This window comes from Podarcis vaucheri (genome assembly GCF_965113315.1).
Source record: "Podarcis vaucheri genome assembly, chromosome: 5".
In the NCBI taxonomy this organism is placed as follows: Eukaryota; Metazoa; Chordata; class Lepidosauria; order Squamata; family Lacertidae; genus Podarcis; species Podarcis vaucheri.
Window position 1 is genome coordinate 9366419 of NC_138763.1, and position 144179 is coordinate 9510597.

Genomic DNA, 144179 nt, shown 5'->3' on the forward strand with positions numbered 1-144179 from the left:
CTCGGTCTAAGAACAGCCCTGTTAACGAATGATTCGGGCATCGCACTCCGCAAAATTGAAAGCAGGTGTTCCGGCTAGCGAAGTTTGCCCCAGAAAATGAACAGAAGCTGACCGGTGGAAGGGCACCGGTGGAAGGAAGCCCCGTTGGGGAAAGCGCGCCACAGTTTAAGTATGTTTTCGGTATAAGAACGGACTTCTGGAACAAATTAAGTTCATAAAGAGAGGTACCACTGCACTCCCCCCCCCCGATTATAGGAACTGGCCATAATAGTCATAGAAGGTAGAGCTGAATGTTTGTCCAATGACTTGCCCAGTAACTCACACCTCCTCTTTCAGTTCATCTTGATGAAGTGGCAGACATGACCCTCTCTTGCGCAAATTTTGCCAAAAGGGAACAAAAATCTTCCGTCACAACAGAAGAGATACAGGAGGCCTCTTTGAGTGCCTTTAATTCTGTGTGCTGGAGGGATAGCTCAGTTGGTAGATCACGAGACTCTTAATCTCAGGGTTGTGGGTTCAAGCCCCATCTTGGGCAAAAGATTCCTGCATTGCAGGGGGTTGAAATGAAGGAACCTTCATGTTCCCTTCCAACTCTACAATTCTATGATTCTATGAAAGGACCTGCTTTTCCCAAACTTTAAGTACAGCCTCTAGCTAGGGAAAGAATTCCCCAGTGGAGCTGAGCAGGCTTTAGTGGAGCTGGGGAGCTTTATTCACCAAAGAGCATGGTCATGATGGGCTGCTTGTAGGTTGACAGTGCTTAGATTTCCACCACTGACTCACACATCAAAGGTTTTATGTTCCTTTATGCTAATGTAACTGTTCCTTTGATGTCGTCATCGTCATCAATGCTATGATTAGCTGGTGGGGCCTTTAGAATTTGTTTACTGGAGCTTGATGGGCAGGGAATGGCAGAGCTGGGGGAAACCGAGACTAGTCCCTTTGGCCACCTACGATACGATACGATACGATACGATACGATACGATACGATACGATACGATACGATACGATACGATACAATGTTGTTATGTACTGAGTTGAATAGGATCCAAACTACAGCAGTCTGATTGGCCCTAGAACAATAGGATTCAGAATGCAGCAGTCTGATTGGTCCTAGAACAATGCAGCAGTCTGATTGGTTGGCAGGAACCACCCAATCCTGCTCCAGATAGAAGTGAATCCACAACCTGATTGGCTTACAGTAGAATTCCGGAATTAGCCAGTCATGTGCAGCCCATTGTGTAAATAATGTATATAAAGCAGATACTGTGAGGGGACATTCATTCATTCCTCCTCACCACTATGAGCTGAATAAAGAGCATGAAATCACTTTGCGACTCGGAGTATATTTCAGATACGATACGATAATCTTTATTGTCATTGTCCCACACAGAACAACGGAATTGAAAAATCTGCATAAAACATTCAACAAGCCTGCTATCCCAGCTATCCCAACCTGGTTAGCCCCCTAAAAACTCTGATACCCCATTTTTAAATACAATATACTCCCATAGAGACTCCTTATACTACGTTTAAAACCAAAATCGCATTTGGGTGGAAACTGTTTCTCAGGCGGCTAGTCCGAGTCTTTATAACCCTGGACCTTCTTCCAGAAGGCAGAAGCTGAAAGAGATCATTTCTGGGGTGCGCACTATCCTGCGCTATCTCTGCAGCTTTCTTATGGCACCTGGAAGCATAGATTTGATCCAAAGTGGGAAGAGTGCACCCAATTATTCTCTCCGCAGTCTTTACAACCCTGGACAGCATTGTTTTTCCCCTGACCCAAACCACACACGCAGACCATAAGTTAATATACTCTCAACAGTACAATGGTAAAATGCCATCAACAGGTCCTTTGAGAGATTGTTTTTCCGGAGGATTCTCAGAAAATATAACCTCTGCTGTGCTCTCTTCATCAGGCCTTTGCTGTTTTCTCCCCAGGTTAGGTCATCTCTCATCTGTCCCTCGCAGATCAGGCCACGGAAAGAGCCACAGGCAAGGAGAAGTTGCATTGCCCAGAGTACATGCAGATAATACAGCTCTTGCATGTATCACTTAAAGAATCTGGTTTTATGGGTGAAGGTACCGACCTGGTTCCTCCATATGGAGGGCAATCCAGATTGGCCTGAAGTGTCCACGGTACAATGGAGCCCCATATGCCCAGAGCCCCTCCCCCTGGGCACAATGGAGCATGCAACTGGTGGCTGTGGGGCTGGTACGCATGTCATCAGAAACAGTGGGGCTTGCCAGTGCTACCCACAACCCCACCACAAGTGTTCTCAATGCACGGAAGGGTTCGGATGACACCACCACTCCTCACGCGATCTCTAATTCCCTGGGTTTGACTCAGAAGGAAATGCCTGCTTTGAATTTTTTATTTTTTTTATTTTTTAATGAACCAAAGCTGCAGACCTGGGGAGAAAGCAGCTGTGAGCAGGCAGCCGATAAAATATGAGCTAGATAAGGAAGAAGCTTTCCACACAAAACCCAGTTCCCTCCTTGCCTTCACCAACAAAGCTTTTTATGGCCAAAAATTCAGCGCAGCCTTCTGTACAAATGATAAAACCACAATAAAAACACCACGATGACAAGATTGTCTGGCTTGGAACGAAATCCTGTCACGGGCCCAAAGATAGCACTCAGTAGTCAGATCCCAAGAACAAGAGGAATCCCCTCTCATCCCAAAGAACATTCAAAATACCAGGCGCTCTAAAAGCAACAATAAACTTCCTGCGAGGTGCAGAGCAGCTCTAACAGTTCATTTAAACGGAGTGTTTACTCGAGGTGCCGCCGAAAGTTCACCTGAAGTGGCGTTTGAAGCAAATTTTGCGTGTGTCTGTTTCTCTACCCCTCTCAACCAAAACCAAATGAAGAATTTCTTTCTTTCTTTTAAAAAAGATTTTTATTCATACAGCAAGAAAAAAGAAAAAAACCACAAATACCAAATTACACACAGGAATAACCATAGACACATAATTTTCTTAGCAAGCAATAAAACATATATTGGTCTTAACACTAAAGACCCAACCTCCCATCTATTCCATATTTCGATTCCATATTACTCATTGCCAATACACACTTTTATCATAATTAAACTTTTTCTTAATATATCTAATTTCTTATATCTTGCAACTATTACTGAAGTGCCTCGAATGCTGCAACAGAATTTAAACTACCATATTTATTTTTCAGATATTCTTTGAAAACCTCCCATTTTGAAACAAATTCCTGTTTTGATTTATTCTTTATTTTTTTCTGATAGACCATCTAATTCGGCACATTCTGCCAGCTTTTGGATCCGATCTTGTATAGAGGGGATTTCATTGCTCTTCCCAAATGAAGAATTTCAAGGTGCTGGTTCGGTTTTTTTAGATACATCCCCCACACCGCCGCCCTTCTCCCCTTTCCCCCTCCTTGCGAGGGGAAAGGCAGTTGTAAAACTCAGCTGAGGAAACGTTAGCAACTTGTCACCTCGCAGCATGGCATGCCGGGAAGCGGGTTGACTTGGCAACTCGGCTAGTTAAGCAAACTTGACACGTGAAAGATACCAGGCCCCGGGCCTTGAAATCCGGACAAAGCAGCCCGTGGAGATGGCTTTGGGGAATTCTCCCTTACAACCTGGGGAGGGACGGGGGGGGGGGGGGCTGGCTGCAAAGCCAAATGAAATACCGCAAGCCAATCCAGGGTAAACACTCGGGCCTTTCAGAGCTCCTCACAAAGAGCAGATGGGGCGGTGGGCTGGGAAAAGAGGGGGGGAGAGGAGGAATTCGGTGGAAAGGATACTTGGGGAGGAAAAATATGTAAACAGGTCTGCGCGATACAGAACGGGGCGGAGGCGGCAGAGCGGAGCGGTCTGCCTAGTCTCACGAACAACTTGGTGTCCGCTCCTGCTCTCTCAGGCTCGTGTGGCAATGTCCTTTGATACTACAGCCTTGTGCTTGAAGACATGAGCTGGCCTGGTTTCCATAACACTGTCATCTCCAGCCTTGAGAATTTGGCACAAAAGCAAACTCAGCAGCAGAAGAAGGAGGAAAGTGTCTTGTTTCCTAAGTTGGCCGAGGCGGCTCTAATTCCATCTGGCTGGGGCCAGCTCTTCCGGGTTTTGCCCCGGGGGCAACCTCAAGGTCTTGAAAGTGGCCAGACTGGGCCTGCGCACTTCCAAGCCCCGGAAGGTGTTTTCACTACTTGGGGTCCGAGAAAGGTGTGCCCCACCTGTTGGAGGTGCAAAGTGTTAGGTATGGTGATTTAATTCACTGGAATTGGTAATGCTTAAATGCATTACCGCGTGTTTGATTCTGGAATGTTCCGCAGTAACTCTCGTGTGATTGGTTAACTCTGGTCACATGGGAGGTACCTTATTAAATTCTCCATTTTGTTTTGCGTGTGAGCGACTTGACTGTACAGTGGTGCCTCACAAGACGAAAAGAATCCGTTCCGTGATTCTCTTCGTCTAGTGGTTTTTTCATCTTGCGAAGCAAGCCCATTGATGGATTAGCGCTATTAGCGCTATTAGCGGCTTTTAGCGGCTTTTAGTGGCTTTTAGCGGCTTATCGGCTTATCGGATCAGCTGATAAGCGGCTTAGCAGCTTAGAAAAAGGGGGGAGGAAAAAACCCCGCAGGAACTCGCAAGACATTTTCGTCTTGCGAAGCAAGCCCATAGGAGATTCGTTTTGCAAAGCACCTCCAAAACGGAAAACTCTTTCATCTAGCGAGTTTTCCGTCTTGCGAGGCATTCATCTTGCGGGGCACCACTGTAATGGCTGCATCTCCAACAGCACTGAAGTAGAGACAGTGTTAGATCTATTTCTTTCTTAATGCAATAGAGGAGAGGAGTGCTGATGTTTCTGTGTGAATGCTTGTGACAGAAAGAAGTGCAGAAGTGGATGTTCTCCCAAAGAAACAGTCAGGAGAAGTCTGCTGGAAGGAGAAAGTGGAAGCGTCTCAGAAGGAGCTGCCTGGCCTTGCTGGGTCATGGACAGAAGGCTGAGTGCATGGAAAGAGAGAAAGACACAGTTTGAATGTTTAAGGAAGAAGCTGTAATCTCCAGCTAAGAAAAACGTAAGGCCATGCTTGGATAAGCACGTGAATGCAAGTACTTTGCACATATTCTTCTTTTGCTATATTTTCTGCAAGTAAAAGCTTCTGAATACTTTAACAAGTGCTCGGACATTGTTTTAATTTCAAGGAAAGAATTAGTATTGCACACGATTTGGCGTCCTACCTGCAATTTAGCTACTCTGCCAACACATGTCTCTAGGATGTCTCTAGGAAGGCGACAAGCCGTTCCAACTGTTGTGAGTCCCAAACAACTGGCATTCACCGTCATAATCTCAATATAGTCCCGATTTGTAGCCACTGATAGCCTAATCCTCCACAAATGTGTCTTGTTCTCCTTTAAAACTATCTTAAGCTAGTTGCCATTGCTGAATCTTGGGGCAGCCAAGTCCATAAATTAATTCTCTCCTGTGTCAAAAAGTACTTTTTTTTTTTTTTGTCTGTCCTGAATCTGTTGCCAAATTATTTCACTGGAAGAATCTGAATTCTTGTATTAAAAACAAGGGAGAAGGACCATGGGCACTGATAACAGATTCACTCCCTGTGCAAATAGCAGCTTCAAAGGAGTGATTTTCATCAGGACCACAGCAGGAGAGGAAAAGGTGAAATATTCCCCCTTCCCACTTGCTTTGATACCAGTCATGATCAGACTCTCTCCCTCCTCCCTCCAGCGATTTGCATTTAAAAAAATGTACACACAAACTGCAAAAATACAGTTAACGTCATGTTAAATTTGGCTATTGCTTTTAAAATGAAGAAACACCCCAGACTTTTAACCTTCCCATTTCTTATCACTTATGCCATTTTGTTGCTCATCCATCCAGGGCCCCATCTGCACGCTACATTTGAGGCACTGTTATACCACTTTAAGAGTCACAGTATCCCCCAAAGAGTCCTGAGAACTGTGCTTCATTAAGAGTGCTGAGAGTTGTTTAGGAGATCCTTATTCCCTCCACAGAGCTACAATTCCCAGAGCAGTTTTAACAATCAATCCTTCTCCCCAGGGAACTCAGAAAACAGTAGCCCTGTGAAGAGAATAAGGTGTCCCCTTACAGCGGTCAAATGCCTTCTCTACATCTCAAGAAACACGCACAGCTGGTTTTCTTAGCAAAACCCATAATGTTTATTAAATATGATGTGTGGAGATCTCTAACACAGCTAATAATTTCAAGATTGCCAGGAACAGTATCTTGCAGCTGTCAAATGCCAGGAATGTTCTTAAATTCCTCCTGGAAGTTAATAATGCAGGAAACAGATGCACGTCACCGGGGCCGGGGGGAGAGGGGTGCATTCCACAAAAGGGGAGCTGCCACAAAAAAGACCCTGCCATGGCTCAGTGCCAACTGGGTGGCACCCAGTGGCTGCACCACCACCAAGGCCTCTCTGCCAATTGTAAGGCTTGAGATGGTTATCCTAGAGGCTATGCTTGAGGCAGTTTGGAAGCCACCAAAAGCTGAATTGAGCACTTGGGACACATGTTGCCCGGCCCTCCTGTAGAGTCAAGCAAGTTTACCTGGGCAGGGAATATGCAGAATGAAAGCATGACCAGCAGACAGGGGCAGCAGCACAGTAGAAGGGAGGGAGGACATGGGGGAAAAACTGTACCCTGTCAAGGCTGCCACTGCTTTGTAGCAGTCTTTGGGAATCATTAGGCAGATAGCTCAGGAAACACACTGACGTCTCTGATTAATCTGCTGATTAGTAACATCCGTAGTCTATTTCCTGGGCATGTCAGGACTGGACAGGGGAGAAATTCCGTTTGAGAAACAGGCCTTTCCACGAAAGGAAGGGCAGGCTGGACCTCAGGATAACTGCAAGAAAAGAGAAAAACTTTGCTTGCAGGGGATTTCCAGAAAGTTGCTTTGCTTTTAAGAGAACAGCTCGTTGTTCGGGGAATGCCAGAGGCAAACACGTATGAAGAAGGAGAAGGAAACAAAGAAGCAACTTTCATATAAAGATATTGATCTGCAATGAAGCGGCTTAAAGAAACATAGGGAGAGAGCTGTGATAGCAGCGCAGAAGAGGCACAGGCGCTTCTCAGATGCTCAGAGCATTGTGCGCTCTTATGCACAGGGGAAGGCCCGTAGATCACTGGAAGAACAGCTGCTTTGCCTGCAGAAGGTTCTGAGTTTGATTCCTGGCATCTCCAGGGAGGGCTGGGAGGGACCCTGAAGAACTGCTTCCAGTCAAAGTAGACAATACTGAGCTAGAGAGACCAAAATCTTGACCCCACATATGGCAGCTTCCTGTGATCCTATGTGAAGAAGAGAAGAAGAAGAGTTTGGACTTTATATCCCACCTTTCACTCCTTTAAGGAGTCTCAAAGCGGCTAACAATCTCCTTTCCCTTCCTCCCCCACAACAAACACTCTGTGAGGTGAGTGGGGCTGAGAGACTTCAGAGAAGTGTGACTAGCCCAAGGTCACCCAGCAGCTGTATGTGGAGGAGCGGAGACGCAAACCCGGTTCCCCAGATTATGAGACAACTGCTCTTAACCACTACACCACACTGGCTCTCAAGGAAATAATTCCCTTTCAAGACAATGGGGCTTACAGTACTTCTGAATAAACCTTGTGTTGCACAAGACGTATGAAGCTGATTGCTCCATTTGTAAAAGAGAGAGAAGCTACATGTCTATGAGCAGGAGTTTGGACTTTGCATACCTTACTCAACATTGGCAATGTTGTGCAAAATTCCAGGTTTTCCTCAGGGCAAATTGGTTATCTGACCCATTCATTGGGAGCTGGGCTGTGAATAAAAAGACACACACACACAAAAAAAACAAAACCCCACCCACTATGAGTAGAATAGTCATGTGCACTTTGAGGAGCTGGAACAACACACTAAACAACAATTCAGATAATCATTTGCTACAGCTCTTTCTAGCTGTACCAATGAAAGGCTGCACACTTGAATGGTCTCCCAAATAATGATGATGATAACGATGGTTCACTGAACATAGAAAACGACTAAGACCATGAAATTGTAGCCTTAGCATGCTAACTTCCTGTGTGCATGTTATATTTATGTGGGGAGCATTCAAACACGCAACCCCACCACCAACACCTCTAGCAGAGCCCAACTGCTACCATATGCCTCTGCAGATTGTGTGCAACCACCATGCAATAAAATGAAATGAAATTGCAGGTTCTGCTCATGGCAGACAAGTTAGACAACGAATTCATGTAGTCCATTTACATTTAGGCCCTCCTATAGGCAGCATGCATGGATTCATTTGCTCTTCACAACAACCTTCTGAGGTGGGTTGGGCTGAAAGATCAATGGCCACCACAAGATCAGTTGGTGAACTTCACAGTTGATCTGAGAATCTGGACCCAGGAGTCTCTGCTTTGAGGGCCCCAACCACTCTTTCCACTATACCACACTAGTCATAAGCCAAGGCAGCATGACTGCATGTAGCATTGTGCAGCCCATCCCTAATTTGGGAGGTGGGTTTCATTTCCCCACTGTTTCTTCTCATTGGTCAAGGTGAATGTTTAACTTGGGGTGTTTACAGAGCCGTCTCTACAGAGACTCAGTCTGGACAGTAAGATTGGCTGGAGACATTAACAAGCAAGGACCCTTGTTTCTGAAGTGCGGGATTGTGTGTGTATTGGCGCGAGGGAGTGAAAGCTCCTGAAGGACCCACTTCTGGGCTCGTATTGGATATTTGATTTCTTCAACAGCTAGTTTTTCTACAGCTAAATGCAATGTTTATTTCCAACAAGTGGCTGAGGGAGGGGAGGAAAAGGGAAGGGAAGGAAGGACAGTTATTTAATAATTGTGCAACCTTCAAGAAAAGCCATAAATTACCCAGCTCTATCTGTCACTATAATTTCCAGCCGAAGTCCTAATGAATCTTTCCAAACAATAGTGTAAGGACAGGTCGGGAAATGTATTGGACCTTATAAGCACTTGGGTAAGCAAAGCCGAAACATTAATAATAAGCGAAAGTCGCTGAAAACCAAAACTGTGCCAACAGAGGGGGCCGGGCCGGGCTGCCAAACACGGTTAAAAAACAAAACAGAAACCCCAATTTCACTTAGTAACTGCCAGCCGAATTCTCCCAAGGGAATGCTGGAAAATCAAAGGAAAGAATTGGGAAGGGAGCTGAGTTCTAAAGACCAGCCATGCAAGGAGGGGAGCCTGTCAGGTTCGCTGCTGAGCAAACCTGGGGAACATCATTTTGCAAAGCCTTCTGCGGAAAGTAGGAATCCGTTTCCAGAAACTTTGGAGACCATGAAAAACACAGGTGAGCTCCAGCGGCATATCTCTATTTCCTCACATCCAGAAACGCAAGAAGGGCTTTTACTCTTGCTAGAAGCTCGGCCTTGCCCTCACTGGTTCTGGAAGGCTCCTATAGACGGGTCCTGTACGCACAGAGACTTTGCGCCTGCTCATTAGGGGAAATAGGAAGCCTGGAACATATATTTTTTAGATGTCCTTTTTATGTTGAGATTCGTAGAGACACCACTGATCCTTTGCTGAAGAGGCTCGCTGATCTTTCAGACAAGTCTAAACTTAAATCTCTCCTCTTAGGCAAAGATCACAAGAATCTGGTAGCCAGATTCTGCGCCCAGATTTGTAGGCACAGGTTATCCTCTAGAATAAAATAGCTTACTAGGGAAATAGCTTACTAGGGAATTGCCTTTTGGGGTGCCTCAGGGTCAATTTTTTAATGGTAGCCCAAATCTCAGTTGTACGGGTGTATGTATGTATCTCAATTTTAACTCATGAACTATTGCTGCAATCTGCTCCAATTATATATTTTATCTTTATGAACGTTGTTTTTATTGTGTTATAGTATGTGAGCTCGTCTTTGACCGTAATAAATTATCTATCTATCTAACACAGGTGAGCATGGCAACTGCTACTTTCGAGGGGGTAAGCCATGTTGTTGTTGTTGTTGTTTGGTTGTTTAGTTGTGTCCGACTCTTCCTGACCCCATGGACCAGAGCACGCCAGGCACTTCTGTTTTCCACTGCCTCCTGCAGTTTGGTCAAACTCATGTTCGTAGCTTCGAGAACACTGTCCAACCATCTCATCCTCTGTCGTCCCCTTCTCCTTGTGCCCTCCATCTTTCCCAACATCAGGGTCTTTTCCAGGGAGTCTTCTCTTCTCATGAGGTAGCCAAAGTCTTGGAGCTTCAGCTTCAGGATCTGTCCTTCAGGGCTGATTTCTTTCAGAATGGATAGGTTTGATCTTCTTGCAGTCCATGGGACTCTCAAGAGTCTCCTCCAGCACCACACTATGGGGTAAGCCATAGTGTGACTATTAGTGTGGATGCACCCCATAAGTGGGGAGTGGGTGGGGCTCATGAAAGTATAGGTACTTAGCATGCAGAAGCTTCCACATTGAATTCTTGGCATCTTCATTTGGTGAGGGGGGGGGGAAGTCATCTAACAGGTGATGGGAAAGACCTCTGTTTTACACAAAGGAAAGCCACTGTAGCTGACCTGGCAAAGTCAGGGATTTGCTAGTATCCCAAGGACATAAGAAGATCCGCTACTCTAACTGTGCTATCACTCTCACTCTCCATAGGCGCCCAAGAAGACCAGATGCTTCCTAAACGATGCTCAGGTTTCATTTCATCCTTCCTATAGGTTAAGGGGTTCCAACGAGGTGACTCCCAGATTCCTGAAATTAGCACTTGCTGCCAATTCTAGAGGAGACCAATTTTGGCTAAAAGACTCAACAGTTCTGCCTGATACAATGCATGTTTCCTTGCTTGGCAACTTGGCTGGCCCAAAATATTTTGCTGATCAGTCATCATACAGAAGTTGATGAGACTGGCAATTCATTCTTGCATAAACAAGGGCAATGGGACTTCTGTGTCCTCAAGTGCACCCAAATGCATACCCTCCAACATTCCTCAGATGAAAATAGGTACATTCCTCACCCCCCCAACTGACCCTCCTTGACCTCCCATTTTTTGTTGCTGCCCCCCCCCCCAGCATTTACTATCAAAAGAAGGGCAAGTGCCACCAGCAATCGGGACACAGCACACGCAACCACCGTCCGGAGAAAACCCCTTCATCCTAATTTTCTTTTATTCTTTGGTAGATTTACAAAAAGAAAAAACACACAGCAATAAATAAATTTTAGAAAGGGACAAGATATGGGACAACACTTCACTGCACACCCACTCCCCATCTGCCACCAGCTGTTACCTGAGGCAGCTGTTGCACTATACCTAATGATAGAACCGGCCCTGCATGGCAAATAAAATTGCTGACAGGGTGGAATGCAGATTGTGCAGCCATTAGCCTTGTTAGCATAGCTTTTGCCAACTTTTAAAAGGGTTGTGTGTGTGACACACACTGCGTGATCCCTCTCTTGAAAAGCACTTTGCCCAGAAACGGAGAGGTGGCACTTTGTGGTTTCCAAAAAAAACCCATGTTATTTTCCACAAAGGGCGGCTTGTGGGTTCCCTTTTTCATTTTTTTTAAAAGCAGTTTTATTAAAGGTTTTCTTGTGTTATAAAACAAACAAGGAAACAAAGAAACAAGGAAAAGTACATATAGTGTCTTTATTTTTGATTCGTAGACTCTTTTCCACAGTTTGTTTATGTTTGGTATGAGACACTATTGTCATAGATATTGTGCGGTTGGAAAGAAAGAGAAGTGGAGGGAGAGAGGGAGGAATAAAGTTATTTCATTCCATTGCATTTTGTTCAGACACCGTTTTAAGCTAGACTTAAGTATGTCTTTGTAACCAAATTACCATTTTAAGCCTGCCTGAACGAAGCTGCTGTATCTGTTGCTCTTCGGCAAGCATTCTGAGTGAGTAAATGGTATTTTTACCTTTTACAGGACTGTGTAATTGTTGTTTTAAGGAGGAGAAAAGGGGGGGGGATATCAGGAGAATCCAGTCTGCCTTAAAGAATCCTGGATTACTTAAACTAAAAGGCTAAAACTAGCCTATCAAAGCTTCCCTTTTCAGTTGCATAGGGATGGCGTTCTGCTGAACACACAAATGTGAGGAAGGAAGGATAATACAGTGGTGCCCCGCAAGACGAATGCCTCGCAAGACGGAAAACTCGCTAGACGAAAGAGTTTTCCGTTTTGGAGGTGCTTCGCAAAACGAATTTCCTATGGGCTTGCTTCGCAAGACGACAATGTCTTGCGAGTTCTTGCTGGTTTTTTCCCCTCCTCCCCCCCTTTTCTAAGCCGCTAAGCCGCTTATCAGCTGATCCAATCAGCAGATAAGCCGCTAAAAGCCGCTAATAGCGCTAATCCGCTAATCCTTCAATGGCCTTGCTTCGCAAGACGAAAAAACCGCTAGACGAAGAGAATCACAGAACGGATTCTTTTCGTCTTGCGAGGCACCACTGTATCTAATAAACATATCCTCTTCTAGTTCCTATTCACTACACTATTGGCTTCCTTTCCTGCATGTCGGGTTCTCAGAGGGATCTGGCTGGGGTGGTATTATTATTATTATTATTATTATTATTATTATTATTATTGAAAGAAACAGAATCTCCTATACTAGGCAGTGCATTGAACCTGCAGGGCTCTTCTTATTTACTCCCGCAATCATGTGCTGAAATTTACTGCTTGCTCTATTGCTCTCTGACCTGGGGCTCCGTTCCATCTAATCTCCCAAATGAGTGCGAAATCAGAAATATTCTTCAGGTTTTGAGTTTTTCATTTGGCCAGCAAGACTTCTGCTATCCCTCAGAATCCACATTAGGGTGCAACGCCAGCCTTATATTTATTGAGGCTGTGACATACCATCCGGCAGAATTTCCACTCCCACGTCGACTCACAGCAATAAAAGCAATGAAAACAAAACAATAAAACATTGCAGCCACTTTGAAACCCAGCTGAAACAGCAGAGTACTTTAAACATAAGGACATAGCTGCAGGGAAATAAATCTGCTTTAAACAGTATTTAAAAGGCTCGACTAAATAGAAAGGTGTTTGTCTGGTGCACAAAAGGCATCAGAGTGGATGCCATGGGAGACCGGAGAGAGCTTCTGTAGATGAGGCACCACAACCTAAAAGGCCCTGCCTGTGCTTACTCAATGGTAAGGGGAAACCACTCTGCACATGCTCAGTTATTAGGGCTTACCTAGGGTTGCCATATTTCAATAATGTAATTTTTTGAGCTATTTTAAAAGAAATGCTCCAAAAACTACACTTCCGACATGGGTTGCCATACATCCGGATTTTCCCGGACATTTCAGCAATTTCTGCCCTGACACTGTTTTCAACGGCCAAGTCCCAGCTGTGTCTGGGAAATTCTGGACATATGGTAGCCCTAGCTTGCCCCATTTTCTAAAACTGACCTGGTACTGGTATTGAATCCTGAGTGAACCCTTATCAATGGCACTCAGTCCCTGTTCAGTCAAACTAACTCCATTGATGATGGCTGGTTAGTCCCATCCCTAAGCTCTGTGTTCTGCCAAGCCTTGTTCCAGAGATTATGTCCAAAGACCAAAAGTGGGGAACCAAGGGCCATATTCCCTTCTGGATAGCCTTCCAGGGGCCACATGTCAGTTGATAGTTTCTTCACACACACACACACCCTTCTTTGTCATCTATCCAGGCAAACAAGAAGCATTTTCAGAGACTTTCTGGTAACCTCTAGGTTGGATTACTGCAATGCGTAACACATGGGGCTGCATTTGAAGACGGTTCAGAAACTTCAGCTGGTGTATAATTCATTGGTCAGATTGCTCACCAGCATGAGACAGTCTGAGCATATAAAGTTGATCCTGGCCCAACTGGCTGGCGTTTGGTTTCCAGGCTCAACTCAAAGTGCTGGTGCTGACCTGCCATATTTTTCGCTCCACAAGACGCACTTTTTTCCTATTAAAATCTAAGGGGAAATGTCTGTGCGTCTTATGGAGTGAATGTGTGGTACCTGGGGCTGGGGGGGGGACCCGGGTCCCCCCCCAGCCCCACAAGGTCGGGGAGCAGCGTGAAGGCTGCGCGCAGCCTTTCCGCTGCTCCCTGACCTGTGCTTTGGGGCTGGCGGTGGGCGAAAGCCGAGCTTCCCCCATCGCCAGCCCCACAAGCTCGGGGAGCAGCGCGAAGGCTGCTCCTTTCACCTCTCCTTTCACTGAAGCCAGGAGAGTCCTGCTCTCCTGGCTTCAGCGAAAGGAACCCAAAGCCTTCGGAGCACAGCGGGAACTCCCTCTGTGCTCCGGAGGCTTCAGGTCGCCTTCACTGAAGCTGGGAGAGCGAGGGGGGTCTCGCTCTCCAGGCTTCCAAGGTAGCCGCCTAAAGCCTCCAGAGGGCAGCGGGAACTCCCGCTGCGCCCCGGAGGCTTCGGGTCGCCTTCATTGAAGGCGAAGGCAATGTGGGAGAGGGAGAGCTGTGCAGCACCCCTTCAGCGAAGCAGGAGGAGAAATGGAAGAAAGGGGGAGATTTTTTTTCTTGTTCTCCCCCTCTAAAACAAGGTGCATCCTATGGCCAGGTGCATCCTATAGAGCGAAAAAATACGGTATGAAGCCTTCCATGGTTCAGGACCTCAATGCCTTTAGGACCACTTTTCCCCATAGGAACCAATACGGACCTTCGCTTATCATCCAAGGCCCTTCTCTTTCCTCCCTCATACCCGAGAGGTTCGGAGAACAGGCCTTTTCTGTGGTGGCTCCCCATCTGTGGAATGCTCTCCCCAGAGAGGCCCACCTGGTGCCATCATTCCATTCCTCTTTACCCAGGCCTTTGGCCATTCAGTAATCTATGGCCTGTTACAGCTGTGTGGGGACAACTGTTGTTATGCTGATTTTATTATTATGCTGTCCATTATTATGCTTTTTAAATTATGTTCTTATTTTTATGCTCCACAAAATGTGTTCTTAATGTAGTACACCGCCCTGCGATCTTTTGATAAAGGGCAGTATATAAACTGAATTATCAACAAGAACAACTTAATAATATTAATTTCTACCCAGGCAAAAACATTCAAAATCCAAACCCATGGTGTGACAAGTAGGGATGGGTGGTCTGTCAATTTTGATTTCTCTTCATTTCTTGTTTTTCTGGTCTTAAATTTCCACCAGTTTGTGTATTTTATTTTATTTTGAAGAACATGATCTTGAAAATTCATCACTGTTATACAGTCATACCTCGGGTTACAGCCGCTTCAGGTTGTGTTTTTTCGGGTTACTTCCGGAACGGGTTACTTCCGGGTTTTTGGCCGTCACACATGTGCAGAAGCGCTGAATCGCACTTTGCGCAGACACGCAGACATGCGTTGCGAACGCTGCGGGTTGTGAACGTTCATCCTGCACAGATCACGTTCGCAACCCGAGCATCCACTGTAGTGCAAATTTCTCCCATTATACACCTATATATATATATATATATTCACCTCCTATATATTCTCATTTTTATCAAGTGCTGGGAGGGGGGTGGTGAAGGGTGCTGTGAGCCTTTTGCCTTTACTCCCAGCCAGAAAGACGAGACAACTTCTAGCTAAGAGTTAAGCTGTGTGCCCATCCAACCATTTTATGCTCTGTGTGTGTGTTTGTGTGTCAGTAACCACTAGTGCGTGATCACAAGGAGGCTATATAAATATATGTCAGAAACATTTACAAATCCCGAAAGTCTGACTTATGCCAACAAGATAAAGGATTTATATGAAAAATTCATCCATCATTCATTATTATCCTGCTTTAAATAAAATTGCCCAGGCTTCCAATCAGAAGGTAGGGACGAGACCACGGGACATCTGTGACAAATTGCAAGCTGTGACTATAATGAATAGATTAGTGGACCTTGTTGAATAAGCCATTGGATGGGATTCATTTGCATAAGGCAGCCAGAGAATAAATACATATTTTTATTAGCATTAGTGCTACCGGAGTATCATCTCTGGTAAACCAGCACCTGAGGGGCCTTCCTACAGTAGGAGCAAAGTGGCTTTTGATGGGATTGTTCCGGAGACCCATGATCTAGTGGCAAAGAGAAAGGGCCTGTAGCAGGGTGGGAAAGAGAGGGGGGAGCGAGAGAAGAGACGAGATCTACACAGAGTCCACTGAAAGCTACAGGCGGAAAGATAAGACAATTAAAGAGGAGCATGACTTACTGTGAATAAAAAGGTTGCAGGGAACACAAGGCCTTTTTATGGGTGCCAAGGGGGGAAAGGAAGGCCGCGGAGAGAGCAGGGTATTAACAAACGAGCCTGGTCTGGAGTGGATGAATAGCTTTTAAACGGCTGTTACCCAATTGCTTTTTTGTTTTGTTTTTAATAAATTGCTCTTTGGGAAGATAACTAAAGAGAAGAGGCAGCGGACAATTAGGAAGTAATGAAGACCTTGTAAATACACTTACCGATAAAAACGCACATAGGAGAATGCTTGAGAAAGCAAACATATACATATCGGCAGTTGGTCTAGGCAAGAGGCTGCGGGAATTATTAAAGGAGTTGACTGGGAGAGCCAAGGTTCTTTTATCCTCTCTCTCTCTTGCATTAAGCTGTAAGTATTGCTAGGGACGCGGGTGGCGCTGTGGGCTAAAGCCTCAACGCCTAGGGCTTGCCGATCGAAACGTCGGCGGTTCGAATCCCCGTGGCGGGGTGCGCTCCCGCTGTTCGGTACCAGCGCCTGCCCACCTAGCAGTTCGAAAGCACCCCCGGGTGCAAGTAGATAAATAGGTACCGCTTACCAGCGGGAAGGTAAACGGCGTTCCGTGTGCGGCTCTGGCTCGCCAGAGCAGCGATGTCACGCTGGCCATGTGACCCGGAAGTGTCCCCGGACAGCGCTGGCCCCCGGCCAATAAATGTGAGATGGGCGCACAAACCCCACAGTCTGTCAAGACTGGCCCGTTCGGGCAGGGGTACCTTTACCTTTACCTTTATTGCTGGCGAGAGCTTAGCATGATTTTGTGAACCTCAGTCAAGATTTAGGTTCACAAAAGACAGACACCGGTGGCTTGAGAGGACTAGACCAATAGTGGGTCCAGTGATCAAGAAGGCTTGTTTTGAATTCCTTTTGGGAATTAATAGGGACTTGTTGTTGTTTAGTCGTTTAGTCGTGTCCGACTCTTCGTGACCCCATGGACCTGAGCACGCCAGGCACTCCTGTCTTCCACGGCCTCCTGCAGTTTGGTCAAACTCATGCTGGTAGCTTCGAGAACACTGTCCAACCGTCTCGTCCTCTGTCGTCCCCTTCTCCATGTGCCCTCCATCTTTCCCAACATCAGGGTCTTTTCCAGGGACTCTTCTCTTCTCATGAGGTGGCCAAAGTATCGGAGCTTCAGCTTCAGGATCTGTCCTTCCGGTGAGCACTCAGGGCTGATTTCCTTAAGAATGGATCGGTTTGATCTTCTTGCAGTCCATGGGATTCTCAAGAGTCTCCTCCAGCACCATAATTCAAAAGCCTCAGTTCTTCGGCAATCAGCCTTCTTTATGGTCCAGCTCTCACTTAATAGGGACAGAACTACCCAAACTGTACAGAAACTTATTCATGTATGGTACTACAGTGGCAAGAATGTTACTTGCCCCATAACAGGAAGAAGTAGAAGTCCCAGCAAAGGAAGAATGGACAGAAAAACTTCTGGAATATGCAGAAATGGCAAAACTTACCAGAAGAATAAGAAAACATGATAAAAAACTTTTTATATAAGAATGGAAATGGTTTATGGAATATTTACAAACAAAATGTAAACTGATTAGAACATTGGCAGGGTAATTGTAATAACCTGCAGTTTCATAAGAGTATATATTTAAAGCAAAGGAATAAATGAACAAATTAAGTTGATTTACATAAAAATAAATTTAAGGAACTGCAGAAAGAGGGGGAAGGAAGTCAAGTTTTGAAATGTTAAAATGACTGTAAAATTATTGAAATGTATAAACCTGAAAATTATCAAAAAAAAAATTTTTTAAAGGCTTGTTTTGAAAGGTTGCTAACAAGCAATTTTGATAATGTACCATATTTTTCGCTCTATAGGACGCACTTTTCCCCCTTCAAAAATGAAGGGGAAATGTGTGTGCGTCCTATGGAGCGAAGAAGCCATAGCCCCGTGACCCTCTCCCGGCTGGAGAGGTGGCGCGCGGCTATGGCAGGAGCCTCTTTAGCTGCACACCACTTCTCCAGCTGGGAGAGGGTCGCGGGGGGCTTCTTTAGCTAAACAAGCCCCCCGCGACCCTCTCCCGGCTGGAGAGGTGACACGCGACTATGGCAGGAGCCTCTTTAGCTGTGCACCACCTCTCCAGCTGGGAGAGCGCACGCGCGGCTAAAGAGGCTCCTGCTGTAGTCGCGCGTCACCTCTCCAGCTGGGAGAGGGTCGCGGGGGGCCTGCTTTAGCCGCCCGCGCACTCTCCCAGCTAGAGACGTGGTGCGCGGCTAAAGAGGCTCCTGCGGTAGTCGCGCGTCACCTCTCCAGCTGGGAGAGCGCGTGCGCGGCTAAAGCAGCCCCCAGCGACCCTCTCCCAGCTGGGAGAGCGCGTGCGCGGCTAAAGAGGCTCCTGCGGTAGTCGCGCATCACCTCTCCGCTGCGTGCCTTTCCGCCGCTCCCCGACCTGCTCTTTGGGGCTGGTGGTGGGCTTCCCCCCCCCTGCCAGCCCCAAAGAGCAGGTTAAAAGGAACCTGAAGCCTGGAGAGTGAGAGGGGTCGGTGGGCACCGACCCCTCTCGCTCTCCAGGCCTCCAAGGTAGCTGCCTGAAGGCGACTGAACGGCACCTTGTTTTAGAGGGGGGAAACAAGAGGGGGGAAATTCTCCCTCTCTCTCCGCAGCGCCTCCTGCCGCTTCGCTGAAGGGGTGCTGGGCAGAGAGGGGGGAATTTTTTTTTCTTGTTTCCCCCCCTCTAAAACAAGGTGCGTCCTATTGTCCGGTGCGTCCTATAGACCGAAAAATACGGTATTGCATCCTCCCCCCCAACATATCTTTAAGCAACAAATTCCATATTTGCTTTTAAAACTGCTGCAGGAGTGATCCTTGCAGAGTAAATGAATTCAGTGTACATAGGGCAAGGAAGAGCCTTTAGCAATGTATGTTTGTGTGCATGGAGTGTGTCACCGCCTGTACTGGAGCTGGGGATGCAAGAAGGCATCATTGTCCATTCTGCCCTGTACTTGTGGCATGCAGCAGTGCTTCCATTCCACTGCAGTTTGCCTTCCACCAAAAACTGGGTTACTCGTCTCAATGTCCACTGTGGCGAAATTACACTAATTGCATATTGCTTATGTCGTTTACATAATCAATTACAGAAGTACCTCCGGTTGCGAACGGGATCCGTTCCGGAGGTTCGGCCGCATCCCGAGGAATTCGCAACCAGAGGACTGCTTCTGCGCATGCGCGTGGCATGGTTTAGTGCTTCTGCGCATGCATGAGCGGTGAAACCCAGAAAAATACTTCCAGGTTTGCAGCATTCACAAGGGTAACAGGACAAAAGGTTAAACCTTTCTACTACACCAGGGGTCTGCAACCCGCGGCTCCGGAGCCGCATGTGGCTCTTTTACACCTTTGCCGTGGCTCCGGGGCGGATACTAGCAAGGGGAGGAGGCACATTGTGCGCCCCGACACTCCCCACTGTGGCGGGCGCTGTACTGGCTGTGACGTCGCATGGGGGCGGTGCGTGCGTTAGTCATGCACCGTCCCGACGTCACCTTCCCACCCGCTGTCAGATCGCAGCTCTGGAGATATGTTTGTTTTAAATGTCGCAATGGTTTTGCGGCTCACAGTTTTTTTCTTTTCTTCGGAAATGGGTCCAAGTGGCTCTTTTTGTCTTAAAGGTTGCAGACCCCTGTACTACATGGTGGACAGGTGTGGGGGACTCCCTGGTCCTGAATGGTGTAGCTGTGCCCCTGAAGGACCAGGTGTGCAGCCTGGGAGTCATTTTGGACTCACAGCTATCCATGGAGGCGCAGGTTAATTCTGTGTCCAGGGTGGCTGTCTACCAGATCTATCTGGTACGCAGGCTGAGACCCTCCCTGCCTGTGGACTGTCTTGCCAGAGTGGTGCATGCTCTAGTTATCTCCCACTTGGATTACTGCAATGCGCTCTACGTGGGGCTACCTTTGAAGGTGACCCGGAAACTGCAATTAATCCAGAATGCGGCAGCTAGACTGGTGACTAGGAGTGGCCGCCGAGACCATATAACACTGGTCCTGAGAGATCTGCATTGGCTCCCATTACATTTCCGAGCACAATTCAAAGTGTTGGTGGTGACCTTTAAAGCCCCAGAAGTCCTTGGTCCTGTATACTTGAAGGAGCATCTCCACCCCCATCTTGTTCAGCCCAGACACTGAGGGCCTTCTGGCGGTTCCCTCGCTGTGAGAAGTGAGGTTACAGGGAACCAGGCAGAGGGCCTTCTCGGTAGTGGTGTCCGCCCTGTGGAACACCCTCCCTTCAGATGTGAAGGAAATAAGCAGCTATCTTACTTTTAAAAGACCACTGTTTAGGGAAGTTTTTAATGTTTGATGCTGTATTGTTTTTAATATTCGGTTGGAAGCCACCCAGAGTGGCTGGGGAAATTCAGCCAGATGGGCGGGGCATAAATAAATTATTATTATTATTATTATTATTATTATTATTATTATTATTATTAATGCAAAGCTAAGCCTGCCTCATCCACTATCCTCAAATCTGGCTACTTTGTAAACACACTACAAGCCCCCCCCCCTTTTCAGCATCATATTTATTCTGGGCTATACGGGGCACGCAAATACAATGCATATGCATTCAGCATAATTTTGGGTGATCCCCCCCCCCTTAACACATGAGCCTGTAGTTTCAGCAGGCGGATGTGTGTATGTCTGTCCATGTGGAGATATAAATATAGATTACATGCTTGAAAGTTACTTGCAGAACAGCAAGGGCTATGAAATGAAGCCAAGTGGTTGTTTAGATGCACCATTAGGTATCTGAGATGATAGCCCTGGTGATAGATGGATTTAACAGATGACATATTGTATATACTTGCAATATATTTATAGCAATATGATACAGGATATGATCTACTGTCAGGGGTACCAGAGCTTGAATCAGGAACCTAATAAGACCCCATGAGACCTAATAAGACCCCAGAGCCTTATCCAGGGAGCAGAAGAGTGTAGCATCGCCCCCTATGATTGGCCACCAACATGAAGCTTCTGGATTGGTCATGCCACCTGGTATAAATATTGGAGGAATGGCTGGGAATAATACCTTCTGTCTGTTTGCATGAACCCCCAGCTCCAGCAACTGACCTCAGGGCAACCTCCTGCGCAGGAAAAGTGTACCCTCATGGCCTAAATTCAGGTATAGCCAGGCTTCACATCACTGCCCAATAGGTCAATATTGCCTGATCTATAAGTGAAGATAAGAGTCTTTCATTTTTTTTTCAGCTGTTGGGAGAAGAGAAGATAGAAGAAGAAGAAGAGTTTGGATTTGATATCCCACATTATCACTGCCCTAAGGAGTCTCAAAGCAACTAACAATCTCCTTTCCCTTCCTCCCCCACAACAAACACTCTGTGAGGTGAGTGGGGCTGAGAGACTTTAGAGAAGCGTGACCTGCCCAAGGTCACCCAGCAGCTGCATGTGGAGGAGCGGAGACTCAAACCTGGTTCACCAGATTACGAGTCTACCACTCTTAACCACTACACCACACTGGCTCTCATGACAGGTGCCCCCTAGGAACCTGGTGCTCCCCCAAAAATTAGGACCTGAGAAGATGGCACTTGCCACCCACCATTGACATAACAGATGTGCAGAACAGGTGACAGGGCACCAGGCAATAGGTCAGGGAGGAGGCCCGTCCTGTAATTTAAGCCTTTACAACCAGAACAAAGCAGGAATTTTGCTGATTCGTTCTCAGATATGAAGGCCACGCCAATGAGACCTGCTTCAAGAAATGGAATTCTCACAGGCATTTAATTAAGAAGGTGACCCAAGACCAAAGTTCAGGGAGGTGGAGCGGCCAGTGTGACTTCTTGGAACGAGAACTAATCTGAAATTTCAATTGCTCATAATTTAGAGATACGAAAGCCTCGCCTGGTGTTCCGTGCGTGCAAACTCCGCAAGTGAAATTCTCATGGGCATTTAATTAAGAGAAATGGTCAGAGAAAACAGCGGAGTGGCCGAGCCGGGTGACTGCACGGAAACGTGTTTTGAAATAGGAATTCAGTTTGGTTTGATACTATCACGTCACATGATGTCATACCCCAATTTGTGAGGAAACGAATCAAGGCAAGAGAGACAAAACAAAAGCAAAGAGACGTTCCCTGAGGAGGGGGCAAGGAGGGGCACGAACCCCCCAGAACTGTCAAAGTGTTCCAAGAAGAAATGTGATTATTTCACTCTGTTTTGCCTCTCCCTCCGGAACTAAACAGCTCAGAGTTCAAGGGTTACGGTGGCAATGCATTTCTTCCTCGCCAACTGACCAACCTTTGGCTCAGCGAGAGAGGGACAAAGATCATAAAAGGAGAGTGATTTAGAAAATTAATAGCCTGTAAATTAGATTCAGGCTGCTTGCGGAGGGAAAACACAATGACCTGAGATTGTGAAAAGGAAATCATGTGGCCTCTACAGACTGCAGAATTGTATTTAAAAAAAAAAAAAAAGATACGTTCAGAGGAACCCACACAAATCCAACGTAATTGCTGTTTTGTGTAGTATGTATCACAATCTCTCCAGAGGAAGGAAATGGGCAGATTGAAGATTGCTTGATTTCAGAAAAAGAATTTGTATCAGCATCTTTCAAAGCCTTACTTTGGAAAGTTAATTGGCTCGGCTGTGACATCGTCACCCCAGCTGAATTGAGGATGGAGGGGAAACGGCAAAATATTCATAATGAGATAGGGGAGTGTGGGAGGTGATGCCCCTGGTGACTGAGTTGGGGACCGCTATCAGGTCCAATTTTATGCAAAGGGTGCATTAACGATTAAAGAAGGGGATAAATGGTGCCGCAGATTCATTTGCGGCAGAAACTCAGTTGAGACCTGTCGCCCGTGTGACTGAGAACGGGTCTGCATGCAAAGAAAACCACCTCTAGAATATTCAAAACCTGGGGCTATTTGAAACACCAATGCCGAGTATAGTGGGACTGTGGAAGTGTTCGTGATCAACTTATCCTTGGATAAGAATCTGAATTCTCTCCCACCTCTGATTTGTTTACATGTTCAAAGGGTGAATCATTGGGTGGCTAGGGATGTTACTTAGAATTGGGACGAGGAAAGCCCACGTGACTTTTATTTCCTGTGTAAATAACCAAAACACAAGCTCACACATCTCCATTTATCCACAACTGGGGTGCTCCACCTGTCTCCTACTTCTGTTAAACCAGGCCAGTTCTGAGTTCTTGTGGACCCCCAAACACAAGACTTCCAAAGCCTTCCCAATGCAAGAAAGATGTTCAGTGCCTGCCTTAAAAAGAAAAAAAAGAGAGAAAACTGTCTTTGCAGACCTTGGAGCTTCTCTACTAGTCTCCAAAGTACATGGAAAAGAATTGGGATCTGACTAGTTCCAAGGTCTAGACAGCTCTTCAAACACACATGAAGTCCAGGCAGCTGCCCAAGTTTGACACACACTAGTACTAGTACTAGCAGAGACATCACCTTGCCAACAAAGGTCTGTATAGTTAAAGCTATGGTTTTCCCAGTAGTGATGTATGGAAGTGAGAGCTGGACCATAAAGAAGGCTGATCGCCGAAGAATTGATGCTTTTGAATTATGGTGTTGGAGGAGACTCTTGAGAGTCCCATGGACTGCAAGAAGATCAAACCTCTCCATTCTTAAGGAAATCAGCCCTGAGTGCTCACTGGAAGGACAGATCCTGAAGCTGAGGTTCCAAGACTTTGGCCACCTCATGAGAAAAGAAAACTCCCTGGAAAAGACCCTGATGTTGGGAAAGATGGAGGGCACAAGGAGAAGGGGACGGCAGAGGACAAGATGGCTGGATAGTGTTCTTGAAGCTACCAGCATGAGTCTGACCAAACTGTGGGAGGCAGTGGAAGACAGGAGTGCCTGGCGTGCTCTGGTCCAGGGGATCACGAAGAGTCGGACACGACTAAACAACTAAACAACATCAACAGTACTAGTACTAGGTGCTGTCAGTCTTGAACCTTGAGTCCTGGATGTCTTCAACCTCTGGGATCCTCTTGCAACACCCATGCTACATTCTTCCAGCTTCTAAATACCTGATACTACAGAAGCTGTCATTTTACTGAAGGCAGGGGGAGAGGACTGGTTTTTTTGTTTTGGAAAGAGGAGGAGGTTCTTTTGGGGGTACTTGCTGAAAAAGCAATGTATGCAGGATCTGAAGTATAGCAACAGATGAGAATTTGTATTTTTTTTAAAAAAAAATAGAATTATTTTTTTAATTTAAAGGTAAAATATAAGTCTCATAGCAGCTTTATAAGGGAATAAAAAAACACCATGGAATGGTGGATGAGAAGTCAATGGATACGAGCGATTTGCTTTGATTGTATTTTAAAAGAATTTGTAACATTTGAAAATTTAATTTAAAATATTGCAAAAAGAGAGAGAAATGCCTGATGCTGCCACATCTGACCTGTGCACTGGTTAAATGGAACTAAGGGATGGGCACATCTGCAAATTTTGGCTTTTCTTGGTTGCTCATTCTTCCAGTATTAAATTCAGTTATCCACATTCCACACCAGTTTGTGATGGATATTATCTGCCCGCCCCCAAAAGGTCCTCATGAAAATTCACCAGCATTTTAGTGCTAGATTTCACATATACACATTTTTATGTTAAATTTTGCTTAATGTACACACTTCCCCCCTCATCAACTTTCTTAATATAATGCACCTTGCAGTATATTTTCCCTGATATATTCATTTCTTTGTAGCCTTTGCCCTAGCATATGCAATTTTGTATGCTTTACTTGGCTGGAGAACAGCACTGCAAAATTTGAAGACAAGTTGCCCGTGTTTCACTTTGCATGTGGTTTAGGAAAGGATGACTTAGGTAAGCTCACCTTTGAAAAGCGAACTAGATCAGATTTCTCTGCCGTCCCTAAAAGAGACAATTCTTCTGGTCACTGGAGTCCAGAGATTGCCATATATAGATTGGAAGGCCTTTGCCACTGGCTTAGGGCAGCAGGCAAGGGAGAATGGCTTTGGTTGACATTTAATGGGCAAACCTACCTAATTCAAGCTTCTAAAAACTATATGTAGAGTGGAACACAGGCATCCTTCAAAATTCACACTTTTCCAAATTTTGCAGTTCTTGAGTCATGTGTCATGTGCTTTTAGATACACATATTGGTGAAAAATAACATGCACTGCATTCGGGGAAACTGCTTTGCAAAAATGCCGATGAATTTTCATGAGGACTTAAAAAACCCCGCGAACTATGTGGAAATGTGGAGAACTTAAGACAGGGAAAAGAAGCAACTGAGAGAAGCCAAGAGTGACGGCTTTAGCCTTCCTTATTTGTTGGCTGAGCTTAAATAATACCATTATTCTGTGGGAGCAAAAAGCTGCAGAAAGTAGCTCCAATTTCTTTCTCTTTCTTTTTCTTTCTTTCTTTCTTTCTTTCTTTCTTTCTTTCTTTCTTTCTCTCTCTCTCTCTCTCTCTCTCTCTCTCTCTTTCTCTCTCTCTCTCTTTACTTTCTTTCTTGCTTTCTCTCTCATTCTAGTTCTCATTCTTTCCTTTCCTTTTTAAAAACCATTCTCTTATCTCCATCAATTGTCACCTGGAAACAGTCATTACATCAGGCTGAAGCCGAGGTGGGAAGAGAAGGGATGCAGGGCCATTCAGTGGCAGCTTTTAGTGCCTCCTCTCCTTGAACTTTCCTTGAACTCATGGTCATTAGAACAATTTTGTAACTAAGAGCTTGAACTAGAGCTTGCTTATCTCCTTCTCCTTCCCGATCCATTTTCCTTCTATGCTGTGCCTTTTAAGATTGCAAGGCTGATGGCGGGGACTATGTCTTTTTTTAAAAGTAATTTTTAAGCGACTCTGGGATATTCTTTCTTTTTCCCTCTTTTGCCTGAATGAGCAAGATTAAAAAAGAAAACTACCACTCCTTTAATTGAATGAATGAATGCTAGTTTCTAATCCTTGCCTACCTTCTTGCAGCCCTCACAGCCTAATTTTGAAATAAGAATAATGTCAGATGGCAGTGGTGGTTGCGTGCGAGTAACCAGTCAGGACTCCGACCTGTCTTTTACAGGTTTTCTTTTGGTGCAAAACTATTTACAGTGCAGAACCACACGTTCATGTCTGCCTCGATCGCTAGCAGAATCCAGGAGTGGTTGTTTCTGGGTCCTCCCCCAACATAAGAGCTTAGTCACCCCCAGCCTTTTCCTTCCTTCTTTGTGTTTTACACCTCTGCGCAAGGTGGGTGACGGAAGAGGCGTGCTTCCCTCCTGGCCGGCTTGACCAGGAGTGGTGCTGAGGCTCCCAGCAGCATCCTCTAGCCCTTCCCCCTCCTTTTCCCTGGAGGTGTGGCTTTCCCCACCCTCAGACTGATGAGGTGTGGCGCTGAGGCTCCCAACAGCATCCTCTGGTCCCTTCCCTTCTTCCCCACTGGAGGTGTGGCTTTCCCCACCGCAGGAAGAGGAACTGCTTCGCAAGATTTTCGGAGGTTCCTTGTAACCCAGCTGCCCCTCTGCCTCCTTTCCCTGTTCCGATGGCAGTCCCCTGACAAATAAGAATAAGAATTTTATTATTTATATCCCACCCTTCTAGTTGGGTTTCCCCAGCCACTCGAGGCAGCTTATAACATAAATAAAAACATAGCAAAACATCAAACATTAACAACTTCCCGATACAAGGCTGCCTTCAGATATCTTCTAAAAGGTGTGTAGTTCTTTATCTCCTTGACATCTGAAGGGAGGGCATTCCACAGGGAGGGAAAGCCTTCTGCAGGCAATCAGTTAAGTCTTTGGGGCCAATCTGTACCTCATGCAGCAGCTCACTGGGTGGGGAGGAAGGAGGGGCAATTTTGCCACCTCCACCACCGGTTTTTCTCTGTGGCTTGTGGCCCCCAGCAAAAAGAATGTGGCCCTCAGCAGAAAAAGGGGTTCCACTCCCCTGCCTTATGAAGTTGCCAAATGACCAAAGTGGTCCCTATGTGTATGTAATCTGTCCTGATCTTTGCCTCTGCCATTTAATGGCTGCAAGTTCTACAGAAATCAGCTCAGTGAAGCTTTCAACGGCATGAAGATAGAATTAACTGCAGGTCAAGCTGCTGCTTTAAAAGTCAGAGGAGCACAGTCTGATGAAAAGAAAAATGTTGGCAATTACAGATCTTAATGGTGGTGATGTACCTGAAGACAGGTGGGGAACGCCTGGAGAGCAGTCGGAAACCAGCAGAGTTGCCGAAGAAGGTTTCTGCAAGTGATGGGTGCATTCATGGTTAAAGAAGGGGTTAAATGGTGCAGCAGATTCATTTGCAGCAGAAACTCAGTTGGGACATGTCACCAGTGTGATTGACAAGTGGTCTGCATGCAAAGAAAACTACCTCAAGAACATTCAAAACCTGGAGCTGCATTTGAAACGCAAATACAGAGTATAGTGGGACTGTGGAAGAGTTCGTGATTGACTTATCCTTGGATAACAATCTGAATTCTCTCCCACCCTTGATTTGTTTGCATGTTGAAAGGGTGACTCATTGGGCTGCTTTGGATGTTACTTAGAACTGTGACAAGGAAAGCCCATGTGACTTTTATTTCATGTGTAAACCACCAAAACACAAGCTCACACATCTCCATTTAACCACATCTGGGATCCTCCACCTGTCTCCTCTTATTTCCATTCTTCAAGAATTTCTCTCTCTCAGTTTGTTCTCTAATTCCCACAGTGAGTTTAGCCATCTCAGCATATTCCATCACCTTCATAACCCAGTCTTCTTTCATTGGGACTTCTTCATCTTTCCATTTTTGTGCCAAGGCTTCCAAGAGAAACTCCGCTTGCCCTGGTACAGTGGTACAGGCCAGGTCTTTGCACAAGAATTTCTCCCACCACCTTCTGGGAAAGTACAAACAGATTTGTTTAGCGCATGAGAAAACCTTACCTCCAATCCAACAATAAACAGGGAAAGGGAAAATGAAACTTGCCCCAGCAGTGAGGGTCTTATTTGGGAGAGCTGTCAAACCTCTCACTCCCAAGGCGCCTCTGTTTCTCATCGGCCTGATGGAAGCTGACGTTGTGTGAACCTTGCTGAGCAAACCCAAATTATTTTAATTTCTAAATCCAAACAGTTCCAATTATATCATTTCCCTTGTGTGGAGTGGAAGGAGCCCATGAAACCCTCTCCCTTCGTTTCTTCTCTATCGGGATCAACATCTCCGAATGCCGAGCGGAGGAGAAAAGGAGGTCACCATGATGGCAGGTCCAGGAAAACCATCTAGGATTAACTCACAAAACGCTGTGGGATTAAAACCTTACGAAATACTTGGAGGGCACGCAAGATCTGAAGCATTCACTTGTGCAGAGGAAATCTAAAAAGCTATTTTTTAAAAAGACTGGCAAACTAGCCGTCCAGGGCATGCGGGGGGGGGGGGTTCTCTCGCTTTATTTACTTTGACAATTTGTTGGATTCTAGCAACTGATTGGGAACCCTACAGCTGTGGTTCTCAACGGGGAAGGTAAAGTCTGCTTCATGAATATGCAGTGTTGCTAAAATTCGAATACACACAAAAAACTGGGCAAGTGTACACATCTCAAGAATGCCGGCATTGTTTGCATGAATCTGCAGAATTTGTTCTGAGCCTGGAACTTGAAACCTCTTGGCACGGAGACTATATCCAACCTTCATTTTCATCACTTGGTTCATTTTCGTTACTTAAGAAAATCAACACTGATCTTTTGACCCTCTTCCATTTCCCAAATCGCTGCAGCCTTCTAAAGAAATGCCCATTAAACTTTCCAGACCGGAGATACACCTTTAACCTCAACCTGCAACATGGACCAATTTCTCCTCTTCCTTTCCTTTTGTTAAAAAAACTCATATATTATTTTTACTAGGTCTGAGCAAAACTCCTTGCCTCGTTGCCTGTTTGGTTCTCATGTGAGCTGAAAAGTGGGGACCATTTCTTATATTCATCAGGAACATATTTGTGTTTTTCTGTGGTGTTACTGGAGTTTTTTCTTTCTTCTTCTTTGCTTTCATTGCCCTTCAGAGGTCTCCCAGCTTTTTGGCCTGGTGGGTACATTTAGAATTTTGAGAAAGCTCTGTGGGTGCAAATGTCACAAAATGGTTGCCATGGGGTGTCCATCATAACATAAAATGGCTCCCATGGAGTTTGGCATAACCCAAAATGGCCACCACATGAAAATGAATAGAAAAAGTGACAGAGCCTTAAAATGGTTTGGGCATTTCCCACTTTTCCAATCAGCCACTTATCTCCAATCAATGGGGATAAAGTTACCTATGGCAGCCATGCTCACCCATAGAGATAAGCCCTTTGCACCTCTTCTCTGTGCAGAATGGAAGGGAGGGTGGGTGCGAAATTTGAAATTTAGCATGTTTAAGTGTTGGGGTTTTTCAATGTATGGGAAGCTAAGCTGGTTCAAAAGGAGCTGAGCTGGGAGAGGGAACAGTCTCCCAAACATTGTGGATTTTTAAAGGGGATATTTAACGAGACCTTCCCTGGGCAGCATAGGAGGTACTGACAAGTATACTGTCACCCTGGGTTAGCTTTCATGCCATTTAATGGAATTTGCTGCTGGAGTCACCCATGGCCATTTTGTTTATGGGCTATGGATGCCCATAAGCAAATTACAGTCAACTGGGCAAAAACACAGTTTGGCCAACTTAGAGTTGCCATATTTCAAAAAGTGCAAATCCTGGCCAGTGTTTGTAAACTGCTGTTCCCCACCAACTACCAAGGCGGGTGAGGGGAAAGCCCCCCCAAAAGCAGTCAAAAAGGGGCTCTCAACAGCATGTAAGTAACATGAATGGTCAGGGATTTGTTTCATGGGGGCTGAATTTTCAGCCATACCAAAGATGCTAATTTCAAGGCAGATATCAAAACTCAGAAAAGACTTGCTGCAGTCCTAAAGGTCTTTCTTTCTTTCTTTCTTTCTTTCTTTCTTTCTTTCTTTCTTTCTTGGTCTCTCCTTCACCATTCCCCTTTTCTCTTTTGATTCATCTCTCCATCTTCTCCCCCTCCTTCACTTTCTCCATCTCTCTCTCTCTCTAAAAGGTCATGGCAGGTTGGCGTGACCCATCTCTCACCTTAGGTCCACCAGCTGAAGAAGGTATGCTCTCAGAGCGTGTGCCGCGCTGCTATTATGTGATGATGTAATCACATGGCACCAAATGCGATTGGCTGGCTAATCGTTTCCATTTCCAGGGCTCCCTTCTTCAAAAGACCCCGGTCCAGCAAAGGCTTTTCTTCCCAGACAGAAAATGAGTGGAGCCCCCAGCAATTAAGAAGTATGCACCAGACGAAATGGAATAAGCACAGCTCTCTTTCCTTCCTCCTCTCTTTCTTTCTCCGTCGCTCTGGCACCCTCCTCTCCTAAGGGTCTCGCTTGTTAAAGCCGGCTTGTCCACTTCCCGGATCTGGTTTCTTCTGGTGTCAGGATATCCTTGGTTCTGTTTCACTTCACTTTGTCTGGCCTTTGGCTTCACTTGGCTTCCTTCCTTCTGCCAAGGCCTCTAGTCTCTTGCTCCACCTCAAACTCAAGGCTACACTCCCTTTGCTGATTCTCATTTCATCTTTGCCCCTCCTTCCTTCCTCCTTCCCATTCAAAGGTCTCTGTTAAAAGCATGACTTTTAACACTGCCGCTTCCTTCTTCCTACAAAAGGCTTTCTCTGTCCACCACATGGTGTGGTTTTGTTTGGCTGTTAAGCCTGAGAGACGGAGTTAGGTCTTCTTGGTTTTCTTCATGTGAGGCAGAAGACAACAGACACCATAAGAGTGCAAGGAGAGCTTACTGGATCAAGCTAATGGCCCAACTTGTCCAGAATCCTGTTCTCACAGGCGCCGACCAGACGATAGCAAGCAGGATCCAAGCACAACAGCTCTCTCCTCTCCTGTGGTTTCCAAGAACTGGCGTTCAGAAACATTTCTGCCTCCAAGTGTGGAAGCAGACTGTAGGTAGCCATCATGGCTAGTAGTCATCTCCTCTTTTAAAGTCTAATCCATCCTTACCATTCCCATTTCATAGATGGTAAAACTGAGACTCCAAGGATCATTGGTCAACACAGCAAGTCCACAGTAGGGGCAGAATACGAACCCGGGTCTGCCGGTTCCTAGTTGAGCTCTCTTTCTCTTTCCATCAGTCCACACCGGCTCTCATTTCATCATGACTGTTTTGTTTAAACTTCTTTCCCCTTTATCAAGTTACCAGAGGGAGCAGGGAATGTGGGCTTCACTGGGGACAGTTGCATTTCTTTAAATGTGGGGGGGGGGTGAGGGAACAAAAAAACCCAAAACCTCATTAAAGGAAATGGGGCGGGGGCGGGCATCATCCCCTAAAACTAATGAATTGCTATTGGCTTTCCTTGCAGCTGTTCTGGCTTCACAACAGGCAGGAAAAAACGTTTGTTATTTGTAAATCGAAGACCTCTCTCTCTCTCTAGCACTGGGCCAATGAAACGGCAAGGAATCCGCCACATGATTCCAGGGGGGGGACGGCGAGACCCCCTTCCCAGCAGCCCCGCTGTAGAAATGGAGGAGAAAGCGTCTGTGAGAAAGGGCCTCGGTTGTTTTTCTTGGAACGGAGGGGAAACCCTCAGATAGGGGTAAAATCCTGGTTCCACAAGAAAACGAAGTGGTGTCGATTTCACTCGGGTCTGGCGGATGGTTTATTTCTCTTGAACGAGAGACCTCACATAAATCACGAGACTCTCCGAGGACTTTTCAAACTTGTGATGCAAAACAGAACCGCCAGTGTCCGAGGCCTCGTCATTGTCTGCGGAGAGCGTGGCAGCCGGAGAAGAGGGGTCCTCCTCTCAGCCTCGTGGCCTGAACTCCAAATCCCCTCTAGTTAACTCTTTCAGCCTCTCTCTCTCTCTCTCTCTCTCTCTCCAAGGCTTCCCCACACTTTGGCTGAGTGACCTTGCCTTCTGAAGGAGAGCAGGAAGCATGGAAGCGCCTCCGAAGTTCCCCGACCGAAATAATCTTCCATAAGCCTTTCTGTTAACAGAGGAGGCTTGCAACCAAATCAACATATTGCAAAATAATCAATCAACAGAAGAGGGAGAGAAGAGGCAGCAGATAAAACACTTCAGCTAACATATCAGGGAGATTAACAACTTGGCAGGCCTAATGCCTGCCGGTTTGAGGGGGGTGGGGATGAATTTGCAAAAAGGATGAAGGTTATCGGGAAGAGAGACTGTCCCCCTCTCACAAGAGGGTGCCTACTTAGGCACAGACCCTCCAAGTGTCCCTATTTTCCAGGGACAGTCCTGGATTTACAGAAGCTGCCCCAGGTTACGATTTGATCCGGGAATGTCCCACTTTTCCTTAGGACATCCCTATTTTCATCTGAGAAATGTTGGAGAGCATGGAATAGTGCATCTCCAGAGCTTTTTTTCAGCAAGAACTCACTGGACCTCAGTTCCAGCACCTCTCAAGTAGGCACCATTGCCATAGGATCCAACTCCTAGGGCTCTTGCCCCCCCATTAAATATTTGAGAGTGCCAGGGTCCCCCCAAAGTTGATGGGCATTGCTACTCAAATGGTGTACATGCACTACATTATGTGATCGATTATGTGGGGCAGGGCTTACCTCCCCCCCAATCTTTTATTCAAGTTGGAACCCCTGGCCATTGTCATTCTAAGAGAAAAAGGGAGGCATTCATGGTGTGTTTTGGCACCTCTTTTATAGAAAAATAGCACCGGACATCCCTATTTTCATCGGAGAAATGTTGGAGGGTATTGCAGGCATCACAAAAAGGAAGACGGGGGTGCTATGCAGAAAAATTGCATACACTGCTTTATAATAAAAGATGGAATTTTGTAACAATTACTATCAAAACATAGTACAGTGGGCGCTCGGGCTGCGATCCGTGCGGGAGGTACGTTTGCAACCCACAGTGTTCACAACCTGCAGCATCATGTCTGTGCATGTGCAGGTCGCGATTCGGTGCTTCTGCACATGCGCAAAGTGCGATTCAGCGTTCCTGTGCATGTGCGAGCACCAAAACCTGGAAGTAACCCATTCTAGTACTTCTGGGTTTGGTGCAGTGCGCAACCCGAAAAGCATCGTGCAACCTGAAGCATCTGTAACCCAAGGTATGACTGTACCTAATAGGAAGACAGTGCCCAGGTGACCTGACTGCTTGCTCAGGCAGCTTCAAAGCCCCACCTGCTCTCCCTTCTTAGGATTCTTCTGGTGGTATTTATTTGATTTATTAATTAAATATTTCATACTCAGAGCAGAATAACTGAAATCACTGGATCTAACTTAGTCAAGTCCATTCATTTAAATAGGTCTGCTCTGGGAGAAGATCAGTCTACATCCCAATCCCAAAGAAGGGCAGTGCCAAAGAATGCTCCAACTACCACACAATTGCACTCATTTCACACGCTAGCAAGGTTATGCTTAAAATTCTACAAGGAAGGCTCAAGCAGTATGTGGACCGAGAACTCCCAGAAGTGCAAGCTGGATTTAGAAGAGGCAAAGGAACCAGAGACCAAATTGCAAACATGCGCTGGATTATGGAGAAAGCTAGAGAGTTCCAGAAAGACATCTACTTCTGCTTCATTGACTATGCAAAAGCCTTTGACTGTGTCGACCACAGCAAACTATGGCAAGTTCTTAAAGAAATGGGAGTGCCTGATCACCTCATCTGTCTCCTGAGAAATCTCTATGTGGGACAAGAAGCTACAGTTAGAACTGGATATGGAACAACTGATTGGTTCAAAATTGGGAAAGGAGTACGACAAGGCTGTATATTATCTCCCTGCTTATTTAACTTATATGCAGAATTCATCATGCGAAAGGCTGGGCTGGATGAATCCCAAGCCGGAATTAAGATTGCTGGAAGAAATATCAACAACCTCAGATATGCAGATGACACAAGCTTGATGGCAGAAAGTGAGGAGGAATTAAATAACCTTTTATTGAGGGTGAAAGAGGAGAGCGCAAAATATGGTCTGAAGCTCAACATCAAAAAAACGAAGTTCATGGCCACTGGTCCCATCACCTCCTGGCAAATAGAAGGGGAAGAAACGGAGGCAGTAAGAGATTTTACTTTCTTGGGCTCCATGATCACTACAGATGGTGACAGCAGTCACGAAATTAAAAGACGCCTGCTTCTTGGAAGAAAAGCAATGACAAACCTAGACAGCATCTTAAAAAGTAGAGACATCACCTTGCCAACAAAGGTCCGTATAGTAAAAGCTATGGTTTTCCCAGTACAGTGGTGCCCCGCAAGACGAATGCCTCGCAAGACGGAAAACCCGCTAGACGAAAGGGTTTTCCGTTTTTCAATGCACTTCGCAGGACGAATTTCCCTATGGGCTTGCTTCGCAAGACGAAAATGTCTTGCGAGTCTTGAGATTTTTTTTCGCTCCCCCCTTTTTCTAAGCCGCTAAGCCTTTAATAGCCTTTAATAGCCGCTAAACCACTAATAGCGCTAATCCGCTAATAGGGTTGCTTCGCAAGACGAAAAAACCGCTAGACGAAGATACTCGCAGAACGGATTAATTTCGTCTTGCGAGGCACCACTGTAGTGATGTATGGAAGTGAGAGCTGGACCATAAAAAAGGCTGATCGTCGAAGAATTGATGCTTTTGAATTATGGTGCTGGAGGAGACTCTTGAGAGTCCCATGGACTGCAAGAAGGTGTTCTTGAAGCTACCAGCATGAGTTTGATCAAACTGCGGGAGGCAGTGGCGGACAGAAGTGCCTGGCGTGCTCTGGTCCATGGGGTCACGAAGAGTCGGACACGACTAAATGACTAAACAACAACGCTCTGATCAGAACTTAATAGAACACCAACCCCGCTTTTGTCTTTAACTCGGAACAGACAGTCCTTCGATTGGAGGCTAACTTTCCAATTAAGAACTGGGACATAGGATATATGGCCACTCTTTTTGGCGGGGGTTTGAAGGTCACCTACCATGTCCAAGCAAAATGTAAAGTGGATGCTGGTGGAACATGGGGGAAACCCCATAGGGTGGGCAGGGTCCTATGGGAAAGTCGCCTGGTCCCAGAATGTTTCCAGGGGTGCAGCCTGGGCGATCCAGGGCCCTCCCCAGCAAAATGAGCAGCAGCGCTGGCTTGCCACAGTCTGAAGGAAGGGAAGTAATGCACTTTGTAACCTAAAGAGGGAGATAAAGACACACACCCCATGTAAAATTGCCTCTAAGTGCACTGCTATTTGAGCTCTAAACCTGGAGCCAGTGAATCTGTTGTAATAAATGAGTTCCAACCACAGGCTCCCTAAAACCAGCTCCAGTCGGCAGCTTGGAGGCAAGCTTTGATAGTATGATTGTCAAAGTATGATGCAAACCCTGATATCTTTTGATGAAGGGAGGTATATAAATCTAATAAACAATAAAAATAAAATTCCCAATTAAGTGCCTTATCTATCCTGGAGTGACTGGCTGGGGGGAGCAGTGGTGTACACCTGGTCTCCTGGCACCAGCGATGCCTTCACTTACTGGGATGGGGAAAGTGGCAGGAAGGTTAGTACTGCCACCCTCCTTACCTTGCAGCTGCTTTGTAGACCTTGCAGCTTAGGTAAATTAGGTTAGAATAATTACTTACAGTCTCTGGGCTTTAAAGGCTTTATTCATGCAGGCACTACTTACAGGGTGAGTAGAGATGAAAAGAGAGAAATAGCAGACATCTTGTCTTAACAAGAACAACAAACAAAATGACTCAGCTTATGGGGCGAAGTTAACTTAGAGAGCTACAAACAAGTGCTGGCTAGATTGATAGGTAACACATACATTAATTACAAACTCAGGAGAAAGTAATGTGTTTGGTTTTCTCCAACACTTACAGCGATGCCACTCCTTGGAAACCACAGCACTGTTGGGGCCATGAGGCCCACTGGCCACCCTTGTATTTCCTATGTACTAATTTGTTCATTAATTGATTTAAACTTTTTATCATATTTTTTGTCCCAAAGTACAAAAACAGTAACAATAAATAATTCTTAGCTGCCTGCTGAAAGGCCACTGCAAGAACAGGATGCTGGACAAGACGGGCCATGGTGGCTATGCCCTACCTTCACTGTCAGAGGCTGCATGCCTATTTATACCAGTTGATGGAAATCTCAAGTGTGGAGAGACCTGTTGCGCTCATTTTCTGCTTGCAAGCTTCCCCCAGGCGTCTGGTTGGCCAATGTAAGAACAGGATGCTGAAATAGACAGACCTTTGGGCTGTCTATGCAGGCTCTTCCATTTCTCTTGTGTTCTTGGGTAAGCAGTGGCGGCGGCAAACATCCTTAGGCAAGGCGTTCCATTGTCTCGGGGCCAACACCAAAAAGGTCTTCTCCTTCGTGTCCACCTCCCTCACATCTCGAGCTAATTAAGTGCATCTTGCTCTTCCTCTGAGGAACTCAGTCAGCACGGTATCTTACACGAGTGTAAAATAACTCCAGCCAAGAGACAGGACACTGTAACAAAGAATCAGGAGCTTCACACTGGCAGCAATTTGTTGCCTATTCACCTTCTTCTAGGACGACTGCTAGAAAGGCAGACTGCAATCTGCCCATTCTTGCAGTTTTGTTTGCATGCATACCAGCGCTGTCGTAGCTCATAGCTGAGAAGTAAGGTGTCATGGGTAGGTGTCACATTTGTAACACACTGCGGAAGCTGGGCACTGGGAATACAAATGTCTGCCCAGAGAGGTCTGCATATAAATAAGGAGGAGGAGATGGAAGTGTCTGGCACCATTTTACAACAAAGAGACGTATGTGTGTTCATCTCCCAGCTGCTTTGCAGATCAATCGCCCATCCCAGAGTGGATCCTGAAGCAACTGAGTGACTGCCTACCGCCTCACCCAGCCACAGTACCTGGGTCCTCCACCAGCACCCTGGGCAGCTCAGCTGGGGGTCCAGGTGCAAGACAGCCGATCTCACAGAACAGCTGTACAGTGGTACCTCTGGTTAAGAACTTAACTCATTCTGGAGGTCCGTTCTTAACCTGAAACTGTTCTTAACCTGAGGTACCACTTTAGCTAATGGGGCCTAGTGCTGCCGCCGCGCCACCACACGATTTCTGTTCTTATCCTGAAGCAAAGTTCTTAACCCAAGGTACTATTTCTGGGTTGGCGGAGTCTGTAACCTGAAGCATCTGTAACCCGAGGTACCACTGTATATAGTTCAGCCCTGCAAGGAAGAATTCTGTTCTTAAGTAAAGACCACAGTTCTCTGTGCTCACGGGCTCTTTGCAGAATATCTGAAGGGAATTTCACACATTTCTAACTCTCTATATAATGGGAGACCCAGTCCAGTCCTGGGTTTACCTGCTGCCTCCAATGGAGGTCTTACTTCTCCTAGGACAAAACCTAGCTGAACCTGCCTTCATATTCCCTCCTCCTCTCTTGCCTTGTCTCACATCACAAACCCCTACTCCATATATTGATTGCTTACCTGGCCTGTGCTTGCAAATTGATGTTCCCACCACCAAGGATGCCATTTCAAGATTGTCAATTGGAGAAAAGCTCCAAAACCAACAATAACAGCTGAGGTTAAGGAGGGCACATAGCAAAGTTCTCAGCAGCATATAAACTATGTACACGCAAGACCTCTGCAAACATTCAAAGCACATCCTGTCACTCAAAGAATTCTGGGTGCTGTAGTTTACTCCTCGCAGAGGTACAAGCAGCAGCCCTTAACAAACTACAATGCCCATAATTCTTGGAGAGGGAGAAATTGTTTGATGGTGCTTTTAAAGTATAGTGCGTACGCACTATATCTGGATATATTACAAACCAACAGGACATTCTAGGTGGTGATGTAAGAGGGCTTGTTTTGCATCAGATTGCCTCAGAAATAAAACAATGGTAAAGGTAAAGGGACCCCTGACCATTAGGTCCAGTCGTGGCCAAATCGGGGGTTGCAGCGCTCATCTCGCTTTACTGGCCGAGGCAGCCGGCGTACAGCTTCTGGGCCATGTGACCAGCATGACTAAACCGCTTCTGGCGAACCAGAGCAGCACACGGAAACACTGTTTACCTTCCCGCCAGAGTGGTACCTATTTATCTACTTGGACTTTGACGTGCTTTCAAACTGCTAGGTGGGCAGGAGCAGGGACCGAGCAACGGGAGCTCACCCCGTCGTGGGGATTTGAACCACCAACCTTCTGATCGGCAAGTCCTAGGCTCTGTGGTTTAACCCACAGCGCCACCCGCATCCCAAACAATGGTAGCAAACAATGGTACTTCCCCCAAAATTAAGGAATAAGTCCATTTACTTTCAAGTATGCATGAAGGAGAAATTTAGTTTAGCCTGCATTTTGAGGCAAGCACACCAATGGTCCAACTTGGAACAATACATTTTCCTGTGTTCCTCCTAGCACAGTTGAGAAGCCCAACCCTGAGACCCTGAGAGCAGCTGGCAGCCAAAACAGTTGGCACTCTGAGAAACCGTCACATATCTGGTGTAGTGCAAAGACATAACACACACATGTCGGGCACTCCACAATGTGGGGTGGAACCCCGTGCGCCTGCTACAGTGACATTAAAAGTCATTACAAAATAGTTTTTTAAATTTATTTTTCCCTTTTTAAAAAGCTGTTCTTATTTTTATCTTTAAGCTGCCTCCAGTTCCTATGGGGGGGGGGGAGCAGGGTGTAAAACAACAACAGCAACAATTACCGCCCTTCACCCTATAGTCCTAGGTCAGAAATCCAAAATACATTACAAACCAGTTTGTTGTTGTTGTTGTATAGTCATTTAGTCGTGTCCGACTCTTCATGACCCCATGGACCAGAGCACACCAGGCACTTCTGTCTTCCACTGCCTCCCGCAGTTTGGTCAAACTCATGCTGGTAGCTTCAAGAACACTGTCCAACCATCTCGTCCTCTGTCATCCCCTTCTCCTTGTGCCCTCCATCTTTCCCAACATCAGGGTCTTTTCCAGGGAGTCTTCTCTTCTCATGAGGTGGCCAAAGTATTGGAGCCTCAGCTTCAGGATCTGTCCTTCCAGTGAGCACTCAGGGCTGATTTCCTTCAGAATGGAGAGGTTTGATCTTCTTGCAGTCCATGGGACTCTCAAGAGTCTCCTCCAGCACCATAATTCAAAAGCATCAATTCTTCAGCGATCAGCCTTCTTTATGGTCCAGCTGTCACTTCCATACATCACTACTGGGAAAACCAGTTAAGAACTTACAATTAAAAAAAACACCTCAGGTTTGGAAACAGCAGCAATTACCAACAGTAGAAGAATGGTGACAGAAGGCAATGGAATATGCAGAAATAGCCAAACTAACAGGGAAAATTTGACAACAGGGCGAGGAAACATTTCAAAAAGAATGGGAAAAATTCATGTTGTATATAGGAAAGATAAGATGAAATAGTAAAACCAGTAGAATTGGAAACAAAAGTGATGGATAATGAAAATAAGAAGAAGCAAAATGTATAAGGAAACTAATATAACTAACAGTAGTGGTAAATGAATACAGACAGACAACAAGAATTGTATAAACATGAGGACTTATTTGTTTATGGATGCACCATGGACAAATATGGAAAATGAATAACAAAATATAAAATGGTAGAAAATAATGCAATAAAATTATATGTGATATAAAAAAAGCTTGAAGAGCAAGTATAAATGTAAAATGTAATACAATATGTATATGTGGAGTATCTAATTGAAAAACTAATAAAGATTATTTGAAAAAACCAAAACGAATCACAACCACCCCAAATAGGGTGGTACTTTGAAACAAAGCACCTCAAGTTTCAGAGGCTATGGGTAAGGAGGTTTGTCCTCCGAAGTTCCTTAAGTTTTCAAGGCATATTTCGGCTCCTCCCACACATTAATTGGGATTCTGTGTCATGATCACTGTAGTAATATTACCACCCATGCAGGTCACTCTTGGTTCATTAGCAAATGGATTTGGGTCTCTGGCATGCATGGCTGATACCTGGCACCTTGGAATTGTTCATGAAAGGATCCACTCAGGGTGTGGAGCCAGCAAGGAGGGATGTGTGTTAATGTACAGCAGGGAGTTCATCCAAATGTGGGTCAGGGGAACCCAGGGAGATGATACCTTCTCCCCTCTGGTCACACTAAACCAGTGTCCCTGGATGTAACATCACGTGGTTTACATGCTCTGAACATTGCACCAAACCTCGCAGACCGAGCTCCCCTCATCCCCACCCACTGAAAGGTGCTCCGCTTCAGTGGATCAGGAAATCTTATGACTCTGACATTGAGGCTATTGTGCACGAAAGAGGTAGCTTGCAGCTGTGGTGTATTTTCTCGGTTCTGCTTGGTGCACTTGTGAAAAATCTCCATAATGAGAACATACCAAGGACATGATGAAATGTCTATAAAACAAAGTATATGGTGAAACACTTGAATCTTTTTTTGTTGTTCTTCTTTAAAAAGGAAAGGGGGGTGGGGAAGCCCTGTAAATATCAAATCTTGCTGGTGAATTTTAAGACAATCATTCTAATTTTTAGCAAATCATGGAATCCAATACTTCTAAACTAATGCTCCCCCACTTAAAATGCCAATATCCAAGACTCTCCATCTTTAAACATATCCAGCCTCTTTGCACGACATCAGATAAGCACTGGTTTCTCAGAGTACCAACTGTTTTGGCTGACAGCTGCTTGCCAGGTCTCAGGTTTTCTCCACCCAGCTCTGCTTTTGCAGAGTTTCCCAGCTCTGCTAGGAAAACAGGAAGTTGCCTTGTGCCAAGTTGAACCATTGGTCCATCTAGTAAAGGTAAATGGGCCCCTGACCATTAGGTCCAGTCGTGGCCGACTCTGGGGTTGCGGCCCTCATCTCGCTTTATTGGCTGAGGGAGCCGGCGTACAGCTTCTGGTTCATGTGGCCAGCATGACTAAACTGCTTCTGGCAAACCAGAGCAGCGCACAGAAACGCCGTTTACCTTCCTGCTGGAGCGCTACCTATTTATCTACTTGCACTTTGACGTGCTTTCAAACTGCTAGGTTGGCAGGAGCAGGGACCGAACAATGGGAGCTCACCCCGTCGTGGGGATTCAAACCTCCGACCTTCTGACCTTCTGATCGGCAAGTCCTAGGCTCTGTGGTTAAACCCACAGCACCACCCGTGTCCCATTGGTCCATCTAGCTCAGTGCTATTTGCACTGACTGGTCCTACCTGGAGATGATGGGGACTGAACCTGGGACCTCCAGTATCAAAGCAAATGCTCTTCCTCCTTCCCCCAATCCTGCTACCTGGGATTGTTCACCTGAGATGCCCAAGAACCTTTTGCAGCTTTGCCTTTTATCCTATGCCAACTGATTTGTATAAATGGCGGCTGGCAAATTTGCTTGTCTAAGACAGGGATGAGTGGATCTGACTTTCCCCCCTGATTTTTGTCACTTTTGTCTGGGTTAAGCCTGTGACAGGAGAGAATGGCAAGTGTGGCAGGAAGATTCAGGGACAATCAATATTATATTTTGGGAATGATTCATGTTCTTATGTAGCTGCATTGTTTTATACTTTCTGAATAATTATTATGAAGTAGTCATGTTCTATGTTATAAATCAAGCACTGCTTGGAGTTATTTCTTTTGGTTCCCCAAAGTATTTCTTATCAATAAAACATTGGCTGTAGTGTGAGCAAATTTTTATTCTGCAAGTGTGGCCCAGAGAAAAAAGTTTGAGAACCACTGATAAGCCATAGGTCCACTCTGCCCTGTTTATGCATCGATCTGTTGTTGTTGCTGCTGCTGCTGTTTAGATTCCTAAACATATTTTCTCTCAAAATACACATTGAGCTTGGCCTAATGAAGGTATTGATTATATGGGTTTTGGAACATTTTAAAATAGGAGTGGAGAACCCCAGGTACAGGACTCAAATGTGGCCCCTGGGTCTGTCCTCAGCCAAACACTCCTTCCCAGACACCCCCTCTTTTCTCAGGCCTCAACCTTCACTGGCTTTCCTTAGCACCCTCCTGGAATGTTTTTGCCTAGTTTGAATGTGTTATTGACCTTCATACCCTCCAACACCTTGAAGACAAACTCTGGGTCACCAGCTCCCCGGATGCCATCTTCCCATTTTTTTATTGTGCAAACATAGTGGCCATTTTGGTTGCCACATAATTTTGCACCATGGTTCTCCTCTCCCCCCCCCCAAAAAAAAACACCTTTTCATACACAGCACTATGTCAGATTGCAACCTCAGATAAAGTGATTTGGGGGTGGGGGAAGGAATCAGGCCTTGAAATCATGCGAGGTCACAGCAACCAAAATGGCTGCCTTTCTCTTGCGATTAAAAAAATGGAAAGTCCCTGATTTTCTGGGACACTTGCTGGGTATGGAACTGTGGTTCTGGTTCTTGAAGTTGGACTGTTGCTTGGAGGATAGAGAGGAGTGAAGGTCTGTGTAGAAACAGCCTGTAGTTTAAGCCAAGGACTGATTGGAACATTTTTGTTGTTGTTTAGTCGTTTAGTTGTGTCCGACTCTTCCTGACCCCATGGACCAGAGCACGCCAGGCACTCCTGTCTTCCACTGCCTCCCGCAGTTTGGTCAAAGTCATGTTGGTAGCTTCGAGAACACTGTCCAACCATCTCATCCTTTGTTATCCTCTTCTCCTTGTGCCCTCCATCTTTCCCAACATCAGGGTCTTTTCCAGGGAGTCTTCTCTTCTCATGTGGTGGCCAAAGTATTGGAGCCTCAGCTTCAGGATCTGTCCTTCCAGTGAGCACTCAGGGCTGATTTCCTTCAGAATGGAGAGGTTTGCTCACCCTGGAATTCGCAGCCATCAGATTTCTCAGACCATCCCCAGCTCAAAACCCTGAGACATGTCCACAAAGAAGTGGGACTCTCTAGCCACTGGTTTGAGGAAGGGTGAAATCCTCCAACCTGGAAATGTTGAGCAGAAAAATCAAAGCAGGAGGCTTTGCATATCATTGTCTGTGTGTGTGTGTGTGTGTGTGTGTGTGTGTGTGTGAACAAATTCATTTCTTTCCTCCATCAACTTCATTTCAGTCCCACCTTGTGCAGTTAATCCAGCCTAATCCACCTTTGGGCCTAGAGAGAACCAAGGAGCAAATGGATTATAGAGAGTTGGGGGAAAGGATTCAGTTGTGGCTGTTAACGGGAATATTCTGAATGATCCGTACCAGCGAAAATCAGACATAACCCAGGGAAGGTGCCTGAAATTAGAAGCTGCGTGAAAATGGTGTCTAGAAATTATCCATCCTATTTTTGGATAGAGATATTTGGGGGGAGCATTTCACTGACTTTATCGGAGGATATGAAAAATTCTCCTATGCTTTCTGGAGCTCACCATTAACTGCAGCAGGACTAGAACAGCTCCTTCTTCTTCTTCTTCTTCTTCTTCTTCTTCTTCTTCTTCTTCTTCTTCTTCTTCCATAAGGGGGCGGGGGTGGCATTTTGCAAGGGGAGGGGCAGCAGCAACGGTCACTGAGCATCCACCTCTCAAACCTCTCATCTGTGCTAGGCCTGGGGTCCTGAAATGTGGTCCAGGACCGGTCTAGAATCTGGAGGTTCTTTTAGAAGTCAGTCCGACAGGGCCAAGGCAGGACACGAGGCAGGGAACCAGGCAAGGACAGGTACAGGATCTCAGGTAGGATCTAGCATACAGCAATGTTGCTCCCGCACCATGGGGCAGGGTCTGACAGCCTTTTATCTTTGTCGGGGTAGCGACCAGTCCTGATCCCCCAGCGACTCACCTCCTTGTTTCACCCGAAGGCGAGCACTCCTCCTGCGAGTACTCAGGTCTCTCCTTCTCTCAGACCTTAGTCTCTGCAGCTCGGGAAACGTTGGTGGGTTACTAGACCCAGGGGCCGCCTCAGCCTCCCCTGACCAAACCGGTAGTGGAGCAGCTGTAAGTGATGGCCCAGCTGAAGGCAACGAGGTAATCCTCACATCTCGAGCCAAGGCAGGCTTAGGATTCAGTGCAGACTGAGTTTCCTCTGGTTCCGAGTCTGAGCCCAAGTCCCAGGCCATCACATCATCACCCCTTGGTCACTGGGAAGAAAATGGTGGTCACAAGTAAAAAGAAATGGTAGAGCAAAATGGTGAGGACAACTCTGACCAGCAGGGTGTCTTCCGCTTTCATTCTCAGGGCAGGCCCAAGACATTTTGTTAGTTGCCTCAGATGGAGCGGCAAATGGCATCCGCACAGGTTAAGGTGCCTTGCACCCAAGACCACTGAAGTTATTTTGACACACAAGGAAGAAAATCCCACGAACACACCTTCCACTTCCTTGGTGGTGCAGATACACGAATGAATATTGCCATAGTTTCATGACAACCCAAAGGCGCAGCACGAGGCAGTCGCCTCACTCTGCCCAACAGCAGGACCGGCAGCTAAGATCCGAGAGAACTCCGGAAACCGGGGACGATGGTGTAATGGAAAAAGTTGTGTGGAAAAATCTAATTTAAAGGAAGGCCCCTTCTTCAGTGGAGAGGTGGGGGACGGAGGGAGGGAGACAAACAACAAGGCCGGCAGTCTCATAACTGTTCGTGCCCTTTGGGTAATAACAGACTCTCGCTAATATCCCGGGAATATTCTCGGAGCGAATGAAAGGCGGGGAAGTTAAGCAGCCGTGGTAATGCCAGTGTAAAGAAGAAGGGGCCACCAAAGAGACACTAATGGAAACTCAAATCCCCAGAACGAAAGTGGCATGTTTTGGAGTCGAAAGGCGGGGAGAGGTGAGAGAAGGGCTTGTGTGTGGTCTTCAGGGCGGCGACGGCAGCGGCGGGGTCTTTAGGTTTCCCAGCAGCTGACTTCTGAGAAACAGGCAGGGGGTTGTGAGGGGACAATGACGACTGCCACCAAGCTCCGAATACGGAAAGCAGATCCTGGAGAGAGGGCGGGTGGCGGCAGAGCGGGGAGGAGAGAGAAGGAGGAGGCAAAAGGCCCAGTGAGCTCGGAGCTTGACCCTTTCTGTTTTACGAAGGCATTTCTTTCCAGAAGTGCTGACTGCAAGCATTGCCTCCGTAATGAATTCAGCCACTGCTCCGAGAGAGAGAGCCCTCCCTGGCACTGACAGACCATTTCCCGTCAAGCAGCAGAGAGAAAATGGGATTTCAGCTTCTTCTCTCTCCCCCCTTCTTCATAGTAAATGTTTCTGATTTCACAGGCCGGTGTGCTCACCTCTCGAGTTAATAGACAATAAGAGAAGCAGTGTGAGCCCCTTGTTAAGGAGACGGGAAGGAGCCCTGCTTAAACCCAGCGGCAAAGAGGAGAAATTTGCCAGGCCGTGCCAAAAGGAAAATACCCCGACTGTCACCTTGGCATTTAGTTTGGATCAGGTAGACATGTGTGTCTGAAGGGGAGCAGGGAGCTGAGGGGGGGGGGAGAGAAATGAAAGCTCGCTTTCTCCCTTTCGCCGTGGAAAGAGTCGCAGAGGACAGCCAAATTATACCAGGAAAAGGGCTCCTTCTGAGATGCCCCCTTGAAAGAACCGGGATATTCTGCAACAAAATGAATTTTTTTAACAAAGGAAAGAAATGACACTACAGAATTGCGGAAGCCTTTCTTCAGCAAGCTGAAGGAGATTATTCTTTTTGCTCTCTCTCTCTCTCTCTCTCTCTCTCTCTCTCTCTCTCGCACACACATACATACACACAGAGAGAGAGAGAGAGAGACTTGTTCACACAGCTGCCTCACTTTGAGACCTAACATTCTTAAACTGCCATAATGGAATTAATGTGGAGAGAGAGAGCGCTAGCATCTTGGTGGCTGACCAGCCCAAGATACAGTGGTACCTCGGGTTAAGTACTTAATTTGTTCCAGAGGTCTGTTCTTAACCTGAAACTGTTCTTAACCTGAAGCACCACTTTAGTTAATGGGGCCTCCTGCTGCTGCCGCGCCGCCGGAGCACAATTTCTGTTCTCATCCTGAAGCAAAGTTCTTAACCTGAAGCACTATTTCTGGGTTAGCGGAGTCTGTAACCTGAAGCGTATGTAACCTGAGGCACCACTGTATCTTGCAGCAAGTGCACCCCACACCCCTTAAAATCAATGCATTTAATACCCAAGGCCAGTCCATTTATTTTGGCACTGAGGCAGAAAATCTCTCTCCCTCTCTGGCAGTAAAAACACAACATTAATAACTTACATTTGAAACAAGAACACCAGTTCTATTTATTAGGTTTTTATTGGATAGTGTAAGCTGCTTTGTGAAGGAAGTTCCTCAGAACGCGGGGTATAAATGTGTAGATAAACAAATACATACTTGCTGCTCTTTCCTGACACCCCCAAATCTGCTGCCTGAGGCAGCTGCCTCGCTCTACCTAATGGTAGGGCCGGCTGTGGGCATCTTTCCCTGTGGATACACTCAGTGCAAAGCAACCTGGTGTTTTTCTCCGGAAGTTGTTCAATTCCCATCAGCCCCAGCCAGCTTGGCCCTTGTATTCCAGCAATGTTTAGAGGGCACCATGTTGACTACCGCTGGACTATTATTTAGTAATACTTGAGAGTTTTGTCCTTTACAAAACCTGATACAGAATTACCCCATCTCCTCCCCTCAGAGTCACATTGGAATTTAACTACACACTGGATTTCGCACTTCTTCAGAGCTTGCCACACAACCAGAAATTTAAAATGTATCAAAATTATTATTATTTATTGAATTTATATACCGCCCTATACCCGGAGGTCTCAGGGCGGTTCACATAAAAGGTTCACAGTATATAAAATAAAATTTATAATATATAAAAGAGCCACATTTTAAAAGGATATGGGATGTTGATCAGGTCAACCAAAGACCTGGTTAAAAAGGAACATTTTTGCCTGGCGCCTAAAGGTGTATAATGAATTACTTGTTTCCTGACCTCCTCACACACCCATTTTTTGTATTCCAGTTCACATGGTTAATTCAGCAAATCCTTACCCTCTATCATTTATCTTTACTCAATATCTTAACCTATTATAACTATATATTTTCAACCATTTCAATTGAAATATAAGACATGAAAATATTGATTTCTTTTTAACTTTTTTTTACTTTTTATGTATTTTGTCTTTGTATTTTTGTATCTTTTTTTCTTTTATTATTGTTATTTTTTATTTTTTGTTTTTTATTTTGTAACCTTTTATTGTCTGCAAAATTTCAATAAATATCATTTTAAAAAATAAATAAATAAATAAATAAATAAAGGTGTATAATGAAGTTACCAGGCAAACTTCCCTGCATTCAGATGCAGATATGCATTTAGATACAGACAGTGTGGAGGAAGGATGTATTTTGAGAGAAATGACTTTTTTTAAAAAAAATGCAGATCAATGTAAAAACAGAACAGAATTATGGATAAAAGCATGCAAGGAGGCCAAGAGGCAGAGATGAGTCATGCTGTCTCTGACTCCTGCTGCAACCAGCTCCCCTCCTTCCTGGTCTCCCCGGACCAGAAGAGGCATGAAGAGGGTGGAGCAGAGACAGGCACAATGGTATAGTCTCAGGAGACATGGAGACTTAGGCAGCTGTGAGAAAGTGGGGGACAACTTCTTCACAGGGGCAAGACCTACTGAGAAGAGTTGCTGTGCTCATTAGGCCTGGCACTCCGTCTTTCTCCTAATAAAGAATTAACCCCAAGTTACAGGGAACCAGGCAGAGGGCCTTCTCGGTAGTGGCACCCGCCCTGTAGAGCGCCCTCCCACCAGATGTCAAAGAGAAAAACAACTCCCAAACCTTTAGAAGATATCTGAAGGCAGCCCAGTTTAGGGAAGCTTTTAATGTTTAATAGGTTATTGTATTTTAGTGTTCTGTTGGAAGCCGCCCAGAATGGTCGTGGTATTAATAATAATAATTAATAATAATAATAATAATAATTCCATGTGATTTATTCCTGGCACCTGCTCCTGACACATAGACAACAATGAAGAAATGGCAGAACTGAGCGCTCCCTCACACAACCCCAGGAAAATCCTACGCAGAGAAAACAAACATGCTAAGGAGAGCGTCTAATATTCAGCAGGTGGGAAACATGTTTGTTTTTAATTTGACACCTCACCTGCCTTGTTGCCACCAAAGGACAGTTTTGCCACACGATCGGCTGTCACCCTGGAAAGCCTGCAAGAATTATTTGCGTCAGGTTCCTCCTCCTTTAGCTCACAAGCAGTCAAACGACGGCCTTGCAAGTTATAAATTGCGCCTCCCCAGAAAGGGACAAGCAAGAGGGACTGAAACTCATTGAAGCACCATCCATCAGCAGCATTTGCAATGCCAACAGCCTGGCCTCAAATCAAACAAGGTGACTTGGGTAAAGAATGCCTTTCTCTACAAAACCCTTATTAATTATCCATGTAATTTTTTTGGGGGGGATATATATATATAACCCACTTTCCTTGCAAACCGTCCTCTTGAGTGTTAGAAAACGAGCTGGCTGTTTTAAACCTTAGGGTTGATTCAAGCCCAGTGAAACAGCTTGCTTTGAATGATCCTTTATGCTCCCTTTAAAAAGAATTAATGGTTTATTATGTCTATACTCTTTGTAAATGTTTCTTGAACCGGAGGGTGGGTGTGATTTTCTGGGAAACTCACAGGACCTGTAACATTTTATTATATTTTTTTAACAGGGGAGAAAGGGAAAACAAGAACACTTTTGAGAACCTAAGAGCACAAGAGCCCTGCTGGTAGAGTGGCCATGTGTCCTACTGCGCAGATGACAATCCTCTATTTGAAGGAGGCCTCTGTATATGAAGGGCTGCTACCTGATCAACTCTTCTTTAAAGGTAAAGGACCCAAAGAAGGGATAGCAGACGGGGGGGGGGGGCTTGAAAATGCCCATCACCATTTAGCACCTAGCAGCAAACAGAGCAGGAAGCACCAGTCATCTGGTCACACTCTCCCCCCAGATGCACTTCAGTTTAAATTTTAGCAATTATTTCCAAATAAGCATCTGTAGATATAAACTAGCACAGGGAAATTCTATGTACATGTGTGTCTTCCCCCCACCCCCACCCCCACCCCACCCTTTTATGGCAATTCATTTCCACTTTTCTGGCTATGTGCCAAGGGACCCATTGCCCCAGAATGAAGCTCCATATAGGCCAACCTTCAAATGTGGCCTACCAAATATTCCCAGGACAGAGCCGTCTTCCCCATTGGGCTTAGTGGTGCGTTGCGCCAGGGCACCGGCCTCTCAGGGGCGCTCCAGTGAGTGGGGGAGCTGCGCGGCTTTGCCGGCGGCCTTCCCTTTCCCTGCACGCCCGCCAGCTGTGCCCCATCAACCATAAGGCTGGTGGGCGTGCAGCTTCCTTCCCAAGACTCCGCGGGAGGAGAGCGATCCCTGCAGAGGCTTGGGAAAAGGTCAACAACTCTGGGAAATGGGTGCTGGAGGGATCTTTGCACCACGTCGCCATTTATGCTTAAGACGGCCCTGCCCAGTAGTCAGAGGTTTGAGATACCTGTCCTCTCCCATGAAATTGTTACAATCTCCCCCAAAGCCATGTAGGCTACCGGCCATTCGTGCATCCCGAAGAAACAAATTACATCACGAAAAGGTGTCATCTGTACTATGCATTTAAAGCATTATCAGCCACGGCTTCTTACAAAGAATCTTGGGAACTGTGGTTTGGTTAGGAGACCTCCTACATTCCCTCACAGAGCTACACTGCCCAGGGTGGTCTGGGAAGCAAGCCCCTCTTCCCAGGGAATTCTGGGAACTGTAGCTCTGTGAGGGGAATAGGGGTCTCTTAACAACACTTGGCATAGGACACGGGTGACGCTGTGGGTTAAACCACAGAGCCTAGGACTTGCTGTTCAGAAGGTTGGCGGTTCGAAACCCCGCAACGGGGTGAGGTCCCGTTGCTTGGTCCTTGCTCCTGCCAACCTAGCAGTTCAATTTAAACTAGCAGGAATTTAAACGGCGTTTCCGTGTGCTGCTCTGGTTCACCAGAAGCAGCTTAGTCATGCTGGCCACATGACCCGGAAGCTGTACGCCGGCTCCCTCGGCCAATAAAGCGAGATGAGCGCCACAACCCCAGAGTCGGCCATGACTGGACCTAATGGTCAGAGGTCCCTTTACCTTTTAACAACACTTGGCCCCCTTAACAAATTACCCAGGATTCTTTGGGGGATGCCATGACTGTTTAAAGTGCTTTGATACTGCTTTAAATGTGGAGTGTGGATGGGACCCAACTATTGTACTGTGTGAAGAAGTGGCTCTTTTTGTCTTTCCTGAAGCTATTTCTGATCCATTTTTATAGACTGACCCCAAGTTCTGGTATCAAAAGAGAGGGAAATACAAATTCTTGCTATCCCGTTTTTTGTGCTTTCTGCCACTGCTCTGTGCTTGGAAGTTGTGGGGGCTGCCGTCTTGATTGTCCATGAGCAACAGGCGATTTAAAATTTGCACACATTTCATTGATCTGGCCTACTGAAGTGGCGGAATTAAAGAAATATTGGTCTTGAGAGAGAGGTGGCAACCGTGCTGATGAGCGCTGGAAGTCTGCAAAACCACACATGGATTTAATAACTTACCTGAGCTGATTCCCTTTGGCTGGAGAGAAGGTGCAGAACACAAAGAGGCAGCCTGGGTTCCATCTCGCAAGGCAGAAACACGTGCCAATAAGCATGTCCGAGCAATATACGGACATTCGGAAAAGACGCGTGCAGGGATGGTGTGCATTTTCTGCATCTAGACCGATAAATGATCGCTTCGTCAGGCATGCAAACGCCACAGGGAGGCTGAAGTTAATTTAGCTGAGTAATTAATGGTCTCCTTCCCTACTTCTAAGGAAGTTTCTGAACCCCTAATGTGTTACATGGGTAAATTAGCTTTGTAATTAACTGCCTCATCATCAGAACTGTGCTTAACGAAGACACAAGGCTCCTCGCTAGCAGAGCAACAGTACCATACTGAAATACAATGCCCAAGGGACAGGCATGATTAAATAAGATGCAGAAACCAACAGGGAGGATCAGAAAGGGGACAGTCATGCAGCTGGCAACTGCAGCATAGGGGGTGGTTGGGCACTGCTTAGACCCCGGGAAACCTCTCCCCAGGTTAACTTGGGAATGGTCTGAGATCTTTCCAGAGAAAGACAAACTTGGATCGTTTATCTGAGACAGTCTAAGGGCATGGGGAAATGTCCCCATTGTTGGTCATTGACTAGGTTCTACCACCCAGAATACGCTCCCCTTTCACTTCACTTATTTATATTATTATTATTATTATTATTATTATTATTATTATTATTATTATTATTTATTTATACCCCGCCCATGCGACTGAGTTTCCCCAGCCACTCTGGGCGACTCCCAATCAAGTGTTAAAACAATACAGCACTAAATATTAAAAACTTCCCTAAACAGGGCTGCCTTCAGATGTCTTTTAAAGATAAGATAGCTGCTTATTTCCTTCACATCTGAAGGAGGGTGTTCCACAGGGCAGGCACCACTACCAAGAAGGCCACCTGTCTGGTTCCCTGTAACCTCACTTCTCGCAATGAGGGAACTGCCAGAAGGCCCTCGGCGCTGGATCTCAGTGTCCGGGCTGAACGATGGGGGTGGAGACGCTCCTTTGGGTATATTCTGCAAACAGCAGCATCAGAAAGGATGCATGAGATGGAAATATGGGCAAGCCTTTCAGTTTTATGCCCTCTCTGTTTCTTCTTTTTCTGGACTCAAATCAGTTCTCCACATTTCTGCAACAATTTGTGGATACAAAAAAGCTTCGTGAAAATTCGTCAGCATTACACTGCAAATTTCTCCTGCCAAACAATTTTTATCTTTTTTTTGTACGCAGCTTTGACTAACATATGCATTTTGGCAAGCAATTTTACCAAACCTGATGCTTTCCCCTCTGTAATTTTCACTAATATATGCATTTCTATGAACACTTTCCCACAATACATGAACGGTTGTTCAGCTTGTAAACAGCCTTGAGTATTGTAAAATAGAAAGACGGTATACAAATTAAAAGTGATGGTGGTGATGATGATGATGACTCCAACTCCCACCAGCCCCAGCCAGCTTGGCCCACAGTCAGGAATGATAGGAGCTATAGTCCAGGGTCACAGCTTAGCAACACTTTAGAGCTTTCTTCCTAAGGAAGATGCTCCAGCACTACACAGAGTATTCCAGTTGCCCTTTCTAAAAATGCCAATTATACATTTCACCGTTATGTGTGTCTTTATTAGTCCCTCTACACCCTGGGCCTGAGGCTACAACTTACTCCTTTCTTCCTTTCATTCAGAAGCCTTTCCTGAGCTCACATTTTCTAGTTTAACCAGTTTACACACACTCCGCCTGCCTCTTCCTCCCCTCGGAGAGCCACGTGGATTCATCTTCCTCCCTCAAGCATCTTTCATGCCTATTTATAATTTACTACATTTATAAGTTTATTAAATGAGTTTCCAAAGCATGGTGAGCCTAATCTGCATACCACAGTGTGGGGACTGCGCACTGCACAACCCCACTGTGCACACTTCACAGCAAGCCGATCACATTTTAACTACAGTTCGTGTCATGCGGCTGCTAGGAGGCTCAGCTCTGTAACAGGAAACCCAAAAATCCAGCCTCCCTTCTGCTTTGGGCTCACCAGATAGCCATAGGGAAGGCACTGTGTCCCTCAGCCTCAGTCCCAGCCCTGGTGCAATATGGGAAACATAATGACACTGGCCTGTTGGCGTTTTGCAGTATGGTAGCGCTGCAGAGAGCTTGCTGGGGAGACCATGCATTAAAAAGGGACTCAAAAATAACTGAAAGAAGGTTTTAATAAGAAAAACAAAAACTCCATTTACACTAAATACATCAACAAACCAGACCCAACCACCAACCCATCCCCCAGGGTAATGGGAGAGCTAGGTGCTGCTCCTTATATACTCTACCCAATTGCTGACATAGTTTAATCAGTACAACTCAGCAGCACCTGCTATGTTTCACAGCTGTAAAGCTGGGTCTCGTTAGTTTGCTCTGGCCCTTGCTCCGGCCCCTTAAAGACACACACATCGGGTGGAACAATGATGAACCTTTACATGTAAAGAAACCATTCAACATGGCCTAGCTTATTTGGTTGTCAAGATACTCCATGTGAAAAATGACAGGAGCCAGAGACAGGTGAAAGTCAGCAAGAAAAAAACCCACCAGGGTCAGTGAAGTCCACTCTTTATTCAAAGAAATCGAAATAGTGCAAGCCTAGCAAGCCCAGCAACTCTTCCCAGTAGGTCTTCCCCCCAATTGGGTAGTTGCGAGGACTGGTGGTCCCTGCCTTCCCACAGCTGCCTAAGTCCCCTCCCATTTTTCCCCAAGCAATCATAGACTGCCTCATGCACAACCAATCCCTCTTCTGCACTTTTCATTCCCCTGTGTGTTCTAGGAGACCCGGGAGGAGGGAGGTCTGGTCACAGCAGGAGAAGGAGACTCCCTGGATTCTTCAGCAGCTTGCTTCATTGCTGCATCTTCAGCAGCCTGACTCCTCTCTAGCCTCCGCTTCTGCCTCTGCTTCTGGACTGCTCTCTGCCACAGAGTCTCCCTGCTCATTAAACCCTGTTGCCCCTTCAGTTTCTGACACCTCCTCCTCTTTTCCCATTTCTCCCTCTGACCACTCATCATCTCCCCACCGTCAGTCCCCTGGCTCTGAGCCTTCTTCCCTTGGGAGTTCCCTTGAAGGTTCCCCAGCTGGTGTCTCCCACCACCCCTCAGCATCCAGCCAGTCCATGACAAAACGCTATGAACGCACTAAAACACTGCATACGTCCTAACCTTAATCCAGGACAGACTTGAACATCCCTAAGCCCTGAGACAGGCCGATCTCGTTGATTCCATCATGGATCCCTTTTTAGGAGAGATGTGATACATTTCAACAGTGGATTGGATTCCAGTGCATTTTCTTTTGAGCCAAGAAGTGCACAGGACTTGTGGGGAGAGAAGAAGCAGATGGATCTCTTAAGTTCTGATCCGCGCATTAATCCTGGAGGGGCAGATGAGCTCGGCTTGCATTGGAATTTGCAAATATGCAATTGCTCAGGTGTGCCTATTTGCATGGCGACTGTCTTTGGCACGGGTGGACTGGGTTTCCCATAGGCCTCTGGTTGGCCATTGTGAGAGCAGGATGGCTAGACAAGATGGGCCATTGGTCAGCGGTCTCATCTTATCTTCTTCTGAGACACACTTAAGTATTCATTTGTAAAACAGGCAAGCATCTCTTTTCCTTTGCTCGTCCCTGGTCTAAAGTGGGAAAGAGAGAGCATCTATGGTTGTGAGTCCCTTCTCCATGGCACTATACTGGCTAGATGAACTCCTGACTCAGCAGAAGGCAAGTCCTAGCCTCACAGTGCCAGCGCCCCACCACTCATGTGGCAATGGCTTTCCTTGAGTCAGCAGAAGGTGCTCTGATGGAGGTGGTGCTTTTGCAAAAGCTCCAATCAGAGAGGAGGAAAGTGCGTACAACCTGATGTTGACCTCAGGGACTAACTCACCCAGCAGCTGACTCGGGAGACTCCACAGACAACCCAGTACAAGTCAAGTCTTCCCTGCTCCATCATGTAAGGGGCTGGGCTCCTTCTTGGGCATAGCAGCATGTTTGCTGTGCAGAGCTCACAGTTAGGAGGCAGCCATGGGCTTGATGCTGCTGAGACTCATTATTTTTCCTGCAGAAGCAAATTAGGAGCTTTGCGTTCCCTGATTGCCTGCATTCACCTGAAACCCTCCTACAAGCAGCCTGAGTTCCACCTTGCTTTGCCGCAGCACAAATCACGACATGAGCAGGGTGGCCATTTACCCATGTCAAAAAGAAGAAAAGAAAGATATGCAGTGCCAGAATGGGAAAGAGTGGACATGATCTGTACATGCAGTGATGTACAGTATATGTATAGTCAGTCAGTTTGGTTTATTGTGCTTAGCAAGCAGCCATTATACACATCATAACAACAACAACAACAACAACAACAACAACAACAACAACAACAACAACAACAACAACAACAGGAATACTGCTACTAATAATAAATTCTACTCCCCAACCCCAGTGGATAAATAATTTCCCTTTCCCCTTTCAAATTTTGTTACCCGAATCTGTAAAGCCCTAACAAGAAATTTAGATAGGATGTATATCTCTCAACATTGACAGAAAGAAAGAAAAAGGTATTTGCAAGAGATGACCTTCCCTTCTGTAATCTTAGTAATGGGTGGATGTAATTGTTTCTGAGATCATCATAGAAAGGGCGTTCAAGGAGTACATGAGTTATGTCTTCTATTGATACAGAGTTGCAGCCATGTATATGTATAAGATACAAATTCTAAAATTATTGCTTGTTTGGCATCCATCTAGTTCAGGAGAAAATGGAAGAGTGTGCCTTTAGGGTTGAAGTCAACCTTTTGGAGACTTACAGTGCCTGCGGTGGCTGTAGAGACCAGTATGGGAGCTGGGGCAGATGAAGGCATCCAGTTGTGCTGCTGCAGATGCACCATGGCATTTCTTCTCCCTGGGTTTCTGCCAGTGGGCATTCCTCCTCTGGTCACCACTGCCAATACATTACCTGACTGTCTGTCTCCAGGCACTGCAATTGTCTGCAAGGGATTCCCACATGGCGGGGGTGATGCTGCCAGCCTCCACGTCACGTTTGCAGACATCTTTGTGACGCAGAGTTGGCCTGGTGCCAGAAGCCAGCTTGGGGATCCTGCCATCTTGGGCATGACCAAGCCAGTGTAGACATTGCTGAGACAGGAATGTGAACATGCTGGCAATGTGGGCTTAGGAGAGCACATCTTTGTTTGAGACTCTGCCCTGCCCCGTGATGCCCAAAATCTTCCTGACACAGTGCTGGTAGTAGGTATTGAGGTGTCGATCCGACGTCGTCCCAAGTCCAGAACTTGGGCACAGCGAGAGAGAGAGACTCAAAGGCCCTACCAGCTGGGTATTTGCCCTGGGTGTGGTGCCAAGCACCGCTACTGGTCAGTTGGCACCACGGCCAGAGGCACACCCCTAAATTCCTGCCATCATTGGCCAGTTTGGTGACAGGAGGACGATCTGGCCAGCAATAGTCCAGTTCACAGGGGAGACGCAGTGCCCACCCACAAAGCCGCCTGCCTGAGGAGGGCAAACAGACTTCTCTGATAGCTCTTGAAATAAAGAACTGCCCACTGTAAAGCAAGACTATACCAATTTGGAATAGAAGCTCTTAAAGTGGTTTAACAGCAGGTGGCTGGTTGGATACCCTCCAAAGGAGTACAACTCCTCCTCCTCCTCCTCCTCCTCCTCTTCTTCTTCTTCTTCCTCTCCTCCTCCTCCTTTTCTTCTTCTTCTGCTCTTTCTCCCCCTCCTCCTCCTCCTCCTCCTCCTCCTCCCCTCCTCCTCCTCCTTTTCTCCTCCTCCTCCTCCTCCTCTTCTCCTCCTCCTCCTCCTCCTAATCCTCCTCCTCCTATTCTTCTTCTTCTTCTTCTTCTTCTCCTCCTCCTCCTCCTCCTCCTCCTCTCCTCCTCCTCCTCCTCCTCCTCCTTTCTTTTCTTTTTAAAAAAGCACCCCTTCAGAATGAGAGCGAGGGGAACCACCACCCATCACGCTACAAGGTGCTGAACCACATGGGGCCTTGGTCTGATTCAGCTCTCCTTAAATCTTTACACTGCCTCTTGTAAATAGCTGTCCCTCACCTCCAACCCACACGTGGCATTTTTGATTTATAGGGATGGCGGTAATGCCAGATAAACAGACTGCTCGGAGGTAGGAAGGGGGCAGAATTAATAGATTAATAGAGTGTGGTAAAATGCCTCATAATCACCCCCTGATTTCCTTGCAAAGTGGTTAAGGGTGCGTGTCTGTCTCCCGATATCTTCGCTTGACAAATGAATCCAAATTGGTTTGGCTGAAAGCCCTTGTCATACGGACCGAAAACCGGCAGAAGGGCCGTAAACCAGAAAGCAACAATAATATATTGAGATGGAGGGAGGCATCAGCTGGGAACGCAAGCTCTCTCCGTCAGGGCCCGGCTTTATCGCACGCCTCCAATTAATTATCCAGGAGAGGGAACAAACAGCACATTAATTAAATGTTCCAATGACATTAAATTGAGAGGTGTTACAGACACCAGCGAAAAAGAAAAGAAGATAAATAATGCAAAAGTGTGTGTGTGTGTGTGTGTGTGTGTGTTTGTGTGTGTGTGTGTGTGTGTGTGTATATGGATGTGGGTTGCAAGTATTGGCAGGAAATCTTTGTGATAAAATGGGTTGCGGCCTACACAAACGCTGCTTGAATGAAAGCTCAGCCTGCAATCTTTGTAAGAATGGAACCTCGCAAGCAGGAAGGGCGCAAAACAAGGGTGCTTAGTCAGAAGAAGTTGGGATGGGGAGAGCATGGGAAGAAGTATGTGGGAGGGAATTATTAATAGTGAGAGTTCTCCTCTTGCAGTGCAGAAATGAGCTATTGAAGCAAATGGAGGCTTCTCAGGACCACAACACCTCAAGGTCTGCCTCTCTCCATATGAACCGACTTGGACCCTGAGATCGTCTTCTGAGGCCCTTGTTGTGCTCCCCCTCCACAAGAGGTCCAGAGGGTAGCAACACAAGAACAGGGCCTTTTCTGCAGTGGCTCCACACTGATGGAATGCTCTCCCCAGGGAGGTTTGCCTGGTGCCTTCATTACGTATTTTTAGGCGCCAGGCAAAAATGTTCCTCTTCAGCCAGGCTTTTGGCCGATTGACATCCAATTCTCGTTTAAATGTGTTGGTTTTGTTTTTATTATGCATTTTGTGTTTTTATGTTGTAACCACACAAATTTAATAAAAAATAAAATCACTATAAAACAATTCTCTGTTCGCCCCCATCTTCCCCCACCTGCAACCTGTGCATGCTCTAATTGTTCCTATTGAGCAAGAACACTTCCTACTAGCCATGATGGCTAGGCTCTGCCTTGAGGTTCGGAGGCAGGGATGCTTCTGAAATCCAGCTGCTTTGCCAGGAGAGGACTCTTGCGCTCAAATCCTGCTTTCCAGTTCCCCATAGCTTGGCCACTGTGGGAACAGGATGTGGGACTAGATGGGCCATTGGCCTGATCCATCTGGCTATTATTATTATTATTTTAATTTTATTTAATAATTTTTTGGATACAAACAAGAACCGCAAAAGACATATACAGTGGTACCTCTGGTTGCGAACGGGATCTGTTCCGGAGGCCCATTCACAACCTGAAAAGAACGCAGCCCGCATCTGCACGTGGGCGGGTCGCAATTCGCCGCTTCTGCACATGACATCCTTTTGCGCATCTGCGCATGCACGAGTGGCAAAACCCGGATGTAATTCTTTCCGGTACTTCCGGGTCGCTGCAGGATGCAACCTGAAAATGCGCAACCTGAAGCAAACATAACATGAGGTATGACTGTACAACAAAAACCATAATAACAATAATAATACAATTTGACAATTCAGATTTGAATACCCTGATATATCTATGACTACACCTTTTTAAACAATATTTTCCCACTTCTCTCTCCTCTCCCTACTTCCCACAACTATCCGCCTTATCGCTTAAATATTCGTTCCAGATTTCTTCATATTTATCCATTCTTATTTTGCGTTGACATGCAATTTGTTCGTATGTAGCTAATCTGTCCGTATTATCAATCCATGTGCTCAATTGAATCTTTTTGCCGCTCTTCCAATTCATCGAAACAATTTTTTTGCTTCTAATATAGCACAGTACATCCATATTTTTTTCCTGACCCCTTGAAATCTCCCACGTTTCCGGAATATACCGTATTTTTTGCTCTATAAGACTCACTTTTTCCCTCCTAAAAAGTAAGGGGAAATGTGTGTGCATCTTATGGAGCGAATGCAGGCTGCGCAGCTATCCCAGAAGCCAGAACAGCAAGAGGGATTGCTGCTTTCGCTGCGCAGCGATCCCTCTTGCTGTTCTGGCTTCTGAGATTCAGAATATATTTTTTTCTTGTTTTCCTCCTCCAAAAACTAGGTGCATCTTCTGGTCTGGTGCGTCTTATAGAGCGAAAAATACGGTAATTGAATATTATTCATAGAATCATAGAAATGTAGGGTTGGAAGGCACTCCAAGGCTCATCTATGAAGTCCTACAAGGAGCAACACTGATACTGAAAGGGAGGGAGCTGACATCAGGGCCACAGGCTGAAACTAAGAAGATAGGCAGGTGGGGATCAGCTGAGAGTGAGCTGAGATTGGTGGGGCAGTGCCCCATTTGCCACTCCTTAGAACTTTTCAGGTTTTTGATTTTTTAAAAACCCCTACCTTCCTAGTTGCAGATATTCCTAGTTGCAGATATAGAATGTCCCAGGACATTCTATACAAGATCTCAAAGTAGCTGTTTTACTACAAAGGAATTTCAGAAATAGACTGGAAAGAGAAGCTGCTGAATTGAAACTCATTACCAAACTTAAAACCATAGAGAGACCTGGTTTGAACAAAGACATTGGATTCTTATCCCATTATACATGACTAAGCCATTTCTCACCTTCTCACCGCTTGCCTTTTCCTGTAAGACCTAATGCAGTCGTTAAGAGTCATCAACAGGCTCATCTCAGCTAGCTGCCAATCTCCCATTCCCACCACCCTTCTGAGTAATACCCCTCCCCACCTTCTCACTATATAGAAGGATCTGGCAACTTCTGTTTCAGTGTATCTGAAGAAGTGTCCATGCACACGAAAGCTCATACCAAGAACTAACTTAGTTGGTCTTTAAGGTGCTACTGGAAGGAATTTTTTTATTTCCCTACCTTCCTAGTCATGTTATTGTAGCGACAGCTTTCTTGGATTAGAACCCACAGCTTTTCTTTCTCCAGAACTAAAGCTGGAGTCTGGAAGTGTGTGTGTTTTACTCACTTCTTTTATTTCTTTTTTTTTATAATCATATTTATTAAAATTTCCAATAATAACAGAATAAGAAAATAAGAAAGATAAAGGAAAGAAAGAAAAAGAGAAACTAATTTAGACCCTTCTTTTCATAACCTTCTTTCTGGGACTTCCTCCTTCCCCTCCCGGTTGTATTCCCCTTTATCTAAGTTGGTTCCACAAGTTCTCATCCCCAATTAAACCTAATATATTTTACTCATAAACCAATTTAAATTTACACCATCTTAGCATCACTCCTCGTCTTATAATAGAACAAAATTTTCCCCTAAGATCCGCTCTCATTCCTTCCACGAGTTCCCCCTTTCTAAAAAAAAGAAAAAACAGAAACGTAAAATATCAAAGTTATAAAGAATATAAGATAGAAAATATAGAGAAATTCAAAAAGTTGGTTACAAAGCCTTTGGATTCTAAGGTTCCCCCTCCCTTCCCCGGTTTTGATTCCCCATGTCTATTTGCCTGTATGTTGTCGGCCTGGAGATCTTAAGTCCACAGCCAAATTTATCTCAGTCCATCATGCTGCTTTCTTCGGATTTGGTTGTTTTAATGATGTTTAACTTCGAAAATCCAATCTAATAGAGGCCTTTAATTTTCTTTAATCTTTTGTTGCTCCTCCCATTATTCTTTCCGTGTCGTATTCAGTCATCTACTCTTTTATTTCTTGAATTCTCAGGTTTCTGTCTTGTTCAGCTGTCAAAACATTCTTATTCCAAAATTTAACGTCTCTACAGAGGTTTGTTATTCAGGGACACAGACTTACGTCCAGTTCCTTTCTTGCTTCAATAGAAGATTCTATTGTATTATAGTCACCTCTGTAGACAAAATAATATTTCAGTTCTGCAGCTTTCCCAGGAGATAAGACCTTTGCACATCCCAGAGTAGTTTTCCACATACGACACTTGTAATGTCCCGAATCCCCTCTAGAGGGATTACAATAACTTTGTATCCTCTAATCCAAAAGTCAATTTGTTGTTTCTTTTTCCCGACAGTTTATATCCATATTTATATCAAATTGTAACAAAATTAACCAGCAAAGAACTTGTAGCAAAGTCCTCTTTATAATTTCCAGTTTTGACAGCTCCTTTGACAGCTGTCAAAATCTCCATCTCTCTTCGCCAGGCTGTCCGAATCGCCCCGGTTCCCAGGGGGGGGTTGCTTTTTCCTCACCTTCGACTCCTCTCCTCCAGCACAGTTCTTATAATTCACATCGTGGAGTTGGTAATTTTTATCATCAATAAACTTCTGAATAGATCTTGGTTTCTCAGTCCTTGTTTTAGCATGTTTACAATCAGGGAGGGGACTGACTTCCTTTTTTGGATCCCCTCCCGCTCGTGCCAAATCCGGAAAAAATTTTCTTTTTTCCTCCTTTTAAACCCGGTTGCCCAATTACTCACGGGTTGTTGATCAATTGTCCGAATTTCCTTTAGAAGAAGCCAGCGCTCTCCGCCGAATGGCATGCGGCTGCGCCCGGCAGGGGAAGCGGAGGACTCAAAGCACCACGCTACTCCCCGGCGCCTGATCCGTAGCCTTTAAAAAGGCTCTTTCACAAGCCGGGAGAGCGATAACGGTGCCAGCCGAGTCACCATGTCCACGGGATCCGTTCCCGTGGTTTCTAAGGGTCCCCGCGTCGCCGGCGCGGTAGGACCCAGCCCCTGCCGGGCAGACTCCCTCCGGAGCTCGGAGGGAGTCCGCCATTCGGCGATGGCGCCAACCCGGAAGTCCCCCTCACTTCTTTTATTTCTAAAAATGCTTATGCGCTGCAATTTCATGCAAAATATCAAAGCGGTGCTCAACAAATATGTACACACTAATAAGCACACAGGAACCAAAATCATAGATCACCAGCAAACTGTAACAGAATTTCTTCCCCACGTTCCTCCCCTCCTTTAATTGTCTGCATAAGCCTGGCGGCACAGAAAAGTTTTCAGCAAACATTTAAAAATTAATACTGAAGATGTTTGCTGAATCTCTATCAGAAGAATGTTCCGCAAGGCTGGGCCAATAACACTGGCTGCTCCGTTTTGCATTGACGTCAGATGAGCCTCAGGGGGCAACCGAAGATGATCCTACAGAAGACCTCAGTGATCAGGTGGCCCCTAGGGAATCCAGGGTGGTCCCTGGATGTAAGTCGTCCAGGAAGTTGAAGACTGAATACAAAAACCATGAACCTGGCTCCGCAGGAGCTGGGCAGCTGAGGCAGATGCCTTAACCATGGTGTCACATGTTGTCAGCTACAAGCCCTCATTAGTAGATGAACCATTGCATTCTGCACCAACTGAAGTTCCCAGACCAGACACAAGAGCAGCCCCATGGAGAGAGCATTGCAGTAATCCAGCCTCAAGATTGCCAGGATATGGATTACAGTGGTCAGGTGGTTGACCATAGAAGGAAGAGGTGGACCTCCACCAGAAGCAATTTCCATGTGCTCAGAACTTGTCAGGTTTTGGTGACCTGAAGTGATTCCTCATAGGAAGCTGCCTCATACTGAATCAGACTATTGGGTCCATCCAGTTCAGTATTGTCAACACTGACTGGCAGCGCTTCTCTGGGGTTTCAGGCAGGGTTTTCTCCCAGGAGGTGCTGGTCATCGTGTTTTGGAACTAGCATTGCTGCACCCATAAAATGCCTCCTGAAGGAGGGAGGGTGGGAGAACCGGTGTGGTGAGAGAGGAAAGGCCCCGCAGGCCGGGCGTTTAAATTTCCCCTGGGTGCAGTGCCAAGGGCTGCAACTGGTCAGTTGGTCCTGCCCACCACCTAACTCACTGAGGGTTTGAGACCTGTTGGCTACCCTCACCTGGCTTAGCTGGCCAGTCAAGGCCGTTTCCTGGGGGGTGGCTACTGTGGCATGCTGACAGCTTCAAGGAACCACAGGTGAGAGTTGAACGCAGGGTGAGAACCAAAGGTAAACAAACTACCCCAGAAGGAGCATGGCCTGTGTGTCCCTTCCCCCCGAGATACTTCGTTGTTGTTTAGTCATTTAGTGGTGTCCCCCTGGACCAGAGCACGCCAGGCACTCCTGTCTTCCACTGCCTCCCGCAGTTTGGTCAGACTCATGCTGGTAGCTTCGAGAACACTGTCCAACCATCTCGTCCTCTGTCGTCCCCTTCTCCTTGTGCCCTACCTCTCCCCTAACACCCTATAATACTGCAGCCACAGACCCTCTTGTATTTCGAAGAGATGGGCTGCAGGGTTGGGGAGAGGGCTCCTCCCTTCTTCTGCCAGCCCATATCTCCCCCCTAAACATGTCCAAACCACCTCTCTCGCACACATTTATCCCTGCACAGTTCCTGTGAGGTCCAAAACACTGGCAAGGCAAAAGCAGCTGAAAGAGGGATAATATGGGGAAGTGTTAATCATTCCCTTCCTCTGCCTCATCTCTCAGGCATAGGGCACCCTCCTGAGGGTACTCAAAGAGGCTGTCAGGGCTTTGTTTCTTGCGGCCGACACGTAATGTGTGTTTTGCCCCTAAGGCTCTGGTGCTCAGGTCTCCTAGGAAAGGGAACGGATCCTTCAAAAAGCTGCTCTGAACACCCCGCCACTTTGGGAAAGAGTTGGTAAGCAGCCCAGAGATCATTTCCCTACATCTGTGTTGAAGGATCTACTTGGAATATGACACTCAGTTCTTTTTTGCCCTGTGGCCCCCAAGGTTTCCAGAGAGCCATAAAAAAGCAAATTTTGATTTAGAGCCGGGGGGAAAGATGAACAGATGCAGCTCAGCTTCTTTTTCTTCAGTTGAGTTTCTCTGGACTGATCAGTCCCGCTGTCCGCGTTAGATGCGTGCTCTTGCTTCCCGAGGCTCCTGGAATCACTCCCAGACCCACAAGCTCATCCAGCATCCAGCCTCGCTCAGCATTGTTCCATTGGAACAGCCCTCGGCGACAAACCTCACGTTCAGAACATCATGCGCGGGTCACTGGGAATGGCCTTCGTGTAGGGATGGGGAGGGGAGGAATGTGACTCAGTTCACATCGGAAGAGGACCCTCCCAAGTTCAAAATGATACGAGAATCGAAACACGCTCCTCTGTATTTTGCCAATGCAGTTTTCAAGCCAAGTAACGTGGACAAAAAATGCATACACAAGGATAAAATGTGTGTGTGTGTGACATTTTAAAAAATACTGTATATTTCCAAAAGTTGTTCATGTCTTCACCAGTCCTCTGTGCATGTGGGGGCCTCGTCACAAATCCTAAACAAATTTTGCATGATGGTTCCTGAGATCAAGAAGCAGGTTCTTGTCTATCTTTGGATACAACTGGACCTCCTTTTGAGACAATATGATGGGCCGAATCCTTCAAAACGGCACTGATTTTAACTCATGTGGAAATGTGGAGAAATGAATTTAAGGCTGGAAAAATGAGGAATGGGAAGAAACCAAAACGGACAGATTTGCCTAACTCCATGAGCTGGCATGCTGTCCACAACATCACCATGTTGTTGCAACCATCGTATTGTTCAAGCACCTGCCATCGGGGTGGTCTCCCACCAGGGCTACCACTTTTTCTGTGTAAGGTATCAGAAGGTTGCAGTGGTCTTAGCATGGCATTTATAATGCATTCAGGATGTTTCAGGAGCAGAGCAGAACCCTGTTTTCACCATGAATAGAGTTCTCCATCTTGATAACTTGTGAGTAGGAAGTTAAATAGCTCAGTGGGTAGATGGTGAGACTCTTAATCTCAGGGTTGTGGGTTTGAGCCCCACTTTGGGTACAAAGAATCCTACATTGCAGGGGGTTGAACGAGATTACCTTTTGTAGTACCTTCCAACTCTATGATTCTATAATTCTGTGACCAGTGATCAGGCCGTGTTTTTTGTTTACCTTTACTGCCCTAGAATTAACTATTGCACATTTCCTCTATGTATGCAAACCCTCTTTCTAGAGCTGTTCATTTTATACACCTACACATGTCCCACAGGGTTCAAAGAGGATTGGGTGAGTGAGTAGATGGGTATCTGTGATGCTGCTGTAAGAAGGGCCCGTAGCAGCTGTCAGAACTGGTAGCTATGACAGTCACTTGGAGCCTTCTGAGACATTCTGCTGCGAGAATGAGGTCTAAGCTGTCAATACCACAACTCATGAATTCTTGGGTATCATTTAAGTACAGATTGTGTGAACGTCTTATCTGAATAGTTCTACTGCAGATACAGAGATACAAGTTCTGTACATTTGACATCCATTTGGCATAAGAGGCCTGAATTGTACTCCTGTGCCTTACAGACCCCACCTAGCAAAACAGGCACCAGAGATAAGAGGCCCAAGTTATAATTGTGTCTTGGAATAAGATTAGGAAATTAGTTAAAACTCAAGGAGAGGCCTGATCTGTTGTGAAAGGCTTTCTATGTTTTGCCGTCCAACAATTGCTGAGTCCCTGTGGGCCTTGAGACCTTCAGGAACCTAATTTATACTCTTAATGTAATTTATGTGTCTTATTAAAATATGAAGGAAATTCCCAGCCAAAAACTTAATTAACTCAAGGTTAAGGATGCTCAGAGGAAGAAACAGAACCGTTAATAAAAATAAATACAAGACATTTTCCAGAAGAAGAAAATCCCCCTCATGATTTAAGTATGGAAACGAGAAGTTGAGATAATGCATATACGGGATTCAAATTTCCTCACAGGTCATACTAGGCGCATATATATATATATATATATATATATATATATATATATATATGAGAGAATATATATGAATATCGGAAAATGAGATGTTCCAATTTCAGCCTTAATCTTGATCTCCGTTTCCCTCACTTTTCCAGGTACGTTAAAAGCATTGCTGAACAATCTGCACAATAAGTGTAGCACAAAGCATAAAGTTATTTATTTTAAACATGGGATGATTCATGCCCACATAATTTGCTCCTTAGGAAATTATGTACTTGTATAATGCAAGAAATGATGTGGGGAGATGAACATCAGCTACTTGCCAGGATCATTATCAAACACAAAGGAGGATTTCTGCCGCGATTCAATAGCTAATATCTTCGCATTCTGCAGCAAAGAGGGGGGAACCTCATGTTCAGTGCACCTTGAAGGGTGTTTTTTAATAGTTTGCTCCAAGGCAGTTAATAATAATTTATTTATTCGTACTTACTCCATCTACTTTGAGCTAAACTTTAGACCTTTTAGAATGGACCTTCCCTCAAAAGGCCAGAGAGCTGCCAGTGATGTATAATGTTTAAGAGTGTAAGGTGGCAAACCCTTGATTCACATTCCTTTCCCCAAAATTGTTAGACGGTCTTTGACCAGGGCCAGTTCAAAACTTTACAAAGAAAACCCCAACCATTATTTCTTTTATTTAGTTCATAAAATCTATATACCACTTGATAGTGGGGGGACGGACCTCACAGCAGTCTGAATTGGGTAAGCAGTGGCTGCTCTTATGCTATGTTTTGTTTTTTAAGAGATAAGAAAATCCTGAGCATAGTATTCAAGGATACAGTGCTACCTTGGTTGCCAAATGGTTTAGTTGTTGAACAAATCGGCTCCCAAACGCCGCAAACCCGGAAGTAAGTGTTCCGGTTTGCGAACGTTTTTCGGAAGCCAGGCGTACGACGTGGCTTCCACAGCTTCTGATTGAGTGCAAGATGTTCCTGCAGCCAATTGGAAGCCGTGCCTTGGTTTTTGAATGGCTTCGGGAGTCGAACGGACTCCTGGAACGGAATAATAATAATAATAATAATAATAATAATAATAATAATAATAATTTATTATTTATACCCCGCCCATCTGGCTGAGCTTCCCCAGCCACTCTGGACGGCTCCCAATCAAGTGTTAAAAACAATGCAGCATTAAATATTAAAAACTTCCCTAAACAGGGCTGCCTTCAGAAGTCTTTTAAAGATAGGATTGCTGCTTATTTCCTTCACATCTGAAGGGAGGGCGTTCCACAGGGTGGGCGCCACTACTGAGAAGGCCTTCTGTCTGGTTCCCTGTAACCTCACTTCTCGCAATGAGGGAACTGCCAGAAGGCCCTCGGCGCTGGATCTCAGTGTCCGGGCTGAACGATGGGGGTGGAGACGCTCCTTCAGGTATACAGGACCGAGGCCGTTTAGGGCTTTGAAGGTCAACACCAACACTTTGAATTGTGCTTGGAAACGTACTGGGAGCCAATGCAGATCTCTCAGAACCGGTGTTATGTGGTCCCGGCGGCCACTCCCAGTCACCAGTCTAGCTGCCGCATTCTGGATTAATTGCAGTTTCCGGGTCACCTTCAAAGGTAGCCCCACGTAGAGCGCATTGCAGCAGTCCAAGCGGGATTAAGTTCAAGAACCAAGGTACCACTGTATATTTAATGAAATAACCAGTTTAGCCAATAGGCATTGTGAGGTCTCTTTAGCATTCCTCTCTCACTAACTGCTTATTCCCTCACTTCTCCACCTATTCCCTCAACCTTCCCTCTGCCAGGCAACATGCCCTTATCTTCCCTGTTGCAACTGCTTCAACCTGCCTCATAATCTTCTGGTCTGCATGAGGTTTCAGTCCCAGACGAATTGAGAACATTCGCTTCCTTCAGAGAAGCTGGCTTGTAGGCAGCCAGACAGCTTTGTTTTCTGAGCAGCTGGAATATTTATGAACAATCCTTGCCATCACCAAACTGCTCAGGCAGTCTGTATTGGAGTCTTCACTGCTGTTACTGCAACCCAAAAGAGAAACTTTCCATGGCTGAGGATCAGAGTTTATTGGAATCTTGAATATCGGGGTCCATTGATGATAATCTGATTGCCATCAGGGAATCTGACAGCCTTTGTTTAAACCTGCCGATTAAACCCAATGCGTGGGAAATTAATTATGAATTATTGCATCAACCCTAGAAGATATTCAACTTTGCCTCTCTGGGTTTGGATCCGAGAATGAGGAGAGTGTTCAAATATTTATGTTGATCATCTCTCATCGTGTTTCTTACTTTGTCGGCGGGGGCTGCCTTCAAAATTTGCATCCCACAGAAGTTCAGTCATCCTTTCCCTCTATTCCCCAAACAACAAAATGATTATCGTCACTTCCTGCTTCCACAATTTTAATAACAAAGGAGCTATCTCCCTTTAAGCCTCCTCTGTGTCATCCAAAATAAAATGAGGAGATAGAACTAGCCAAACGGAACAAGAGAAATCCCTTTATACCTGCAGATGCTTCTTCAGCCTGAGCATAGGAGGTCAAGGTAGAGATTGGGGAGGGGATTCCCATCCCTAGTTCCTATTCTGGTTCCCATAATTCACACTTCTTGAAACAATGCACAGCAAGACTTCAAAAGTCATGACCTCTTTGAATTTTGCAAGACTGACCAAACATGGGTACAAAACCGTGTTTATTGGGGGGGAAACACACATTTTGGGGACAATAACATTTTAAAAATGCATCACAGTAGGGGCAATTACTTGCAAAAAATGCAATTATTCAGGGAAACTGTGTGGAAGAAGCATATATTAGAAGAAACAGGAAGCCTGGATATGTGTACAAATTTTCATGCAGAGTTTTTTATCCGAAAAATGCAAACTGATCCAGAAATGGGGCAAACTGAACTCAATAGAAAGTGAAGTTGACAGATCCGTCCATTGCTACTTATAACTCATTACCACTGCTGAGAGCCATTTTGCGTATCACACAGAGGCAAACATGGATTTGTCAGTAGGTGTGCTCTCAAATGCAGATGGAGTCAGTTATGGCTCCTTGACGACTATATGCACATGACACATGGGGTTATCACATTGCACATCATACTCTTAAGCATTTACATGCCAGGAACTTCCAGAGCTAGAAGCGATAACTTGTGGCTCTGTGTGTAGGTTCCCCCAGATGGGGAAGTAAGATGCAGTTATAGATGCAGTCTTCTTAAGATTGTGTTTTTAGCAGGTTTTCAGCAGTGCATCATAATACAGATGGAAGGAGACGTGAAAGAAGAAACTGGCATTTGTGTGGAACACCACATGCAACAGTGCTCTGCAAAATTCAGTTCTAAAAAGTGGTACAACAGAGAATTTCCAATGCATCAGTGGTTCCACTTCAGGACCGGGTAATTCAGAACTCAAGATTTCAGGAGGAAATTTTCAGAGAATGTTGGACGTATCTCTCCTTCTGGCTATGAGCTTGAAGGATCTGTGCCCAGTCCTAAGGTCAGCCAAATAACCAAGCTGAAGAAAGCTCCTGAGCCCAGAGGAGTAAAAGCAATTCCCAGTAAATCAGTGTTTGCATCAAACACTACAAATGCCATGATGCAGTGCAATCTCACACTAATACTAATTTTTTGGCAAATATTTTTTACTGAGTTTTACATTGCAAATTTAAATTCAAACATTAAACATCATCATTTAGGATTCCCTGAATCTTTTGATTCCCCCTTACATGGTTACCATTATCAATCTTTTTTCAACTGCTTCGCTTCCCTTATTTTCTCTATTTTTGAAAGCAACTTCATATTGTTTTCCAAACCTTGAAATTTCCTTGCTAAATCCATTTTTCTTATCTGTTTTAAACACATCATTTAATTGATGGTATTGCAACCAGTCTGTTACTGTCTTTTGTCCTCAAAACTTTTCAATTTCAATTTCAATTGTTCTACCTGTACTTCCATGTTCTACTTCCAACTTTTATAGGTTGCCCATTCACTTTTTGCATTAGTCTTTTTCAAGGGTATTGCTCCCAATGTGGAAAACCATCTCACACAAATACTAATGCAATGTAGCAACTACGTCATATACCATGATGCAGAAGATCAGTTGTCAGATGCAGTTGTCAGGTATCCCAATTCAGCCCTTTTCATTAGTCAAGCTTTCTGCATTTCTGGTTTGGCATCATGTTAGCCAGGTAACTGGCAGGAAAGTTGCTGTGTGGACACACCTCAAGCTACCAAATGAAACTGAGCTTGTACATAATGCAGGTTCACACACTATCAGGATCTCAGGAGGACTTATTGTCAGTACGTTCCTAGAAACTTCCCTGCACCCCCCCCCCATCCCCCAAAGACTGAATGCACAAATAAGAGAAAAACTAGACTCAACTTTAAACCAAAATTCAGGAAAGGATACAACGAGAAAGGAATCTCTGAGTTCCATTAATCACGAGCAATGTCCCGGCACAGCCAAAGAGAGTTAAAGATTTATCTCCCAACTGCCTGACTTGGCTCTTTTCCCTGAATATTTGGCAGTGAGGGCGGCGGAGAATCAGTGGCTGGTGGAAACCCAGGACATGCTTAGAATGTTCTTTTGGGTCTGGAGATGTATCAGAGAAACATGTTCTCCATTTTATCTTTTGGGGTGGACTGAATCAGTCCTGAAATCATGTAGAAAGCACCTGAAGACTCATGAAGTATATCTCAGACAATGCTTAAGAGATATCCAGTGGCTTGGGTCTTATCTCCAGGGATGGCTACAGAAAGTAGCATTGGATGAGTGTTTCTTGGGCCTCTGGCTCTTGAGCTATGGGGCATTGCAGGACACTTTATGGTCTCCAAGGCTGTTTAGCATCTACATGAAGCTGTCAGGAGTGATCACTAGGAGTTTTGGAGTGAGGTGTCATCTTCCATGTGACAACCCTTTAGATATCTGAAGATGGTTATCATACCACCTCTCAGTCTCCTCTTTTCCAGGCTAAACATGCCCAGCTCCTTCAACCACTCCTCATCAGGCTTGGTTTCCAGACCCCTGATCATCTTGGTCACCCTCCTCTGCACACCTTCCAGCTTGTCAACATCCTTCTTAAATTGTGACACCCAGAATTGGACACAGTAGTCTAGGTGTGGTCTGATAAAGGCAGAATAGAGTGGTACTATTACCATACTTCCCTTGATCTGGACACTAGACCTGTTAAATTGTCGGAGCTCATAAATGGAGTAATCCTATGAAAGCATGATTTCTTGGGGCTTTCAAATTTCGTCAGCACCCTGTGCAACACCAAAACTTGGTGTGTGTGTGTGTGCGCGCGCGCGCGCCTGCCTCTCTCCTTCCATTCACTGTTGTGGCACCCTCTGCAGCACCCTCTTGGCACCCAGTGAGGGTGAACCAGTTGCATTCCCCCAAATCTGCCGGTGCTCCAAGGACCATCCAGTTTTGGTTTTTGTATGCTATTAGCAGGCTGGAGAGCAGGGCAATGTGAGAAAGATTACCGTTTCCCCCTCTTCTCCTCTCGTGGCTGGAGTGTTGCTGCTACAGCCACCGGCTGGGGTTTGAAAAGAAAGGAGGAGACATTTCAGAGTGGTGGGCTGGTTGGGTTGGCGTTAGGGCATTGCGAGAGAGATTCAGGGTTGCCAAGTCACTCCTTCTGTCGGTGCCAGGATTGCTCCTTGCAAAAGAGAACATTCTTCCTCTCTCCTCTCCCAGCCACCATGGACTCCTTAAATCCCTTCTTGGGGGGCCCTTAACCTTCTGGAGCAGATTTGGTCATAATATGGACGTGTGGGGAAAGGTGGACGAGATGAGTCCTGTTGCACCAGCAACAATCTTTGCTCAAATAAAAAAAAAAGAGCTGACTCAGATACATAAACTGAGGTATTTCAGTGGGGGCTGTGGGGGTTCAGACTGGGAATAGCTCAGTTAATTTCCAGTCCAATCCATCGTGAGCTGAAGGGAACTAGTCCATCTCTAGTGAAAACAGCTGCACAAATTGACCCTTAATGCTCTGCACTGTTGCTGCCTGATTTTTTTTAAAGAAGATCTAATGGGGCACAGAACCACCAAGAGTAAGGCTGTTTTAATCAATTAATTGGTTAGACACGTTGGCTTAAAAACTTCCAATTCACCAAAAAAAAGATTGGGCAGCAGGTTTTTTCAAAAAAGAAATGATGGGATCGCTTTTGAACACAAGCCCTTATAAAAACTACAGGTAGGATTCCCTTTTTTAAAAGGGGCGTCTCCTCGCCCCAGTCGTTTCTTGCACACAGGGAGGGGAAATGATATCTGCTAAAAACAAAAGGAAGCCTGCTTTTTTCCCCTTTGGAACTATTGTTTTTGCAATTAAATATGCACATTTAACTGATTGATTAACCAGCTAAAAACTCACATGATTAATTGGCTGAGATTTCTTTAATTGGGTACAGCCCTAACCACGAGAGAAAGTAATAACCTGATTGCTTCCCAATCAAGTTCTCTCCCTGTTTCTCTTCTCTGTTTCTCTCTGCCGGCTGCTCTTCGTCAGAGTTCTCGTGATGGTCCACCCGGAGCAGGTAGGTAGACCAATACTTTTCATCTCTCTCAGAAAACGATGGTCTTTCTCCAGAGACTTGAAAGCGGTTTGAGGAGGGCATCACTTCCTATGGCTTCTCTGTAGAAGTTTCTTTCATCCTGCTGCCACCTCTGGTCAAACGGGTCACGCAGGTTTCTTCAAAGATATTCAAAGGTCGTCGTCCCCCCCCAAAAAAAACCCCTTTTTGGACCACAAGAAAAATTGCAGGGGGCATTCGTACCATGAGCAGCAGCACTCCTCTTTCAGGCTGATTCAAGGTCCCTGGAAAAGCCACCATCTGCCTCTTGCCTGTGACTCATAGGTATTGGATGTTTAATAAGGCAAACTTATTTCAAGTGAGTGGAAAGAGGCAAGAGTGTGCATAGGTTTTCGACAAGACTCCTACACACACACACACACACACACACACACACACACACAGCAGCTGTTAGCAGATGAACTTCCCACCTTTCCCCAGATGGATCGAGCACACCGGTTTGTTCCCTTCTGATTTACAGCCCTAACCTACTCCCTTTTCCTTCCTGAGGTTTGGCTTTATTGATAGCTTATGTAATAACAACCAGCAGAAAATACAGCTCATGCCGTCTCCCGAAAAGTTTGGCTTCTCTCTGGATCCCCCATCTGGATGAGCTCTGTGCCGTATCATCATCGTCCCCCTCCTGCCCTTGGAAGCAGCTGCAGGGCTCCTTGGCTAGATCCATGTGGAAGCCACAAAGCGGACAGGAGAGGAAAGCCCCGCTAATCCAATGTGGTGTCTTAATTGAGCCCATCAAGATCCATCTGATGCCCAGCCACTTGTACAGCCTCTCCACCTATCTCATTGGTGCTCTGTGGGATGGATGATCATGTTCCTGCTTGTCAGAGGTTATTCAAGGCATGCTTATTGGCTGATTCCTCCTCCACTACCCTAGTGGTCTGCCAGCATTGACTGGTGCAGTTCCTAACTCCACATCTTCCCACATCTTGTCCTGAGCTTTATCACACACGTCATCAAGATGCCCATTATTCTGAGGGGTGGGATGGGGCGAGGAGTGAAAGTCTTACATCAAGGGTGGGGGCCTTCCAGTCCGTAAGCAAATGAAGTCTGCAGTCAGGAGCAGGTTGGCAATAAATCACACGGCGTCAGTGAAATTAACTATTCATTCAAGGAAACAAGGTTGATTCAGGAGGCCAGGCCTAGTGAGCATAGCAACTCATCATCGTAGATCTTGCCCTTCTGAAGTCCCCTCTTCTCCTGGGTCCTTCCCAAGCAATGTGAGACTATACCACTGTGCCTGCCTTTGCTCTTCTCTCTTCATACCTCTTCTGGGAAACCAGCAGGAAGTGGAGATACTCTTGCTTCTTCAGCAGCCTGACTCATCTCTGCTTCCTTGCCTCCCTCATTTTGTTTCTGGACCTCTCTCTGCCACAGACTCTCCCTGCTCCCTCCTCTGTTCCCTCTTCTGACACCTCCTCCCTGCAGTCCTCTCCCCCTTCTCCTTCTGACCACTCATTGTCATCCCACCACCAATCCCCGGGCTCTAAGCCTGCTTCCCTTGGGGGTTCCCCAGCTGGTGCCTCCCACCATTCCTTTGCATCCAGCCAGTTCATAACACCTGCCAAATCTCCCTATTAGGCTTGCAAAGATTTTGGGGGCCAACCCATGCCCACCTGCTCTACACCTGTCATCGTATATGATGTTGTGTGGAGCAGGTAAAGACACAGCCAAGAAGGCGTTTGCAGACACTGGTGATCAGAGGGATCTGCAAAGCCCCATGCACAGCACATGGCAAGTGCTGGCAATCAGCTGATCGACGGGACCTGCATTGCTCAGTGCCTTTGATTTGAAACGTTACCATGATGTCAGGAGGCTGGCAGGTGAGCTAGTTCCCCACCTCTGCCGCATATTATAGAGATCACCATGTGGAGGGAGCAATGCATGTTTGGGTACTCTCCAATTACAGCCACATATAAGACCACCTCTGCGAGTGGCTGTACCACTTTAACTAGTCATGACTTCCCCCAAAGAATCCTGGGAAGTGTAGTTTGTTAAGGGTGCAGAGAGCTGTTAGGAGAGCCCTACTCCTCTCTACGGCCATACTACCCTGAACACGCCCGATCTCGTCTGATCTCGGAAGCTAAGCAGGGTCAGTACTTGGATGGGAGACCACCTGGGAATACCTTATAGTGCCATAGGCTTTATGGGACGTGGGTGGCGCTGTGGGTTAAACCACAGAGCCTAGGACTTGCCAATCAGAAGGTTGGCAGTTTGAATCCCCGCAACGGGGTGAGCTCCCGTTGCTCAGTCCCAGCTCCTGCCAACCTAGCAGTTCGAAAGCACATCAAAGTGCAAGTAGATAAATAGGTACCGCTCTGGCGGGAAGGTAAACGGTGTTTCTGTGCTCTGCTCTGGTTTCACCAGAAGCGGCTTAGTCATGCTGGCCACATGACCAGCATGACTTTATTGCCAGCTCCCTTGGCCAATAAAGCAATATGAGCGCCGCAACCCCAGAGTCGGTCACGACTGGACCTAATGGCCAGGGTCCCTTTACCTTTACTCCTCTCACATAACAACATTTCCCAGAGTTCCCTGAGAAGAAGGAATGGTCTCATAACCACTCCGGAAACTGTCGCTCTGTGAAGGGATTAGCCATCTCCTAAACTTCTGGTCCTGTGCTAGATTTGATTTTGAGAATCTCCTGTGTGTTATTTTTTGAAGTCTCTTGGGGCTATAAAGCGGGATACATCAGTGTCGGGACCACTATAAGGAAAACAAGGGGTTAACTCCATTTTGGCTTCATCCCCCCTTCCCTGCCTTTTTTAAAAAAACATGGTTTTTTGGTGTGTTTTTAAAGCAACTCTTTGCTTCACTGTATTTTAAAAGAAAAATGTCATGATGATGGGGGAGGTAGAGAATATTTAAAGAGGGGGCCCCTCCCCTTGCCATCGCCTAGCAAGAGTTAGTGCAATCATACCATAAGTGCCTTGGGCTAATTCTGAAACAATGGTACAAAATCTATTTCTGAAACCTGAACTTGAAAATTTTAAGCTTTATTTCAGTGGAGAGATGATAGATATAGATAGATGATAGATAGATCTCTTTTAATATATTTACATGACCAGCAACAAGAGTCAACTTTAGAATATATTTTTCTTCCACTAAGCACTAGAGAACTAAAATGTTACAACAATTCTCAAATAAATTAATGCAAGGTGATAGCCTCACTTCCCCTCCAACCATAAGTACTGCCATATATTTTTTCCTGAAACGTCTTTCCCCTCCCCCAAAGGTTCCTGTGCTTTTAACAGCTTCAGGACAGGAAGGAATTATGTAAGTTTTTTTAATTAAAAAGAGAGAGAGAGGAATGCATCCTTGAGCCATGTTTCACCTGTTGAATTTTGGCCTGTTCAAAGAATCCTGCCCAGAGAGCAGATTGTGACCTTGTGGAGAGGATAGCCATGGGACTGCCAATAAAAAAAAACTGCTGGAGGGGGAAGGAACTGGAAAAGCTACAAATGAGAGTCTCCATTCCCTAATCCAGGGATAGGCAACCTAAGTCCCGGGGGCCGGATGTGGCCCAATTGCCTTCTCAATCCGGCCCGCAGACGATCCAGGAATCAGCGTGTTTTTACATGAGTAGAATGTGCCCTTTTATTTAAAATGCATCTCTGGGTTATTTGTGGGGCATAGGAATTCATTCATTATTTTTTTCCAAGATATAGTCCAGCCCCCCACAAGGTCTGAGGGACGGTGGACTGGCCCCCTGCTGAAAATGTTTGCTGACGCCTGCGGGCTAATCCAGTAAGGCATTGCTTGTTCACCCTCTTCTCTCTGCCTCTGAGCTTCACAGGCAGGGCAGGCAGGGATGCCTCCAAAAGGAAGAGATGTTGTCCAGCTCTGCAACTGCGGAAGGACATAATGATGTGTCAATAACAAGGAGAGGAGTTCAAACTTGCCAGGTCCCTGTGTCCGGGGCACGATTTCCTTTTAAAGCACACAGCAGCAGCCTGTGAGATGATTTAATGGGGAACCACTTGAAAGGAGGCAAGATTGAGTGTGTGAACCATTGGCCAAGAACACAGCCTGGTGCCTGCTGTGAATCTCTTGCTAGGCACAAGACCTGTCTGATGGATGTGACTGTTCCAATGGACTATCCTTCAGCTGTCAGAGAAGGAGAAGGAGCTTGCTGGGTATATAGCAGCAGGCCAGGAGGCTGTGTTCATCCTGTGTTACAGCAGCACCCAAGCACAGAAATGCATTTCCCCCCAAGAACTCAGTTTTCTAGTCCTCATGACCAAGAAGGTAGCTTGGAAGCGCATGGACAATGACAAGTGAAAACTTAGAAGGCATAGGGGGAGCTGAACAGTTGTCTAGACATTAAGGTGTTCAGGGTTTGCTGCATAGATCTTGGTGCCTTTCTACAGTGGTACCTCTGGCTGCAAACAGGATCCATTCCAGAGGCCCGTTTGCAACATGAATAGAATGCAACCCACAGCGGCATGTCTGCGCACGCACGGGTAGTGATTCACCGCTTCTATGCATGCGCATGATGTCATTTTGCATGTCTGCGCATGCGTGAGCAGCGAAACCCGGAAGTAACCCTTTCCGATACTTCCAGGTCGCCTCTGGACACAACCTGAAAAAACGTATCATGAAACAAACGTAACACGAGATATGACTATATATCTACCCTAAAGCATTATGCAAAACACATGCAAAGTACATGTGATTGCTTTACACAATGTGAATAGGTCAAAGGGTGAGCATGTTTGCTAAGATAAGAAGCATACCAGGTGGGGAAGACCCATGGCATGAGTTGAAGAGGAAAGCACAGGGGAATTTAGAGAGGGATGCAAATAATTTAATTTACGTTCCCCACCAACTGTAGTATTTGTTTGTTTCTTCCATTTATGCACCACCTTTCCCCCCCAAAGAGCTCAAACTGGTGCATGTGGCTCTCCCCATCCTCATCTAATCCACACAGCAACCCTCTGAGGTAGGTTAGGGTGAGAGAGGCAGTAACCAGCCCAAGGTTACCCAGTGAGCTTCGTGGCTGAGTGGGGATTTGAACCATGGTTTACCAAGTCCCAGTCCAATGTTCTAACCACTACGCCACACTGACTTTAAAGGCCCAAAGAGTACTAAAGCATTGAGGGGGTGGTGGTGGCAGGAAACATGTAAGAGAATGAACTCAAAGATAAACTCGAAGTGGTCCAAACTTCTGCTCCCAAAACAACCTTATTATTTTTTAAATAATATTTATTAAGATTTTTGAAATAAACATAGAATTATACAATACACTTCACACAAATAACAATTTAAAAAATAGAGAGAGGAATAAGACAAAAAGAAAAAAACACATAGAGAAAAAATTATATAGACAAGAGAGGGGAAAAATATGATTAGATATGTAAAAAAAAAGAAAAAACAAGCATAAAAAGTTTAAAATTAATTCCATCCTTCAATCCTCCTTTATCTCATTACCTTGATTCTTTGACCCCCTCACACCTCCCCTTTTGTATTCCCATTTAAAAAGTCCTTTCAGCAAATCCTTACCCTCTGTCATTTTTCATAACTCTGTGTCATCGCCTATTGTAAATATATATTTCTAAGTGTTAACAATCTATACTTGTATGCTCTTAAAAAACTTTTAACCAATACCACTTATTTTCCATCCAACATCATTTTAACTTTCCTTAATTTTACAGTATTTCTGCAGGTAGTCTTTAAATTTCTTCCAATCTTCTTCCACCGACTCTTCTCCCTGGTCACGGATTCTGCCAGTCATTTCTGCCAATTCCATATAGTCCATCACCTTCATCTGCCATTCTTCCAGAGTGGGTAAATCTTGTGTCTTCCAATCCCAAAACAACCTTAATTCACATTCGGCTCACCTGGTGATTATGGGAACTGCTTTTAGGAGTCGTTCGGAGATTTTTTTAAACTGATTCCATGAACTTTGCTCAGCTGAAGTGGTTCATTCCACCACTGAGAACACATTATGCAAATGTAAAGACTTACATAATTGTACGTGGGTTTGTTTTTTTAAGAAAAAAATGATTTTTTTTAATAAAAAAACTACAGTACAACTTCTGTTCAACATCAACACCTGTAATGGTTTCAAGACTCTCTGCTTGATTAGCCAAACTGGCTCAAGCAAATTTCTGAGTTGGCTTTAATCTGAATGCTTGCAGTGGGGTTAGACTCAGATGAATCTTCTCTGTGGGGAGGAGCAGCCAGAATTATGACATCAAATCCTTGACTCATTTCAGACCTCCCCCCCCATGCTACAGCCATACAAGGAACCTGCTGGGAAAATCCATACCTCTCCCTGAGGTTGTTTCACTGTTGTTTTATGGGGGTTGGGGGGTTGGGGTGATGAACAGGTGCAATCCTTGTGGAACCACATCTTTTTGGCACCCGGAAAGGATCGTTTGTGCTAGGGCTGTGCCAAAAATGTCTCCTGTCTTTCCCCACCGGACCCTTTCCCAACAATTAATGAGAAAAACCATTGCGTTTGGAAATTATCAAAAACGGGAGAGAAAAAGTCAGTGAAATTCTCCTGGGAGGGATGCAAGGTTTTGGATGAACTTGCCAAAGACTGCTTATAAGACCCCCATCTGTGCTGTACATTTAAAGCAGTGTTATACCACTTTAAGCAGTCATGGCTCCCCACCCACCCAAAAGAATCCTCGGAACCATAAGCTGTTAAGGGTACTGAAAGTTGTTAGGAGACTCATGTTAGGCTCACAGAACTACAGTTCCCAGAGTCCCCTAGGACTGATGGTGAAGACGCTCAAGGAATTGTGGTTCACATTTCTCGAACCAATACGTGTCACGAACCGGATCACATCCATCCTTCGAAATTCACACTTCTCTGATTTTTGTGATGCCATCTTTCAAGAACAAAGAATCGCATCCCCCAAAAGTTATTATCAGGGGAAAGTGTACACAAAAAATGAAAATAACATGCAAAAGTGCTTTTGATTAAGGGAAATTGCGTGCAAAAATGCAAAGATCAGAGGACATGAATACAACCATGTGTTTGAATTTCCATGAGGGTATGTTTTTTTAAAAAAAGGTTTGCAGGCTGATGTGAAAAAGACGTAAGCTGAAATTAATATACCACTGGTATGTAAAGCCCTTAATGGTTTGAGACCAGTTTATTTGCAGGATTGCTTTATCCCATATGTGCCCACTCAACTGCTTCGATCTGCAGAACTAGCACTGTTACACATGCTACAAATAGCCATTCCGCACTTGTAAGAAATCGATCTTTTAGCGTGGCAGGTCCTGAACTTTGGAACTCCTTGCTTATTGAAATCAGGCAGACGCCTTCAATGAACTCTTTTTGGTGCCTGCTTAAAACATTTTTGGTTTAGACAAGCCTAGCCAGGAACATAAATGTTGATGTGCATTAATCTCTTTACTGTTAATTGTCTTTTAAAAGTTTTAAACTGTGTTTTTTTTATTGGTAATTTTAATATTTCTTGTAGTATTTCCAGCAAGCAGTATATAGGACCATTAGGTCCAGTCGTGGCCGACTCTGGGGTTGCGGCTCTCATCTCGCTTTATTGGCCAAGGGAGCCGGCATGCAGCTTCCGAGTCATGTGGCCAGCATGAATAAGCCACTTCTGGCGAACCAGAGCAGCGCACGGAAATGCCGTTTACCTTCCCGCCGGAGCGGTACCTATTTATCTACTTGCACTTTGACGTGCTTTCGAACTGCTAGGTTGGCAGGAGCAGGGACTGAGCAACGGGAGCTCACTCCGTCGCGGGGATTCGAACCGCCGACCTTCTGATCGACAAGTCCTAGGCTCTGTGGTTTAACCTACAGCGCCACCCGCGTCCCTAAGCAGTATGTACATTTTGCTAAATAAATAAGATTGGGGAAGAATGAGAAACTGTGAGAAATCAAAGCAGACAGATTTATACAACCCTAGTTATCACAGTCTGCACACACACATACGCGCACGCGCACACACACACACACACACACACACTGCCCCCTTGCACATGAGGGCTGGAATGAGTGAGCCTGTCTCGAACCCACATCATTTTCACATGTGTTAATTTATTACTCTTCCCATTCTATTTCCGCATAAATCTGCAGAGTAACACAAAGTCATCTATCTCTGCATGAAATTTTCCATTTCGATGTGTACTTTAAGAAACAACAACAACATTGTTTTTAATCTCAAAATATTGGTTGCTATCGTGTGTGTCTCCCTCCCCCCCCCCCGGAATACGCGTTTTGAAATACATTAGCATTGGGATTCTCGGAGATCAAATTCCTCAAGCATCCCTGGCAGGCGTTGCTGAAGGGTCTCCTCTACCTGCTGAGGGATTGCACTCATTTGCTGTGCAGCGGATTCTCTGAAGCAGGGACGGCGAGTGAACTGACCAGAACAGTTTTCTGGAATAATTAATCTCCCAATGGATCTGACTGTACTTATTATAGAATTGCTGCAGCCGGAACACATTCAGCAACGCTGATTATCTGGGTTGTGTGGGTGAGGTGGAAGAGATAGTGGCACGCGGGCAAACTGTGGGCACGTGGAGAGATGCGCCTCCATCCATGTGCATGGGATGGGCACATGGCAACATGCATGTGCTCTCCCCAAAAAACACAAATGCGCACATGCTGTTCCGGAGGATGAGCATGTCAGGAGTCAGAGTCCAATTACGGTGGTGGGATCCAGAGAGCAGATTCACCCCACAGTCTGAAGTCAAACTGCACGAGGTGCAGTAAACAAGAGAGGGAAAGTCAAGCAGGATGTGTGAGTCCCATTTTCTGCCTGAGGTGAAACAGGAATGTTGCCCTGTCATCACAGAAGCCTCCTTACCTGGGGTGTGTGGCTGCTTCTGCTAAGCGGAAGCAGCAACGGCAGGTTCCAGTGAGATCTCATGATATTTCAGTGAGATCTTGCGATATTTCAGCAGAAGCTTTCAAGATCTTGCCAGACACTTCTCTGCTACTGGTTGAGGGCAGGGTGCCCACTGGATTTCTGCGTCTTGGGCTTCCACTGCCTCAGCCCGCCTCATAGGTGAGCCGGCCCTGAAGTCAAGTAACAGTCCAGGGACACGCACACAAGGAACTTAGGCTGACAAGTTCTTCCAGCAACTTTCCCCAAGGATGGAAGGGTTTTTATCCCACAGTCTTCTAAGACATACCCTAGGCAAAGCTGTTGGTCAGCAGAGCTGTCCAAAGCACTGGATCTACTCATGAGAAAGCAGATCCTCCTGAGTCACAGTGGCACTGTGGTCTAAACCATTGAGCCTCTTGGGCTTGCCTATCAGAAGGTCAGTGACGGAGTGAGCTCCCATTGCTCTGTCCCAGCTCCTTCCAACCTAGCAGTTTGAAAGCAGGCCAGTGCAAGTAGATAAATAGGTACTACTATGGCAGGAAGATAAATGGTGTTTCCTCTCTCTCTCTAGCATCAAACAGCAAAGAGAAAAAGAACACAGGACAATAGTCCCACTTCAAGGAACACAGTAACACAAACATCCTGTCTCCGTCTCTTCCCACTCTGTAGAGTCAAAACATACCATGTCATGGGAAATACAACAATCCCATGACTGCAATCATGGATCAGGAATTATAACAGTAACCTCCAGATGTTCTGAGCTACAGTTGTTGGCTGGGGCCGATGAAGCTTTAGTCCAGAATATCGAGAAAACATCTGGATGTTGCAGGGGCTAGAGCAGCAATGGGGCATCTGTGACGCTCCAGATGTTGAGTCCCAACTTGCATGCACACCAGCCTGCATGGCCAATGGGGAGGAATGATGGCAACATCTGGAGGGCTATGGGTTCCCCCTCCTCCCACTTCAGGAAATACCAGTATGACAGCAGTGGAGCAAACGGCAAATGCAATGGCGGTATAAAAAGTGGCTGTTCTTGCCCCAGGGAGGGCCTGGTAATATGTGGGAGCTGCTCATATTCCTGCCTTCAGACTCTCTGGCCATCTGGGGACACTCAGAGCTCTACGCAGACAGAGTTAACATCAAGGCTAGTTTCATTCAATTATGCCTTCTAAACCGGATAAAAAGGAAAAGGAGCATGAAGACCAGTGCTGAATTCTTGGAAATGGCTCTCCAAGGAGCCAGAGAGGTTTCCTTGCTCAGAGGAAATTCTAGGCAAACACGGAGACTTATGCTCGGTTTCCTCTGCAGCTCAGCTTGCCTCGGCTCTGCAAGGTTCCTACCTGAACATCAACAGCCATGTAATAAAACCTTCAGCAGCCGTCGGATGGCAACAAAGTGGGGACCTGCTTCTTCCTCCTTTCCAGATTTCTCCCCCTGCTGCTTTAATTCATTGCTTTCAAAATAAAGCAGACCAAAATGCAGGTTTTTAATTGGTTCTCCTGGACATGCAACTCCACTAAAGTTGGACGGCTAGAGCGAGTATGGCGGGGTGCCTCAGACGGCTAGAGCGAGTATGGCGGGGTGCCCGTGACGGAGCCTCAAGAACATCTTATAGGGCTTTTATGAAAACCTACGAGATGGCGGTGAAGGCTGCTAAGAAGTCATACTTCTCGGCCTCCATTGCATCCGCTAGCTCTCGCCCAGCGCAATTATTTAGCATAATCAGGTCTTTAACGTCCCTTGAGGGACAGCCAAATTTAAATAACAAATTGACACACGGCTGTGAGGCATTTGCGAGCTTTTTTGCGGAGAAGGTCTTGTCGCTCCGCCATGACCTCCCTGCCAATTTGGATACAATAAAGGAACTGGAGGCCCCTCGACTGTCCTCGGGTCCAGTATTGGACCACTTCGACCGGATATCCCCAGCCGATGTGGACAGACTCCTCCGAGCTGGAAAGCCCACCACTTGTCCTCTCGACCCGTGCCCGTCATGGCTGATTAGAGCGTGTCCAGACGAGGTGCGGGGGCCCCTGGGGGATATCATCAATTTGTCCCTTGGCACCGGGATATTCCCAGGGGAACTGAAGGAGGCAGTGGTGCGCCCGCTCTTAAAGAAAACATCATTAGATCCTTTAGATCTATCCAATTACCGCCCGGTTTCGAATCTTCCGTTCCTGGGTAAGGTGATTGAGAGAGCGGTTGCTGAACAGCTTGGTGGGTTTCTGGATGAAACATTGGCTCTGGATCCATTCCAGTCCGGCTTCCGCGCTGGTCATGGGACCGAGACGGCTCTGGTCGCCCTAACAGATGACCTTCGTAGACAGCTGGATCGAGGCGGGTCGGGGCTGCTGATTCTTCTAGATCTATCAGCAGCTTTCGACATGGTCGATCACGAACTTTTGGACCACCGCCTTACCGACGTGGGGATCCAGGGCACAGTCCTTCAATGGCTGCGCTCGTTTCTCTCCGGTCGGGGACAGAGGGTGGCGCTTGGGGGGGAATTGTCATCGCGCCACTCCTTGGTGTGTGGAGTACCTCAGGGCGCGATACTCTCCCCGATGCTTTTCAACATCTTTATGCGCCCCCTCGCCCAGCTTGTTCGGAGTTTTGGGCTGGGTTGTCATCAGTATGCCGATGACACCCAACTCTATCTGTTGATGGATGGCCATCCTGACTCGGCCCCAGACACACTGACCAGATGTTTGGAAGCTGTGGCTGGATGGTTACGTGGGAGCCGGTTGAAGCTAAATCCTTCGAAGACAGAGGTCCTGTGGCTGGGACGGGGCGATATGGGATTGGGGGGGCAACTCCCACCTCTTGCGGGGGCGCAATTAGTGCCAGCACCGTCCGTTAAGAGTTTGGGTGTAATCTTCGACACCTCCCTTTCCATGGAGGCGCAGATTGCAGCTATAACAAAGGCGTCATTTTTCCATCTCCGCCAAGCTAAGCAGTTGGCTCCTTACCTCTCTCGCCCTGACCTAGCCACTGTGATCCACGCGACGGTCACCCCCAGACTGGATTATTGTAACTCGCTCTACGTGGGGCTGCCCTTGAGACTGACCCAGAAACTCCAGCGGGTGCAGAATACTGCAGCGAGACTCCTTACGAGGTCTTCGCTGCGAGATCACATTCACCCGGTGCTATACCAGCTGCACTGGCTCCCGGTGGAGTACAGGATCAGGTTTAAGGTGCTGGTTTTAACCTTTAAAGCCCTATATGGCCTAGGACCCTCGTACCTACGGGACCGCCTCTCCTGGTATGCCCCACAGAGAAACCTACGGTCTTCAAATAAAAACATCTTGAAGGTCCCAGGCCACAGAGAAGTTAGGCTGGCCTCAACTAGAGCCAGGGCTTTTTCGGCTGTGGCTCCGATCTGGTGGAACACTCTGTCACAAGAGACCAGGGCCCTGCGGGACTTGACATCCTTCCGCAGGGCCTGCAAGACAGAGCTGTTCCACCAGGCCTTTGGCCAGGGCACAGCCTGACTCCCTCCCTCGGCAATCTTCGCAGAGCTCTGGCCCAATGGTTGCTAGTGGCTTGAATTAATTAATTTTTATAATGAATGATTTTAGAATGTTGTTTATGTTGTACTTTTGTACTGTTTTATTGTTGTTAGCCGCCCTGAGCCCGGCTTCGGCTGGGGAGGGCGGGATATAAATAAAATTTATTATTATTATTATTATTATTATTATTATTATTATTATTATTATTATTATTATTACCCTCCTTCTCATTGACCGCTTCTGCTCTCCTTCTTAAAGCGCTTTGACCTGATCAGGCATGGATGTAGGGCAGGGGAAGCTGTGGCCCTCAAAAAGCTGTAGGGACTCCAGCTCCCATCTGCCCAGGTAGCTTGGGCAGTGGTCAGGGAGGATGGGAGTTGTAGTCCAGCAACTTCTGGAGCAGCCTTGGATTTAAAAACAACGGGTCAGCCCAACTTAGTTAGAGCAGACTCATGCAAACTAATATACCTAAGTGAGTTGTGTCCCAATGCCTTCAATGGGTCTACTCTGAGTAGGATTAGTATTGGAGACAACCCAAGTAAAACTATTGCATATCTAAAACCAGTGTCAGATCCAGTAGTGGTACAGACTGGAAAAATGAGAAACCAGAATTGACGAATTAGACATCTGAAATCTTAACCGATGTTCAATTCACATAAATTCTTTGGGGGGAAGCTGTGAGATGGTGTAAAATGGATGTAAGTTTATCCTGCACATTCACAAATCTTTAGCAAGGCAAATGGAGATGGATTTCTCGCAAAGGAAGGGGGAGTCAATTTGGTCTCCCTCCAAAGTTTGTGCATCAGCTTGAAAATGTTGATAATAATCATGCACCAAAAAAGCAAACCATTTTATTTCAGCCCCGCTTCTCCCTCTCCCTCTCTGTCGTACACCCCCATTGGGGACCTCCCTCAATAAACATAGCTATGACTCACCATCATATTTACTTGCATTTTCTAAAATGCCGGGCTATTCATTTTTACTCTGCTCTCCCAGCTGCCTGGACCCATCCAACATTTCATCCTGTGAGCCTGTCAGGAGATGCCATAGGAACCACCTCACATGAAACTCCTTCGCAAACAACATAACTCCACAGATGAAAACGCCTTCTTGAAAGCAAACAAACATAAGGCAAGCTTCATTTATGGATATTTGCCCCTTACTGTGTGAATTACACACGGTGTATGTGTGTGTGTGTGCGTGTGTGTGTAATACGGATCTCATTGGTTCTTTACAGATCAACACGTTGCTACACAGCCCCCAGTCTTGGTGGTGAGAGATTTCAGCACACAACTTGGATTTGCTTCTCACTGGAGACGGTGATGTTTTCGTGATATTTGGCTTTGTTTACACATATACACAAGCTGACCATAAGTTGAAAGGATTCACAGCATTAACACTACAGAAGCTTTTGCTCCCCCATTAAGTTTCGAGGGGGGAGGGCTCCTGAAGGCTATAGAGCTAGATTCTTTCAGAAAGCAAAATCATTCCTCTGTGTGTTCATAGATCCACGTGCACAAGGAGGCTGGGAATTCTTCACACCGGGTGCCAGCCATGGGGAAACCGATTCCAAAATGGCTCCTTCCTTCCATTGGCTCTCTGACGCCTAGGTGCCAGGTAAGGCCCAAGACCTTTTGGCACTTGAGGAGAACCACAAAATGGAGCATCTGCTCACCAGGGAAGAAGGGACGAGTGGATATCTACATCACAAACAGGAGTGGAAGGAGACCACTGTCGTAAGGTTACCAGACATCTCCATTTCCCGGGGACAGTTCCCGGATTTACAAATCAGTCCCCTGACAAAATCCATCTATTTAGTAGGAAGCTGAAAGTGTCCATGGATTCACTGAAAAAAAAATCTGGTAGCCTTACACTAGTGCCTTCTATTTGCCAAGATACTGCTGTAGAGATGCAAAGAGCAATGGGTGAATGTCTTCAGTGCTGGTCTCTGGTGGTGGTGGGAAAACAGCTGTTGTCCAGAGGTGGCGACGGCGGCGACAGTAGTGATTCTGAGAGCCCATCTCAAGGTTAGAATCATAGAATCGTGGCTCACTTGGACACTCACTCACACACCCTAATAGAGCAAGTGTGTGTGTGTGTGTGTGTGTGTGTGTGTGTGTGTGTGTGTTTCATAGAATCATATTGATGGAAGGGGCTCCAAAGTTCATCTTGTGCAATCCCCTGCAATGCAGAAATCTCAACTCAAGAATCCCTGGCAGATGGCCATCCACACTCTGTTTGAAAACCTCCTTGTGGTGGAAGGAGAGTCCACCACCTTCCAAGGGAGTCCTGTCCACTGTTGAACAAGGCGTTCAAACAGTTCTTCCTGATGTTGAGTCAGAATCGCCTTTCTTGTAACTTCAGTCCATTGGTTCGGGTCCTACCCTCCAGAGCAGGAGAAAACAAGCTTGCTCCATCTTCCATGTGACAACCGTTTCAATATTTGAAGATGGCTATCTCCTCTCCTTCTCCACTTCTCCACTACCCAACTCCTTCAACCATTCCTCATAAGGCTTAGTTCCCAGATCATCTTGGTCACCCTCCCCTGCTCACGTTCCAGCTTGTCAGTATCCTTCTTAAACTGTGGTGCCCAGAACTGGACATAGGACCATGTATGGTCTGACCAGTTGAACACTTTTGATCCTACCCCTTCTGCCCTCCCCTTTCCCTACGAAGCTCTGCTTCTTTCCCTCCACCCCCACTCAACCCCTTTTCATTTTCAAAGCTGAAATAACATCTCAGCCCCCTCTTTGTGGTGTTCCCAGAAGGAGGAGGCTTGTGATAAACAGATGGGGAGAAAGAGTCAAACAAAGAAAAGGCCGGGAATTCAGAAGAGAACGAAGTGCAGATTCCTGATGGCAAAAGGAAGGAGGAGGAGGGGATTATTACGTTAACAGCAGCTCCGAACTCCCAATTCTCAGGGCATGAAACCTGCACAATTTAAAGTAGTCAAAACAAACCCTATGCCGCTATTTATACTTCAGCTGCCTGCAGGCGGCGAGGACTTGACGCTGCATCCCAGGCCTAATACATTCCAGGTGTTACCCAATAAACTGCCCTCTCTGAAGAAGGAGTCTGCCCAGAGCCTCTCTGCATCTCCCTCCCTCTCTCTCTCTCTCATGGTCCAGTGGGAGAAGGGAATGCCACCCACCCACCCAACCAAGCAGGACTCCAGGGACCCAAGTCCAAATTGCCTCCCTTGAGTGGGAGAGAGAACGAGACACATGAGCTCTTGGTTCCTTCTTTAAACAGCTCCAGGGAATCACTCCGTTTAAGACACACTGCAGAGCTGAGATGTGGGGGCAAGGGGGGCAGGAGGAGGAGGGAATGACCAAATCGAAATGCTGGCAGCAAATCAGAAGCTCGCTTTCCTAATTAATGAGGGGGGGGTGTTGTGGTGACATGATTTACCTCTCAGGAATCTGGCCAACTCCCAGGTGGATAACAGCTGCAAGAGAGAGAGGGGGGATCTGGATGGGCTCTGGGGGGGGGGGGGTCAGGAAGGGGCCGCTGGTGCGGGGTAGCAAAGAGAGTTGCCCACTTTGGGTTTTTCTGAAACTCTTCTACCCAGTGAGTGGAGCATGGCAGGCCAAGGGCCAGACCCAGAGAAGAAATGGAAGCAAATCCTTTCAGCTGCCACTGCCCATGTCATATGCCTGCTCTGCCACTACCCAACAGAGCCAGTGTGGTGTAAAGATTTGAGTGCCAGACTAGGACCTGGGAGGCCAGGGTTCGAATCCCCACTCGGCCATGAAGCTCATTGGCTGACTTCAGTCCAGTTACCACCTCTCAGCCTATCCTACCTCAAAGGGCTGTTGTGGGGATTGGATGAGGTTGGGAAGAACCATGCATGTCACTTTAAGCTCATTGGGATGAGAGATGTCAATGCAATAAATGAATAATTTGTGCAGCAGAAGAGCCACACATATGGCATCTGCAGATAGGACCGGAAGGAAAACCTGCCTGAAATTGTGGAGAGGAGCTGCTGCCAGTCCATGTCAATGATGCTCAGTTAGATGGGCCAGAGGCAACTTCTGGGTCCTTATATGCACCCTGTATATGCAGAAATGTGAGACATGATGCCTTGGGTCTACACTAATGCTCTAGTTGTGCGCATGGATTCGATTTTATTTATCTATTGTCATTGTCACATTGATACCCCCACTTTTCCTCCAAGGATCTCAAGGAGGTGTCCATGAGTCTCTCCCCCCCCCCATTTTATCTGCACACCAACCCTTCAAGGTGTCCAGGGCAGCTGTGTACCAGCTCCATCTGGTACGTAGGCTGAGACCCTATCTGCCTGCGGACTGCCTCGCCAGAGTGGTGCATGCTCTGGTTATCTCCCGCTTGGACTACTGCAATGCACTCTACGTGGGGCTACCTTTGAAGGTGACCCGGAAACTGCAACTAATCCAGAATGCAGCAGCCAGACTGGTGACTGGGAGCGGCCGCCGAGACCATATAACATCGGTCTTGAAAGACCTACATTGGCTCCCAGTACGTTTCCGAGCACAATTCAAAGTGTTGGTGTTGACCTTTAAAGCCCTAAATGGCCTCGGTCCAGTATACCTGAAGGAGCGTCTCCACCTCCATCGTTCTACCCGGACACTGAGGTCCAGCACTGAGGGCCTTCTGGCGGTTCCCTCACTGTGAGAAGCCAAGTTACAGGGAACCAGGCAGAGGGCCTTCTCGGTAGTGGCGCCCGCCCTGTGGAACGCCCTCCCACCAGATGTCAAAGAGAACAACAACTACCAGACTTTTAGAAGACATCTGAAGGCAGCCCTGTTTAGGGAAGCTTTTAATGTTTGATGTATCACAGTATATTTAATATTCTTTTGGAAGCCGCCCAGAGTGGCTGGGGAAGCCCAGCCAGATGGGCGGGGTATAAATAAATTATTATTATTATTATTATTATTATTATTATTATTATTATTATTATTATTATTAGGTGGGCTAGGCTGAGCAGCAGTGGCCTGGCCCAAAGTCATCCAGGTTGAGTTGGCATAGGGATCCTAGCATAGAAATTCTGCCATGAATGTGGCTTGCTTGCTAACAGCGAGTAAGAATATTGGTTGACTTCTGAAGTAACTCTTGAAGCATACAACTCTTGACCCATGTGCAGCTTCTCTCTTGAAAACCCTCTGGATCTCTGTTCTCAGCCAGCTATAGTTTTGCAGCTAGCAGAACTGCAGAGGAAGAAAAGTGCTTCCTGCCTCCTTGCTCCACCCTTGTTCTAAGCATGTTCCTTTGATGAGGACCCTCTGCCCCATGGCACAGGGAGACTTCTAAGCACCTGCAACCAAACGGCCTTGCAATTCCTCCTCCTTGGTTTTAGCAGTAATGTTATAAAGGTGTATGTAAAAATGGATTGTTGACAGGTGAAAATCCAAAGTTATAATATACTGTATTAAGTTAAAGGATTAAGACAAAAACAAAGAGGGAAAGGAATTGCTGAATTAACTAACAGAACTGGAATACAAAAAAGGGAGGTGTGAGAAAGTCAGGGAAGTAAGGAAATGAAATGTAAGGTATGGAAAGATTGATGTGTTTTTAAAGTGTTTTCTATCTTTTTTCTGTATTTTGTATTTTTTCCCTTTTTATTTCTTTTTCTTTTCCCCCCTCTTTTTATTTATGTAATCTTTTTTTTTGGAAACTTTAATAAATATCATTTTTTAAAAAAATACAATTCCTCCTCCAGAACTTCCTGCTCATTGTGGGAAGATTGGGGCAGAGAGGATGGGGCAACACGTGCACCCCCCATTCCCTATGCCCTTGATGCCTTCATGCATCCTTTGAATGCCTGAACAGGGCTTCTGTCCGATGTTCATCCTTCGCTGTTAGTCTTTCTACTGTGATTATCCTGTCCCACAACAGGGACAAAGGGTTAAAGGTAGTAAGAGCCAGTGTGGTGCCTAGAGGGTCAGACCAGAGCCTGGGAGATCAGGGTTCAAATCCCCACTCAGCCATGACCCTGACAGGCCCTGTTTTCCAGGGACAGTCCCAGATTTACAGAAGCCATCCAGGTTTCTGATTTGATCCCGGAATGTCCCACTTTTCCTTTAAAAAGTAAAGGTAAAGGACTCCTGACAGTTAAGTCCAGTCACAAACGACTCTGGGATTGCGGCACTCTTCTCGCTTTACTGGCCGAGGGAGCCGACGTTGGTCCCCAGACAGTTTTTCCGGGTCATATGGCCAGCATGACTAAGCCGCTTCTGGCAAAACCAGAGCATCGCACGGAAATGCCGTTTACCTTCCCGCCAGAGTGGTACCTATTTATCTACTTGCACTTTGATGTGCTTTCGAACTGCTAGGTTGGCAAGAGCTGGGACCGAGCAACGGGAGCTCACCCTGTTGCGGGGATTCGAACCGCCGACCTTCTACTCGGCAAGCCCAAGGCTCAGTGATTTACACCACAGCGCCACCCGCGTCCCCACTTTTCCTTAGGACATCCCTATTTTCATCGGAGAAATGTTGGAGGGGATATCTCTATTTTCATTGGAGGACATACCCCACAAGGTTGTTGTGAAGACAAAATGGAGACAAGGAGAACCATGCATGCCACGTTGAGCTCATTAGGGGAAAATGTGAGATAGAAATATATTGACAGATAAATAAAAATAGCCGTAACCTGACCATAGTCCCCAACACTATACACGTGCCAGCTTTTTGCTAAACATAAAACAACTGCAGTCATACCTCTGGTTGCAATTGCTGCAGGTTGTGTGTTTTCGGGTTATGGACGCGCTGAACCTGGAAGTACCGGAACAGGTTACCTCCAGGTTTCGGTGCTCGTGCATGTGCAGAACTGCTAAATCACGCTTGTGCATGCGCAGAAGCTCTGAATTGCATAACGCGTGTGCGCAGACGCGGTGCTGCGGGTTGCAAACGTGCCTCCTGCATGGATCATGTTCGCAACCCGAGGTTCCACTGTATGACAAATTCTGTAATAAAGTCTGTGTCTATTTTGGCCCTGGAAAACTCCACTTTATAGGGCTTCAAGCACACTTTCCCTGATCCACCCACACCATGAGGTCCGCACAGCGCGGCTGCGACACCTGTGTTTTCTCTGCCCCCTTCAGAGCTTGCTTTGGAGTCAGCCCGCTTTCCTCATGCCAACATCTCGAGCATTTTCTAAACCGCAAGAATGAACATCCCTTGTATCTTCCAATGAGCCATGTTAAGACCGGGAAATGCTTATCTAAACATCTTGGATAGGAAAAGTGGCTTATGGTTATCCAAGTAAACCTAGGAATTTGAGAGCTCAGGAATTGGCACCATCCCACCGTAAGCTACATAATTCTTTTTGGGTCGGTGGTTATCCCCCGAAATCTCATCCTAGGAAACCCACATGAACAGCTCACCTCCTTCCCCACTGACACTGCGCTCAGTAGGGCGAGGCAGAAATACTCCAGGCACTCTCGAATTACCCAGGGATGAAAGCAGCAGCAACAGGAGCAGTCCCAAGGTGTCGGGAAGTTGAGGGGCCGAGAATCCCTCTTGGAGAAGGACCAGCCCTTGATTTTTGCCTCTGTGAAACGAGGCGAAAGTTCTTTTGCTGGCTTCCCGGGGCACTTGGTTCAATGCAACGGCAGGGAGATGAAGGAAGGATGAGAACCAAGACATATTTCTCCAATTTTAAGATTGTTTTGGCTCTTCTTCCTGCTACTTTGCTGCTCAGTGCCTGACATCTCAATCGCTTGAAGTGAAAGATCCTTAGCTCAGTATGATAGAGCATAGAGCATAGAACACTTAGAGGTTTTTGAAACATTAAGTGATACAGAAATGCTTCTAAATAAATGAACATGGACCCAGGTTCAACCTGGCATCTCCAGGTAAAGCGAGGAATTTCCCCTACTAGAAACCCAGGAGAGTCGCTGTCAGTCAGTCTGAACACACCCTCTCCATTAGCACTTCCTTGTGGATTCTCCTTCCTTGGAGGTTTTTAAGCAGAGGTTGGATGGCCATCTGTCATGGATTCTTTAGTTGAGATTACTGCCTTGCAGGGGGTTGGACTAGATGGCCCTTGGGGTCATAGCTGTCAACTTTTCCCTTTTCTTGCGAGGAATCCTATTCGGAATAAGGGAATTTCCCTTAAAAAATGGAAAGGTTGACAGCTATGCTTGGGGTCCCTTCCAATTCTACAATTCTATGATTATATGAACTAGATGGAAACAACTGTCTGACTTGGTGTAAGGCAATTTCCTGTGCCCCTATGATGAAAGCGTCTCTAGGCTCCATATTTTCCATGTGGAATCAAGTGCATACCAGGAAATCTAGGTTTCACAACTAAAAGGGATTAAAGCACTCTGTTGCCCTGGCACAGGGGTGGGTCCCCTCCTACCTGCGGGCCAAATGTGCCCAGGCATGGGTTTCACCAAAACATATCTACCTGCACTGGACAGCTGGGTCAGCTGCACCATTCGGCTGAATGTTCGTTGTTGCATAGCCTCCTCACAAACAAACAAGAGCAATGCCCTGTAACCTCCCTCCTGAGAAAGAAAAGAGAGAAGAGGAGGAGAATTGGAGGAGAAACCCAGTTCAGCACATATTCAAAGCTGCATCTACCAAATATTCGCTTTCAGAAATAATGCATGAAACAAAGCAAAGCCAGCCTTTGAAATTTGCACTTACTTGAATTTTGCAATGCAATTCGCCAACCAATCAATGTTGATAAAAAATGCACTTTTTTATTTATTCCATGAAATTTATATGTCACTTGCCTGTAAAAAGACCCACACACCCTCGAAGCAGTTTATGAAGGGGAAATGTGCACAAGAATGAGGTTTTCCTACAATCAAGTGGTATATAAATTTTTATAAAATTAATAAAATTAACCCCCAAAGGCCTTGTATTATGAAAAACTGCCTGCAAAAATGAGTATATTAGTCAAAACAGCATGTACAAATGTGTTTTGTTTGGAGACAATCGTACTAAACTGCTGGTGAATTTTGATGACATTTTTTTTTCCTTAATGAAAACGACTGCAAGATGTTGAGGACAAAATTCAAGATTGGAAAAATTGAGAAATGGAGAGAAGCGAAATTGGCAGATCCTTCCACTGTGACATTTGTGTGAGCGAATCAGGGTGCAAGCCCAACAAACTGGTCATTTGGTGGAGCCCTGGGATTAGCACACATGCATTCAACGAATCCACGCAAGTTTTGGGACAGATAACGTGGCTTCTGGAGCAAAGTTCGAAGTGGGGCAGCGAAGCACGCACGCACTTTTCGCCAGACAGCATGGACAGCCTTGCCACTGGGTCCCTTCTTTTCCGCGCTGCTCTTGCCTTAGTGTTGACTTTAGTTATTTGTCTTGGAGGTCTCAGAGGCCGCGCTGGGTCTGCGTTGCTGGTGGTCCTCCTGCTCTCTTAAGACGCGGAGATCAGGTCCTAAGCAGGGCAGTTGGAGGGGAGACGGTATCCATTTCATTATGCCGGGGTTCAAAAAGGGAGCTGCACCAGGGCAGTTTTCAAGGAAGAAAAGAGAAGGGGGGAAGAGGGAGAGGGAGAGAGCAAAGTAAAGAGAAAACACCCTTGGGAAAATCTGCTGAGATTCCCCAGGCAGGGCTTTATTACCATTATGGTAACAAACCTGTGTCAGAGCTTTAACAAGGAAAACTATCGAGAGAAAGACATAACCTTTTCTTAACATCAGTGGCTCAATTAACTAATGACAGCAAAAGCATTTGGTGGTGTCCTAGATCCCACTCGCTGGCGAGGTGATAGCAGGTTACGTCTATTTATACAGCTGTGGGAGATGTTTGGCTGAGGCAGGCTACTTATTGCTTTATCTCAGAAAGGATCTCACAGTCTCTCTCTCTCTCTCTCTCTCTCTCTCTCTCTCTCTCACACACACACACACACACACACACACATTCAATATAGATATCCATCCCAGTTCCATGAACCAAAACAAACAGGACAAAAGCTAGCCGCCCAGCCCTACATACGTAGGATTGCTCTGCGCAGATGTCATCTTTACCTCAAGGTAAACTCCACTAAATTCAATGGGACTTACTTTGGAGTAGGGATGGGCAAATGTGTCGAGTTCGTTTTCTCTATCCCTCCCCTCGCCAGTCTTCCATTTTGCACATTTATACGTCCATTTACCAGCATTTTCTTTGAGCTCCTCAGAGGAAAGTTGGAGTATAAATGCAATAGATGAAATGAAAACAAAACTGTTCCCTAGAATAACTCAGAAAACAACTGCCCCCCTGAGCCTTGAAGAGGCTCCAAAGGCCTCCCTTAAGAATGTGAGGGTGACCAGGTGTCCTACTTTCAGAGTACAGTCCTCTAGTTGTAGGGCTGTCTGGTCCCGAGAATTAATGTCGGTGTACTGGAAGAAGCAAATATCCCCAGTGTTGAAGCAATGATTCTTCAACATCAACTTCATTGGACTGGTCATGTTGTGCACATGCCTGATTATAGTCTTCCAAAGCAACTACTCTATTCCCAACTTAAGAATGGAAAGAATAATGCTAGTGGCCAACAAAAGAGGTTTAAAGACTCTCTCAAGGCAAATCTAAAAAAAAAAAAAGTAGTATAAACACTGACAACTGGGAAACACTGGCCTGTGAGCGCTTCAACTGAAGAACAGCCTTTACCAAAGGTGCCATGGGCTTTGAAGACACTCAAACTCAGGACGAAAGGGAGAAGCATGCTAAGAGGAAGGCACACTTGGCAAACCCTCACCAGGATCAACTCCCACCCAGAAACCAATGTCCCCACTGTGGAAGGACGTGTGGATCCAGAATTGGCCTCCACAGTCACTTATGGACTCACTGTTAAGACCGTGTTCATGGAAGACAATCTTACTCGGCTACGAGTGATCACCAAAGAAGAAGCTAAAAGAATCCTAAGGAGGGAGAAATTATTGTGACTTCTGCTAAATTTGCATATATACAAATAAATTGGCATGTGCAAATTTATGTCTCTCTCCTCTGCACTTTATTTGGTGATGTATTTTGGGGTGAAGCGTAAATGGCCACCCTAGCAAGAGCTACTGAGAAAGCCACTTCCCACATCAGGAGGAGGTGGTGTTGCAGGCTCACGCCCCCAACACTCGTGCAGTGGCTGGCTTTCAGCCCTGTGAGATCAGGGGAATCCTCAGGCCGCGTCAGCCCCAGAGCCAGCCGATTGGCTGGCTCTGGGGGCGTGGCCTGGCTCATTTAAGGCTGGTGCAGCCCTGGGATCTCCCCTTTTCGACCACGGAGCTGATTCGGTTTCCCACCCACCCTTTAGGTCCTCATTCTGACCTTGCTATGAACTTCAGTTGGTCGCCGTTAAGGGGCCTGGTAGGAATTTTTTCCACTTGGCAGATTGGCACTGGCCATTTGGTTTTTCGCCTACCTCATAGCAAATCGTCACGTCTTTGGTTCTGGCGGTTAGGCATTGGTAGGGGTATTATTATGTAGATGTGTTGGGGGGGAGCACCATCACCTCCCCCAAATATTTAAGGGTAGTCCAGTAAAGGATTCCGGGGGGCGTTGCCTCGTCTGAAACCTATGGAGGCCAGGGCCTAAAGCACGCCCCCAAGTGTTGACCCTGGGGGAGTTCCTAGTTGATGTGCATCGCAGGACTCCCCCTGCTGGTGTTAACCCTTCCTGGTTTTCATGCTAACAGGCTGAAGCCGGATAGTCTGATAGGACCAATCCCTAAGCCAATACCACTCTTACCTGTAACCAATAAAGTTGTGGCCAATTTTTGCCCATTAACCTAAAATAATGGTGTCCTGTGTCTTTATTCTAAATGGTGGGAGGCGGGAATCGCCACGCAACTTCCTAGGTTCTCTGCTTGAACATCTCTCTCAGGACCTTGCAAAGGCAGCAGTAGCAGCAGCCGCCGGGACCAATAATCTCCTGAAAGCCAGGCTGCATTCAGGCCGCAGTTCTGTTTTCCTGGTGTTTCCTTACCTGATAATTTCCATATTTTATTTTATTTTTCACAGGACGTAAAAGCAGCTTCTGGAAACGTAGTGGAGGTTTAGCGCTCATATCCATGTTAATTGCTTCCAGGAAAGAAAAACCTGCTTGCAGCCCTGGTAAAATAAACCGCAAGAGTCTTGCGCACGTAAAAAGATTTTGGGCAGCATTCTGGCATATTGCACAGTGAATTGGGGAGGAAACAGGCAGAGGGCCTTCTTGGTAGTGGCACCTGCCCTGTGGAACGTCCTCCCATCAGATGTCAAAGAAATAAACAACTATCTGACTTTTAGAAGCCATCTGAAGGCAACCCTGTTTAGGGAAGTTTTTAATGTTTGATGTTTTCTCGTGTTTTCAATATTCTGTTGGGAGCCACCCAGAATAGCTGGGGAAACCCAGCCATAATAAATTATTATTATTATTATTATTATTATTATTATTATTATTATTATTATTTGAATCGTGCATGCGCAGGAAGGGTGATGAGGTAGCAGCATGTCTAGTACATTCAGCATGATTTCACGCCACACCCAACCAATATGAGCGAAATTTAGCATGGTGTGGAGGTATATCAGTCAAGAAGCCACGGTTCCATAACACGACAGGTACCTGAATTGTAAAAGAAGCATTAGAAATCAGGACAGGAACACTAGCATTATAATCCGTCAAACTAACACAATCATACCCAAGTCTGATCAGGCTTTCCTTCCTGTTACAGATAAGCCAACACTCATCGGTTGGTGTTTTGTACGTTAGATTCCATTCTGTGCGAGATAAATCTTTCCACTGTTGTGGTTCTAAAATGACTCGTCTTCCCCAATCAATAGGGCATCTAAACCATCCCAGAATGCAGGGAGCTGAACCAGACCCATTTGCCATGCCTCCTGCGAGCAGTGCGTGCCCCTGCACACCCTAAATTCCTCCTGAATTCTCCTTTTCTGTTTGCCCCACCTCTCTTGCATCTCTCTCTCTTTCCCTCCTTCTCTTTCTCTCTCTCTCTGGCAGTGGTGACCCGCTACTCTGCTTCCCACAAATACTTCCCATATTAAATCATTTGTCTGTGTCAATTGATTGGGTATTGAAACATGACTTGTAGCCACTTGTATCTAAATGGAATCTAAATTGTTATTACGGTTCCATAGCGATGGCTCGTGGAGCATCTTACCCATCCCCCTTCTTGCCGCCGGCTCCATTCCTCTCTAATTACCTTCCATGCATTGAGCTACAGGTGCAATTTTGCAGAGGAGAGAAATTATCAGTAGATCTCGCCTATTATTATTTTCATATAAAAAGAAGGAGAGCCACTAAATGTTGCTGTGTTTACTCATTCACCTCCCAGTTGCAGATAGCAGCAGGCTGGCTAACAAGAGGCCAATGGTGTTTGCTTCTGATCAGAGGCCAAGAGGAACATTAGAAAGAGGGAAATGGTTCATTACACAAAAACCAGAGGGCTCGCGCCAAGTTATTACGGCTGATAAGGAACGAACCAGCGGTCGCTGCAAACCTAGCGCTTTGTTTAGCCACATCAAATGGAGTCACACATTATGTTTTGTTGCGCATCTCTAAGAAGTTTACACCAGTGGTCCTCAAACTTTTTTCTCTGAGCCACACTTTCAGAATAAACATTTGCTCGTGCCACACCAAAAAAATTGTATTGATAAGAAATGCACTGGAAAACAAAAAGAAATGACATCCAGTGGTGCTTGATTTATAACATAGAACACAACATTTTAAAAAGGTATCTATCCATATTCTACAATATATAGAGATAGAGATAGATGATAGATAGATTAGATAGATGATAGATAGATAGATAGATAGATAGATAGATAGATAGAGATAGATAGATAGATAGATAGATAGATAGATAGATAGATAGATAGATGATAGATAGATAGATAGATGATAGATAGATGATAGATAAATGATAGATAGATGATAGATAGATAGATAGATAGATAGATAGATAGATAGATAGATAGATAGATGATAGATAGATGATAGATGATAGATAGATAGATAGATAGATAGATAGATAGATAGATAGATAGATAGATAGATGATAGATAGATAGATAGATAGATGATAGATAGATGATAGATAGATAGATGATAGATAGATAGATAGATAGATAGATAGATAGATAGATAGATAGATAGATAGATGATAGATAGATGATAGATAGATGATAGATAGATAGATAGATAATAGATAGATAGATGATAGATAGATAGATGATAGATAGATAGATAGATAGATAGATAGATAGATAGATAGATAGATGATAGATAGATAGATGATAGATAGATAGAGGATAGATAGATGATAGATAGATAGATAGATAGATAGATAGATAGATAGATAGATAGATGATAGATAGATAGATAGATAGATAGATAGATAGATAGATGATAGATAGATAGATAGATAGATGATAGATATACTATACTACACTGAAATGTTTGAATGTTTCTTGGATTGTCCTTGAATCTTCCTGCCACACCAATGTGGCGTGTCACAGTCTTTGAGAAACACTGGTTTGCCCCAATCTTCTATGGGAGCGTCCTGGATCCACACACCAGGAAGCCCAACAACCTCAGAGTTTAAGCCTGGGACCTGCCTTGGTGAGCTAATGTGGACTGTGTGTGCTTAGGCCTCAGCACCCTCTTCAGGTGTGGAAGGGAACAGGCTCAAGCAGCATTGGAATTGGCAGACAGTATCGGTTGGACTCCATGACCCTATGGATCCCTTCCAACTCTACAACTCTATGATTCTATGTATCAGTTCACAGGTAACTAGTGATCGAAGGAAGGAAGGAAGGAAGGAAGGTGGTACCTGAAGTCTGCTTTGAGCACCTGAGGCCTGCAGAAAGCAGTCCAGCAAGAGCTGTTCAACAGTGGAACAGTCTCCCTCAGGAGGTGGTGGACTCTCCTTCCTTGGAGGTTTCCAAGCAGATTTAGATGGCCATCTGCCATGGATGCTTTAGCTGAGATTCCTGCATTGCAGGGGGTTGGACTAGATGGCCCTTGGGGTCCCTTCCAACTCTACAATTCTATGAACTGCCCCCCATCTTACTCTGTTTGGAGGGATGTCCTTCAGGGAACTCCCTTGCATACTCGAAGCCTGCAGTGCTGGCTGGGACAACTTGGAGTTGTAGTTCAAAACACCTGTAGCACATCAGGTTGGTGAGGGCTACCCTAAGGCGTCTTGCTTCTTGGAAATAAAATCTCCAACCCTTAATTATAATTCATAATTGGCACCACTGTAATTCTTTCCCATAGAGCTGACTACCAGCTGAATTGGGCGGACTATTTGCATTCTTAACTGATCCGCAATGCAGTCCTATTGCATGTTTACGTAGAATCGTTCACGGGGCTTCCTCCCAGCCAGAACTAGAGCTGGATACTTATCTGGGCATGATTCCCCATGAACACAGAGGGAATTACTCCATTTCAGAAATGTCTTTGGGTGAAGCCAGTTGCTTGTCCTAACTGCTTGGCTGGGAATAATTGACTATATGCAGTTGTCATTTCTAAATATTTTTATTGCCAGGTCAGTAGTGAGAAAGAAATAGATCTTTACTCTTTTATTTTTCAATCCCCAATTTAGAGTATCACATAAAGGATTTTATTTCAAGTCTCAATAAACCAACTTTCTCCCCTCCCCATTAATCCACAGCCAACTATTATTTTGACCACACCTCTGAGTAAGCTCCTCCTAAATGCAAGAGGAAGAGAATAAAATATGGCTTAGGGAGCAATCCTAAACTCCTTGACAGAACATTACTCAGCTGTGGCAGCTAGTGTGAAAGCTGGTGTCTAGGCAGATTGGCACAATCAGGCCTGGCGCCATCCTGGTCAACTCAGTCCAACCCCAGAAAGCCTTATTTTGGGGCTTTCCACTGACCACTGCTCTTAAGTATCCTGCTGGTAACACTTTGGCCAACTGTTGGTGGGTGAAGTGGGAGCTCTGCAGCAGTGCAGTGATTTAGATGGCGGCTGATGGAGGCTGGCAGGGGTGCCAGATGGATGCTTCCACCCAACCCAACCCACTACCATTCCACTGCAAAGAGGGCCTGGTTTGCTCTGCCAGGGCATATTCTGCCTTGGGTGTAGTCAAGCAAAAGGTAGACCAGATACTTCAATGGCCACTGGCTCTGGTGGCTGTGTTCTCCCTCTACTGCCAGAGGTAGGCATTGTTGACATCTGTCTCAAAAGACAATGGTAGAGTGCACCATAGGAAATAAAGTAGTGAGCTCTCTAGAGTGTGAGCCTTTGTATGGAAGGCTTGAGCTGACCAGATAGAAAGATCTCCTCTTGTGCCTCACTGATGTGGTCCAAGGGAAAGCAGAGCAAGACGGTTGGCACCAGCTTGGCTGCAAGAGTTGCCATAAGCAGGTATACAAGATGGCATCCAACTGCCTTAGGGATTCCACTCCGGATTTGTGTAGGGTTTTCTCCTTGGCCTTTTCTTCTTGTTGGAATATCAGTTGCTCAGAATCGCAACTGAGAAGGAGAAGGAGAAGGAGAAGGAGAAGGAGAAGGAGAAGGAGAAGGAGAAGGAGAAGAAGAAGAAGAAGAAGAAGAAGAAGAAGAAGAAGAAGAGAGTTTGGATTTGATATCCCACTTTATCACTACCTGAAGGAATCTCGAAGTGGCTAATATTCTCCTTTCCCTTCCTCACAACAAACACTCTGTGAGGTGAGTGAGGCTGAGAGACTTCAAAGAAGTGCGACTAGCCCAAGGTCACCCAGCAGCTGCATGTGGAGGAGCAGGGAAGCGAACCCGGTTCACCAGATTACGAGTCTACCGCTCTTAACTACTACACCACACTGGCTCTCCTGTTGAGAGAGTCCTGTTGTGCTTCCCATGGGCCCCTGGTTGGCCACTGTGAGAACAGGATGCTGGGCTAGACAGACCTTTGGGTTGATACAGCAGGCTCTTCTGTTCCTCTTGTGTTCTTGAGTAAGCAATGGTGGGTCCTGGCAAACATGCTTAGGCAAGGCGTTCCATTGTCCCGGGGCCACCACCGACATGGCCATCTCCTTTGCACCCACCTCCTTCTCCTCCAGATCTAATGATTTGGATCTTGCTGCTCCTCCATGCTGTTGAGCTCAGCTCCTGCTTGTGGGCCTGGGGGTATCTGGTTGGCTACACTGTGGAAACAGCACCACTGGCTTGATCTAGCAGCCAGGATCTTCTGATCTTATACATATTTGTATTGACTGTAGATGCTCTCCGACTTCATTCCAGGTCTGCTTCGTCCTCCCAAAGCCTGTGGGACAATTCTTCTGTCCTAAAGAGGACCCAAGAAAAATAAAAGCCACCACACCAGATAGGAAATGGGTCCTGCTTCCCAAAACGACTGCTGGATGGCTGACCTCCTCACTCATGCGTCCATTCCCAAGTTCCAGCAAGTGGCTTGCCGGATCTGGGTAAACTCTGGCAGCTGCTCTGGAAACGAAGGAGGAGACCGGGGGCACCAACCCAAGGCGATGATAAATCATCTGCCGCGTGTGTGTCCCGCAGCTCCTGCTTCGGCAGGGCCAAGATTAATGGGTAGCTCATTTAACCCAGCTAGCCCTTAACTAGCCGTGAAGCGGAGGCTAAGGCACCGTCGGGAACAAGCAGGCTTTGTGGGTGGCTGGCTGTGAAATCAGTCTGGCTCCCCCGCCACCGCCACGTTCTCGGATCCTGAGAAAGATCTGCCTGGGAAAGTCATTGTTTCTGAACCAGCGGAGAGCAGCTAACGAACCTGCTGCTTTCCTCGTGCCGAGGGCATTTTTCATAATTACAGGCCGGGGTTTGCTGGTCGCGCGTCACAATTAATACCAAGACGGGCGCCTGCCGCCGTGATGGAGGCTGCTGCCGGCTCTGATACATTGCCTGCCTCTTAAGGAGATGAATGGAAAGCATTAACCTCTTCTTCAGACAGGCACCAGGTGATGCTTCCACGCTCCTGTCACTGCCCATGTCTTCTGTGCTCGGGCAGGCAGATAAATAGGAGCAGCTCCTTCACAATGCCCCATCAGCTCAAGACGGGAGTTCCAACTCTCCCTTCCAGCTCATTTCACTGGAAGTAACCACAGTCAGCAGGCTGGCTTCCAGATATTCTTAGATAAAGAGGATGGAAGCATGAGATTCCCTGTTTGCAGAAGATATATAAGAAGGGCTTGGTTTCTGGATCAGACCTAAGGTTCATCAAGTCCTACATCCTGTTCTCATGGTGGCCAACCAGAAACAAGCCAGACCTCAGTGTAACAGCTCTCTACTCTCCTGTCATTCCCAACAACTGATCTGCAGAGGTCTCCTTCTTACAGCAGTGGAGGTCTAGCAATGTCTGGTAGCTAGTAAATTCACTCCCATGCCTTGTAAAAAATTCACCCCAGCTCCTTGTTTCCACCTTCTTTTTGCTTATCTGTCACCAGCCAGGGTATTTGATTTCGCCTCCTTTACTAAAAGATCTCAGAAACCAAGGGCAGATTGTGGTGATAGGATCTCCAAGAGGGACAAGAGTTTTGCAGGCATGTTTAAGGGGGCACTTTCTTTGTGGGACAGGCTGAGACAATGCAAACAGGAATGGAGCAGGGAGAGCAAATATCCTCTCATGTATTGTGGGTTTCTGAGGCATTGTATCCCTGAGTGCTATTCCCCCACAAAAGGTGGAAAGTCAATTGCAATTCCACATGAAATTTAGAACCAGAGGTGGCCCATCCTATTTTGCCACCTGAGATGAAACAGGAACATGTTGCCCCTTCTGTTCTCCACTGCTATGCCGTGTCCACCGCCACCATACCCCCACCCCCATTTCCACCGCTGCCAGAATGCCACACACCCCCGAAACTTGGTGAGATGGGGGGCATACTTACTCTGGAGTAGGGATGTTGGTGAATTCCAGCAGAAACAGGAGCAGAGATGTCTGCTTATTAATCCCACGTCCGGAATGGAAATCAATCCGGCGAATATTCGCTGTTGTTGTTTCTTTCAGTCCACAAATAACACTACATCCACACACACACCCATTTCCATTGTATTTCCTCTGAGTAGGGTGGAATAATAATGACAATGTCATTTGCATAATTAATTACATAAATTAGATAATTTCACCACAGCGGTCAGAGGGACGAATTATGTAATTTTTGGTGGAAGATGAACTGCAGTGGAACGGAATCCTTGCTGCTTGTGACGAATACAGTGTGGAATGGAGAGCCTTCCTACATCCCTACCTTGGAGGAAAGATGCTACATACTTAGGCTACAGTTCAGCACAGAGTTGAAGTCCATTCATTTCAGTGGGATTAAACACGGTTCATTCTGTGTTGGATTATGTATGTCTGTAAAAATCTGGTTTTCTTGGTTCCCTTACCCTTGTCCTAGGGAGATTTCCCCAGGGCATTGAGATAAATGGCTTTGCAGCTTATGCACATTCAGAAAACATCGTGAAAATTAAATGAGTCACAAGGCTACCCTATGAGATCATGGCTTTGAAACCCACTGGAAGCTCAAACGGAGAAATTTGCATCTCGCTACAAATCACCCTTCAAAACACCACCGATTTGTGTCCTCAGATAATTGCGTTGTTAAGAATAGTCACTAGAATCAGATGTCCATATATGAAGGGGGGGAGATAGGTGCTCATTCTTTTAAGATTACTATGTGGAAAAATGGAGCATAAATATGAATAAATTTAGTATTAACTGTGCAAGATAATGTGCCATATATCCACACAGACTTTTTTTATATAAAAAAAATTAAAGAAGGGACTAAATGGAAATCTTTATCGCTATAGACTGCTGAATATTAATAGTTATTGTTTGAGTCACTGTGGCATGGAAAACTCAATTATAACCGAAGTGTAAAAATGTACTGAATTATAGATAAACTACGAATGGGGAAAAAAGAAATCTTTTCAGAACAATGCAAAAAAAGAAGAAGAAAAGGAAAAAAACCCTTTGATAAAAGAAGAAATAAAACTCGATAAGAATGTTTAAACAGCAAGTGACTGTCCAAAAGCGACGGGCCGCTCTCCAGCGTTGCTCAAACTTTGAGCGAAATAAAGCGTTAAATGGGTGCCTAAGCAGGACTGCCCCCGTTTCTTTATTTCATACCAAGTTGTGAGCCAGTGACTTAGAATGGGGCTTCCTACTCTCTCCTGCTAACTTACAGCTCGTTCAAAGGGAAGTCTGCAGAAAACATTTGCACTCTATGCTTTTGATGTCCTGGTGCAAATGGCCTGGGATTACAGCATTTACACATCTGTTCGCCATCCAGGAGCACCTGATTCCCCTTTTAATGTCGTGCTTTGGAAGATCTGCTGTAACAGCTGTACCAAAGCAAGGGACTCTTTCTCCTGGCAACTTCAGCCATGATCCTTCAGCAAAAGGCCTATACTGCCTTGGGCCTGCAGATCTAGATGGAGGAGCCAAGCAGCTAAGACCTGGTTATGGAGGAAATCTTTTGCCTGGCACCTAAAGATATATCATGATGGTGCCAGGAGAGCCTCCCTGGGGAGAGCATCCCACAAACAGGGAGCCAGCACTGAAAAGGCCCTTTCTCATGTTGCTACTTTCCGGACCTCTAGTGGAGGAGGCACATGAAAAAGGGCCTCAGGTTATGACTGCAGGGTCCAGGTTGGTTTGTATAGGGCAGGGGTCTGCAACCTTTAAGACAAAAAGAGCCACTTGGACCCGTTTCCAAAGGGGAAAAAACTGGGAGCCGCAAAACTCGTCATTATAAAAATAACTTTATTGTCACTTTTTTATTATTTCTTTGTTTGACCCCTCAGAATTATTCCTCCTCATAGAAATAAACGTTAAATTAACAAGTTACCTTTTTTTGTGTGTGTGTTCTTCACTCCCCTTCAAAACAGTGACCAGCGTACATGCCCCCTTTCAATGCAGTGACCAGCGTACATGCCCCTTACAATGTAGCAGGCGGGCGGGAAGGTGACGTCGGGATGGTGCGTGACTAACGCACGCACCGCCCCCATGCAGTGTCACAGCCAGTACAGCACCCGCCACAGTGGGGAGTGTCGGGGCACACAATGCGCCTCCTCCCTTCGCTAGTATCCGCCCCGGAGCCACGGCAAAGGTGTAAAAGAGCCACATGCGGCTCCGGAGCCGCGGGTTGCAGCCCCCTGGTATAGGGAGAGGTGGTCCTTGAGGTATTTGGGTCCTGAGCCACATAAGGCTTTATAGTTCAAGACCAACACTTGCATTAGGCCCAGAAACTAATTGGCAGCGAGTGCAGTTGGACCAGGATCAGTATTATTTGCTCAAACCGTCTTGCCCTGATGAACAACCTGGCTGCTGAATTCTGCACCAGCTGAAGGTTCTGAACCATCTTCAAAGGGCAGCCCCATGTATAATACATTGCAGTAACTAAACCTAGAGGTCACCAGAGCACAAGCAACAGAAGTCTGTCTCTTTGCCCTCACTAGGCAAATACAGTGGCTGTGCTATCACAGGTCTTTGTGGGAGCAGGATGCTTGACTAGATAGGCCTTTGACCTGATCCAGACCTGACCTTCTTATGTTCTTCGCAGCAAACATTCTGGAGGATAGGTCAACTTAGGTCAGCAGCAGCATTCATTCCTTCTCTTTTAACTCCTCTAAGGATGGAGTGACAATAGTAAGAAACCTGCTGGTCCTGACACAACTGATGGTTCTGGATACAGGTGGGTGGGAGCCCAGCCATCCTCCTCTGCAGAGGCCCAGAAAAGTACAGGAACCCGAGGAGACTAGGTACCATAGACCTTTATGATCAGATCATGCACACATGGAGTCTGTTGACACAACCTGTCTTGTCGGGGAATTTCCGAACAAGGGTTAGACTGCGTGAGTCAGCAGCAGTCAGCACTGCCGGATAATCACATGTTCACCACATCTAGGCTCTTGCATTATAATGTGGTTAGGCGCATTCCACCTCTCACAAACACACAGAGTGCACATAATCATTATACAGGTTGAGTGCCTGCCATTTACTGAGTTACCCATCAATGGTGGGATGGGCGTGTAGCCAAATAAGAGAATTAACAGATCAGAATAAATGAAAGTCATATGCTTACTTCTGTTGTGGCTGGTACAACCTTATAAAGCTAAGTGGCCATACATGTACTACAGCCTTTACCAAGCTGGCATTTTCCAGATGTTTCAGACTACAACTCCCACCATCATCAGCCAGCTCTGCTGCTGAGGGCTGATGGGAACTGTAGTCCAAAATATCTGGAGAGCACAAGCGTGGCAAATGCTCATCTATTATAATTTGGTGATGAATGCGCACAAAATGGGTTTGAATAAGCATAGGATGGTGGCATCTGATGAAGGAGACTCTGGTGCCCCAAAACTTATGCCATAATAAAATTTTGTTAACCTTTAAGGTGCCACAAGACTTTACGGGAAGCCACTCTCAGCTCCGCACCATTTCCAGCCAGCAAATTTGGGAGACCTTTCCACCTGCTTCAACCTTGATCCTCTTCTTTGCAACTCTCCTAAAATAAAGTGTGGCCTCTGCAGCTTAAATTAACACCACTTACGTCAACATGATCCCGACATAAACGCTCTCCTGTAGGTTCCGGCCTGATCTAAGCTAATGTCTTCCAGAGATTTTTCTCTCTGGAAGTTCACTGTATGTTCATACAATTTATGCCTGATCTGGAGTGAGATGGTTTCCGTTTCCTTTTTAGTAAACTATTTAAGTTAGCATAACACCAGCTGTCTGACAAGATTCCTGACCAGAACACCAGGGAGAAGAGGGGAAAGAGGAAATTTAGAAATAAATTAGTGCTGAGCTGAAAGTTCTCAGCGAATTGCTTGTGGGTGCAATTAGAGCCCCTAAAACTGCTTCCCATTCCCTCTCCTAGCCTCTACGATGCCCAGCCTACCCCTCCATCTTCTCCCCAATGGAACCCACCTTTAGAATTGCCATTTTTCAGCAAGTGGCCTCATGTTACGTCATCCTGACATGTATTGCCCTCATGAACCCGAACTTCCACTCCAGTTGCCTCCATGTCCTGCCCAAATGGGTGGGGAATCATGCAGATTCATCTATGAAACTCCCCTCGTGGCCTGTTGGCATGTCTGCTCTCATCCCAGGATGCCTTGTTCCCCATACGGATGGTCATAGAATCATAGAATCATAGAATCATAGAGTTGGAAGAGACCACAAGGGCCATCGAGTCCAACCCCCTGCCAAGCAGGAAACACCATCAGAGCACTCCTGACATATGGTTGTCAAGCCTCTGCTTAAAGACCTCCAAAGTAGGAGACTCCACCACACTCCTTGGCAGCAAATTCCACTGTCAAACAGCTCTTACTGTCAGGAAGTTCTTCCTAATGTTTAGGTGGAATCTTCTTTCTTGTAGTTTGGATCTATTGCTCCGTGTCCGCTTCTCCGGAGCAGCAGAAAACAACCTTTCTCCCTCATCTATGTGACATCCTTTTATATATTTGAACATGGCTATCATATCACCCCTTAACCTCCTCTTCTCCAGGCTAAACATGCCCAGCTCCCTTAGCCGTTCCTCATAAGGCATCGTTTCCAGGCCTTTGACCATTTTGGTTGCCCTCCTCTGGACACGTTCCAGTTTGTCAGTGTCCTTCTTGAATTGTGGTGCCCAGAACTGGACACAGTACTCAAGGTGTGGTCTGACCAGAGCAGAATAAAAGGTAAAGGTACCCCTGCCCGAACGGGCCAGTCTTGACAGACTCTGGGGTTTGTGCGCCCATCTCACATCTAGAGGCCGGGGGCCAGCGCTGTCCGGAGACACTTCCAGGTCACGTGACCAGCGTGACAACGCTGCTCTGGCGAGCCAGAGCCGCACACGGAACGCCGTTTACCTTCCCGCTGGTAAGCGGTACCTATTTATCTACTTGCACCCGGGGGTGCTTTCGAACTGCTAGGTTGGCAGGCGCTGGGACCGAGCAGCGGGAGCGCACCCCGCCGCGGGGATTCGAACCGCCGACCTTTCGATCGGCAAGCCCTAGGCGCTGAGGCTTTAGCCCACAGCGCCACCCGCGTCCAGAATACAGTGGCACTATTACTTCCCTTGATCTAGATGCTATATTCCTATTGATGCAGCCCAGAATTGCATTGGCTTTTTTAGCTGCCGCGTCACACTGTTGGCTCATGTCAAGTTTGTGGTCAACCAAGACTCCTAGATCCTTTTCGCATGTACTGCTCTCAAGCCAGGTGTCACCCATCTTGTATTTGTGCCTCTCATTTTTGTTGCCCAAGTGCAATACTTTACATTTCTCCCTGTTAAAATTCATCTTGTTTGTTTTTGCCCAGTTCTCTAATCTGTCAAGGTCGTTTTGAAGTGTGATCCTGTCCTCTGGGGTGTTAGCCACCCCTCCCAGTTTGGTGTCATCTGCAAATTTGATCAGGATGCCCTTGAGTCCATCATCCAAGTTGTTGATAAAGATGTTGAATAAGACCGGGCCCAAGACAGAACCCTGTGGCACCCCACTAGTCACTCTTCTCCAGGATGAAGAGGAACCATTGATGAGCACCCTTTGGGTTCGGTCAGTCAGCCAGTTACAAATCCACTGAGTGGTAGCATAGTCAAGACCACATTTTACCAGCTTCTTTACAAGAATATCATGGGGCACCTTGTCAAATGCCTTGCTGAAATCAAGGTAGGCTACATCCACTGCGTTCCCTTCATCTACCAGGCTTGTAATTCTGTCATAAAACGAGATCAGGTTAGTCTGACATGACCTATTTTTCAGAAATCCATGCTGACTATTGGTGATCACAGCATTCCTTTCTAGGTGCTCACAGACTGTTTGCTTAATGATCTGCTCCAGAATCTTCCCTGGTATTGATGTCAGACTGACTGGGCGGTAATTATTTGGGTCCTCTCTTTTCCCCTTTTTGAAAATAGGGACAACATTTGCCCTCCTCCAGTCTGCCGGGACTTCGCCTGTTCTCCAGGAATTCTCAAAGATGACTGCCAGTGGTTCTGAGATCACATCTGCCAGTTCTTTTAATACTCTTGGATGCAGTTCATCTGGCCCTGGAGACTTGAATACATCTAAACTAGCCAAATATTCCTGTACTATCTCCTTAGTTATTCTGGGCTGTGTTTCCTTTGCTGAATCATTTGCTCCAAATTCTTCAGGTCGGGCATTGTTTTCTTTTGATGGTCACTGACCATCAAACACCTGACCAGCTTGCTTCTGTTTCCCGCAATATCTGGTGCGCATCTACAGAAACAACAGCAAAAAGGGCACTTGGAGACCTTTTCTCTTTGCGTTCCATGAACACAGTTTGGATACCTGTTGCTTTATTCAGGACACTCAAAGGGCAAGATCTGCCAGGTTAAGAAGCAGCTGTTTGCTGCCAGCAGTCTGGCTTTGCTGGCATTAAGTCTCCAGCCCTGGCTCAGCTGAAGATACACACAAGCATAACTTGCTTAGCCGGAGCTCAGCCTTCTGAGCACAGTCAGCTGTAAGCTTCTCAAAAGAGGTGTTCTGGGAGCACTTTGGGACCAGAAAGGCTGAATCCTAAGCCTATCTGACATGGCAACCCCGAAGAGAACATTGTTTTAAATGCTTGCTTTTCCTCTGCCAGTCGCAGCCCCATTCCTGAACATGGTTTGGATCTGGCATGGCTTTATGATGATTTAACTTACTCTAGCTTGCTTTACTATACGAGCTTCCTGTGCATAGGGTGGTTCCTAGGCAGGGGAGCCGACTTGAGCCCCAGGTTATGGGTGCCCAGTGCTCGTGATGTTGGCCTCAGTGCCCCAGCCTTGGAACCTAACATCTGGTGCCACCAGAAGTCAGATTCCGAGGTCTCACAAGCATCTGTAAGGCCTCACGAGGCCTCGGATATCCTGTCCGAGGCCTTGCAAGACCTCAGAAGTTGAATGGGGGTCCTGCAGTGTGGGTGCTGAGCGCTCCCAACAAAAAAATTGTGGGTGCTCAGCAGTGCTTTTTTCCTAGGGAAAAAAAGTGTCAGTACTCCTTATGAAGTTGTTACAGTAAGTGCCACACATTTTAACAACAACAAAAAAAAAGAGGTGCCGGTACTGAATACCCTTGAATACCCCCTGAAAAAAGCACTGGTGCTCAGGCACCCAGAGCCCCCTATAGTTGGTGCCCCTGTTCCCAGAGCCAGCCTAAGACATTCTGGCACCTGAGATCAACCACAAAAGGATGCCCCAAATTTCAGGGGTGCCCTGTGTGAGGCCCAAAGTCAGCACCCTCCACTTGTGTGGCAAGGCAAGTTCCTATTCCTTAAGGTATAAATAACTAGACAACACACAGCATATTGGCATGGCAAGAGACTGAAAGGTTGTGCCAGTCGTGTATTTATCGTTCCCTTGGGCATGGTGCCAAGCGCCGCTACTGGTCAGTTGGCACCACACCCAGGCGAATGCCCCCTAGATTCCTGCTGCCATTGGCCCGTTTGGTGGCAAGAGTACGATCTGGTCAGCAATAGGCCGGTTCACAGGGGAGACGCTGTGCCCGCCTACAAGCCACCCACCTGAGGACAAGCGGACCTCTTGCCTTCCATTCTGCACGTGCACCATGTCATTGTTGCAATGTCCTGCATCACCCACCTCAGCTTGCTGCCTCTGGTGAGTGACTATCTGCACCAGGAACAAAGGAGGGGGCATGAGGATCTGGTGCCCTTGGTGATGCTGCCGCCTGAGGCAGTTGCCTCATCTTACCTCATGGCCCTCGTGGCTCCCTTAATCAGTGGGCACAACTATGGGGTTTCTGCTCCTGAATGTGAAAATCACAAATATATTCATCGCATCTTTGGTTTTCAGTCTAGGAAAAGTTTCCTCTTTCCTTCCCTTTATTCTAAACAGAGTCGTCAACAGGCTCATCTCAGCTATCTGCCAATCTCCCATTCCCACCACCCTTCTGAGTAATACCCCTCCCCACCTTCTCACTATATAGAAGGATCTGGCAACTTCTGTTTCAGCGTATCTGAAGAAGTGTGCATGCACACGAAAGCTCATACCAAGAACTAACTTAGTTGGTCTTTAAGGTGCTACTGGAAGGAATTTTTTTATTTAGAGTACAAAGAGGCTGTCCACAGTGCTCACAGCTCCCTAGCTGAGCTCCTGGAGCAACCCGTTCCCTATTCAGTAATTAATCCATCCCATTCCTGCCCTGCAGCTCATGCGAGGCCATTATTTCCCAATCTGTATTGTTTAAACTGACCGCTCCGTAGGGCGGCCATTTTCATCCCCAGCATTTTCCCACGAGAGCCATGCATGAGTTTATTGTATTACCATTCATAACTGTGAACCATTTTCCTGGAGAGGAGGAGGAGGTGGAAGAGGAAAGAGAGCAGGCAACATTCAAGCTGGGCCCTGCTGCCTCTGAGTCACCCGTGTCTGAATCAACAAGAATGACTCCTTGGTGGGGAAAGGCCATCTGAACAAGAGGAATAATAAATTTACAGTCTTTTTTTAAAAAATCCTGCCTAAGAAAACAACATCGTTTCTGCTGGTCTCAGCGAGGCTAATCATGGTGGAAATTGCAAGCTCTCCTAGTCATCCGTGGATCTTGAATGTCTCTGTTTGAAAGCTCACACCCTTCGGTGGAATCTCTTCAAAGCTCCCGCCAAAACAGAATTCATAATCAGAAAGAGAAGTGTTGGGCTTTCCAGGGGCGAGGAGGTGGGGAACATATTGCAAAGCTGGTGGACTTGGAAGGGGACAGTATGCATCCTTCTAAATGTCTAAACTGAAGCTGAAACGAAGAAAGGCCTTTTGATCTTCTGCTAGTCTGTGTATGCAGACGTTCCGCTTCTGAAAATACATTTCTTTCTTTCTTTTTAAAGGTTATTTGAGCTCATGGCTCAAGAGCGTGTGCAGATGTTCTGGTAGATACACTGCATTCCGCAAAGGGCTGGGCAGATCTGTCAACATCAGGTTTCTCACTTTTCCAATCCATTCAACACATTTCCACATCAGTGAGAATTTCTCATAATGTACACAATTTTGTATGCATTTTTGCAAAGCAATTTCCATTATTTCCATGTGGTTTCCATTTTTCTGTACTTTCATCCAACACTTAACCCCAACTTTTTTTGCACTTTTGTACGCATTACTTGGGGTTGGAGGAACTTTGGCTCATGGGGGGGGGGGGCTAGGGGATGGGGGAGAAATTTGATTCCATTCACATTTAAAGGGCAGCTTACCAAATTTGCACGTTTGGAAACCTGAACCACAATCTAGTTTGAAAGTTCCATTTCGCTCAGTTTTGCAATGCAGTTCTGCAGCCAAGTAACGTGCATGGATGACAAAGTCTCAGATTGCTTGGGAAAGTCCCAGGAGAGGAGGAGACCTTGGCAACTTCAGTTCCCACAATTGCCTCATAGGGGCAAGATCTACCAGGAGGAGTTGTTGTGCTCCCTAAGCCTAGCCTCCTGAATTATAAAAACATAGTCAAAATAAAAAAAATCCTTCCAGTAGCACCTTAAAGACCAACTAAGTTAGTTCTTGGTATGAGCTTTCGTGTGCATGCACACTTCTTCAGATACGAAGAAGTATCTGAAGAAGTGTGCATGCACACGAAAGCTCATACCAAGAACTAACTTAGTTGGTCTTTAAGGTGCTACTGGAAGGAATTTTTTTATTTTGACTATGGCAGACCAACACGGCTACCTATCTGTATTTAAAAACATAGAACGGTAGAGTTGGAAGGGACCACAAGGGTCATCTAGTCCAACCCCCTGCAATGCAGGAATCTTTTGCCCAACATGGGGCTCGAACCCACAACCCTGAGATTAAGAGTCTCGTGCTCTACTGACTGAGCTACCAAGAGAGGCCTTGTTTCCTGGAATAAAGAGTTAATTCCACTGATGCCGTGTGATTTATTGCTGACTTGCGCCGGAACCCAGTCCTGACATGAAGGCCGGTATATAAACTGAAATTAATAGTAATAATAATAATATCCATTGCTCCACCCACTCTTGCCTCTGCCTCCACCCACCACTGATGCGTGGCCCCTGGAAGGCTGCAGAGAAGGGAATGTGGACCTTGAACTGGAGAAGATCCACCATCCACAACATAACTCCTTCCTCCTGCTCCTTTGGAATGCGCTGCAAATGCTCTTCTGCTCCCATAGATGCTGTTCTGTTACCACTGCAATCTAAGCATCGGTTGCCCGATTGTTGATGAGAGATAACGGAAACTAATGTACTGATTAGCAGCTGTTTATTCAAAGCCACGCCGGAATATTTCTTCCTGTGCAATATCCAACGACAGAGTCTGAAGCGGCTGGAAGTGCTTTCAGCCAGCCTATAGCCAGAGATTGCGTGCCGCGAGAGATGAATAGCTGCAATATTTGGATGGCGGAGAATAGGGGTGGGTTTTATTGGGGTGGGGGAGGCAGGCGCTGCTTTGGAATGAGAGCGCTGCCCACACCAGTGGGCTTGTCTCGGAATATCAGCTCAAGATGCACCTTTGCAAAAAGATTGTTAAAAGGCTCGATCCGTTGTTTCTCCGAAGCAAACGGAGGTTGCAAAGGCCAGACAGAAGAATTGTCCACCAGCTGGAGAAGGAAGGAAGGAAGGAAGGAAGGAAGGAAGGAAGGAAGGAAGGAAGGAAGGAAGGAGAGAGTTAAAAGTTATGAACCACATCATCCTCTGGTTTTAAGATAATGTCTTTCGTAGCTAACAGACAATGCTGTGCCTTCACCATTGTTGCAGATTTCATCACATTATTGTCAGCCAAATGGTCTTCTTTTCCAATGCCTGGGGAGAGAGAGAGAGAGAGAGAATGAGAATGCAGGCTCTGTGCTTATTTTATTCCTGCTCACAATGCAGCCAGCCTTTTTAATGAACTCCCTAACTGCTTCTCTTCGCCTGTTAGCAAACGCCTGCCAGCTACAGCCTCCCTCCTCCTCCTGCCCAAGGCTCAAGTCTGTTTGTAAATAATAAAAAGCTATAATTAAGATGGCAAGAGCCTGTTCTTTATCCGATCACAACATTTCAAAATGTTTTCTGTCTGCGCCGACACTTTCCGTGCTACGCCGGGGCCTGAACGTGATTGAAGGAAGCGTTCCGCTAATTCCGGGCAATCTGAATTTTGCAATTTTATTTTTTTAAAAAAAAAGAAAGCATGCCGTTTCCTTATGTCATCGTTTCCCAGGCCCTGACACGGAGCAATTTTGAAATGTCACTGTTGGGGGTGCCTAGCACTTCGTAAGGTTGGACAAAAGAAATAAAAATTGAGCGATGCATTTTGAGTACGATGGAGGTTTTGTAGTGTTGTGGTGTTTTTTTAAGAATAAGGTAAAAAATGCAACCAGAATGGGACTTGAAGCAATACTGTGCATGCGGATCCAAGGAAGACAGACTGAACTGCAGGCCGCCTGGCAGCCCTCTTGACAACAGCCTGCTCAAGAGCGAACGAGTATGTGCCTTTTAGAGCCAACACTCATTTGACATGTGTCAACCTTTAAATATTAAAGAACAGAGCCACCAATACAGGACACTGCCTTTTATGGAGACAAGCCATGGACTCATCTAGCTCAGATCTGTCCAATCCAGCTCACTAACCTTCCTAGCCTTCCTGTGTAAGATCCATTAGGTGCCAGGGTTTTTTTTTTATAAGATATTTATTAAGATTTTTTCATACATTACAATAAAAATGGAAAAATAAAAACAGTTAAGAACACATTAATTTTCCATTTCTTATTTTCCTTAAGCTTATTTCCCCGGACCTCCTCATACCTCCCTTTTTTGTATTCCACTTAAATTTATTAGTTCAGCAAATCCTTACCATTAAGCTTTTACCCATTTATTTCATATTCTCTTAAAGCATTACAGCTAGAAACCACTTAATTTCTATCCAACATCATTCTAACATTCATTAATTTTACAGTATTTCTGCAAGTAATCTTTAATTTTTTTCCAATCTTCTTCCACTGACTCTTCTTCCTGGTCCCGGATTCTGCCAGTCATTTCTGCCAATTCCATATAGTCTATCACCTTCATCTGCCATTCTTCCAAAGTGGGTAGATCTTGTGTCTTCCAATACTTTGCAATGAGAATTCTTGCAGCTGTTGTAGCATACATAAAAAAGTTCTATCCTTCTTTGGCACCAATTGGCCGACTATGCCCAGGAGAAAGGCCTCTGGTTTCTTCAAGAAGGTATACTTAAATACCTTTTTCAATTCATTATATATCATTTCCCAGAAAGCCTTAATCCTTGGGCACGCCCACCAAAGGTGAAAGAATGTACCTTCGGTTTCTTTACATTTCCAACATTTATTATCGGGCAAATGATAGATTTTTGCAAGCTTGACGGGGGTCATGTACCATCTGTATATCATTTTCATAATATTCTCTCTTAAGGCATTACATGCCGTAAATTTCATACCTGTGGTCCACAACTGTTCCCAGTCAGCAAACATAATATTATGTCCAACGTCTTGTGCCCATTTAATCATAGCAGATTTCACTGTTTCATCCTGAGTATTCCATTTTAACAGCAAGTTATACATTCTTGACAAGTTCTTAGTTTTGGGTTCTAACAGTTGTTTCTAATTTTGACTTTTCCACCTGGAAGCCAATTTTCTTATCCAAATTATATGTCTCCATTATCTGATAATAATGAAGCCAATCTCTCACTTTGTTTTTTAATTTTTCAAAGCTCTGCAATTTCAATTTGCCTCCTTCTTGTTCCAAGATTTCCTCCATATTGAGCCTTTTCAGAGCTTTTGCTTCCATTGTTGACAGCCACCTTGGGGTTTTATTTTCCAATAAATCCTTGTATCTTATCCAAACATTAAACAATGCTTTCCTGACAATATGATTTTTGAATGCTTTATGTGCTTTAACCTTATCATACCATAGATATGCATGCCCATTAGGTGCCAGGGGTTTAACCATAGAATCATAGGACTGTAGAGTTGGAAGGGACCCCAAAGGTCATTTAGTCCAACCCGCTGCAGGACAGGAATGGCAGCTCAAGAATCCCTGACATATGACCACCTAAGCTCTGTTTAAGAACCTCCAAGGAAGGAGAGTTCACCACCTTCCAAGGTTGATCATTCCACCGTTGAACAGCCTTGACCATCGGAAATTTCTTCCTAATGTTTAGTTGGAATCTCTTTTGGGATGCAGAGCTCATGTGCTGCAGGGTATATCTCCAAAACCCGGCCTGGGGCATATAAGAGCGCATTATCTGTGGAGCCCAGTGATGCTCATTCTGATGGGTTGGAGCACCACACTGTCTCAGGATGGGGGGGGGTCCTTCCCCGCAACTCACTCGGGCACTTCTGGATTCCACCCCCTCCTTCAGCATGAAGGGCTCATGCGCCCAAGGAATGGATGTTAAAGGAAGAGGGTGCTGAAGAAAGCATATGGCTCAGTTCTTTACTGCGGGGAAGGTGACTGGGAATAGCGAGGGTTCTAAAGGGTCGCAGTGTATATCTCCTAGGAAGCAAATCCCACAGTTGTCAGGCTGCTGCCAGCGACTCCTGGCTGGTTGCCAGGAACATACAAAGGAACATATGTTTCTTACCGTCTGCTTTATATTCAGTATTTACAGAGAGAGGCTATAGAACCCAGCCTCTTGGATAATGGTGTTGTACTGAGTGAATATCCACACACACACCCCATCTCTCCCACTTCCTCATTCTTCAGTCTAAAGGTGCTGCTACGTGCCCTCTGTCTTTGAGCTCTTTGCTCTCCTACTTTCAAGGCTCGCCAGGTTCTGAGAGATGGAGGGTCTGGAATGCTTTCTAAAGACCCTGTGTCCGTCAACTGTCATCCCCCCCCCGGTGCTTCCTTCTCCTTGGAAGGGTCAAGCTGGGGAGGCGGTCTCCACCATTCCTCCTCTGCCCAGTCCCTAACAACAGTTCAACTTACTAATAAGGGTTGCAGCATTACTTAACCCCACTTACCTGGGAGCGAGCACCATCACATTCAATAGGACTTACTTCTGAGTAGAATCAGAGTTGGAAGGGACCCCCAGGGGTCATCTAGTCCATCCCCTGCAATGCAGGGAACTCCGCTAAAGTATCCATGACAGATGGCCATCCAAGGAAGGAGAGTCCACCACCTCCCGAGAGAGACTGTTTCACTGTCGAACAGCTCTTACTGTCAGAAAGGTTTTCCTGATGTTTAGTCAGAATCACCTTTCTTGTCACATGAAGCCATGGGTTTGAGTCCTACCCTCCAGAGCAGGAGAAAACAGATAGGACTGTGCTGCAGCATCCTTTTTGGAGAAAACAGCCCCGGAGACTCATGGTATCTGTATTTACATGTGTCATGATTCGTGTGCAGACCGACTTGGCGTTACAAGAACATAAAAAGATTCCAAACTCTGTCCATATCTCTCCAACTTATCTCACCCCCAGCCAGCCAGCTACTCAGATGGGGAAACCGTTTCCGCAGCTTCCTCCCTCCTTGCTGGGTTTGAACATCTCAGGAGCTAAATGTCCAAGCTGGCCTGTTGCCCTGATTGCCCATTAATTAATGCCCACTGTTAATTACCATGCTACACCAAACTGAAGGGGAAATTGGGAATAATGCTTTGGAAGAAGGCTGCGTGAAGTCGTATATGTTGACAAGATACAATCCCCTGGTGCACTGCTAGCGGACGGCAGGCATCTATTGCTATTACCCGGCCCCGTTAGTTCACCCAAGCATTGTGTGCAATTGTGCTACTATCGGGCTTATTCTCATCAGCCTCCCTTCATCTGTCCTGTGTATCGCAATCAATACGCCTAGTTCTGCTTGCATGATGTGCTAGCAACAAACCGTGTCCGAAAGATGCCCGGGAGCTTGTGTGTGTGTGTGGCGGACAGGAGGAGAAGAAGCACTTGGATGTTCTTTCGTCTCATTAGTCCGTCTGTAGCAAAGCATCGCTTGAAGCAGAAACAATGGGAAATGGAAGGTGAAAGGAGGCAGGGAGCCTGAAGGAACCCAGGGCATGGGCCGCAGCTCAGTGACAGAGCACTTGTCTTTGATACGGGAAGTCCCAGGTTCGATACCTGGTGTCTCCAGGTAAAAATATCAGAAGGCTTTCCTGGATCAGGCCAATGGCCCACCAAGTGGTCAAACAGATGCCTGTGCAAGCAGGATCTGAGCACAAGTGTCTGGAGGCGGGTGGAGGATGGATGGTGGCTAACAGATTGAGGTTGAATCCTGACAAGACAGAAGTACTGTTTCTGGGGCGAGGGGGGCAGGCGGGTGTGGAGGACTCCCTGGTCCTGAATGGGGTAACTGTGCCCCTGAAGGACCAGGTGGGCAGCCTGGGAGTCATTTTGGACTCACAGCTGTCCATGGAGGCGCAGGTCAATTCTGTGTCCAGGGCAGCTATCTACCAGCTCCATCTGGTATACAAGCTGAGACCCTACCTGCCCGCGTCTCGCCAGAGTGGTGCATGCTCTGGTTATCTCCTGCCTGGACTACTGCAATGTGCTCTACGTGGGGCCTACCTTTGAAGGTGACCTGGAAATCCAGAATCCGGCAACTAGACTGGTGACTGGGAGCAGCCGCCGAGACCACATAACACCGGTCCTGAAAGACCTACACTGGCTCCCAGTACATTTCCGAGCACAATTCAAAGTGTTGGTGCTGACCTTTAAAGCCCTAAACGGCCTTGGCCCAGTATACCTGAAGGAGTGTCTCCACCCCTATCGTTCAGCCCAGACACTGAGGTCCAGGTCCAAGGGCTGACGCTGTTGAGGGGAGGGGGGAAAACACCCCTGGCAGCTCCAGATTCCTGTGCTCCTCACCCAGGTATTTGGGCAGGTAAATACTTCATTCCAGTCCTCCTGGATCCAGCCAAAGGCTCTTGCAGAGAAACTCCCTTCCCAGTGGCACCGGGGAGAACTTCAAATAGCACCAGCTGCTCTAATCTAGGGGCAAGCCCTCCTGCCTTAATGCACACGTGGGGCTGCAGCTGACAGGGAAAGTCTCCAATTGTCTGAGATCAATAGCCAACAAGCCTTTTCTTCCTTCCACTAGCAGTCTGAATGCAGGGTCACCTTCAATCGGAAAGACAGCTGCTGTTTCTGGAGGACCAGCCTGTGTGGGTGGGGGGCGGGGGGGAGGCCTATACTTCTATACCAACAGCCACTTAGCAGACAGTCTTGCTGGCTTCTCTGCTAGAGCTCCAGGGAGTTGAAAAGAAAAGAGTCGGAGACAGCTTGAGTTCGTAAAATAACCATTTCCAAGCCAGAACTGCTTCCCCTCTGGTCCTCTGCTTCTTGGCCCAGCTCTGACCAAGGAAGGGTAGGCAGTGTGGTGTAGCGGTTAGAGCATCAGACAGAGACAGGGTTCAGATCCCCACTCAGCCACAAAGCTCACTGGGTGCTCTTGGGTCAGGGCTCAGCCTAGCCTCCCTGACAAAGTTGTCGTGAGTTACAGATAGGTAGCCGTGTTGGTCTGCCATAGTCAAAATAAAAAAATTCCTTCCAGTGACACCTTAAAGACCAACTAAGTTAGTTCTTGGTATGAGCTTTCGTGTGCATGCACACTTCTTCAGATACACTGAAACAGAAGTTGCCAGATCCTTCTATATAGTGAGAAGGTGGGGAGGGTGGTGGGAATGGGAGATTGGCAGATAGCTGAGATGAGCCTGTTGACGACTCTTAATGACTGCAATAGGTCTTACAGGAAAAGGCAAGGGGTGAAAAGGTGAAAAATGGCTTAGTATGTATAATGAGATAAGAATCCAATGTCTTTGTTCAGACCAGGTCTCTCCATGGTTTGGTAATGAGTTGCAATTCAGGAGCTTCTCTTTCCAGTCTATTTCTGAAATTCCTTTGTAGTAAAACAGCTTTGTAGTAAAACAGCAGGGCTGTTGTGCGTTTAAAACAGGGGAGGCAGGGAGAACCATGCTTCCCACCTTGGGCTCCATGGAGAAAAGATAATCCAAATAGTCCAATAGTTAGGGCTGCTCAATGATTTGGGGGGGGGGTCTTCCTAAAATAAAGCTCAACAACTTTCGGGGTGTCCTGGTTTTTTACATTCCGGTAACCCAAGCAAGAGTGCAATAGCCCAAACAAAAACTACATGATGGCTCGTGTGTGCAGATGGAAATACTTGCTAAGTTGCTTGCCGTGTCAGATTCCAGCTCCGAATCTTCATAATTGAGGCTGCTGACTGTGGAAGGACTGGACGCTTTCTGCAATTGCCTTGGAGTTATTTTGGAGATCATGTGTAATAGTTTTGAAGAGAGTAGCATGATAGAGGTATCGCTGGCTTTGCAGCATATAGGCATGTCTTTCCTCTTGCTCTCGTCTCTGGTCGAACAGACTGTCTTCGGAGGCAGCCCTATGCAGACAGCGTTTGAGGAACAGGGGAGTCCCTTTTGCAGTGCCAGAAGCAGAGGGCAAAAGAGGACATGATTTGCGAAGAGCTGGCTGCGGTGATTTATACGTCCAGATGCACACTGGGAAATACTGGCCCCAATTTAAATAGAAATTAGAGGGAGATGGTAGCCAGGTCACCTGAGCACCTGTCTGGCTGTTGGGCAAGAGATATGGGTGTTTACCGCATTTTGATAGTGCTCAAAGAGCGCTTGTTCTTCTTCAGTGTTGTTCCATGGCCTGTTAGGAGTCTGCCATCACCACACAGAGACCCAGCATGGCGTAATGGTTAGAGTGTTGGACTATGACCTGGGAGAGCAGGGTTCGAATCCCCACTCAGCTATGATGCTCACTGGGTGACCATCCTTTGGCCTAACCCAGGGGCAGATCTACTATGAAACTGATGAAGTTTCAGCTTCAGGGCCCCATATCCCACAGGGGCCACAGAAGTGGTTTTAGTCCCCCATTGCTTACGTTTCTTGAATCCAGTAGACCCAAATTGATTAGTTTGTTTTTGCATTTCAACAGTCCCAAAGTTTGAGAGTGGGTAGCACAGAGGTTGCCAAGGTGTGGTGATCTGTCATGGAACAGCCCCGTTGAAGAAGGTAACAGTGGTAACCCAGACCTTTCTGGTGGTTGCAAAGGGGACCCTATGACAGTTCAAGCTTCAGTGTCCACAAAATGTAGGGCCGCCACTGGCCTAACCTCACAGGGTTGTTGTGAAAATGAAATGGAGAGGAGGAGAACCATGCACACCACCTTGAGGGCCTCGGAAAATAAAACTTGTAAATAAATGTTAATAATAGCAATAAAAATAGAAATACCTGGAGAAGCAATGGAGGGTTTCTCTCCCTCTCTCTCTCTCTGCCCATCCTTGGCAAGAGGTAGTTTCTGGAGCTCCTGAGGCAGTTCCAACAGCAGTCTTTGGTTACACGTCTGTTTGCCCGCAAAATTGGATAGTGGCAACTGAGAACACAACAGCCCCCTACCTCAAAGCCTCCGCAAGACCCCTTCTTGTCAGATCAGTGTCTAATCACCGCATTTGCGGGGGCGGCAGTCAAGTCGGGGACACGAGAGGTGAAAGGCCATTGCCTGATTCATAAACCACCCAGTTACCAGAACAAAATTCCCCTTCTAACAAGGCATGGAGAAAACAAATTATCTTTGTTGTTAGGAAATCTGTAAGCACTTATCGTTATAATTACCAGCTGTGGTTTCTGCGATCCAGGTAAAGTAGCAGCGGCAGCTCCCATATAGGTTAGGCGCAGCCCCGAGGGCTGATAATCAAAACCAAACCACTTTGCCTTCAGGTTGATTTCGGTGGAAGATGATGTCAAACTCGATTGAACCTCCAACCTTTGATGGCTGTACCTGAAACCCAACATCATCTGTCTCTCGCTCTCGGTAGCTCTGAAAGGCGATACTCGTGGAACAGTAGAAGTCTCGGCCATCCATATCCCATAAGAGAGAATAGAGTCCCAGCCCCCTAAAATATCCCTGACTTTGGTAATCAGTAAACTGTGACTTAAAAAAAAAAATTTTTTTTAAGAAGAATAAGGAAGTGTAAACAACAGAGAGTGAAACCTAAAGAGATGGTCAGAAGATTTATACGCAGCTTGGTTCAGATTTCTGTAATAGGTTTAAATTAATAGGCATGTCCCCAGCACCAAATTGCTTCCAGAGACCGGCAGCTTACAGGGTTTGTGATGCAAGGCGGACCTACAGTTTCCCAACATGGGGACCAGAGCCATGGGGTAGCCAACTTCTGCGGGCTGAATGAAGAAGTGATGTTGTTGCCATCCATCTGTCTCGGGAGACGGTGGGGTGCACCTTTGGGGATGAAGTCAAACTGTTGGAGAGTTGCAGCGCCTGCTGTGGCTGTAGAGACCCATACAGGAGAGATATGTTTTGTTGCAGCTGGGGCAGATGAAGGTGTCTGGTTTTACTGCTACAGGTGCACCATGGCATTACTTCTCTTTGCACTCTTCCCAGCAGTCGTTCCACCTCTGGTCACTGCAATGGATGCATGGCCTGTCTGTCTGTCTGTCTCCAGGCACAGTGGTCGTCTGCAAGGGTTGGTGTTGCCAGCCTTCATGTCACATTTGCAGAAATCTTTGTTTTTGTATAATTTTTATTAAGCTTTTCTATTTTACATTTTAAAATATTCAGTTAAACAACTTTAAATAAATGACTTCCCTTCTTCTCTTTCCGTGGATCAATTTACATACCATAAATCCCTGCATATTTTACATAAGCTAAACCATTCAGTATTCCATTATTACATCCATCAAAACCTATCTACACTGTTGAATTTAACTTAATGCTGTCAGCCTTTTAAAATGTACACAATTTTCAATAAACATTCAATAAACATTTTCCAGTCTTCTTGAAACATATGATTTTCTTGCTCTCTTATTCTATATGTTAAATCTGCAAGCTGTGTATATCCCATCGCTTTAAGTTGCCATTCTTCTTTGGTTGGGACCTCACTCATTTCCCATTTTGGGGCTAACGAAACTCGGGCCGCCGTAGTGGCGTACATAAATAGTCTTTTTTTGACACCTGGGAATTTCCATCTAAATTATCTCCAACAGAAAGGATTCTGTTTTGGGGGGAAAGGTTTCTTTTAAACATTTCCCCCCCCAATTCATTATAAATTATTCCCCAATACTCTTTTACCCTTTTACAAGTCTACATTTGCAGACATCTTTGTAACACAGAGTTGGTCTGCCAGTGAGCCTGGTGCCTGGTGTGGATGGAGAACATAAATGTAGGCGTCTGGAGAACGGCACAGGGCGTGGATTATCTGCTTCACATGCAAAAGGTCACAGGTTTGATCCCCAGCAACTCCAGGTAGGGTCGGGAGAAACCTCTGTCTAAAATCCTGAAGAGCAGCTGCCTGTCAGTGTAGGGAAGACTGAGATGGTTGGACCAGCGGTCTCCCTCAGTACAAGACAAATTCCTATGTCCCTGTTTTCTTGTGAACGACCTGGTGTCGCTCCATTTCTGGAACAATGCAGGTCTGCAACTGGTTGCTTCCTTGATATAAAAGTTTAAAAAGCCCTGCTTCTTCTTTGGCAATAACTCTTAGCGGAGTAAGATTGTCTTCCAAGAATATGGTCTTAACAGTGAGTCCGTAAGTGACTGTGGAGGCCAATTCTGGATCCACATGTCCTTCCACAGTGGGGACATAGGTTTCCGGGCGGGAGCTAAACAAGGTGAGGATTTGCTAAACGTGCCTTCCTCTGAGCTCATTTCTCCCGTTTGTCCTGAGTTCATGCTTCTTCAAAGTCCATGACGCCTTTGTTAAAGGCTGTTTTCCATTTGGAGCGCTCGCAGGCCAGTGTTTCCCAGTTGTCGGTGTTTATACTACATTTTTAAAGATTTGCTTTGGGAGCGTCTTTGAGAGTTCTGCTGGATCAGCTCAGTGGCCCATTCTAGTCCAGCACCCTGTTCTCACAGTGGCCAAATGGATGCCTCTGGGAAACCAGTAAGCAGGACCTGGGCGCAAGAGCACTTTCCCCTCCTGAGGTTCCCAGAAACTGGTGTTCAGAAGGACAGCTGCCTGCAACTGCAACATGTAGCTCAGGGGGCTGCAAAGGACTGGAGAAATGTTTGCTGGAAACAAGCATGTGGGGATGTTCAGGGGTGCAGGAGAGGATATACTGTTTGATTATAGCCTTTCCAACTTGTGTTAACAAGTTCACAATTTAGCAGAGTAACATCCCCTTTTAAAACTTACAGCGGATGCATTTGCTCAGGCTCACTAAAGCCTTTATAATAACTGTTCTGGTATTTTCCCCCTATTCCCTCATAAAATATAAGACACGAGACAGTCTTTTATGAAAGTATAAAAAAGAGTTTACTCTTTTATGAAAGTATAAAAAAGAGTTTACTCAATTCTGTTCATAATCGGATCCCAGAAGGCAGACTTAGCTTAGAAAAGTAACATACACCTGGAAACTATCTCATAAGGAGATAGTCCCTTTGTCCTCTCTTGGCTGGAGGCCAAGAGAGCATCTTTGGCTAAGCAGATGTTGCTTCTTCGATGCATATAGTCAAAGAAAGAGAGAGATGCCCTGTGCTTTTGTCGTTACCTGCACAGGTGAGGCCACGCCCACCTCTAGTCACATGCAGAGGAAGTCTGTCACAGCCCAGAAGGAAACAGGAAGTTTACCTGCTGGCTGGACAAACATTCTTCCCCATGTGTAAACATGTTCACTCTAGGAATGTTGTACTTGACTGCTCTTGTGTTTCACATCCCACAAAGCACCCCACAGTTACAGCGATAGGGTGAGCTTGAAACCCAGCAATGGCAAATATTCTAAAGATATACAGATGTGCCGGGAGGAAGAGGGAGGAAAACAGAAGCCCCCTTTAACCAGGAGAGTGAAGTTTTTGATACACTGGGAGACAGGCTGTGACATAGCACTGATCTAGAGTACTGCCTGCTATAGGCTCTATGCTCTTGCTGCCTTCCTTGAGGAGTAAAAATATGGGGTTACTTCGTTTGGATGTCCTCTCTCCTCTCCCCCCCCCCACTTGATGGTATTTAATCCCATCTGCAGCTTCTGCCAATACAGAGATGAAATTCAACTGCTTTCCCTGGCAAGCCCAGAATTACGGTTGCTAACTACTTTGTGGTGCTTTCAAGCCTGTTTGCTGGGCAGATCTGGCGCGCCAACATCACCCAACGGTGGCCAAACACCTGTGGGGCCTCGGCCTGCTCCTTCTTTCATACCTGCCCTGGCAGAACTCATCAGACGCTCACCTCGCAGCCACCAGAATCCCTTTCCGCTCTCTCATGTAGTAAGGTGTTGCGAAATGCATTTAGAAGTAAACCCACAAATCCCACGGCTGCAGTCAAACAGATAACATTCGGGCTATTACTGCGCCAACTCCGCATCTTATGTTCTGCCGGATCAACACAGCTACCCAATTCTTTATCTACCAGGTATGTGTGTAGATGGGGGTGCAGATCTCAGGGGATAATCCAGCTCAGCCCTTTGAAAGAGCAACAGACATCTTGTGTTTTTCTACCGAACAACATTCCCCACCTTGTCTCGACGCTGGGAGTCTTTGCTCGCTCTAAAATCCACAGCTAGGTTCGCAAATACATCTGCATCCTTTGAAGACTGCAGTGTCCGCAGATAACTTGCCTTTTTGTGAAGGCGGAGTACGAGAAATGGAGCTTCCCTTTACATATTTATATCTTTGGTTAGATATCAGCATTGATATACTGCTTGATTGTTCTTTGGTGTTGTTTCACAGCCTGTCAGAAGTCTCCCTTCACCACACAGAGAGGCAGTGTGGTGTAAGGGTTAGAGTGTTGGGCCATGAAGCTCACTGGGTAATCCTGGGCCAGTCAATGCCTTTCAGCCTAACCCCTTAGAGTGGTTTTTGTGGGGATTAAATGGGATGGGGGAGAACCATGTATACCACTTGGAACTCCTTGGAGGAAAAGTGGGATATATGAATGAATGAATTGATTTATTATGGTCAAAGACCAGAAATTAGGTGGAATATAAAAAGGGACCCCTGACCATTAGGTCCAGTCGTGGCCGACTCTGGGGTTGCGGCGCTCATCTTACTTTATTGGCCGAGGGAGCCGGCGTACAGCTTCTGGGTCATGTAGCCAGCATGACTGAGCCGCTTCTAGCGAACCAGAGCAGCGCACGGAAACGCCGTTTACCTTCCTGCTGGAGCGGTACCTATTTATCTACTTGCACCTTGACGTGCTTTCGAACTGCTAGGTTGGCAGGAGCAGGGACCGAGCAATGGGAGCTCACACCGTCACGTGGATTCGGACCGCCAACCTTCTGATCGACAAGTCCTAGTCTCTGTGGTTTAACCCACAGCGCCACCCACATCCCTAGGTGGAATATAAATGCAATAAATAAATAAAACAACACCCAGAGAAAGTGCCTTCTGGTTTCTGAGTCTTGAATACACACTCAAGACACTTTTTGGACCTCTTCTCCATGTCTACGACTTCAGGCCTCCATAGGACTGGCCCAGTACATTCTGCTATCTGAGGCAAAGGCCAAGATGGTACCTCCTGCCTTTTCATGAACAAAAGCAACCAGATGAATCTTACTTTGCCACTGGCAATGAGGAGGTGTCCCCCATTGCTCCTGGGGCCAACAGCCTGGCTTAGGGGACACCGGGCAGGCCAGGGCACACACAGCTCTGCTCACCCCCCCTGACTTTCAGCATTTGCCACCTGAGGCAGCTTCCTTGAGTGCCCAGACTCGCGTCCTAAGGAGGAAGGCAAAGTCAGGTTGCTTGCCCAGAGCTACAGGGCAATCGGCCCCCCACTCCACCCTCGCTCCCCAGCTTGCTGTTGTGGTGACAAGATCTCCATTTGCCTGTGATTACAGCACATCTCTCGGCAGGTTTTATTCGGGGCTCTCAGCCCCTCAACTTGTGTGGCCGAGGCAGAGGAGGGGAAACGCTTTTTCAGGCCGTTCCAGCTCGCGTTGGTTTCTGGAGCACACAGGAATCTCACGCAAGAGCGGCAACAGCAGCAGGGATCCCCTTCACAGCTCCTGCTCTGCCCTAAAAAGAAAATATGGACAAAACAGAGAGGCTGCCGGAGACAGCCAGTCTGAAAAGAGACCTGTTTTGCTGCCGGTGGAAATGACGGCAGGAGAATCACGAGCTCTAAAGGTGCAGCAAAGCTCATCGCCAAGCAGGTCAGCCATAGCTTGGCCCTGAGGCCACCTCCAAGGATGCAGAGCATCGCTAATGGGTTGTGTGTCCTACTTTGCAATAAGGAAAACCTCTGTTTGAAGGTCCACTTTGAAGATGAAGAATGGAGAGCTGCAGGGACCTTGAGGATGGCCATCATCAGACAGCAGCACCTGGACAGCAGACAGAGAAGCCATGCAGATCCCTCGGTCGCAACGGTGAGAGGTATTTCTGTATAAGTCATACACACGATTTCTATATTGACACTTAATTCGACACAGCCAAATGTTTAGCAAATCTACTTCCTCCCTTGTACTCCTTTCGAGCAATGTGTAACTGGCCACCGTGTGCATAGTTGCTACGAGGAGAGGTTTGCCCAGTGAGGCAGACATGATATTCCGGCTTCCCACCACTGCTGCTTACCCAGAGGGAGAGTGGGGTTCTGAGGTGGTAGGAAAGTTGGCTAGGTGCAAATGCACCCACAGAGCCTATCTGCCACTCCTGGCTGTGTGTTTGCACTGCACCAACATCTCTGCCACCTCTCCCCATCCAGCAAGCCACTTCTGCGTCCTGCTGTTTCATCCTACTGCCACAAAACAGCTCCAGAATATTGCATTGGGCTGGGCTGGAATTTCTCAGAGCAGAATTTCCTTTTTCTTTTGCAGAGAATTTTTATGGCAATTTTTCTCTTCCTTTTATTTTGAGCTCCTCCTGAGCAGTTGAAGATTAACCAGTGAAATGGCCTTCCCAATTTCACCATCAGTAAATTCTGGGTGGATCCAGTTTTAATATTACTTAAGAATATTTCAGATGTATTAAAGGAAAGATTCAGTTTGTTCTTCATTGTTCCTTCCAGCCCTCCTCCTTTAGCTTGCAGCTTCTTCTATCCACCAACTTTCACTAACATTTGACACTGAATGAGCTGAAATTTCTCAGAGGAGAATTTTCTAAGAAAAACTTTTGCAGAATTTGGCCTCCATCCCCTGCCCATTCAGAAAAAGGCCCCCTCCCAGTTTCACCACCCACAAAAAGCATAGTTTCGGGATGCTGTTTTTTCTCAGCCCTAATACCATATTCATAGCTGTGCATGGGCTCTGTACTTAAAAGAATAATAATTGTCCATCAATTTATTTTGCATAATTTATTCACATTGGCTGGTCATTGGGGAAGGGCAGAGGAACATCCTGACGCTCCTCTTGGTAACCCTGAACTGACTGCCAATCATTTTCATTGGATGACCCTGAAGTGCCATGTTGTCTACAGTTAATAATTCCTCTAAAACAGCTATTGACACTTTATCGACTCTCTCTCCAAGCTGACCCAGAAGAGCCATACATCAACATGGCACATAAAATGCAGCCTTGGACTGGTTTAGCTGCATTGGGCTCTGCCAATCGGAGGGGTTGGGGGGCAGCCTGAGCGCAACTCATGGCACATTTTGCTTGCAAAAGAAAATTGGACTCGCTGAGTCCTGTCGCTGACAATCCACCCACCAGGGCCAGGCTAGGTAATCAGGCAGCCATATCCAAACCTAGGCATTGAATGTATTGTTTTTTCAAACCAAAAATCCCTGGTGGGGTCAGCTTCTGTAGCTGGAGGCAAGGGCCAGTAATGGCAGGCAGAGAATGCTGCTCCATTGCCCAGGCAAAGGCAGGGTGCCAGACCGGAGTATTGATGCCAGGCAGGGCTGCCCACATTGGAGTCTTCCTACTGCCATCCCAGCCGCCCCCAGGGGCTGATGCTGTGCACCCCTGTTCCCATGTGTGCCTGAAGAGGGCACACCGAGGCCTGGGCACAGATAATGCCAGCCAGCTAACTCTCTAGGCAAAGTCCCATGCGGTTCCTGTGGAAGCAACAGAATGTCATGGCTGCTTCAGCTGAGATTCCTGCATTTCAGGGGATTGGACTAGATGACCCTTGGGATCCCCTCTAATTCTATTGTTGTTGTTTAGTCGTTTAGTCATGTCCGACTCTTTGTGACCCCATGGACCAGAGCACGCCAGGCACTCCTGTCTTCCACTGCCTCCCGCAGTTTGTTCAAACTCATGCTGGTAGCTTCGAGAACACTATCCAACCATCTCGTCCTCTGTTGTCCCCTTCTCCTTGTGCCCTCCATCTTTCCCAACATTTCCAGGGAGTCTTCTCTTCTCACGATGTGGCCAAAGTATTGGAGTCTCAGCTTCAGGATCTGTCCTTCCAGTGAGCACTCAGGGCTGATTTCCTTCAGAATGGATAGGTTTGATCTTCTTGCAGTCCATGGGACTCTCAAGAGTCTCCTCCAGCACCATAATTCAAAAGCATCAATTCTTTGACGATCAGCCTTCCTTTTGGTCCAGCTCTCACTTCCATACATCACTACTGGGAAAACCATAGCTTTAACTAACCATAGCACCCCCCCCCAATTCTATAAAAACTAGCAAAGCCAGAATGCGCTCACTCTGCCCTCTCCTTCCAGGGAGGGGTGCAGCTTGTGGTCAGATAGAGGGCAAGTGGATGGTGCTGACAAGAGTGGCAAGGATATGGGTCTCCTCAGGGCAAGGGCATCTTGCCCCCATACCCTTCAACCTGGAACCAACCTTGTTATTAAGTTGGCTCCTTACCTCTCTCGCCCTGACCTAGCCACTGTGATCCATGCGATGGTCACCTCCAGACTTGATTATTGTAACTCACTCTACATGGGGCTGCCCTTGAGACTGACCCAGAAACTCCAGCGGGTGCAGAATGCCGTGGCGAGACTCCTTACGGGGTCTTCACTGCGGGATCACATTCATCCGGTGCTATACCAGCTGCACTGGCTCCCGGTGGAGTACAGGATCAGGTTTAAGATGCTGGTTTTAACCTTTAAAGCCCTATACGGCCTAGGACCCTTGTACCTATGGGACCGCCTCTCCTGGTATGTCCCACGGAGGACCTTACGGTCTTCAAACAAAAACATCTTGGAGGTCCCGGACCACAGGGAGGTTAGGCTGGCCCCAACCAGATCCAGGGCTCTTTTGGCTGTGGCCCCGATCTGGTGGAACACTCTGTCACAAGAGACTAGGGCTCTGAGGGACTTGATATCTTTCCACAGGGCCTGCAAGACAGAGCTGTTCCACCAGGCCTTTGGCCAAGGCACAGTCTGACCCCCTCCTTCGGTAATCCTCACAGAACTCTAGCCCAATGGTTGCCATTAATTTGATTTTGAATTGATTTTAGAATGAATTGATTTTAGAATGCATTTCAGTTAATTGTGATTTTATGTAAACTGTGTTACTTTTATTGTTGTTAGCCGCTCTGAGCCCAGCTTTGGCTCGGGAGGGCAGGATATAAATAATTTATTATTATTATTATTATTTATTATACTAGTAGTAGTAGTATTGACTTCTTACCTGCCCTTCTCCATAAAATCCAAAGGCAAGTAACAGCAATATAACATACAAGAAGAATCATAGAATTGTCAGGTTGGAAGAGACTCCCAAAGGTCATCTACTCTAACTCCCAGCAATAAATCTCAACTGAAGCATCCATGACAGACGGCAATCCAACCTCTGCTTAAAAACCTACAAGAGGAGTCCACTACCTCCCAAGGGGGTCCGTTCCACTGATGAAGAGCTCTTACTGTCAGAAAATTGTTCCTGATATTGAGTTGGAATCTCCTTTCTTGTAACTTGAAGCCATTGGTTCCAGTCCTACCCTTTGGAGCAGGGAAAAACAAGCTTGCTGCATCTTCATGTGACAGCCCTTGAGATATTTGAAACACCTCCCACCCCCTTTATTAAACTGGTTCCCTGGGTTGCCTACTGCTAACCCTGCTTACTCGCTCTCCTGCCTGCTATTCCTCATGCTGGAGTTGGTGCAGCCCCCTGCTGGCTATCACACAAACTGCAGAGCGTGACAACAGCCTTAGATTTTTATGTATATAGGAAGATATAGCACATGCAAAGTTTATGTAAACCATCGCCCTCTTTTCTCCTGCTTATTTCCTCTTTGGGGGCAATGCTCCACCATGTGATGGCTCTGCCATGCCACCATCATCTCGGCCTCATGCAGCTTCTATGATTTCCCCCCTCGGCCACCAGCTCCTTGTCGTTTTGCTCCTTCCTTCTCAGGCCACGGCTTAGCCAGGGCTGCCAGGTATAATCGACAGCTTGCAAGACTCTGAATTCATCCCCCACCCCCTTGTCAGCCTACCGCAGATATCCACCCATCGCTGGCTGTGGAAGCAGCCGTGCTGGCTCTGCAACAAATTCCCGTGGCTGACACCGCACAACTAAGGGGCTATTTGGAGCCCCGATATAACATTCCACTGCAAAACCACAATTGGACACGCTGTCATTCCCAATGTGTCTGAGTCAAGGAAACAGGAGTTCCATGCACTGCTTAGGGTGCAATTTGTTATGTGTGTGTGTGTGTTTATACACACACACACACACACATATATCCTTTTTATGAGCAATGTTATGGCCAGCTTTGATTTATTACTGGTGTGTGAGGCCAGCCTAACATAAAGGAGACTGGGGAATGTGCTTGGCTAAGCTCATACCACCTCTGTGGCATTGATCTTGCTGAAGGTGAGCACTGGCCTGTAAGTGACACCTAAGGGCCAGCTACGAATTCTTCTCCATAGGTAGAGACAGACAAACTCCAACCCGCCTCCATTCAGAATGGGCTTGATAGAATCATGGAATTATAGAGTTGGGACCCTGAGGGTCATCCAGCCCAACCCCCTGCAATGCAGGAATCTCATCTCAAGCATCCATGGCAGATGGCTACTCAACCTTTGCTTAAAAACTTCCAAGGAGGGAGAGTCCTTAACCTCCCAAGAGGGTCTGTTCTACTGTTGAACAGCTCTTACTGTCAGAAAATTCTTCCTGATGTTGAGTCGGAATCTACTTTCTCGTAACTTGAAGCCATGGGTTCGAGTCCTAGCCTTTGGAGCAGGGAAAAAAGTTCAGAAAGTTCTTCCTATGTTTAGTCCTTTCTTGTAATTTGAAGCCATTGGTCTTTTTTGAGCTGTTCCTAAGAGCTCTCTAAAATCTCTGAAAAACCTGGCCTCTACCTTATTCTTCCTTACTAACCTTATTCGGTATAGTTCGCTAGGGCTTCAGTTCTATATTAAGAGCCCATAAACCCTTGCAAACTACAGCTCCCAAAGATCTTTTTGCGCTGGGGGTTTTCTGTTGATAAGGATTTGAAGATCTCACCACAACTCCTGGTAAAACCCCCACCCTCAAAGTTATGTGAACTCTCTCCCACATCCCCTTCCGCCCACAGAAATAGCTGAAAGGGTCACAAAGGGGACAGTGAATTTGCAGTGTGTGCCTAAGCCTGCCTCTAGAAATGATGGATATATAGAATAGTGGGAAAATGGAATTGTAGAGTTGGAAGGGACCCCGAGGGTCATCTAGTCTGACCCTCTGCAACGCAGGGTCGGTCTGTTTCCAGTCTGTTTCATATCAATTTCATATGAGTGTGTCGATTCATAAATTGCTTCAGTCCCGTTTTCTCATTAATCAGTAATCTCTTTTCAAAAAATCACCTAACATAAGAATTAGGGATTCAAACGAATATATCAATATATCTCTAAATGTAAATTATGCCAGATGTTTCTTTCTTTCTTTTAATTTACACATCGGGGTACATATTTTGAGCCCATAATTGTTTTGCAAAATTCAGGGAAGTGTGAAATCCAAAGGGCAATTACTTTCTGATCCACACATTAGCCCAGGAGTTGTGAATTAGGCCAGCTGGCTTAGAAACGCAGACCAAACGAAATCCTCCACATCCCAACTAGAAGCCTGCCAAATTTCAAAGGCAGTTGGGCTCAGGTCATTAAAAGTGCACTATTTTTAAAGTGTGTGTGTGTGGGGGGGGGGGAGAGAGAGAGAGAGAGAGAGAGAGAGAGAGAGAGCGCCTATTCCCTTCCCCGATTCTGAAATTCAGCAACTTCACTACTCACAAGAAACCAGGTTGTGATGGCACTGCCACACAAGGCTGCCTTCAGATGTCTTTTAAAGGTTATAAAGTTACTCATCTCCTTGACATCTGATGGGACGACATTCCACAGGTCAGGTGCCACTACCAAGAAGGCTTTCTCCCTGGTTCCCTGTAGTTTTTAATGTTTGATGTTCTATTGTGTTTTTAATTCTGTTGGGAGCCACCCAGAGTGGCTGGGGAAACCCAGCCAGATGGATGGGGTATAAATCATATTATTATTATTATTATTATTATTATTATTATTATTATTATTATTATAGCAGGGACCAGGAAAGGGGGGGAAATACGAAGAAAAACCAGTCTGCCTTAAGGCATCCTGGATTTCACTATCTAAATTTCTCTTTTAAGCTGAAAAGGGATAGCACTCTGTTGAACTCACAAACATGAGGAAGGATGGAAAATATCTGATAGGTAAAGGTAAAGGTACCCCTGACCTTTAGGTCCAGTCACGGACGACATTGAGGTTGCGGCGCTCATCTCACTCTATAGGCTGAGGGAGCCGGCGTTTGTCCACAGACAGCTTCTGGGTCATGTGGCCAGCATGACTAAGTTATAAAGTTACTAATCTCCTTGACATCTGATGGGATGGCATTCTCTGGCGAACCAGAGCAGCACACGGGAACAACGTTTACCTTCCCGTCGGAGTGGTACCTATTTATCTACTTGCACTTTGATGTGCTTTCGAAACTGCTAGGTTGGCAGGAGCAGGGACCGAGCAACGGGAGCTCACCCCGTCACAGGGATTTGAACCGCCGACCTTCTGATCTGCAAGCCCTAGGCTCTGTGGTTTAGACCACAGCGCCACCCGCGTCCCTTAAACTATCTGATAAATAGATCCTAACATGTCTCCACATCCCTACCAACTTCAGCCCTCCTAGTCACTGGGTACTAAATGAACCACTTCTCCCCCCACCTCAACACACAGAGACACAGATCTCCCCATGGGGCTGCAAGCTCTGGGTCACTGGATTTGGCACCGGCAGCACCTGCAGGTGACAGCAACACCTTCAGTCTTCAGGCCAGCACTGCAAAGACCGGAGGCATCCATCTCAACTTCCACACCTCCCCAAGCCTTTCCCCAGCCCTCTATCCCAATTCCAGGAAAGCTCAGGTTATGCTCCCACACTTTATCCAGTTTGTTCAGTTCAGGCGCACATGCAAAGGCCTCTGCCCATCTGGAATTAGATTTGAGTAGGCCCCCTTGGTTCACGCCTGCTTGTTCTCCAGAAAGAAAGAAAGAAAGAAAGAAAGAAAGAAAGAAAGAAAGAAAGAAAGAAAGAAAGAAAGAAAGACCAGGTGGCCCCCGGTACAGCCCCCTAGCCCAACTCATTGAATATTACTGTCAGATAATATTTTATTTCGCCACACAAGCCCTTATTGTTATTATTTATCTTTTATATGGCCCCGTAGGTCCTCTGGGCCCTCTGAAGACAAGCAGACACGGTAATAACTGTGTAAATTACGAACAGAAGAGTCAAAGCTCTCCAAAGTCCGCAGAAAAGCTTTCCTTGCTTCCTCTCAATGCTTATTCCAGATATTTCCCCCAACCCCACCTCTTCCCTCCCGGCCTTCCAAATTCCCACATGCGCCACCTAAGTCAAGGATAATGCTTCCCATCAGCCTCGGCATTATTCTCCTCTCAGGTCCTCTTTTTAAATTATTATTTTTTTAAATCAAACGCTTGTAATCAGCCCAAGGATGCTCGGTTCTCACTTTAATCTCACACTTTCTGAGGGACCCCCCGAGACCTCTTTAACAGTTGATGCGAGCCAATGGAAACCCGCGCGCCGATAATTGTGCCAAACACGCCCCGCGATGTGCCTTGTATAAATACATACAGACAACTAAATCAACACTTTCCTCTGGCAATTAAGCACATGCCCCAAGGTCTCTGAGGGCAAGAGAGTCTGACAGGGAGAATTACAATTCCAGCTGAGGGAGAGGAGATGTCAGGCAGATTCCTCCAACGCAATGATCTGTGGGGAAGAAGAGCCTCTGGCTTTACGCCTTTCTCCTCTGGTGCAAATTGGGGAGGCCATACCAGGCTGGGACAGCAGTTTGGGGGGCCTGGGCCACAAGCAAATGGCGAACTCCTCTCCAGAGTATATACAGACCAGCTCCACACCATACAGTGGTACCTCTGGTTGCAAACGGGATCCATTCCGGAGGCCCATTCGCAACCTGAAAAGAGCGCAACCTGAAGTGCCGTATCTGCGCAGGTGCATGGCGCGATTTAGCACTTCTGCGCATGCACGAGCAGCAAAACCTGGAAGTAACCCTTTCCAGTACTTCCAGGTCGCCATGGGACGCAACCTGAAAAGACGTAACCTGAAGCGTCCTTAACATGAGGTATGACTGTACATTTAAAACACTGTGGTACCAGTGTTATGGCTTTCCCACCCAAAGGAATCCTGGGAACTGTAGTTTGTTTAGGGTGCTGAGAGTTGTTAGGAGACCCCCTATTCTCTCATAGAGCTACAATTCTCAGAATACCATGGGAAGAGGGATTCATTCTTAAACCACTCTGGAGAGCATAGCTCTGTGCAGCAGAGTGGGGTGCCTAGCAACACCCAGGGCCATACAATTCCCAGAATTCTTTGGGGGAAGCCATGATTGTTTCAGGTGGTACAATGGTGCTTTAAAACTATGGTGTGGCTGCGGCCAAATAGACGCACGCATTCCAAAGGGCAGCTTGAACACAAATCGGGACCATGGAAAAATTCCGCAGTGCATCTATCATCTCTCCTTCCAAGAATGCTCCCATTCAGTGCTTCCCACTTCTTAACAGAGCGCGTAGTTAAACTACGGAACTCACTTGCTCAGGAGACAGTGATGCCCACCACTTGGGTGGCATTAAAGGACGATTGGGCAAATTCACGGAGGGGACGGCTATCGACAACCACTAGCCATGATGGCTGTGCTCCAGTTCCACAGTCAGGTGCAAAAATGCCTCTGTGTACCAGTTACTCGGAGAGAGCTCTTGGGTTCGAATCCTGATTGCCAGTTTCTCACAGGCATCTGGCTGGCCGCTGTGAGAGCAGGATGCTGGGCAAGATGGGCCATTGGCCTGATCTTGCAGGCTCTTATTATGTAGAGCAGGCATGTCCAACAGGTAGATTGTGATCTGGCCGGTACATCACTGGACGTCTGCGGTAGATCACTGGTAGATCATTGGCTGCCCCCAAAGAAGCTGAACAACTGTGGCTCCCCTAAAAAAAGCTCAACATTTTACCTCCTCCCTTAGAAAACTCAACAGCTTTGACCTGAACCCCCCAAAAGAGGGTAGATCACTGCCAGTTTTTAACTCTGTGCGTAGATCGCAGTCTCTTGGGAGTTGGCCAGCCCTGATGTAGGGCATGTCTCTGTCAGCATGCAGAGGGTTGCAAGGCCAGCTGGCTAGCCCCAGCTGGGTCGTCTCCTTCCAGCTGTCCCACTGTGAAGACCCATCAGCCTCTGCTCCAACGTAAATCAGCGACCCAGGCTTCAAAACCAGGGCACACTATATCAGCAGAGCGAACTGGGCACACAGAATAGGCGTGAGGCTTGGGGAAGCATACTACAACTGCGGATTTATTAATCATAAATCAGGACAAAGAAACATGTCGCCTCTCTCCTTGTCTTCTCAGAGAGACAGAGAAAAGCAAAAGCTATACACATAACAGAAGTTCCCAGCAAGCCGTGCTGGAATGTAAACAGACATGTGACACACAACAGTTCCATGTCTGCTCCTTAAGGTGGAATGGAAATTTCCCAACCGTCTCTCCCCATGACCACCGTTTGTCAAGGCGGGAGGTGTTTCTCTAGCATTCAACCTTCTGTGGCTACTAGTGGGTGATTGCACCCCTTAGTTGCTTTTCAAAAGGTTTCTCGTATTTCTGAAAACCTTGGGGTCTGCCCAAGCATGCTGATAGCTCATCCTTGTTTCTCAGTGGTCCAGGGGGCACTCTCACCCCACAACTTTGCTATTAGAGCAGGGGGTCTCAAATGGTGGTCCACAAACTTCATTCTGGTGGCCCACAGCCCGGGTGTAAAGAACCCCCCCCCTTCAGTTTGAATTCTATGCAATTCAAATTCCAATACAATAAAATACATTATAAGAAACAATAGAAGCCATTAAGAATGCAATTAAGAATCTTACAGCAGCTAGCGCAGCCCGTTACTGATGCTACGACAGGCAGAAAAATCATTAAGTGGTCCACCGAGGCCCTGGGCAATTGTCAAGTGGTCTGTGGGAAAATAAGTTTGGGAACCCCTGTATTTGAGGGAGTGATAACGAGGTCAATGTCAAGTCCACTTCCCGGAATCCAGAATGAGATGGGAAGCAATCTGAGCTAGCTGCTGCAGAATCATGGAAGGTTCAAACGTTTGTCTCTGTTTGCATTTTAACACACGACTGATTACTTCACGCTTCCAAAAACGACATGTGAAATGAAGCATGACTATCTTTCGAAATGTGTGCTCCTCTGGATCTTGTGATGCATACAAACATTTGGCTGTTACATGGAAGTGTGCCTAAAATATACATATATTTCTTGATGTCCAGAAGGATCAATAGCCAGCCTGGGAAGGCAGATTCAGTCTAGGGTAGGGATAGCCAACACAATTGCCTTAAATGGCTTTAAGAAAGGAGTAAGTAAAGGTAAAGGGACCCCTGACCATTAGGTCCAGTCGTGGCTGACTCTGGGGTTGCGGCGCTCATCTCACTCTATTGGCCGAGGGAGCCAGCGTACAGCTTCTGGGTCATGCGGCCAGCATGACTAAGCCGCTTCTGGTGAACCAGAGCAGTGCACGGAAACACCGTTTACCTTCCCACCAGAGTGGTACCTATTTATCTACTTGCATTTTGACGCGCTTCCGAACTGCTAGGTTGGCAAGAGCAGGGACCGCGCAACGGGAGCTCACCCCGTCACGGGGATTCGAACCGCCAACCTTCTGATCGGCAAGTCCTAGACTCTGTGGTCTAACCCACAGTGCTACCCGCGTCCCCCAGTTAAGAAAGGATTAGGCCATATCAATTTGTACGCTGTTGGGGGGGTGTTATGTTGTCATCTTGTTGGGCTGTGTATATAATAAAGGTGAGCCATACCAGGGAGAAGGCATCCTCTTCTCTTTGTCCCCGTGTTAGTTTTGATCTGTTGGTTAGCTTTTCTAGAAGGGCTTTTCCCCATACGGTTTGGTACCAGTGGTCCATGTTCACTCCTGACCATAGCTGTCAACGTTTCCCTTTTTTTAAGGGAAATTCCCTTATTCCGAATAGGATTCTTCGCAGGAAAAGGGAAAAGTTGACAGCTATGCTCCTGACAGGTCTCTCCAGCATCTAGTTATGACGCTTCCAACTCTCACTCCGCAAACAAAAAACAAACAGATAATAAAGAACCCATCCTCGCAACCCTGACAAAAAAACTCTGCACGTACACTAAGCAAAAGAATGGAAAAATCACTACCTCCCTTTTCTACACCCCCCCAACCTCTCACAATACCTGTGACAGCAGTTTCTCACACCGAATGTAACTGACCTGTAGAAAGGACACTATGAATTGAAAACAGAGATGTTGTATGTATCATTGTGAAATATGAACATCCTTTCATAAAAGCAGCTAAAGGGGGGGGGGGAGAGAAAGAGAAAGAAAGGATTAGACACATTCATGGAAGAGAGGGCTACTGATGGGTACCAGGCATGATGTTTGGAAGAAGAAGAGGAGAAGAAGAGTTTGGATTTGACATCCCGCTTTATCACTACCTGAAGGAGTCTCAAAGAGGCTAACATTCTCCTTTCCCTTCCTCACAACAAACACTCTGTGAGGTGAGTGGGGCTGAGAGACTTCAGAGAAGTGTGACTGGCCCAAGGTCACTCAGCAGCTGCATGTGGAGGAGCGGGGAAGCGAACCCGGTTCACCAGATTACAAGACTGGGCATAAATGCTTCTGAATACCAGTTCTGGAAACTGCAAGAGAGGAGAGGGTTCTGGTGTTCCAGTCTTGCTTGTGGGTTTTGCCATGAGGATCTGGTTGGCCAGAACAAGACGCTGGACCAGACGAGTCACTGGCCTGACCCAGCAGGCTCTTCTTACGTTTATTTGGTGGAGTTGTTAGACTACAACTCCCATTATCCGTGGTTATTGGTGATACCAGCTGGGACTGCTGAGAGATGAAGTAGAACAGCATCTGGAGGGAGCTACATTGCCTGCGCCTGGTGTAGGCCCGGGGATTACTTGACAGTTCAGTGGCAGACCACATGGGGCAGCTGCCCACAGATCCCTGCAGTTCCCAACAGCCACTTAGCCTCGCTCCCCACCGCTAAGCAGGACCACCTGACCAACAGCTCCCTAGGCACCGAGCCCTGCTTCAGTTCATCAATCACAATTTGCTATGGGAAAGGAAGACCGTAAAACTGGACGCACCCCTGTCCCTCTGCATTTGGTGTGACACCCGATGAAGGAAGACGGCTACCTTTTTAGTTCTGCATTCCACCCAGCCGTTCCTTCCCGGCTCCCCCTCCAGCATCTCGGCGGTCTCTCCCTCTCCCAAGGAATGTTGTCCCTGGAAAAGTTTGGGTTTTCTTGTTTTTATCGCTTGCAGGCTTCTGTGTTAAATAACTCCCAGATGCAGCATTTCAAAAGCCGTATCCCCGCATCTGTGCGGAACGATCAGCTATCCCCAGGACGCCGAGGGTTCGGGGAGATGGATGCGTGGGGAAGGCACAGGACCGAGGAAGGCAGGAAATCTTGGGTTTTGTTGCCGCGTTTGGCTGCCGTCTCACTGCGCACGACCTTGGGCAAGTCTCTCCTAGCACTTCATCAGATTAGTTTCCTTTAATTCCTTTACAAAGGGAAGGATATATATCTGCCTTAGGAGACGACAGATCCAGACTCAGTTTTCCTGGTTGGGACCGTGATTTATACGCTGACACGTAACGTCTTGTTACAGCACATGGTGGAATTGGCGGCTACCAGTTTCCCACCATGCGGCGGAGCGGTGCGGTTTCTGACGCCGGTTGCCCTCGTTTCCGGCTGCTTAAAAAGCACATTAAACAAAGCTCTTATTAAAAAAATGTATGGGAAACATACTGCGTCCTAATGTTGCTTTTCCCACTTGGGCAATTGAGGGCTTGCTTGCTTGATAAGGATTGTGCTAGTATAGTGGCAAAGAGACTGAGCAGAGGAGAAAGGAACTCCTCGACTCAGTGATCACTTTGGGGAAGGCTTGTGGCTCAGTGGTAGGGCATCTGCTCTGTGTTCAAAAGGTCTCAAGTTCAATCCCTGGCATCTCCAGGCAGAGCTGGGAAACCCTGGAGAGCTTCTGCCAGTCAGTGCAGACAATACGCAGCTAGATGGACCAATGCTTCATTAGAGCAGGGTTTCCCAAACTTGGGTCTCCAGCTATTTTTTGGACTACAACTCCCATCAACCCTAGCTAGCAGGACCAGTGGTCAGGGGTGATGGGAACTGTAGTCCGAAAACAGCTGGAAATACCAGTTTGGGAAACACTGCATTAAAGAGAGGGGCAGTCCCCATGTTCTTGTTTTGTTGTTTAGTTGTTTAGTCGTGTCCGACTCTTTATGACCCCATGGACCAGAGCACGCCAGGCACTTCTGTCTTCCACTGCCTCCCGCAATTTGGTCAAAATCATGCTGGCAGCTTCTAGAATACTGTCCAGTCATCTCATCCTCTGTCGTCCCCTTCTCCTTGTACCCTCAATCTTTCCCAACATCAGGGTCTTTTCCAGGGAGTCTTCTCTTCTCATGAGGTGGCCAAAGTATTGGAGCCTCAGCTTCAGGATCTGTCCTTCTAGTGAGCACTCAGGGCTGATTTCCTTCAGAATGGATAGGTTTGATCTTCTTGCAGTCCATGGGACTCTCAAGAGTCTCCTCCAGCACCATAATTCAAAAGCATCAATTCTTCAGCGATCAGCCTTCTTTATGGTCCAGCTCTCACTTCCATACATCACTACTGGGAAAACCATAGCTTTAACTATACAGACCTTTGTTCGCAAGGTGATGTCTCTGCTTTTTAAGATGCTGTCCAGGTTTGTCATTGCTTTTCTCCCAAGAAGGTGTCTTTTAATTTCGTGGCTGCTGTCACCATCTGCAGAGATCATGGAGCCCAAGAAAGTAAAATCTCTCACTGCCTCCATTTCTTCTCCTTCTATTTGTCAGGAGGTGATGGGCCCAGTGGCCATGATCTTCATATTTTTGATGTTGAGCTTCAGACCATATTTTGCGCTCTCCTCTTTCACCCTCATTAAAAGGTTCTTTAATTCCTCCTCACTTTCTGCCATCAAGGCCGTGTCATCTGCATATCTGAGGTTGTTGATATTTCTTCCGGCAATCTTAATTCTGGCTTGGGACCCCTTCATGGATCACTGCCTTGCCATGGCGAAGGGGCTTGAATAACTCTGAGAAGCTATGAGCTATGCCGTGCAGGGCCACCCAAGATGGACAGGTCGTAGTGGAGAGTTTTGACCAAACGTGATCCACCTGAAGCAGGAACCGGCAAGCCACTCCAGTATCCCTGCCAAGAAAACTCCATGGACAAAGACAACAGGCAGTTCCCATACATAAGTATAAAGACACAGGAGCCCAAGTAACAATAAAAAAGAAGGGATTATTGAAACATAAACCTGTGAAGATGTGCAAGATGTGTACAGAATACAAGTGTACAGAATGTGTACAGAATACAACCTGTGGCACTTTATAAGCAGCAGTGAAGCTCTCAAAAAAAAGAAGAGGGAAAAGAAATACAGACAATGATTGACAAGATCTCCAGACCTGCATCTTGTTTCATAGTTCTTCAAACACAAATTGAAGAATTACTCGTGGACAGCAGCTCTGGGCTGTCGGAAGGCAGGGTGGTCCTTCGGAAGGTTGGGGAGACGGAGAAGCCTTGCAATCTTACTTGAAATTTCTTTTCAAGAGAGCATGCACAGCAGCGGATGGCGTGGCGACTCAGTTGCTTAGCTGACTGCCCAATGCCAAGCATCGCCACTGGTTACTGAGGGGACACTGGCAAAGCTGAGCGTTTGAAGATTTGGGACACATAAAAGAAAGAACTTCTTTATGCAGCGTCTAGTTAAACTATGGAAGTGATGGTCGACTTGGATGGCTCTGAAAGACGATTGGTCGAGCTCACAGAGGATAACTGGGAGTCACAGAGGAGACTGGGACCAGCCGCCGAGACCACATAACACCAGTCTTGAAAGACCTGCACTGGCTCCCAGTACGTTTCCAAGTGCAATTCAAAGTGTTGGTGCTGACCTTTAAAGCCCTAAACGGCCTCAGTCCTGTATACCTGAAGGAGCGTCTCCACCCCCATCGTTCTGCCCGGACACTGAGATCCAGCGCTGAGGGCCTTCTGGTGGTTCCCTCACTGCGAGAAGCCAAGTTACAGGGAACGAAGCGGAGGGCTTTCTTGATAGTGGCGCCCGCCCTGTGGAACACCCTCCCACCAGATGTCAAAGAGAGAAACAACTACCAGACTTTTAGAAGACATCTGAAGGCAGCCCTGTTTAGGGAAGCTTTTAATGTTTAACAGACTACTGTATTTTAATATTTTGTGGAAAGCCATATAGGTGGGGTATAAATAAATTATTATTATTATTATTATTATTATTATTATTATTATTATTATTATCATCATCTCCATCAGTGGCTACTAACCACATTGACTCTATTCCACTTCCACTGTCAGAGGAGTTGTGCCTCTCAATTCTGGTTGCTGGGAATCGCCAGAGGACAGAGTGCTGATGCGCTCGTTTCCTGCTTGCAGGTTTCCCACAGGAGTCTTTCGGGGGGCCACTGTGAGAACAGTATGCTGGACTAGATTAGAGCTGTGCTTTTTGTGAACTTAGATTCACAAAATGTTTAGGGGTATGCGTACCCCTGCATACCCCCATAAAAAAGCACTGGATTAGAGAAACTGAGCACATAATAATCAAGAAAACAAATTTATTGCTTTTACATTTTTAATATAATTTTTTAAAATGTAAAATAGAATGTTGTTACATTTTTTGAATGCTTATTTTTTTTTCTTTTAGTCTATTTTAGTCTATTCACCGTACTTTAGAGTTATTTCCCCCCCCCCAACTTTTCATTTCCTTTTCTCTTTCTGCTTCGCACGCTTCTTTTTTTCCTTTCTTGACAAGCAAGCTCGTTTGATGTACACTGGTCTTGGCTACAAAAAGTATAATAAAATAATATTAATAAAATTATTTTAACACTTTTTTTTTTTAAGTGCAGGCCAGGCACAGCATGGCGAGCCTAGGGTGGGGGCCTCCTCTCCCACTGCACAGAGCATGCCCAGCTCTGGGCTTCAAGTATTATTCGGATGCCTTGAGGAACAGATTTCTTCCCTCCTGTGTACGAAGCCAAGCTTGTTGCCTAGCCTGCTGCTGCTTTCCTTCATAGTAAAGATGTTTTAGACCAAATTAGAAGCAATGCTTGCCAAAATATTTGACAACACTGAGCATGCCTTGGCAACGCTCCAGATTCTCCCACAACACCCCCCCTTTTTTTTTTGCTTCTATAAAGAAAAAATATATAATTCTACCCATGCAGACATCAGCATCAATTTGCATGTTGCTGCTGCAATTTGGGTGACAGCAGGAGCAGAGGGAGATGGCATATGCAGGGATGGGGAAGGGACAAAGCTCAGTGGTGGCTTTGCATGCAGAAGGTTCCAGGTTCGATCCCTTTACCAGGCATCTCCAGGTAAAGTTGGGAATGTCTGAAACCCTGGAGAGCTGCTGGCAGTCAGTGAGGACAATATACAGCTAGATAGACCAATGATCTGATTTGATCTAAGGCAGCTTCCTATGTTCCTATGGTGGACAGAAAGACCAGTTGAAGCTGATATGTGGCGATGCAACATCTATTTACCTATGTACAGTGGTACCTCGGGTTAAATACTTAATTCATTCCGGAGGTCCGTACTTAACCTGAAACTGTTCTTAACCTGAAGCACCACTTTAGCTAA

The 144179-nt window shown here is 46.3% G+C and overlaps 1 long non-coding RNA gene across 1 annotated transcript; it reads left to right on the forward strand.

Moving 5' to 3' along the window:
- The first annotated feature begins 11683 nt into the window (after positions 1 to 11683).
- LOC309533416 lies at positions 11684 to 57641 on the forward strand. The gene is made up of 3 exons (XR_014220229.1): positions 11684 to 11837; positions 48576 to 48731; positions 57347 to 57641. It is a non-coding gene; the product is annotated as an uncharacterized lncRNA (long non-coding RNA).
- The last annotated feature ends 86538 nt before the right edge of the window (positions 57642 to 144179 follow it).